At 39.8% G+C, this 144,179-nt stretch overlaps 1 protein-coding gene across 2 annotated transcripts; it reads left to right on the top strand.

Moving 5' to 3' along the window:
* Positions 1 to 92,984: 92,984 nt before the first annotated feature.
* Positions 92,985 to 140,460, top strand: LOC114645764 (uncharacterized). Of its 2 annotated transcripts, none has more exons than XM_051922326.1 (10): positions 92,985 to 93,275; positions 99,311 to 99,610; positions 110,005 to 110,178; positions 124,035 to 124,192; positions 126,705 to 126,903; positions 126,996 to 127,092; positions 130,117 to 130,288; positions 132,745 to 132,918; positions 139,662 to 139,789; positions 140,298 to 140,460. In XM_051922326.1, exons 2-10 carry the CDS (start codon positions 99,360 to 99,362, stop codon positions 140,364 to 140,366), a joined length of 1,422 nt encoding a protein of 473 aa, XP_051778286.1. In that variant the 5' UTR covers positions 92,985 to 93,275; positions 99,311 to 99,359; the 3' UTR covers positions 140,367 to 140,460. The 2 variants fall into 2 exon arrangements, with proteins under 2 accessions (XP_051778286.1, XP_028649431.1); XM_028793598.2 differs by lacking the exon at positions 92,985 to 93,275 and adding an exon at positions 93,335 to 93,447.
* Positions 140,461 to 144,179: the final 3,719 nt, after the last annotated feature.

The raw sequence follows: 144,179 nt of genomic DNA, 5'->3' as shown, positions 1-144,179 counted from the left end.
AGCTTTCCATTTATATTAAAGTTATTTTTGAAAATACTTTTTTGCCTTTTTCTTTGAAATAAATATATATGGGTCAAATTTGACCCGTAACACTATAGATGTTACTATAGTAATTAATATTATAATAAAAAATATATATAACAAATTTATTTAAGAGATGTGTTCTAATACCCCTCAGTAATAGCCAGGTAACATAACAACCTTTTATTTATTTAAATAATTCTCTTGAGGTTCATTTAATCATTTTTTAAAATTGAAAACGAGAGGTATGCTGTTAAAGTAAAAGCTCATGAGGTCACAGCAAAAATATTAAAAACATTCTTTTAATGGACAAGGAAGCGTAACAAAGTAACCAAGAGGTAAGGAAAAAAATTGGATGATAAATAATTGTTTTGAGGGTAATATGGCTGATTAAAGACACGGGTCAAAACCGACCCGTTAACATAAGAGATAGTAACAGAAAGCTAACATAAGAGGAAGGTTAAGCAGATGTCGAGAGATTCATGAATGAACTGGCTCTTTTAATATAAAAATATATAAAAGGGGGAACAACTTGGCTGAATGGACTTTCAGATTAGCAGTAGTTTGTTACTTTAATGTTCAATACACATGATGGTAACTTTGAACTCTAATTTTAGTTGTGGATGGGTGGGAGGAACAAAGGGTGAGTCCAAAGAAGTACCGGGGCGCTAGCCGGGTCACTCCTTTTAATTGTAACAGTGGCTGTCAAACAAAACCAACACACAAGGGTGTAACAAACATTGAACATAAATAGCCTTCCTGGCTTCTCAAAGTAAGTAGCTCCTTAGAGAGAGTCTGGCTTGTGTAGCTCTGTCCTTGACTAAGTCTCAGTAGGTATAAATTGCTTTCCAAATAACAAGCCCTGGATTACTAAGGAGATAAAACGTTTCTTGAATTAGAAAAAGAGAAGAGCATTCAAATATGGTGACAAAGAGGTTCTGAATGACGTACAGTGTGTGCTAAAGAAGAAGATGAGTGAAGGAAAGGGAGCTTACAAAGCTAAAATAGAAAACAAACACATTCAGAATAACAAGAAGGATGTCTGGAATGGACTGGGCATAAATGGACTCAAGCAATCCAGGGCTCTGATGCTTGAAGGGGATGTGGATAAAGCTAATGCCCTGAATCAATTTTTTAAAAGACTTTCCCTCCCACTGCAACCTTCTTCTCATGACCACATCATCCCTTCTACATCAACAACTCCTACCATGTCAACTGGATTGGCCAGTGACAAGTCCATCTCTGACCATCAGTGTGAGCTGTCCATAACTGACAACCAAATACAACTCAGGAACTATATGGTGTCGTCTGTCACCTATTCAATCTATCCAGAAAGTGCCACTGCTTTGGAAAATATCTTGCATTGTTCCTGCTCTAAAGAAGGCAGATGCATCTTCACCTAATGACTACAAACCAGTAACACTTACATCTCACATCATGAAGACGTTTGATAGGCTGGTCCTGGTCTATATGTGTCCTCTTGTGGTAGACCACCTGGATCCACTGCAGTTTACCTATTAGACAAAAATTGGAGTGGACTGCTCCACAAGCCTGGACAAAGCTAGAAGCTATGTGAGGATTATATTTTTTGATTTCTCTAGTGTCTTCAACACCATCCAACCATCACTGTTAAGGGGTAAACTCGGAGATATGTAGGTGGATGAGACTATGGTGTCCTGGATAATCGACTATCTGTCAGGCAGACCACAATTAGTGAGACTCAAGGATTGTGTTTCTGATACAGATGTGAGCAGCACTAGAGCACCAAGAACAGTCCTGTCTGCTTTATTCTTCACTCTGTATACCTCACAATATAAATGTAACTCCAAGTCATGTCACTTATAGAAATTCTCAGATGATTCTGCATTTATGGGGTGTATAGACAAGGGGGTGAGACAGAGTAGAGGAGTCAGGTGTAGAACTTTATTTTTTGGTGCAAAGAGAATATTTTAAATCTTAAGATCAGTATAACCAAGGAACAGGTTTTGGACTTTCGCTGCACCAAAGTGCTTCTACGTCTGGTCACTCCTACAAGTCCTTGAGGGTCCACATCAGTGACAGGTTGACAACTGCAGAACAAGGCTCTTTTGAAACATAAACATCCAAAGACAGATTAGGAAACACAATTACAGCTGCAGGCCTAACAATTGTTGAGATTTCTGGTAAAAGTGGGAAAGAGGGGCATATACAGAGGAAGAAAAGAGACGATACCATTAGTGACAGCGCCCCCTCTGGCCAGGTCGGGTATCGACTACTTTAGATGAGCCTGGAAGGTGTTCCTCATGACATAGTGTTTGCCTTTTGAAATTACTGAGGATAGCATCAGTAATAAGAGTTGCATTACTGGCCAATAAAATAGCAAAAAGTATTTAAAAAATCCCACTTTCTTTAAATAGCTGTAAAGGTGTATAATTAAAGCAAAAACTGTTTTTAAAAATCAGAATTTCTTTTCTCTTTTGTTTAACGTGGACAATTTATCTTTCTAGGAAGCTAAAATGAAATGAAACCTAAAAAAATAAATCCCACTGTGGAGAAAAAAAATCTGATAATGACACCCCGTCTGTTGTTATTTGCAGAAAAAAAAAATCAATGGCATTGTCAAAATTGAGTTCTTTTGTTCCTGATTTGGAAAGAAGAGCGAGCTTGCTAGCTTGAGGGCTTTCTCATTTACAGTATTCTGGTAGCCATCAAGAGCGATGGAGAGATTTGTTTGCTGTTTGTTGAAACGTATCTTTCTGCTTTTTACCAAGGAGCACGTGCTTGCCAGTTTGGCCAGTCGATAGGCAGACTGTGAGCTGTCAATGATTTAGGTCACTTGTAGGTTACTGTCAGTAATCCCACAAGGAATCAAAGCTCTGAGATTCCAAGAGTGCTCAGACAAAAGTACAAGTACGTATGGATGAGCAGAAAAACATTTATTTACACTTGAAAGCAGGAATCGGGGAAGGGTCTACAGTAAGTCTGGTGACAAATTTAACTTTGACATGGTCCTTGGAGGAACACCATATTCTGAGTTTTATATTTGTAAATTAAAAGGAATTGATTTTTGTATTTATATTCCTATTGGTCTCTTACACTGTGATGGACCGATGTCTTCTCCAGAACTGTTTCCAGCATTCTGCCCACTGCTACCAGAACAGACCCAGCCTGCTATAACCCTAGAACCGTTTTAAGAAGGTTTGAGAATGATAGGGTACAGTTTGTCTCTGAAAAAGACCAATTCATAAAGTACTACAGGCAAGTTAATCATACACATAGTTTGATTGGAGGAGTGGACTTTTTGGATCCATGTCCATCACATTTGCTCAAGATCCCTCTCGTCCATGAAACTTCACTTTACTTTCAATCTTCTTTTTCTGGTGATGGTGGTGAGGGCAATGTGTTGAATTAGACAGACCAGGCCTCTCTACTTCTTCCATCATTTTTAATTCCTCTTATAGAATTCCCAGGTGTTTCCAGGTAGGCCCATGAAGGAATATTAACCTTTCAGTGTGTCCTGGGTCTACTCCCAGTGGGCCATGCTTATTACTTTCTGGTTGGGGGTGTCCAGTGGGTACACTAACTCTGTGCCAAAATGACCTCAGTTGGCTCGTGTCAATTCAGATAAGCTGTCATGTGAAAAAGAAATTACACTCTTTTTTATTTTTATGCCTTTTGCATCATAATCTAATAATCATCTAATTTTTCACAGGTCCTAAAATTAGAACTAACTAACAACAATTTCTTGAAAAAAACATTTACAAACTTTAATAAATTATCTCAATAATAAGAAAAACTATATCTCTCTATTATAATAAAAAATCCTGGGATGAGACATGACTTTTTCAGAGAAATACAGATGCATCCAGAAAGTATTCACAGCGCATCACTTTTTCCACATTTTGTTATGTTACAGCCTTATTCCAAAATGGATTAAATTCATTTTTTTTCCTCAGAATTCTACACACAACACCCCATAATGACAACATGAAAAAAGTTTACTTGAGGTTTTTGCAAATTTATTAAAAATAAAAAAACTGAGAAATCCCATGTACATAAGTATTTACAGCCTTTGCTCAATACTTTGTTGATGCACCTTTGGCAGCAATTACAGCCTCAAGTCTTTTTGAATATGATGCCACAAGCTTGGCACACCTATCCTTGGCCAGTTTCGCCCATTCCTCTTTGCAACACCTCTCAAGCTCCATCAGGTTGGATGGGAAGCGTCGGTGCACAGCCATTTTAAGATCTCTCCAGAGATGTTCAATCGGATTCAAGTCTGGGCTCTGGCTGGGCCACTCAAGGACATTCACAGAGTTGTCCTGAAGCCACTCCTTTGATATCTTGGCTGTGTGCTTAGGGTCATTGACCGGCTGAAAGATGAACTGTCGCCCCAGTCTGAGGTCAAGAGCGCTCTGGAGCAGGTTTTCATCCAGGATGTCTCTGTACATTGCTGCAGTCATCTTTCCCTTTATCCTGACTAGTCTCCCAGTCCCTGCCGCTGAAAAACATCCCCACAGCATGATGCTGCCACCACCATGCTTCACTGTAGGGATGGTATTGGCCTGGTGATGAGCGGTGCCTGGTTTCCTCCAAATGTGACGCCTGGCATTCACACCAAAGAGTTCAATCTTTGTCTCATCAGACCAGAGAATTTTCTTTCTCATGGTCTGAGAGTCCTTCAGGTGCCTTTAGGCAAACTCCAGGCGGGCTGCCATGTGCCTTTTACTAAGGAGTGGCTTCCATCTGGCCACTCTACCATACAGGTCTAATAGGTGGATTGCTGCAGAGATGGTTGTCCTTCTGGAAGGTTCTCCTCTCTCCACAGAGGACCTCTGGAGCTCTGACAGAGTGACCATCGGGTTCTTGGTCACCTCCCTGACTAAGGCCCTTCTCCCCTGATCGCTCAGTTTAGATGGCCAGCCAGCTCTAGCAAGAGTCCTGGTGGTTTCAAACTTCTTCCACTTACGGATGATGGAGGCCACTGTGCTCATTGGGACCTTCAAAGCAGCAGACATTTTTCTGTAACCTTACCCAGATTTGTGCCTCGAGACAATCCTGTCTCGGAGGTCTACAGACAATTCCTTTGACTTCATGCTTGGTTTGTGCTCTGACATGAACTGTCAACTGTGGGACCTTATATAGACAGGTGTGTGCCTTTCCAAATCATGTCCAATCAACTGAATTCACCACAGGTGGACTCCAATGAAGCTGCAGAAACATCTCGAGGATGATCAAGGGAAACAGGATGCACCTGAGCTCAATTTTGAGCTTCATGGCAAAGGCTGTGAATACTTATGTACATGCGCTTTCTCAGTTTATTTATTTTTAATAAATTTGCAAAAACCTCAATTAAACTTTTTTCATGTTGTCATTATGGGGTGTTGTGTGCAGAATTCTGAGGAAAAAAATGAATTTAATCCATTTTGGAATAAGGCTGTAACATAACAAAATGTGGAAAAAGTGATGCGCTGTGAATACTTTCCGGATGCACTGTGAATGGCAGATTGTCTGTTTCAACATAAAATAGAGTACTCAGGGCCTGTTGTTATTGGAATCCCCTTTCCCAGCCTCCACATGTATTTAAAGTAGTACCCACCAGAAGTGATGTGGCAAAAAGTATGGGGGATTGGCAAGGGTTTTGGTGCAGTGGCCTCCTCAGCCATATGCTGAACTAAATGTAGAGTCATATTATTAAAATAAAGTTTAAAGGTTTTTTGCAACATTAATCAGAATGTAATGGATGGATGGATAGATAGAATTTAGTAGGTTTAATCAATGGATGGATGAATTAATTATTAATGAATCGATGGCTACACATGTAGACAGATCAACAGAATTCATCCAGTTTGGTAATGGTTGTGAGCAAGTGGATAGATGAATCGAAGTGAGGTGGATACATTTAATTTAAAAGAACTCATAATAAATTAATTGGACAACGGACATGGATGGACAGTTACATGGAAGGGTAGGAATTAGGAGAGGGCAGGACACATCCTGTGGTGCAGTGGTCAGTGCATAAATCTCACAGCTCTTAAGGTCCCGAGTCTAACCACCGGCCTGGTGACTACTAGTGTTCAGTAAAATGGGCAACTTTTAATTTACATTCAGTTTCGTGAGCTCAACAGATTAATGGATGGATTTTTGCATTGATGGGAATTAAGAGGTTTAAGAGAAACTTTAAGAGATCTGAAACAATGGAAGGAATGGGATTAAAGAGGACTGATAATGAATCAATGAATTGAAAGTAGGATGATTTAAAGTGGTCTAACGGGTTTTATGAATGAATTGATCCAACACCTTTTCTGAGAGGATCAATTGGCCAACCCAGAAAATGGCCATAACACCCAAAGAAAGAGGTAATGAATAGAGAGATGGATGGGTAGATGAGGTTTGGCAAGTTTTAAAAAAAAACGAGGGATGGCTGGATGGATGGACAGATGGAATGGATAGATAGATGCATTCAAGAGAATTTGTAAGATACTGATGAATGAATAATGGATGAATGGATGAAAAATTCACCATGAACTGACGCATGAACAAAAGAATGGAAGACAGGTTGGATGGATGGATGCATGGATGGATGGAATTTTATTTGATAAATGATTCATTATCAAAAACAGTTTGATAGTTAATAAATGAAATGATGGATGGACAAAAATAAAAGGAATGTGAAAGGAGTGAACAGGATTACTAGCAGATTAAAGGGTATATGGATTGAAGAGACTGGTGTTTTATGAAGTGGGAACATCTTCCAGATGATTGTATACTATCTTTGTGAGAAGGTTTTCTCACATTGTCTCCATGTTTCAATACAAGTACATAGCACCCCCACCAACGGCTGCCCATATTGCCATCAGTCAGAACACTGACTAGAGCACATGATGCCAGGTGTAAGCAACTGAGAAAATCAATTACGCTGCTGACTAATCTGGATTTGTTAAACAAAAGTCCCTGCTGAAGGCACACGTTCCTCAGTAGATCTAATCAGGTTTCAGAGCTTACAATTTCTCATTCTCTGTTTGGGAAAAATAAAAATCCGCTTCTCTTTTCTGTTGCTTAAGAGCAAGGGATGAAATATTTATTGGCTTCTGACGTGCGGGCTGTGGATAAAATACAATACTTTGAAAGACAGTGCTTTTTGAGGTTTGTTCCACTGAGTTTTTTTCCCTTTAAATCACAGTGATCTTTACAACTAGCTGATTGGTTGGCAAAAGCTCCTAGTGTGGAAAAACTAAAAGAAAAATCCTGCTTTTTAACCCATCTGGGCATAAGCTGCTTCTATAAACATATTAGAAAGTATATGCAAAAGAAGCCAAGTGGACCACACTTGTTCTTTGTGTTATGCGTAACATTTTGGTTTTATTTCAACACCTAATGCTGTTTTATTTTTTTTAATAAATCTGTGTTGTTCAAAATGGACAGATATAATGTTCACTATGCCACTATTTTTGTAAAACAATAAGAGTAAGCTTCTCACAGAAGCATCAGGAGTAAGGCATGTAACCATCACTCACAGTGATGGCTCCAATTAACCTAAGCTAAACTACGAATACAGGGAGAGCATGTCAGCTCTACACACACAGTGCCTGGGCCAGGACTGCAACCCAGGACGTCAAGGCAGCAGCACCATGTCCGAACTCATGATTCCACATTTCCCTAAATGTAAGTTGTAAACAGCACAGCCATCCCAGGAGATCCACAAGTGTTTCTTGCCAGTATCATCTGACATAGTGTTGAATTCATTGTCCATTGTTGGTATAAAACTGGAGTCACTCGAGTATGAGACACCTGAAAGTGATCTGCACATCTGATGATTAACTTGAACCTGAACTTGAACATTTGCCATTCTTGTGATTATCACTATCAAGATGACTACAGTAGAGGAAGCATATGGTGGACTTGTAAACAACTTTTCATGTTTGTTCACACACAGAATTATTACGTTCCCTATGGTCTCAAAGTAGTTTTTTCTCTTAATTTCATAAAATGTGTGGATGGCTAATTTAAATATCAGAGATTTCAATATTTCATCATTTAGACCTAAGCAATTCAATTTAGTCTTTCCTGGTCCCACTAGGTATGGGGTGTGAAAGAACTCTGGACTGGGTGAAATCCCATCACTGTTTGCACTCACTGACATTAGTCCAAAACCAAATATCCTATGTGACAGACGGTCGGGGCTCCTACCTGGCCAGGACGCATGGATAATGGATGGACAGGGGAAGAGAACACATACTGAGCATTATCTTCCCCAGAGTGCTAAATGGCAGCCCACCTGGGTTGCAGTGGTGCCTTGGACTCCCACAGGGCTCCCTGGGATTTGGAGTTCAGCACAGCCCTGTTGGGATCCATGGGTGCTGCCAGGGGGTGTTGCAAGAACTGCAAAGCCCTACTTTGTTGGGTTTACACCTCACCTAGAAGTGCTTTTGGACCAGGCTAATGGACCACCGGAAGTACACTTGGGTGCAGGATAAAAGGAGCCCACTGCCACTACTCGAGGATCCAGAGTTGGGAGGATGTAGTCAACACCTACTGGAGGAGGAGTGGAGGTGGAAGAAGAGAGAGAGAAAAACAAAAGAAAAGGATTGTGCTATTGTGTCTTCTACCATGCTGCACTGGTGGGAAACAATTTGGGAAGCGTTTCCCACAGAAAAAAAAAGAAAAACGTGTTACTGAACTTATGTCCTGTCCTGTGTCTGTCTGTGACAGGTTTGGGGAGATGGGGCGCAGGACACACCTAACATGCACTGCTTTAAGATTTGGAAAGGAAACTGGAGTACCCCGAGGATAACTCATGCAGTCATGGGGCGAACATGCAGACGAACAGCAACCAGGCCCAGCAACCAGAACTAAGACATGGGGTTGATGCACATATAGTGTGCAAATCTGCCACTAACATTTGAATTTATTGTGTGTTATAATGTTTAGCTGGGGGCTCCCCAAAGCCTCATTCATCAGCTCCACCATACATGTACTCATCTGCACCCCAGTAAAGTCAATTTTATTATTTCTTTCATCCACACCACCACGGAAGAGTGCAATGCATTCCTTAAAAATTCTGCATAATTTCCACATGAAGAAACACACTAGAGGTTAAGAGTCCTCTGAGTTGTTTTTTTTTTATAGAGATGCTTATTTATCGACTAAATAAAGAACAGACACATGCAGAATTAGTGCATTTAAACTCTTCCAGAGAGGACTAAACACCTTTCTTCTTGTGCCAAATACACAAATTTCACAATTTGTTTTTCAAATTTTTTTTGTGAAGTGAAACATTGAGCTTTGCTGCATCCTCAGTTTTATACAAATCATTTCGTGCATCACTTTGCATTAGTGACCAATTACCAATGTTAATTGCACCAATTTCCTTCTTCTTAATTTAAATTGACTTGTTTTGTCGATTCAGAACCTTTAACTGTTTCTTTTTTCCTTAACCACCAGAGACACACAAATGAGATATGAAGCAAGCCAATGGACGGCCAGCTAAGTCCAGGACCTTAAACTCTAATTACTGTTGCTCAAACCAGTTTCTTCATTAGAAGCTGATTCTCGCTGTTAATAACACACATTGAGTTGCCTTCCTGTGTTATGTTTACCCACAGAAAAATGAACCAAAAACATTGAATTTGTTTCAACAAGAAACAATGTTATTACATGTAACAAAAACATGGAAATTACTAAAACAACACATTAATACAGTTGAAAAAGTTATGTCTAGTGCCCACTGCTTTACTGATACAGATTTAATGCATGTCCTTCTTGTGACATGTTTTGAAAAAGTTGCAATCCGGCCAGTAGAAAGATTTTTTTGTTCTCTTTTCTTATAATATTTTTTAATTGCTTGAACATGAGAGGGTAGAATGTTAGCATCTGATCTGTACGATCGATGTACACCTCGTGTTATTGTAGGCTAAAACAGCGCAAGGCTTATTGACCATATTTCTCCTGACACGAACATTGACAGTTGCTGCATTAAGAACAGTGCTTAGGGGGCTAACATCTATCTTTCCACTTGATTACAATCATTTTGTCTTTTAGCCATGCACTTACTTCCACCACAATGAACATTTAGGAAATCAAATTCACCAGGCATATCTCAACGGTTCTGTCGTAAAGTACCATATGAATCAGTTTGACTATCCATGTTGTAGGACAAAGTGGGTATTACCCATTCTGATATTCTTTAGTGGCCTCCAAGGCCTGTTAAGAAAGCAGATTTAACAAGGATGCAGGTGTTGCATTCCTGACTAAGTGACTGAACTCCATCCTGTACCAGGATTTGCCTGCACTTCATCTGAAAACAAAGTTGTAAATCAAATGTTGAGCTGACATCTTCATCATTGCAGAGGCCCCTCTGCAGACTTCTTGAGCCAGAAGGCACAAAATGGACTCAAGCCAAAACAAAGAGCTGCAAATCAATAAATGACTACCCTGATGGACAGAAGAACGCGCCTATTATCAGACACTGATTGTTTTTAACTGGAAATGACTTTAACCCAATCAGGAGAAGTGATACATTCCCATAAAACTATTTATACCCATCCTATCTGAGAATACTCTTTGGTTGAATGCTGGGTACTCTCTGGTTCTCTCGTGTAATTCTCTCAAGGGAGCTCTGCTCTCACTCTTCAAAATGATGGGAAACCTTTGAAACTTAAAAGCCATGAACCATTCTTCCTTAAGAGACGCAAGCCAACACTCTTCTCTTTATGGATCTGAAAGGTGAAATCCAGTTTGCCAAGCCAAAGCTGCGGGCCAGTGGGCTGAAAAGGCAGAGAAGCAGCTGTCACTTCAAGAAGGGAACTTTGGCACCTAAACTCCTGGGAAGTTGCTGACAATAAAGCAAAGGCCTTACAGCACAAAGCAAGCTGAGAAAGCAGCGTCACAGAACTCCACAAATATCATGCAGCAAGGAGAAAGAGTTCACTCCAACGTCAGAAGAGCCCTCTACTTAGCCTGGAGCAGCAACAAAGCAACAACTCCATGCAACATTGGACATCATCTTTAAAGACTTGGTATCGTAAAACTATTCATCTGCGCCAAGATAAATTACAGTAGAACTCTAGATCACAAGTAAATAGATAGCTTCTCTATGTTATATGTTTGTCTGTCTAGTATGCCTCTCTTATATGTCAACATATGTAAGCAGTTATCATATTACTATAATCCTTGTATTTATCAGTAAAATGTAGTGTTATGTTTCTTAAAATGAGTGTGCTTCAGTTACCTTAATATATGTCAAAAGGCTGAAGACCCCCTACAACAGAGAAAGGTAAAGTAAATAAAGTTGGAGCCTTACCAAAGCATTTATATTAATTACCAGTATTCTTGAACACAAGACTAATTAATTACCAAGTTAAAATTCATTTTTCTATTTCCAACATTTATTGGCATCCATCTGGGTGGAGTGGTGGCTCTGAGGTATGCATGGTAAAGCTAAGCCCTTAATCTGCAATTGCTTTGTCCTGGGTATGAAGTTAATCTGCATCCAGCCCTGCATGTAGGCCCTCCAACCTGCAGGGAGAAACCTGGGGGTCAGTGGCAGAATTGGCATTCCAGCCACTGTAAAAGACCTCACACTGTTCCGTTTCATCTGAACTAGTGTGGTGCTGAGGTGTCACCTGTTGCATGACTGCACTTGGGTCTTAATCTGGGATCCTGAGTTGATTTGTCATGTGGTGGGTGCAGCAATGCGCTGTATCAGCATGTGCTCCTAACCTCTCTCATCTGGGTGGTCATGAAAAATCACACTTTTTCCAACTTTTATCGGTGTACCCCTGGGTCGGTGTCTTTATTTATTTATTTTTTATTTTATTGATTTTATTAAAATCACACATCATTCCATGCAAATAAATCAATTTTTACAAACATAAGACGTTATTGATCAGATCCTGCCAGGTTCTCAAAAAGTTCTGCACAGATCCTCTAAGTGAGAATTTGATTTTTTCCAGTTTCAAATAGTATATAACATCGGTTACCCACTGACTAGGAGAGTTAGGATTCTTCCAGTTGAGCAAAATAAGTCTGCATGCCAATAGTGAAGTAAAGGCAATTACAGTTTCCTTGTCCACTTTAAGCCCATCTGGGATTCCATCAACCACAGCTGTTAATGGGTTAGGAGGGATTGTGACACCAAGGCTGTCTGAAAGGCATTTAAAGATTTTGGTCCAGAATGATGTTAATTTGGTGCAGGTCCAGAACATGTGGCCCAGTGAGGCTGGAACTTGATTGCAACGTTCGCAGGTTTGATCTTGCCCTGGAAACATTTTGGACAATTTTAAGCGAGTCAGATGTGCTTGATATATCATTTTGAGTTGAATAATTTTATGCTTTGCACATATGCAGCCTGACTGGATTCTCTGCATTGCTACCTTCCACTCCTTTTCTGAAATATTGAGTGAGAGATCATTTTCCCATTGTCCTCTTGGATCTTTGAAAGTGAGGGTCTGTAAAATGATTTTATATATTACAGAAATGCTCCTCAAGACTGAGCAATATTTTTCCAGCATAGAGGTTAGTGGGAGGTGAGGAAAATTGGGCAGGTTCTGTTAAACAAAGTTTCTGATTTGAAGGTACTGAAAGAAATGTATTGTTGGCAAGTTAAATTTGGAGTGTAATTGCTCGTAGGATGCAAAGACGTTGTCTATGTACAGATCTCAAAGTGATTTAATCCCAAATGTTTTCCAGACATTAAAAACTGCATATGTTTTGCGAGAGTGGAAAAAGGTGGTTCTCATTCAGAGGTGCCACAGATAAAAGCTTCTTTATCTTAAAATGCTTCCTACATTGGTTCCATATTCTGAGTGAGTGAAGCACAATTGGTTTGTTAGTATATTGGCGATAACTTGTATTTATTGGGGTACAAAGCAAAGAATATAAAGATGTACTGCAGGATTTTATTTCTATTGCGCACCAAGCCTGTATATGTTCATCTATTTGTGTCCATGTCCAGGTTTTTATAGCTTGTACATTTGCTGCCCAATAATAAAATTGAAAGTTGGGTAGAGCCATAACACCTTCTGCCTTAGGTCTTTGTAGGGTTACTCTTTGGATACGTGGATGTTTTGGTTTTTTTTATTATTATTTTTTTTTATATATTTTTATTTTATTAATTTTCATTGTAATCATTCCATACAAACAGATCAATTTATAACCCAACAAATTTGAAGACTAATCAAACCCCACCCCTGAGAAGGAGAGCTTAGCTAAAGGAAAATTGCTTAAGGCTTTTTAATAAGGCAACATTAAACAAAATAAAGGGAGAAATAAATATCTATGTAAATAAGAGATGGAGAAGGGAGTTAAATGCAGTAATAGTTATTTCTCTTATTCTAAAATAATATTGATTAAATCCTGCCATGTTTTGAAAAAATTTTGTACAGATCCTCAAACTGAGAATTTGATTTTTTCCAATTTCAAATAATATAAAACATCGGTTTCCCACTGACTTATAAGAGGAGAATTAGGATTCTTCCAATTTAACAAAATAAGTCTGCGTGCCAAAAGTGTAGTGAATGCAATCACCGTTTGCTTGTCCTTCACCAATTCAAGTCCATCTGGAAGGACACCGAACACAGCTGTTAATGGGTTAGGAGGGATTGTGATACCAAGGCTGTCTGAGAGGCACTTAAAAATTTTTGTCCAAAATGATGTTAGTTTGGTGCAGGCCCAGAACATGTGACCCAGTGAGGCAGGAGCTTGGCTGCAGCGCTCGCAGGTTGGATCCTGCCCTGGAAACATTTTGGACAGTTTTAAGCGAGACAGATGGGCTCGATATATAATTTTTAGTTGAATAATTCTATGCTTTGCGCATATAGAACTCGAGTGAATTCTCTGCTTTGCTACCTTCTACTCCTTTTCTGATATATTGATTAAGAGATCTTCCTCCCAATGTCCTCTTGGATCTTTGAAAGGTAGGGACTCTAATAAGATTTTATATATTGCGGAAATAGTGTTTATTTCCTCGAAATTGAGCAGTATTTTTTCCAGCATTGTGGAGGGTGCAAGGTGGGGGAAATCGGGCAATTTCTGTTTAACAAAATTTCTAATTTGAAGATAGTAAAAGAAATGTGTAGCTGGGAGGTTGAATTTTGAACGTAATTGTTCAAAAGATGTAAATATGTTGTCTATATAAAGATCTCTGAGCATTTTAATCCCAAAACTTTTCCAGGTATTAAAAACTGGATATACTTGCGAAGGTTGAAAGAGGTGGTTCTCTTGCAGAGGTGCCACTGATAAAAGATTTTCCATCTTAAAATGCTTTCTAATTTGGTTCCATATTCTGAGTGAGTAAAGCACAATTGGGTTATTAGTATATTTGCGATAACTTGCATTTATTGGAGAGCAGAGCAGGGAATATAAAGAAGTACTACAGGATTTTACTTCTATTGCGGACCAAGCCTGTGTATGTTCATTTATTTGTGTCCAGGTTTTTATGGCTTGTATGTTTGCTGCCCAGTAATAAAACTGAAAATTAGGTAAAGCCATGCCACCTTCTGCCTGAGGTCTTTGTAGGGTCGCTCTTCGGATACGTGGGTGTTTTGAGTTCCAAATGAATGAGGTTATTGTTGAATCTAACTGTTTAAAAAACGATTTATTGATATATATTGGAATGTTTTGAAATAAAAAGAGAAGTTTAGGAAGGATATTCATCTTAACAATGTTAATTCTTCCGGCTGAGTGAGATGAAGGGTTGACCATCTATGCAAGTCTTGCTTAATTTTTTCCATACAGACGCCAAAATTTTGTTGATAAAGAGCTTTATGTTTACTTGTGATATTTACCCCTAGGTATTTAAACTGATCTGCTATGGTAAAAGGTAGGGTGTCTAATCTAATATTATATGCTTGTGAATTCACTGGAAAGAGTATACTTTTATTCAGATTAATTCTAAGACCAGATATCTTTTGAAATTCTGTTAGTGCTGTTAAAACAACGGGGACAGTGTTTTCTGGGTCTGATATATATAAAACCATATCATCTGCATAGAGAGAAATTTTCTGTTCCAGTCCTTCTCTGACAATCCCCTTTATCTGATAAGAATTTTGGCAGTGAACCGCCAGTGGTTCAATAGCGATTGCAAACAACAGTGGCGACAAGGGACATCCTTGTCTGGTACCACATTCTAGTTTAAAGTAGTCTGAACAAATGTTATTAATACAAACTGAAGCTTCTGGATTGGTATATAGTAGTTTGATCCATGCACAAATATTCGGGCCAAACCCAAATTTCTCCAATGCAGTGAAAAGGTAATTCCATTCAATCATATCAAATGCTTTTTCTGTGTCTAATGATAGTAATATCTCTGGGATGTTTGATTTTGCTGGTGAATATATAACATTAAACAAGCGTCAGAGGTTTGAAGATAGGTGTCGGCCTTTAATAAATCCAGTTTGATCTTGTGATATTACCGAGGGCAGCACTTTCTCCATCCTTCTAGCTAGGATTTTTGAGAATATCTTAACATCATTATTCAGGAGTGAAATTGGTCTGTATGATGCACATTGTAACAAGTCCTTATTTTGTTTAGGAAAGACGGTGATTAATGCTTGTTGAAATGTTTGAGGTAGTATCTGGTTGTCTCTAGCTTCTGTAAATGTTGCCAATAAGAGGGGAGCTAGCTGAGTGGAGAATTTCTTATAAAATTCTACGGGGTAACCATCAGGGCCTGATGATTTCCCGCTTTGTAGTGACTTTATAGCGTCTAGTAATTCTGTTAGCGTTAGAGGTTGATCCAGTTCCTCAGCACTTAAAGCATCTATTTGTGGTATCTGTGATGTATCCAGAAATGCATTAGATTGTGTGTTGTCTTCTTTGGGCTCAGTGGAATATAAAGACTTATAGTAATCTCTAAATGTGTGCATTATTTTATTATGGTCGATGATTTCTTCTCCATTCTTGTTGGTGATTACTGGCATTGCATTGTGAACTTCTTGTTTATGAATTTGTTGAGCTAAAAGCTTATTAGCTTTTTATCCATGTTCATAGTAATGCTGTCTAGACTTATAAATAAGTTGTTCAGTTTCTTTAGTTGTTAAGATGTTAAGTTCTGTATGTAGGGCCTGCCTTTTCCTGTGGAGAACTTCATTTGGACGCCTGGCTTGTTCTTCATCTATTCTAGTAATTTCATTTCTTAGCTCTGACACTTTCTTGGTTTCTAATTTATTTCTGTGGGAAAGATATGAAATAATCTGTCCACTTAAGAAGGCCTTTAGAGTTTCCCAGAGTGTTCCTGCAGAAACCTCTGTGGACGTGTTTGTCTCTAGGAAGAAGCTGATTTGTTTGGATATAAATTCTGTGCAGTTCTCGTCTGCCAATAAAAGAGGGTTAAGACGCCATCTGCGAGGTGAGTGTGAGGGGCTTATTGATTTTAGCTCCAAGACTAGAGGGGCATGGTCAGAGATAACAATTGTGTCATATTTGCATGATTTAATTGTAGGCAGGAAATTATTATCTATAAAAAAATAATCAGTTCTTGAGTAGCTATAATGCACTGGTGAGTAGAACGAATATGTTCTTGAGTTTGGGTTAAGAAACCTCCAGGGGTCTGATAAGTTGTGATCATTTAAAAACTGTGTAATTATCTTTGCAGTATTAGATGTCGTCCCCCCTGTCACAGGAGTCCTATCTAAAAGTGGATTTAAAACACAATTAAAGTCCCCAGCCATTATAATTTTATGAGTGTTCACGTTGGGAATGGATGCAAATAGATTTTGCTTGAATTCCTTATCATCGACATTGGGTGCATAAACATTTATCAAAATCATTTTACTGTTATACAGTATAAGTTGCCCATGACCATCACATATCTCTCTTCAGGGTCCGACACTACATCTGATGCTACAAATGGAACTGTTTTATGTATGAGAATTCCCACCCCTCTAGTTTTCTTTATAAAGCTAGAATGGAACATTTGCCCAGTCCAGTCTTTTTGTAATCTGAACTGATCCTTGGTTAGTAAGTGGGTCTCCTGTAAAAATACTATTTTAGTGTTTAAGCCTGTTAGGTGAGAGCATACTTTCTTTCTCTTTAATTCGTGATTCAGGCCTTTAACATTCCAGCTCACAAAGTTAACTGTCCCATCATGGAGACATTGATTCTGAGTTTTTAACGTCATTTTATAGTTTTAATTGGTAATATGGCAGTTTTAATCTTAGTTTCAAGATTCCCCATGAGTTATTGCATTTTATCCTATTGTTGCATTGATATTTATAATTATAAGGATTACAAGAATAGATTAGATATAACCTGCTCTCCTTCTCTCCCCCCTTTATCCCCCCAACCCCCTCATTTTGCCTCCCCACATGAGGCTAGATCCCACTTCGCGATGTTCCAGTCCTCTGACATACGAAGAGACAGAGCACGTCCAAAACAAAACAAACCCCACCCTGCAGCGGCGTTAGAGAATTAAAACAGAGATATCTTTTGCAGCTAAATTCTTAATACTATCTGCCGAAAATATTCTCATTAACAGTATTTAATCTTGAAATAATCTTCAGCGCTTTTAAGTTAAGATATTAAGATTAAAAAAAAAAAAAAAAAAAAAGAATTAACCTGGGAATGATTTTAAAAACTAGTCTAGGATAAACCTGGTAATTCCTACTGTAATAGTATAATGGTAATAGTATAAATAGTAGAAAAAGCAATAAACCAAGGGTATGATGTTAAACAGTCTACTTTAAGGTATAGTAGAATAAAAAGAAAGAAAAAAAAAGAAAAAAACTAATCCTACTTTAATTACTTCCACATTTTCACACTCACATCTATAACTCTATAACTCTGATTAAAATATAAACATATAAAGTCCAGATAAAGAAAAGGATGTATAATTATAATACCAGTTTCTTTAAACATGGATCCAGAGAGCAGATCATAGGTCCTTCCCGTGCCTTGATAGAATACGGCTCCTTATTAACTTTCAAAAAAGTGTCGGAAACAGCTTCTTTAGTTCCTTTTCAGCTTCTTCTTTGCTTAGGAAAATATAATATTGATCTTGAACTTTCACTTTCAGTTTGGCGGGATACAAGAGGCTGTATTTGATATCGGCTTTCCGTAGCAACTTTTTAATGTCAATGTAGGATCTGCGTTTTGCAGCTGTTGATGGTGAGAAGTCGGGAAAAATACGAATAAGATTATTTTTGAATATAATCTCTTGCTTGTGTCTGAGAAGTGCCATCACATCAAGCTTACATCGTAGTCACTCGAAGCGGACAATAAAAGACCTAGGTTTAAAGGTGCTTGGTCTGTTTGTGTCATAAGCCGTGGCTATCTCAATGTCGAGTTTAAAGTCATCTCCAATTATTTTAGACAGTAATTCTACTGCAAATTTCACTGGGCTTGAGCTTGAGCTTTCTCGTTTCTCAGGTATACCCTCAATTCTTATATTATTTCTTCTGCACCCATCCTCCAGGGCTGCAAGTCTGTCTCCAAGTTTTTTGCATTCAGAGTTCGCAGCTGTGGCTATTTCATCGGCGTTAGACGCCAGTTGTTCCGCTGTTTCAACTCGAGCTGTGAGTCCCTGCTTAATGTCTTCCAGCTGATCTGAAATGTCATTAATATGGTCATCAAGCATGTTCAGTTTGGAATTAGTTTCTTCGATGTGTTCCACTAGTTTCTCCAACATGCCTTTAAAGTTCATGTCAAAACGTTTAAATAGACGCGTTTCCTTATCTTTGTTATCCTTCTTGAGCTCAATGGTCACCTTCTTAAGATCATTCATGTTATCTTTCTTAAGCTCATTCTTAAGCTCGTTCATGGCCGTAACCATGGCAGTGGCCAGTGTAGCGATCATCTCTTTCAGTTCGGACAGTTCGCTTCGGCTTTCATGCTCCGCGAGTGGAAATGCAGCTCCTGTTACAGCAGGCGCTGCAGGCTCGCGATGAGTAGATGAGAGCACGTCCTGCAGAGCCCTTTCTAGTCTCGAATGATCCTCAGAAATCGGCGATCCATCGCGACCTGTATCACTTGCACCTTCGCTCCCATTTTCACTCTCGACTGGAGACGATACAATGGAGCGGGGTCCCAGGAATTCTGCGCATTCGTCTGCCTGTTCCAGGTCAGTCTCCGTGAGGCCAAACCTTGCACTTGCACTCAGGCCGGAAGTCTGTCCAGACTTTGATACAGCTTTAAGTTTCTTTTCCGGTTCTTTCTGACTTTTCTTCTTGTTACTCATGCTTGTATATTGTAGTGGAAGTTCCTTGGTCGGGTTAAATACAGGATACCTCTAAATAATATGAAATACGTGGGAAAATAAAGCCGCTGCTAGCGGAGCTCTGCTTCAGACGTCCATCTCCTATAACCCAGGTAACTCAAAGGAATGCCTCCTAAGTACTTCCAGTAAAACCTGTGAGGCTATAGCTGTATTTTTCAATCAAAAAATTAATGATATTAGAAATAACATAGTATATCTCCCCAACACTAAGGATCCTCCTAAACCCCAGTACCCCATAATAAACAAATTAAAGTCTTTCACTAGGATAGATTTACCTGATTTACATAAAATAATTTCTCAAATGAAACCCTCCACCTGTGCCCTTGACCCAATACCAACAAATTTTTTCAGAGAAGTATCGGGCGTGCTTAGTGATAATGTTCTTGACATAGTAAACTCGTCAATAGATACGGGGGTCTTCCCAGACTGTCTTAAGACTGCGGTAGTTAAACCCCTACTTAAGAAAAATAATCTCGATCCCTCTGCTCATGAAAATTATAGACCCATCTCTAACCTGCCTTTCTTAAGTAAAATTCTAGAGAAGGCAGTCATTATACAGTTAAATGAGCACCTCAATAAACATGCTATTCTTGATAAATTTCAGTCAGGTTTTAGAACAAATCACAGCACAGAAACTGCACTCGTTAAAGTAGTAAATGACTTGCGGGTAAATGCAGACAGAGGCCATTTATCTGTTCTCATCCTCTTAGATCTGAGTGCCGCATTTGACACCATTGATCATAATATTCTTAAGAATCGCCTTAGTCAATGGGTGGGCCTCTCTGGCAGTGTCTTAAATTGGTTTGAATCCTACCTGGCAGGGAGAAAATTCTTTGTTAGTTGTGGTAATTATAACTCAAAGACACATGATATTCTATATGGTGTTCCACAAGGCTCTATCCTGGGTCCACTGCTCTTCTCAATCTACATGCTTCCATTAGGTCAGATTATCTCAGGGCACAACGTGAGCTACCACAGCTATGCTGATGACACACAGCTGTATTTATCAATAGCACCTGATGACCCCAAATCTCTTGATTCGCTAACACAATGTCTAACTTGTATCTCAGAATGGATGAATAGTAACTTTCTCAAATTAAATAAAGAAAAAACCGAAATCTTAGTGATTGGCAATAATGGATACAATGAGGCTATTAGAAATAAACTGGATGCATTAGGATTAAAAGTCAAATCGGAGGTAAAAAGCTTAGGGGTAACCGTTGATTGTAATCTGAATTTTAAATCGCATATTAATCAGATCACTAGGACTGCATTTTTTCACCTAAGAAACATAGCAAAAGTTAGACCTCTTATATCATCGAAAGATGCAGAGAAATTAGTTCATGCGTTTGTTTTCAGTCGGCTAGATTACTGTAACGCACTCCTCTCAGGACTACCCAAAAAAGACATCAATCGTTTGCAACTAGTGCAGAATGCAGCTACTAGAATCCTTACCAGGAAAAGAAAATCCGAACACATTTCTCCAGTTTTGATGTCACTACACTGGTTACCTGTGTCATTCAGAATTGACTTTAAAATTCTGCTTATGGTTTATAAAGCTTTAAATAATCTCGCCCCGGCTTATATATCGGAATGTCTGACATCTTATATTCCAAATCGTAACCTCAGATCCTCAACTGAGTGTCTCCTTAGAATTCCAAGAGCAAAGCTTAAAAGAAGTGGTGAGGCGGCCTTCTGCTGTTATGCACCTAAAATCTGGAATAGCCTGCCAGTAGGAATTCGCCAGGCTAATACAGTGGAGCACTTTAAAAAACTACTGAAAACACATTATTTTAACATGGCCTTCTCATAACTTCACTGTAATTTAATCCTGATACTCTGTATATCTAATTCATTATAATAACTATTCATTCAAAATCTGTACTAACCCCCACTCTCTCTTCTGTTTCCTTTTCCGGTGTCCTGTTGGTGGTGGCGTGCGCCACCACCATCTACCCAAAGCACCATGATGTTCCAACAATGATGGATGGATTAAAAGCCAGAAGTCTGTATGACCATCAGCATCAAGTGACTCCGTGAAAAACCCAAACTACAAAGAGGACTATTTCATTTATGTTAGGTAGAATGCCCAAAGGGGACTGGGCGGTCTCGTGGCCTGGAACCCCTACAGATTTTATTTTTTTCTCCAGCCTTCTGGAGTTTTTTTTTGTTTTTTCTGTCCACCCTGGCCATCGGACCTTACTCCTTTCTATGTTAATTAATGTTGTCTTATTTTAATTTCTTATTTTGTCTTTTATTTTTCTTCTCTCCATTATGTAAAGCACTTTGAGCTACTTTTTGTATGAAAATGTGCTATATAAATAAATGTTGTTGTTGTTGTTGTATAAACGGACGAAACCAAACCCCCTATACGTGGATGTTTTAAATTCCAAATAAATTAGGTTATGATTGAATCTAATTTCTTAAAAAATGATTTATTGATGTATATTGGAATGTTTCGAAATAAAAAGAGAAGCTTAGGAAGAATATTCATCTTAACAATGTTAATTCTTCCAGCTAAAGTAAGATGAAGGGCAGACCATCTATACAAGTCTTGCTTAATTTTTTCCATACAGCCAGTGAAATTTTGTTGATAGAGAGCTTTATGTTTACTTGTGATGTTTACCCCTAGGTATTTAAACTGATCTGCGATGATAAAAGGGAAGGTGTCCAATCTTACATTGTGCACTTGAGAATTCACTGGAAAGAGCACACTTTTAGTCAAATTAATTTTGAGTCCAGATATCTTTTGAAATTCTGCTAGTGCTGTTAGGATACAATACAATACAATACAGTTTATTTTTGTATAGCCCAAAATCACACAGGAAGTGCCGCAATGGGCTTTAACAGGCCCTGCCTCTTGACAGCCCCCCAGCCTTGACTCTCTAAGAAAACAAGGAAAAACTCCCAAAAAAAAAACTTGTAGGAAAAAATAGAAGAAACCTTGGGTGAGGCAGTTCAAAGAGAGACCCCTTTCCAGGTAGGTTGGGCGTGCAGTGGGTGTCAAAAGAAGGGGGTCAATACAATACAATACACAGAACAGAACAAATCCTCAATACAGTATAAAATTTTTTTTTTAGAAGTAAAAAAAATAAAATGTTTAGAAGTACAGAGCAGAATTTAATAGTAGATGATATCATATAATAACATTTGGATATTTTTAGAGTCCTGGAGACCTCCTCCATCAAGCTGCCTCCCCCATTTGGCCATTCCATGGCTGAAACAGTGCTGGGCCAGCCAATCCGATGAAAGGACCCCTGTTTCCCATGATTCCTGCGATCCTCCATCAGGGATGTCTTTACCTTAGGCAGGCAAAACAACTTGGCAGGTGGGCCGTGGTACCAAGTGCCACATTTGAGTACTGAGAAGAGAAACAGAATAGGTGAGGGTTAGTATCCAATTATAACTATCATGTTACTTATGTTTTAGTGCTAATGACTGACAACAGAGATGCAGTCTGTACAGTTAATCAGCAGCTCTAGTCAGGATATGCCAAACTGAAGTAGTGAGTCTTCAGCCGGGATTTAAAAGCTGAGACCAAAGGGGCATCTCTTATAGTAGCAGGCAGACCATTCCACAGTTTAGGGGCTCTGTAACTAAAAGCTTGACCTCCCACTGTTATTTTATTAATCCTTGGAACCATAAGCAGACCGGCAACTTGAGATCTTAATATGCGCTCTGGTTTGTAAGTCATGATAAGTTCAGACAAGTAAGCCGGACCTCGACCATTTAATGCTTTATATGTTAAAAGAAGGATTTTGAAATCTGCCCTAAACTTAACCGGGAGCCAGTGTAAGGATTTAAGAACTGGAGTTATGTGTTCGTATTTTCTTGTTCTTGTAATAATTCTTGCAGCCACATTTTGGATTAACTGGAGGCTGTATAGAGAACAGTTTGAACATCCAATGAAAACCGCATTGCAGTAGTCAACCCTACTAGAGATAAATGCATGAATTAATTTCTCAGAATCCTGTTTATTTAGAAAGCACCTTAATTTCCTAACATTTTTTAGATGGAAGAAACATGTTTTGGACAATTTTGCAATATGCGCTTTAAATGACATGCTAGAGTCAAAGATAACCCTAGATTGTGGGCTGATTCAGAAAAATTAATTGGGATTCCAACTGAGTTAAATGATGACAAAATATTGTTATGATCAGCGTCATTCCCTCCAACAATTAACATCTCTGTTTTATCTGTATTTAACGACAAGTAGTTCTCATTCATCCACTCCTTTAATTCGCTAACACAACTAATTAAAGACAATATCAGAGAAACTTCATTTGATTTAAATAAAAGGTATAACTGGGTGTCATCTGCATACGAGGTGAAAATTAACATTATGTTTTCTAATGATAGATCCCAGTGGAAGCCTGTAAAGTGAAAATAGTAAAGGTCCCAGTACTGAGCCATGCGGGACACCATATTGAACTTCTGTGTATAATGATGGAGTACTGTCAGCACATTTCTGTACATATTGGAATCGATTTGATAAATAAGAACTAAACCAAGCGAGCATGGTGCCTGTAAGCCCAACATCATTTTCTAGCCAGTGCAGTAAAATCGAATGGTCGATGGTGTCAAATGCTGCACTTAAGTCCAACAACATAATTACAGTGGAGTTTCCTTCATCAGAGGATATCAGAATGTCATTTACAACCCACCTTAGTGCTGTTTCTGTACTATGACCAGTGCGAAAACCAGACTGGAATTTCTCAAATAAATCGTAATGCGTAAGGTGTGTCTGAAGCTGACTGGCGACTACTTTTTCTAGTATTTTAGAGAGAAACGGTAGATTTGAAATAGGCCTATAATTATTTATTATGTGTGGGTCAAGGTCTGACTTTTTAAGTAATGGTTTAATGACTGACACTTTTAGTGCATCAGGTACTGTGCCTTGCAATAATGAACTATTGATAATATTTAGAATAGGTGCTGCAAGAACATCCATTGCACTTTTTACTAGTTTTGTTGGCACTGGATCTAGGGAACAAGTAGTGGGTTTCATTTTAGAAATTAAAGTTAAGACTTCCTGCTCAGTTACAGGATTAAAATTACTAAAGTGCTGAGTGCAATGTGAGACAGGGTCTGCTAAGCTAGTATTTGGTTTGTACTGTGATGCAGAGATCTGGGATCTTATATTTTTAATTTTCTACTTGAAGAAGTTCATAAAGTCTGTACTGCTAATATCTGTTGGTATTTTGCACTGTTGATCTGAATTTCCATTTGTTAATTTAGCCACTGTTCTAAACAGTACCCAAGGATTTTTATTATTGCTATCTATTAATGTAGAATAGTATTCTGAGCGAGCTTTAAAGAGAGCTTTTTTATATTTATTAACACTCTCTGTCCATGCAATTTGAAAGACATGTAGCTTTGTTGTTCTCCATCTGCGCTCCAGTTTTCGACACTCTAATTTAAGACCTCGAGTGTTTTCATTAAACCAGGGAGAGTTTCAATGTGCTTTGATCACTTTTGTTTTAAGGGGAGCCACTGCGTCCAGAGCATCTCTCAGGGTCACATAATAATGTGATGTTAGCTGATCTAAATTGTTTTCCACATTTACATTTGATGTTAACTGATCTAAATGGTTTTACACTCGACTTACTCAAAGTATCTATAGATTTTGAAGCAGAATTACAATCTAGATGTTGCACTGTCTTTGTTTTAATCTGGGAGTGTGTTGGCAAGGGCAGGACTAAATCAAATGTAATTAAGTAGTGATCGGAAATAACTTCATTTAATGAAGTAATATTTCAGTTTTGAATTTCAACTTTGTAAGTTATAATTAAATCTAATGTGTGGTTATGATTATGAGTTGGACCTTTGACAATTCTACTGAATTTAACAAATAAGTAAAACATTTGCTAAAAGTGTCAGTTTCCACATCAATGTGTACATTAAAATCCCCCATCAGTACTACGTGATCATAATTTATAGCCAAATCTGATAGAAGGTTGCTAAATTCAGTCATGAACAATGAATATGGCCTTGGTGGTCTGTAGACTAGCACTATAATTGTGTTGGAATCTGTTTTAATATTTAAAATGAATGCCTCAAAGGTTGTAAAGTTGCCTAAATTTTTAGAAGTGATTTGCATTTTGTTACAATGAATTATTCCAAGGCCTCCTCCTCGATCAGAATCTCTAGACTTATGAAGGAACGAGTATCCATCTGGTGACGCATCAGCTAGGGGAACAGTGTCACATTTACTAATCCAGGCTTCAGTGAGAAGACACAGATTAGATTTTGTACTTAATATAATATCATTTACCAAAACAGCCTTAGTGCCAAGAGAGCGAATGTTCAATAAGCAGCATTTAAAACTGCATACTTCTTTCTGAACTGTTGATATAATTTTTGTTTTAATTTGAAGTAAATTTCTATTACAGATGTCCCTGGTGGAGGGTCTGGTTTTATCCCTTAGTCTAATTATACACCTTATTTTTTGGTTATCAATTAATTTAAGGTTTGTATCAAGACTAAATTTACTGGATGCCCCACGACAAGGATTATGGGTAACAGCTTCAGGAAAGTAACAGGTGCGATAAACAACAGCCTGTGATTAAAGATCACATGACTGCGGCCTGGATGGTGCTCTAATCAGTCAATCAAGTAGTTTTGCTGCCATATTTTGGGATAATACATAAGATCCCCTTCAGTTAGGATGAAGACCATCTCTTCTGAAAAATCCAGGCCTTTCCCAAAAATCCTCCCAATTGTTCACAAACTCTATGCTTTTATTTGCACACCAGGTTTCTAGCCAGCAGTGAAGGGAATGCAATCTGCTATAAATCACATCCCCTCTCTATAATCTTGGTAAGGGGCCAAATACAGCTAAATTCCGACATTTTTTTTTAGCTTTGATGCATAGAGAGATGAAGTTCCTCTTTAATACCTCAGATTGCTGTGAATAAATATCATTAGTGCCGACATGCAGCAATAAGGTAGATACTTCATCATCGGCGACACGGTTCAATGCGGCCTCTATGCCAGAAATCTTGGCCCCTGCGAGGCACTTAACATTAACTGCTGGTTTAACATAGTTTGGAATTCTAACATTCCGCACTATGGAATCGCCAATTATGAGCACTTTCTTATTCTCAGTTTCCTCAGGCGCGCTGCAGAGTGCTGAGAATCTGTTCTGGGTCCGAATTGGTGACCTTGGTGCCAGGGGACTACATTTTGGATTCTTAGACCCCCATCTTACTGTTACCCACTCGCCCTGTGGCTGAATTGGTGCTGCTGACTTCGGCCGCACACTGACTACAGTGGGGCCTGGCGACACTGAAGCCGAATCAGAAGTAGCCGAATTGTCTAAACAAACCGAGTCAGTCCAATTTTCGGTTTGCCTAATTGCTATCAGATTCCTAACGCGGTCCTCCAATTCACGTATTTTTCCGACCAACTCTAAATTAACTAAACACTTTTGGCAGGTGAAGCTGTCTACACTGTCGGCCGGAAAACCTGAACTGTACATGTTTCAGGACACACAACATATAAACGTGCCCTCAATGGTCATCTTCTCCATTTTTTGTAGTTACTTAAGTGCTTTCCGCTTCAGCTGAATCATTAAGAGACCGTCGGCTTTAAGTTTCCACCACCCGCTGAGTGATCGACTTTAATTTCTCGCTGCCGGCTTTACTTCAGATGAACTTGCTCGGGTGTTTGCGAAGGGCTACATGCCTGTGGGAGACGCCGCTGCTCTGTGCTTCCTCTCACTCGCTCCGCTCTGCTGGAGAAATTATTACCAAAATTACCAGGATTGCAGGCAGAGTATTTTGTGGGTCTGATATATACAGTACCATATCATCTGTGAATAGAGAAATTTTCTGTTCAAGTCCTTCTCTGATAATCCCCTTTATCTCATAAGCATTTCTACAGTGAACTGTCAGTGTCTCAATAGCGATTGCAAAAAGCAGTAGTGACAAGGGGCATCCTTGTCTGATATCACGTTCTAGTTTAAAGTAGTATGAATTAATGTTGTTAATACAAACTGAAGCTTCTGTATTAGTATACAGTAGTTTGATCCATGCACAAATGTTTGGGCCAAACCCAAATTTCTCCAATGTAGTGAAAAGGTAGTTCCATTCAATCATATCAAATGCTTTTTCTCCATCCAATGATAATAATATCTCTGGGTTGTTGACTTTGTGGGTGAATATATTATATTAAACAGGCATCGAAGATTGGAAGCTAAGTGTCGGCCTTTAATAAATCCTGTTTGATATTGTGATATTACACTTTCTCCATCCTTCTAGCTAGGAGTTTGGAGAGTATCTTAACATCATTATTCAGAAGTGAAATTGGTCTGTATGATGCACATTTTAATAAGTCCTTATTTTGTTTAGGAAAAATGGTGATTAATGCTTGGCGAAAAGTTTGAGGTAGAATTTTATTGTCTCTATCACCATTGTTTGAATCAACTAATGGTTCAGTTACAGTCTGTTCTAAAACCGGCTGAACAGTTTTTCATTTACATGTCATTGTGTGTTTTGGTTGAAGGCTCTGCCCTTCTAATGTATGTTGATGAGGTACCATAGAGTGGCAGAACAAATAGAAATAGTCATGATTTTTTTTTGCAGCATTATATTATTTATTCCACTATTTGGGCTTAATGCTATACATTGAATTCTAATCATTTTACCTGAGAGTCACTCAGGTTTAACCTATTTTACATGGAATTCCAAGCCCAAGAGACTCTTGGGATTAACACCAAGGAGGTTAAGTCCACTGCCTTTTCTGCTCTTATTCTGCCACTCCCAGGATTTGTTCCTGCCTTGCACCCTTTGCTGACTGAGATTGGCTCCAGCAGACCCCCGTGACCCTGAGTTAGGATATACAGTACCAGGTTGGATAATGGATGGATTGATTATACAATAGCTGCCAAACACTTCAATCTTCTTAAGGAAATAAAATTGAAAGTGGACCTACTTACAATGTGGTGCGCACAGTTCCTGAAGCATCCATTTTCACTTCTGTGTTTCGCAGACTGTATGCTAGTCTCTCCAGTCTTCTCTAATAGTAGGACTTCCAGTTTCAATGGCTGCAAACGTACCTGTGCTTTACAAAAACGGCTGCATATATATGTACAAGTAATAGGATGTCAGGGCCAAAAGGGTTAAGCTCAAACAAACCCTTGATGTCTTTTGAGACCGTGCAGCCAGTCACTGTGAGTAGTTTATGGGATTTTAATATTTGGAACCCCAACTCCCCCAATATGTTGTTTATGCACTTTCAGTGAACTGTAAGAGAAATGAAGATGGTATTTCTTTGCACTCTGCCTATTAGTTCTTTATATTCTCTATATTTCACACATATTTGCAAATGTGTGAATTGGCAAATACTATGGTATTGACTGATGACCCTGAGATCCAGTATTACTAGTATACTAGCTGTGTTTCCTGGCATTGCCTGGGTTTTCATTTCTTATTTTTCAAAAGGTCACTCTGAATTTGACTTTACATTCACCTAGGCAAGCAACATACAATTGCCTGTGAGAGAAGCAGTTTGAGTGGAGATATACAACTACAAAACACAGACTCATGGGGATCAGCAGCCATTTTGAAATGGAACTGGTAATTTGAATGCTGATAATTGGCTGGAACTGATAATTTGATTTGATGAGAGGAATCCTCAATATAAATAAAAATTCCTCTTTATCATATCTCAATAAAATATTGGCCACTTGATCTCTCCCACCAAGACTCTCTGGTTAAATATTCATGAAACTATACTGAACAATTTTTGAGTGAAACCAGATTAAACATTCAGACACACACAGATTAGCCAGAACAATAATACCATTGATGGGTGAAGTGAATAATACAGATTGTCTTGGAACAATGGCTCCTGTCAAGGGTTGGGATATGTTAGACATGAAATGAACAAATTGTTCTTGAAGGTGATGTGTTGAAAGCAGGAAAAATGGTTGAACAAAAGGATCTGACCGACATCTCCAGCAGGTGTTTTTGGTTGTTCCCAGTATGCAGTGGTTAGTACCTACCAAGAGTGGTCCAAGGAAGGACAATCTGTGAACCGACTACATGGTCATTGGTGCTCAAGTCTCATTGATGAGTATGGGGAGCGAAGGCCAGCTTGTCTGGTCCAATCCCCCAGAAAAGCTATGATAGCACAAATTGCTGAAAAACCTAATGCTGGCCATGAGAGAAAGGTGTATTGTAACCTGCTGTGTGTGGGGCTACATAGAGCAGGGGTCCCCAACTCCGGCCCTGGAGGACCACTGTGGCTTCAGGTTTTCATTCTAACCCTTTTCTGAATGAGTGACTTGTTTTAGTTGCTAATTAACTTCTTTTGAATTAATTGTAATTGATTTGCTCTTGAAAACTCTGACCCCTTAATTGTTTATTTTTCCTTAATTAGCAGCCAGACAATAATGAGATACAAAACATAACCAGCAAACTGTGTCCATCATACAATATCTGAAAATAAAGAAAGATGAAGGTCTCAGGAATGTTGATCTGCTCAGGTCCATAAAACTTTTTATCAGAGCTCTTAGAAAAGAGAAAATCAACAATTTCACAAATATCTGCTAATGCATAACGAGAGCAGCAACAAGCCAGCGAATTAAAGAACGGCATTAATTAACGACAAGAATCAGAGCCTAATTAATCAACTGGTTGGAGTTTGAGGTCCTGACTTAGTTGGTCTTCTGTTGGCTCACTTAATTCACATTTCATTTCTGTTTGGGTGCCATTTAAGGAAAGAAATGAAGCGATTCAGAGGAACAATGAAGAAATTCAGGGGAACAAATCTTAAAAAAGCAATTCATTTAAAATTAATTCACAAGACGTTACTTAGCAGCACAAACATGGTACTCAATAAAAAAAGGGTTAGAATGAAAACCTGCAGCCACAGTGGTCTTCCAGGACTGGGCTTGGAGACCCCTGGACTAGTGCCCATGTTTACCACTATCTGTCAACATCAAAGCACCCACAATGATAAATCAAGTTTTCTTTTAGATCACGTGGACGGCTGGATGAATGCGTGTTGTTTACCTGGAGATGAGATGGCAGCAAGATGCACTATGGGAAGATGGCAAGCTGGCAGAGGCAGTGTGATGCTCTGGGCCCTGGCATTCATGTAGGTGTTATTTTGACATATACCACCTATCTATCTATCTATCTATCTATCTATCTATCTATCTATCTATCTATCTATCTATCTATCTATCTATCTATCTATCTATCTATCTACTTGAATTTATTGCAGACCATGTACACCCCTACATGCCAATGTTATTCCCTTTCAGCAGGATAATGTGTAATGCCACACTGCAAACATTGTTCAGGAATGGTTTGAGGAAGATAACAAAAAGTTCAGAGGGTTGACTTTGCCTCCAAATTTCCCCATTCTGAATCTGATCGAGCATTTGTGGGATGTGCTGGAAAAACAAGTCCAATCTATGGAGGCCCTACCTTACAACTTACAGGACTTAAATGATCTGCCGCTAATGTCTTGGTGCCACATACCACAGAACACCTGAAGAGGTCTTGTGAAGTCAATGACTTGATGAGTCAGTGCTGTGTTGGCGGCACGATGGGGATCTACACAAAATTAGACAGGTGGATTTAATGTTGGGGCTGTTCAGTGTACACATATATATTGTAGTGACCCTGGGCCCAGACCTGAGAGGAACATATTATCCCAGAAGCTGTGGACTACAAAGGGGGCAAAGATATCTGGAGAAGCCGTATGTGATCAACACATGAGTGGGGGTTGCAGATCCATTACTAGGAGAAGCACTTTATTACACATCTCCCTGCTGCATAGGACTACTGGCTTGTGAGTGTAGCCTCCATTAAGCCTTGGACATGGACCAAGGCCTTGAGTCAGCTCATGAAACTAGAAGGTAGTGTGACAATCAAGTTGCCTCTGACCCATGATGAGTAGAGTGAGGCAGAGTCAGGTGGCCCGCGAGTGCAGAATGAAAGAAAGAAGCATCTAGAAGTGAGTGGCTCTGATGAAGACCTGGTGGCATGCTGGAGGCACACTGAAGAAACCAGAGGGCCTCCTGCTCTTGTACCCCATGGGTCGTTACAATACAGACAGACGTCAAGTCAGCCTTATTTTTCTAGATCCAGCTCTGTTTAATTTCAGAAATTAAAGCAGGAAAAGTTATTGTGTTTATACTTGTAGATGCCAAAAGGGCTGGACAGGCATTCCAGCCATAAAAGGAGATGATTCTTTACCCGGATGGGAGGCTCCTAACAGGCAGATAGGCGGGGAGGAGAAAGGAATCAGACCCAGAAGGAAGGACTGGAAGAGATGGACGGACAGCCCACTGAAAAGGAAAGATGCCGCTGGGGGCTTTCTTCTCCCCCAGCACACTAGATAGCAACAGCCCTGGACATCCATGGCCAGTGGGAAGTTAACAAATGTAATCCAGCAGGGCAGCCCTGCTGGGGTCACAGGGTGCCACGAGAGGGTGCTGCACTCCCTGTTATAATGGACTTCTGTGTGACCCGGAAGTGCTTCCATTGGGAATTGCCCTAGCACCAGAAGTACTTCTGGGTCTGTAATAAAAAGAAACACACTCCCCTATCCAGGCGAGTCGGAGCTTTGAGATTTGGCTGTGGGGTTACAACTACTTAGCAGACTACAGCTTCAAATGTCATGGAGAGATAGTGCCGGAGTGCTTTGAAGGTTGTGTAATGATGACCCCAAAATTACATTACATAACTCCAGAGACAATATGGCCCCTCCCAGGAGGGCTTGCAACTGTGACAAAAATACTTGAGAGGCAAACATGTTACCCGTCCCACCAGCCTGCCACTGCTTCTCTGTCGATAGATCACACTGCAGTATTTCTTGCCACTCATTCCAACCCCAAGCTCTCTTTTCTGCCTCCTAAGAGACAAGGCTGACGCTGTACATTAAAAACCTGACTTATGGTGGGGAGCATCTGGTGCATCAAATTTAAAGTCTGTGACTTGAAAAACAAAGCTGTGCATAAAGAACAAACAGAGACGGAGCTTTATAGAGAGAGAGAGATTGTCCGGTATTGTTTAATTGGGATATCTCGAGGCAGAGAGTCTTTGGATATATTATCAGATTCATAATACCTTACAATCATGGGAAAATAAACGGGCATTAGTATGCAAAGAAGAAATAAAACCGAAAAGCAGATGATGACATTGAGAAGATGCAGTCACAGCCACTGCAGTGGAGTCCTCATTGCTGTGTTTGCCCCCTGCTTATACTGTTCTGATTGATAGTCGTCAAGCTGATGCCAGTCATCAGTTTCACTCTGTGATAGTGGCACAGTCTCCCTCCCACGTGACCCCTCGGCAGACTAGCAGAGACAGGATTGCATTGTTAAATTAATCTGCTTCTCTCACTGAGTAAATATTGCTTCTGGGTGCAACAGCAGGGGAAACGTGATCTTAATATGTTATGGTAGCCAGGAGGATTTTCAAACTGTCTGGCTCTTTTGTGCATCTTCAGGGCCTTACTCTTACATTCAGAGTAACAGATTCAAATAATTGAAGGTAGAAGTGAAACTGTTCCTGAATGATCCAGTCAGACCTCTTATCCTCTTTGAAATTTAAGTCCAATAAGTCTGTCTACGTCAGAGATTCAAGGGCAGCAATGAAGAAGTTTACAAAAAACGGTCTTGGGTTAATCAGGACAATTTCATCAATATTAAACCAAAGAATATTCCCCTGACCACTAGAGGGCATATAACTTAAGCTCACAAGCTGGACAAACAGTGGTACTAACCAGCACACTTCAGTGGTTTGAGGAACCTGCAAGACATGTGGTGATGACAGAGACAGCTCCTTCAAGGCAATATCAGGGCCTACAGTGGCCAACCCAAGTTTTGAAGGGTTAAGCTAGACTCATGTTGGCTTACAAACCCCTTTCAGTTTGGGGTTGGGAGGGCCAAAGGTTCAACTGATGAGAAGCAAAGAAACAGTAAATTAATAAGTGAGGGATTTAGTGAGAGAATTTGGACTAAGATCTCCTTGAGAAAGTGGACCGGCCACCTAATGGGCCTATGGACTAGCCAGGATTTTACCCCTGGTGCTAGTTTTTTTCCTCTTAATTTATTTCTATTATGAATAGGTTCATTATTACATTTTTTGTATGTTTTCTTTAATTTTTTGGGAGTCTGAGCACTTGTTTTGGACATTTTTTAGCTCCCGGTTCAGAATCTGGCATTACGTTTGTGATTAGACTCTAACTTTACGTTTTCTTTATTTATTTAGCTTATTTTTGCTGCCATTTTGTCTTCGCCATCATCAGGACTTCATTGTATGTGTTTCAGAGGTAATTAAACTTTGGTTAAGGATGCAATGGATTTAAATGGTCATCAAAGGAAGCACCTCCTATCCGAGTCTGTGGATTCAAAAACCCTTTTAGCCAATCACTCTTGTGCTCCTTAAAACATTTTTTTCTGGATTTCATCTTGTGCTTAATTTTCGACTTACGATTTGCTGATGGTGCAGTAGATTTCCCTATTTGACAATTTCTTCCCTCTGTTCATTGTCTTTTTTCTCACTTACTCTTAAAATATTCTTTCTAGTTTCACTAGCAAAACAGTAACTCAGATCCTTAAATGAATGAGCCTGGGATGAGGTGTATTTACAGTGATATGAGGGATGAGTAAGTGAGAGACTGAAGAGCTTAAAAAGCAAATGACGAATGTTCAAACATCTCTATAGGAGATAGCGGTGGTAGTCGATTCGACTATTGTTTCAGTTCTCCCAGTTACTCTAAAAATATTCTTGCTTTTGTCTTTTCCTTTTCTGTATTTTCCTGTTCTCTAATGTGTATTTTGTATGTCAGTTTTTATTTATTACTTAAAAGTTACAAGGTACTTTTATGTTTAGCCTAAGGGTATGGGCCCCCTGACAGTATAGCTGAGAAAATGCCCCCAGGCCTTATAAGCCCACAACTGACCCCAAACTGCACTTCAGCATTGTTGTTAAAAACTTCTATTTGGTTTCATTCTTAGATTTTTGATTTTCTTAACAGCTTGTTATTTCAATTTTCCTTTGGTACTGTGTGTCTCTTGGGTACCGTTGGTTTGACTTTGTGTTGCTCATGGAGTCCCGAATGAGGCACATTACCTGCATTGTGAGGGAGCGTCAGTTACAGCACTACGGCCATGTGATGCGATTCCCCAGGAGTGATCCGGCTCACAGGATCCTCATTGTTGGGGGCCCGAGTGGCTGAATCAGGCCAAGCTGATGCCCACGTAACACCTGGCTGCGGCAGATAGAGGGCCATTTCCGGAGGGTGGGATTGGACCGTGTGTCTGCCTGGGGGGTTGCCAACAGGGATCCCGAGCTGTTTCATCATGTGGTGGGTGCAACTTGACTTGACTTAACTTGAACTCTTGGCTTGTGTATTTTTTGAATGCATATTTTAGCTTGTTTTAGGTCTTTTAGAATTTTTATCAATACAGTGTCTACCGTATATAAAATATTCAACCTTTTGGAATTTTTCACATTTTATTGGTGTACAACGTTGAATTAATGTGGATTTAATTTGGCTTTGTTGGCACTGATTAATACAGAAAGATTTTTTAATTTCAAAATAAAAAAGATCTCTGCAAAGTAGTCTAAAATAATTACAAATATAAAACACCAAAGGGTTTGTCACTTAAGTATCCACCCTCTTCAAGTGAGTGTTTAGTAAATGCACCTTTGGCAGCAATGCCAGCTCTTTTTTAATGACAATCAGAACTTTGTGTCGTGGCTTTTTGAGGGGAAGCTGATTGTTGAGTCTTATTACTTGATGCTTGGCCTCATTTGGAGTTCTGAAGCCAGAGTTGTGAGGTGAACTCATAAGAGAATCGTAACAGCAGGGCAGTCAGTTGTGTAGTAGGGCTTTGACAGCATAGGTTGTTGTTTTATGTTCCTGCACTTTGCTGTTTCTATTTCTTTCTGTTCTAATTAAATCACTTTTGCTTATCATTCAGGCATTCTGTGTCATTTTTTTTCTTTTTTGGGGGAATGTGGTCTTTTCTTGAGCATCTTGTAAAATCCACACTTGGTCCAATCTAGGCTGGATCACGTATGAAACTAAGAAACTTAGAGCTCTGGTCTTATAGATTTTTCTTATCTTGTTTAATCTCTTTCTTGTCTCCAAGTTCTATACACTAGGAAAGTAAGCAGCCATTGACACTGTGAGAGTTCACACTCAGAGCATCCTTGGAATCACAACAAGGCCTCACAAACTCCATGGGCTATTAAGGCTGAGCCACACTAATTCTTGATTACCAATAAAATGCCAGGCACCAAGGACTGACTGTTGGCTGCACATCATCTCTTTATAAATCAAAACTGTAATGTACTGCTTCTGAGCATCTGTGTTCAGTAGACTGAGACTACCCAGCCTCCCAGCTACCACTCATACTGTTTAGCACCCTTTAGACAGAAGGACAGATCAGTAGACAGACAGACAGACAGACAGAGCGAGATACAGGTGAACCGGCAGACAGATTGTTGCTGTAAACCCCTGGCTGTGTTAGATAGATAGATAGATAGATAGATAGATAGATAGATAGATAGATAGATAGATAGATAGATAGATAGATAGATAGATAGATAGATAGATAGATAGATAGATAGATAGATAGATAGATAGATAGATAGATAGATTAAGAAAGTATTCTGACTCCTTCATTTTCTCTGCTGTAGATTTAATTTTAAATGTATACATTTGCCATTTTTGCCTATTAATCTAAACGTAATAACCTGTGCTTAAAACTTCAGCTCCCAGCAGTCCCTGCAGTGGCTCTGATTGGTCATCTGCTGAGGGTGCAGGGGCTGTTGGGTACAAGGAGGCCGGCACAACATTTCACAGGTGGCTAGTGTTACAAAAAAGGAAGAAATATTTTGTGTTTCGTGTCTAAAGTTCCTGTCTGTCTATCTTCCGTTGGGATACCTGTGCTTTCTCATTTTTGTCCTGGATCATTTCTGGGTTGGGGTCTGGGTTGTCTACTGTCTGCCTGTTAAGTGAGGACTGTGTGTTGATTTATGGCCATCCTGTGAAGAAAGGAGCACACCTGAACCGTCCACCCGTTTTCACCATTTCAGAACTACCGGTAGGACTGTCTTTAGATTCCCCTTCAACATGCGGATCTCTGGACTATTTACCTTCATCTTTACATTACATCAGTTGCCATTTTTTCATGGACTTTACTGTGTGTGGTTTTTGTTTATGGTTTGTTGTACTTAATGTATAATCACCGTAAGGAGAACTGGGGTGGGATCATTGTTTTCATTCATAATTAATACATTATTTATTTATTTGCTGTTTTATTACTGTTGGCTTTTTGTCTGTTTTTGTGGGTGCATGAGGGCCAGGCCAAGGCTGGGTGCATCTCTGGAATCTCCACTAAAAAAATAAATAAATCACAGTCTCTTCAACGGTGTGAATCATAGCGGCACCGGACCACTACAAATCCATTATAACAAAATTAAAACATCTTTTCAAAAAGGTTTGCAAATTGATTAATAATCAAAAAGCCAGTCATTTATATAAGCCATGAGACCATTAATTCATTACATTATTGAAGCTTCTTTGGTGGCAATTCAAGCCTCAAGTCTTCATGGGTAAGTCCCTACAAGCTTTGCACACCTGCGTTTGGGCAGATCCTCTCAAGCTCAAAATAGATTGGATGGGAGCCATCCTTTGTTTCAGTAAACAGCAACATTTATTTCTTTATCACATTTTCTTACACAGGATGTAGCGCAAAGTGCTTTACAAAATGTCAGAGGAATAGTTACAAGAAAAGAAAACCAAATTAAATAAAGGTGAGAATAATAATGAATAAGTAACAAAAATAAATCAATATGAGCTTACAGAACATAGATATTTCATTAGTAGAAAGGTAGAGTCGTTATATATAATATTGTACTGTAAGTCTCTACAGATGAGTACAATAATGAGATCAGGTGGCTGGTAGGAGAAAAAACAAACAAACTGCCATCTTCAGGCCTCGCCACAGATGTTCTATGGGGTTTAAGTCCAGGCTTTAGCTGGGTAACTCAAGAACAGTCAGAGATTTGACCCAAAGATACTGCAGTGTTGTCTTGGCTATATGATTCAGGTCATTGTCATAGTAAAAGGTGAGCCGTCACCCCAATGTGAGGTCACATGCATGCACACTAGAGCAGGTTTCCTTCCAGGGCCTCTGTGTATTTGGCTGTATTCATAATTCCCTCAATTCTGACCAGTCTGTGTGTCCCTGCCACTGAGAAGCACCTCCATAGTATGATTCATCCACCATCCTGTGTCACCGTAGTGATGGTATTAGGCAGGTGATGCGGAGTGCCTGGAATTCCCCAGATTCCATTCTTGGAGTTCTATCCAATCAGTTAAATTGTGTCACTTCACACCAGAGAATCTTTTTCTTCATGCTCTCAGAGTCTTAGCAGGCTGACATGTGCCTTTCACTTAAGATTGGCTTTTGTCTAGCCACTCTACCATAAAAACAGGAGCAGACCTACCATCTGGTATTCTGGATGTAGACCTTGGGGCTGCTGATGGCCAGGGGTCTTTTCACCAATTCAAAACCTTGATACCCCCGTTCGATGAAACGATTGAATCTCTGTTTGCCAAAATCACAAGGGTGAAATACCATACTGTATTAAGCAACTGGGTGTCAGCGCACATTGTGCTGCTAGAAGTATGATCAGCTCTCTCTTAAGTAGTTAAGTCACCCAGGGGCCTGTGGAGGGTCTTAATCCAGGCCTGCATAAGTTCCTGATTGATGGAGTGCTGCTGAGATGCTCATTATTCTGACAGGTTCTCCCATCTCAGCAAAAGACTTCTGAAGCTCTGTAAGAGTGACAATGGCTTCTCAGTCACCTCCTTGATGAAGGCCTTTCTTGCCTGGTTACTCAGTTTGTCCCAATGGCCAACTCTAAGAACATCTTGGTGGTCCAGAACTTCTTCCATTTCACAATTATTGAGACCACTGCACTCCTGGGAACACGCAAAGGTTTAGAAATGATTTTATTCCAATGCTCTGACCTGTGCCTCACCACAATTTGATTGTAGTCCTTGGACTTCATGGCTTGGTTTGTGTCCCAATGTGCATTGTGAATTGTGGGACACTTATACATACGTGTGTGGCCTTCTAAATGATGTCTGCCTCAAGTACATGAAAAACAAAAGGCATATGGTTTTTGTGGCCTCTGTTGGTTTTGACAATTTCTAGAATATTAGTGCTCTACTGGTTTCCTGTGACCTTTGGCTGTTTGAATGGCTTCAGTTCAATCAGCTGTAAATCAGTGCATGACTCTAAATGATTTATTTCACAAATTACATCAACAACATTTATTTATATAGCATGTCTTCATACAAATGATGTAGCTCAAAGAGTTTTTCAAGATGAAGAAAGAATAAAGAAAAATATAAAACTAAAATTAGACAATGCTAAGTAACAAGAATAAAGTAAGGACCGATGGCCAGGAGGACAAAAGAACAAAACAAAAAAAAACTACAGATGGCTAGAGAAAAAAAACAAAATCTGCAAGGGTTCCGAGGCCATGAGACCATCCAGCCCCCACTGTGCATTCTACCTAACATAGATGATCTAAATCAGTCCTCATGGTATTCAGGCTTCACATGGAACAAAACTGTATTTATTTCCCATTGTATCATTATTTAAGAGGGGGTTTCGGAGGAGCGACCATGTCAAATTGGGGTGTGTTCAGCCCCCCTCTTCACAACGCGAGCGGCAGAGACGCGAAGTGGCTGACGCGTAACACAGGTCAGGGGGGATGGCGAGCGAAGCGAGTAGGGGGTAAACCCCTTAGTTTTTGCTATATTTCTTAAGTGAAAAATGCTATCCTAGTTATCTGATTAATATGTGATTTAAAATTCAGGTCAGAGTCAATAATTATCCCTAAGTTCTTTTCCTCTGTCTTGACTTTTAAGTCTAATCGATCAAGTTTATTTCTAATATCCTCATTATATCCATTTTTGCCAATCACTAAGATTACTGTTTTCTCCTTATTTAGTTTGAGAAAATTACTGCTCATCCATTCAGAAACACAAGTAAAACATAAGGTCAGTGAAACAAGAGAGTCGGGGTCATCAGGCGCAATTGATAAATACAGTTGTGTGTCGTCGGCATAGCTAGCTGTGGTCGCTCACATTATGCCTTGAGATAATCTGACCTAATGGAAGCATGTAGATTGACAGATATAGCAAAATACAGGAAAAAAGCTCAGCAGAGCAGAAGGAGGCACAAAGGAGACTCCTAAGCAAAGTCCCAAAACACAGTCCAGTAATCAGAATCCTTAAAATAAAAGATTAAATTACAGATTAAAAAGAAAACTCAGAAACTCCAATAATAAACAACAATACTTACAAACTCTATCAGTAAACAATAATGATTCCTACTCCTGTGTGGTCTGCTTCAGTATAAATAGCCTGAGGGAGAGCTGGTCACGTCTCCTGGGGGCTCCACCCACAAAGGACATAGAACAGAACTATAGTTAAAGAGACAGCACACTATTATAAAAATCAAATATGAAATCAACAGAAATAACATAAAGACATGAGAAATGATCATTCAAAATGAACAAAAACAACAATAAAACATAAAACACACATAAGTTCAGCCAAAGTTCTGGTCTGGTAATTTGGGCTCTCTTGCCTGAAACATTTCCTTGCACAAGTAGAATATTACCTCTGTGTTGTTTGAAAGCCAAAAAAAAAAAAAACTCTCCACCCCTTGATTTAAAAAAATTAAACTGAAAATTTTAATTTTCCTGATGGAAATTTTGATCTCAAGACAAATCACATATGTATGATGGAGAGCCTCTTTGGAATTACAGGAGTTGAGAACAGGAGTCAAGTTGTAAGATACCCCCTGCGATAAGTTTGCTTGCAGTCACAGCATTGCCAGTGACACTGTCATGATTCCTTCCCTGACTCGTGTTTTTCCTTCTTTTGTTAATTTTTTATGTGTTTTAATCATTGTTTACTTCCAGTCATTGCCACATTGTAGCACAGCAGCCATTTTGTGTCAATGGTGGTCATGGCGGTTGCAGAAATTACATCATTAGTGCAATGGTACAAAGATCAGCACAATGTGAACTGAAATTGTTCAAGCTTGACTGATTCCAAATAAAAACCTGGCATGTTTGCTTTCTTTCTTCTTTTTTTAACTTCATGCCTCTTGACTTATTGCTTCTCTTTTCAATTACGGTCCTTTGGTATGATTTGGTTTCTCAGTTTTCTGGTTACAATCTCTTACCTGTTTTAATAACTCCTCTCCTGGTCATTCCATTCTGCTTGGTTGCATTCAAGACACAAGACCACCAAAAGGGGATGCTATTCCTAAGTATGATGGTACCCAGGAGTAAATTACTGATGGGACATAAATAGAGATGGAGGACAGTGAGGGATGACTGAACCCAGTTGTTTGGAGACCTTTTAACAGATAGCGGGCTCCACTTTATGATGGCACAGGTAGTCAAATGATTAAGATAATGCTGTAGTCCAGGACTGCAGACTCACGTCTTGTCTCTCTAAGGGGGTTCTAGCAGGAGTGCCCAAAGCCATTCCTGACCTCAAAAGGAGTCGACAGGCCTGCAGTTCCTGTCTGTGGCCTTAAACCCCCTATGGTCCCAAGACCAGGCAGCTTGGAGTTAGGACGACTGGCATGCAAACATCTAGCAGATGGAAGAGTGGCCAGAAGGAAATGGAAGGGCAAACAGGAGGAGAAATACAAAGATGTGTTTGAAAGGGCTGCAGGACCCGCATGGACTAGAGAAGATCTCAGCTCTTGTATAGGTAGGCACAGAATGGTGCTAAGTTGTTGATCGTATTTATTATTTATGCTCTGCAGCTCCAATGCACTGCACCTTTTCATTCTTATTAATTTTTGTACTAAGCTTCTTTTCCATTTATACATGATTATGGAAAAAAGAAATGCAAGATTCATTTCAGTCTGAAATCGAATGAAAATAAGAGGAAAGCAAATACAAGAGTAAAAATAAAAAGAAATCAGTAATGACTGTGAACATGAACCACGGTCGTCTTGTAGATCCTTCTGTATCTTGCAGCAACAGTTCAGACGCACAGAGCCTTTGGATCTGCAGTTGTGAATTTGAACATCGAGGATCACACCTCTAGATGTTCAATTTCATTCACTTCGCTTTATCTTTGCAAAGAATTCACTGATCTAAGCCTCAGAGTGCTTTAACAAGTTCACAGACAAAATAAAGTTTGCAGCTTTTATGATTCATGATGGCCCAAAGGTACTGTATGGGCTAAAATCCGAAGAGAAGGCAAGCCAGGGCTGGTGATAAGTGGAACATTCATATAGTTTTGCAAAACTGACGCTAATATTTTACTTTAGCAATTATGAAATTTAAACTTCATTGGGTGGAAAACAAGGAATATTGCTCTCTACAGTTTTGTTTACTTGTGAACCTGCATAATGAATGTAACCCATCACATGTCTGTCAAATCAGTTCTATTTATGCCTCTCATTCAGATCACCGCTGAGGACTGCAGTGGGGTTTTTTAAACAGTGTTACACTGCATATTTTCAACACTAAAATGTGCCATTACTGTGTTTTCTCCACAGGAAATCTCAATACATGGAAAGTGGGCGCCGCTAAGCACTCACTGTTACTGGGCAACTGCCTTATCCTGGTTAAGGATATGCACTGTCTGTTATGTCTGTTCAGGACCCCAAGCAATTGCTGTCCTGTCACTACACCTCTGGTTGTAGGACAAAGTGAGCATTGACCATTTTGTTAGGCTTTTAGTGGCACACAAGGCCTGTTAAGACAGCAGACTTAATAAGGATGCAGAAAGCCAGCAGCACCCCACTTGCATTCCCATTGCATTCATCTGATGAAAAAAAAAGTGTCAACATTGATCTGAGACCCCTTCGGACAAAAGCAAACTGAATTCTGGACACCTATGAAGAGGCAGTGGAAGTGTATTTGCAAAGGACCATGATGCAAGGTGACACTTTCCATCAAAATTATCAGCATTCATCTCTTCTCTCTCGTTGGACCTGAAAGCTGACAATTAGCCCTGTTTGAAATGAGAAACCACCCTCGCTCTACAGAGCAACAAGTCTACAAACTTTGTTTGGCATGGAAGCCTCTCACCATAGAGCAGGGGTCCCCAACTCCAGTCCTGGAGGGCCACAGTGGCTGCAGGTTTTCATTCTAACCCTTTTCTTAATTAGTGACCAGTTTATGCTGCTAATTATCTCCTTTTCTTTTCATTTTAATTGACTTGTTTTTTAAGATTTGTTCCCCTGAATTTCTTTCTTTCCTTAAATGGCAGCCAAACAGAAATGAAATGTGAAGTGAGTGGGCCAACAGAACAGTGTTGTGCATGAACTCGTTCAAAAGAGTGCGTTCATTGAACAAGCTAATTTTTCTAAGAACGGTGAACTTAACATAACGTATTTGCAAGGGAAGAACTTGAATGTGAGCGAGTTCAGTTTTAGGTGACATTCTGGATCTGGTTTAGGTCCTAAACGTTTTGCCATGTTCTGTAATGTAGGGGTGAAGCCGAATCCGAATACGGTATTCTGATAAGCACAAATGGTGGATTTTTACGAATATTTATTTCATACTAATTTTTTGCCATTTATTTGTATTCGGAAAAAATAACATAAAATCAAATTGGCACTGTCTGTGTCTGCCTGCTTGTGCTTAAGCTGCACCCCTAAGATGACATGAGCATGCGGTGAAGCTCCACTTTCATTTTTAGGAAAATGTATTTCGCGAGGCCACTTTATATTTTTCCCCATTTGACGTGCAATATGTGACGCGAATTGTGACCGACGGTGTAATAGGTTAGTTCACCCACACGCTGGCTCCACAGTCACCATTTGTGTCACACGGTTGGAAATAGAGTGGTAATTTATATGTGCATTTGCATCTACTTAATTTATTTTTTGACCGGGAGGATATTAGCATTTATGATTATACATGTTTGTTGCTGGGTATAACTCAATAAAGTGTATTTAAATAAAAAAGTCTTCATAATTATTGTGTTTTATTCAAGAACACTGTAATAGCTTAATATAAGGCATGCAAAATTGAAAAAGTAACTCATGGGTAATTTTATTCTCACTCCTTAAAAAATACAAAATGAACTGATCATGAACTAGTTCAGAATTGAAATGGTGAACGATGAACATGAATGTATTCATTTTAATCTGTGTGAACTGAACTTTGAGTGAGTGCTTGTGAGGTGTGAACTTGCACAACACTGCATACAGAAGACCAACTAAGTCAGAGTCTCAAACTTCAATTTCACTCTAAGCAGTTGCTTAATTAGGCTCTGATTCTTGTTGTTAATTAAACCCGTTCTTTAATTCCATGGCTTGTTGCTGCTCTCAGTGTGTAATAACAGACATTTCCAAAATTGTTGATTTTCTTTTTTCTAAGAGTGCCGTTCAAATGTTTTTTGGACCTGAGCAGATCAATATTCCTGAGCCCTTCACCTTTCTTTATTTTCAGATATTATATGATGGTCACCAGTTGTTTTGGCTCATTTTATATCTCATTATTGTTTGGCTGCTAATTAAGGGAAAAGAAACAATTAAGGGGTCCGAGTCTTCAAGAGCAAATCAATTACAATTAATTCAAATGAAGTTTATTAGCAGCAGAAACAAGTCATTAATTAAGAAAAGGGTTAAAATGAAAACCTGCAGGCCTCCACGACCAGAGTTGGGGACACCTGCTGTAGAGCCATGGAAATGGACGCCATGAATGAGCTCTGCGATCCACTCTTCAAGGCAAAGCTCAGGGCCAGTGACTGAACCCAGCCTGAGAAAACTGAAAAGATGTCATTACTTCAAGAAGGGAACGTCAGCATCTAGAAGCCATATTCAGAAGGAATGAAGTTAAACTTTATCAATCCAATGGGGAAATTCTTTTGCTATAGAAACATAAAAAAAACAAGAATACAGACTTACAGGACAAATAATATAGCCAATCAATCAAAATAAATAAATAACTAATTTAATGTGTTCATCAGGTGGAAGCATTGAATTGCTTGATAGCATTGAGCAGAAAAGACCCCCAGAGGTGCACTTCAGCACTCCATGATGGAATGAGCCTGTGTCTATAAGTGTTCCAAGAGAGCGCCTCCTGCAAGGGATGGAGGGGATTTTTCATGATGGCATCCAATTTTGCTATTATCCTCTTTTCGGCAATAGCTTCCTGTGTGTGCAGAATTCGTCCTGTGATGGAGTTGGCTTTCTTGATAAGTTCATTCACGCATTGTGCGTCTTTTGAGTTCAGGTTGCTTTCCCAGGATCCTGCAGTGTAGAACAACACCCCTTACCCAGCCGGCAGCTACACCTCCAAGACCTGTGGCCTGGATAAATTACTGAGGATGAATCTAAATATCAAGCCATACCTCTAACACATACAATTTTTTTCCCCCAGTCGACGGATTAAACATAGGCACACAAAAGCAGATATGTAAAATTAAAATGATTAATTATATTAAATGAAATAACAAAAATACAAATTCCATACGAACAGTACATATATATAACTATGGATGTCCACCACCAAACTAATAAAGTGCCAACACCATATATATATATATATATATATATATATATATAATAACAAAACCCTCCCTTGTCCCAGTAACATATAACAACACAAAACACGAATACAAATAAATGGATACAGAAATGCTAATAATTGTGAATTAGAGTCCGGGTATAAAAACTGTCCTGAATATGGATGACTGTACGATGGATAAGTGATTTGTTTGAATTTCCCGGCAAATGGAGCAACCTCATCGTGAATCCTCGGCGCGTGGTGGATGATGTAATCCGACCCCGGGGTCTCTTGTGATGAGGGATGGAAGACAGTCCGGTGGAATGAAAACAAACTAGTGCAAAAGTGCGATGTGGAAAACAGCAAGTAAGTTGGTTCGTGGTGGTGAAAAATTGTCTCCTTTCTCATCTCTCTTCCTCGTTTCCTCCAGATTGCTTAAATAGTCCTGGGCCAGATGTAAGTGATTGATAGTTAACAGGTGTTTTCCAATTTGGTGCTGCGGTTTCTTTCCATCATCCTTCCCCCTTTACGGGGACGACATTCACTGACACACACATAAACAGCAAACGGGACGAGGGAAACAAGACGCACTCAGAACTAACACTGACAACACTATTACTACTGTGTAGCCCCGGTACAAGTTGAAGTTGCAGAAAACACAAAAATGAGTCTAAAAACAATCTGAAGAAGACAACATCATATCACAACTCAGACAAAAGACCATGTAGTAAAAACCAAAGGTGCACTCCAGTGCAAGCAGAGTCCTTCACTTGAACGCAGACCAATGGGCTGCATCAGGAGTGGGCAGGAGGAGGAGTATAGAAACCTCATCAAGGACTTTGTTAAATGGTGCGACTTAAACCACCTACACCTGAACACCAGCAAAACCAAGGAACTGGTGGTGGATTTTAGGAGACCCAGGCCCCTCATGGACCCCGTGATCATCAGAGGTGACTGTGTGCAGAGGGTGCAGACCTATAAATACCTAGGAGTGCAGCTGGACGATAAATTAGACTGGACTGCCAATACTGATTCTCTGTGCAAGAAAGGACAGAACCGCCTGTACTTCCTTAGAAGACTGGCATCCTTCAACATCTGCAGATGTTCTATCAGATGGTTGTGGCAAGTGCCCTCTTCTACGCAGTGGTGTGCTGGGGAGGCAGCATTAAGAAGAAGGATGCCTCACGCCTGGACAAACTGGTGAGGAAGGCAGGCTCTATTGTTGGCATAGAGCTGGACAGTTTAACATCTGTGGCAGAGCGAAGGGCGCTCAGCAGGCTCCTATCAATTATGGAGAATCCACTACATCCATTAAACAGTGTCATCTCCAGACAGAGGAGCAGTTTCAGCGACAGACTGCTGTCACTGTCCTGCTACACTGACAGACTGAGAAGATCATTCCTCTCCCAAACTATGCGACTCTTCAATTCCACCAGAGGGGGTAAACGTTGAACATTATTCACGTTATTGTCTGTTTTTTTTTAACCTGCATTTTTTTTTTTTTTATTACTCTTTAATTTAATATTTTTGCTGCTGGAATATGTGAATTTCCCCCTGGGATTAATAAAGTATCTATCTATCTATCTATCTATCTATCTATCTATCTATCTATCTATCTATCTATCTATCTATCTATCTATCTATCTATCTATCACACAGCATCAGACATCACACTTTGTTATTGTAAAGCTGTTTATCTCTGGTAAGATAAATTAGTACTCTAAAAATCATGTATACAGTTTGTGTTTTATGTTTGTTAGAAATCCTGTCCTCTGTGTTGATATATATGCAGTTATTACATTTCTAAAATCCTTATATTTATAAATAAATTGCATTATTCTGTTTCTGTCTGGGATTGGCTCCAGCAGACCCTTGTGACCCTGTGTTAGGATATTGTGGGTTGGATAATGGATGGATGGATGGATGGATGGATGGATGGATGGATGGATGGATGGATGGATATTCTGGTTCTTAAAACAACCATGCTTCAGATACCGCGATAAAAGTCTAATGCTGGATTCCTACCTAGAGAAAAAGATAAGGAAAGTAAAATGAGTACCTTGCCAAACGATCAAATTAATTATTGGTATTGCCAAAGACAAAATTGATAACTCATTCACTGATCGATTAACATCAATCAATTGATTCTTCAACAGTCCCCACAACATCAGGGTAGACCTGCCAAGGATTGTAGTTTACATGCAGCAATACACATTAGAGGAGAATAAAATAATGTTTACTTTAAACAATATTTACTGCATGAACAATAATACTTCAAAAACACAAAAAGATATAAAAAACAGAAAATAAATATAAGCTGAGGAACAATCTCTGGCTGACATATAACAACATCAAAATTTACTCATGTTGCATTAAGTATGCACAGTCTTCTATAATAAGATATAGGAGGAAACAATGTCTGCTGCACTACTAAGAAAACTAGCAGTAGTTGCACATTGAAGCACATTGATTGGCTAAAGTTGAAGAAGAAGGGCCAATGAAATGGTTTCTTGTTCATCGTGTGCCCTCCTACTTCTTAAAGTTACGGAGCTCTGATGTAGACACTCGATTAGGCTTTTCAACATTCTCTTACAGTCAGAGCTGCTCAGTCCGTTAGGTGGCATAGAAAGCCATCCTCTGAGGGGCACCATATATGCATACTGTAGGGGCACTGAAAGGGACCTGGGTGTCAAACTCTAATGATATTGAGTGAGTGCTGTCACCTGCTTTATGAAACTAAAAGTGCTCACGCTCCATGCACCAAGAGGTGTGCACTCCTTCTAGTGACTGTATACACGAAGAGGTGCCGTTTGTGCTACTCACGGGGCACTTGGATTCCAAAGGGACAAACACCAAAAACACAGGTCATTGCATATGGACAACCAGAGGCTAGGGCTCCAACTGTTATACTGCTGTCTCAACTTACTTAGCCCCTTATGTGTTTTATTATTTATTTTATAATAAACCTCTTTGTTTATGTACTTCTGCCTCAATGGCTTCACTTATCTTTGGGGTCTGGTCACGAGTTCCTCTTAAGTTCACTACATGAAATAAGGCATGGATAAGCTATGTCTTGCTTTACCATTCATGTCAACAAAACTACATTTCAATAAAGGTCTTTTGATACCCCCTATGTATAGATTAAAGACTGCCCTTTGAACCTCAGCTGTCTTGCGTCTAAAACTGATTTCAATTAAAGGTCATTAAAAAGTCATAAAAACAGAAGATTGATGGGTTCATCGTTTCTGTCACCTTCTATAAGTCAGCGTCTTTATAGACCCTCCATCCCCCTGCCCTTTTTCACACAGCCTTTGAACCAATGCCTAGTATTAGTTTGGAAAACAAAACAAAAAAAAAAAAACAAAAATGCACTGACCGTATTTTTTTCTCTTTATTTTGCAGCTTGCAGTGCTGTTGCTGTAAACCCCTGGCTGTGTTGTCATATCTGGTAGGAAAACCACTGCAAAGATTATTAAAAATGAAGATGACTCCCCATAGCGTCACATTCCCAAACAAGTCAAGATCAATTCAGGGTGAAGACAGCCGGTCAGTCCAGATGGGGAAAATTTAGACCTGCCAGTTTAACTAACCAGAATATCTGTTGGTAAATGGAAGAAAATCCCACACAGGCCCGGGAACAAAAATTACTACTGGAATGCAGGACCCTGAATGCTGTGTCAGCCATGAAGAGTAGAGTGTTCAAATGAGTGGTACCAACTCTTCCACCATTCTGGAAGACCTCACTACTGCATTGCTAATCTGTGCTACTCCATCCTACTACCATTTATAAGATGCCTTTCTGCATTACATTGTTCTCCAAAATTTTGAAATAGTTGTTCTTCCATCATCTCAAAAAATTGGATTTGTGACACTGCATGTGAGTGTCCACTGGCCACTGGCATTCTGTTCAAGGTTAGCCTACACTGTTGGTTATTTAATTAGATGCATGGTTTGTGTGCAGTGTTGCCACAATTAGATTAGAATGGAATAGATAAATGTTATTAATCCCAAGGGGAATTCAGATGCATACAATAGCAGACTTCTAGGACAAATTATTCAATCAATCAATTGATAGATAAATAACAACTAATAACTGCGGTGGGCTGGTGCCCTGCCTGGGATTTGTTCCTGCCTTGTGGCCTGTGATGGCTGGGATTGGCTCCAGCAGACCCCAGTGACCCTGTGTTAGGATATAGCCAGTTGGAAAATGACTGACTGACTGACTAACAAATAATAAATGAAAAATGTATATTGTGCATAAACAGCATATTAAAGAGTATTTTATCTGGGACATCGATGGGAAGCATTGAATTGCCTGCTAGCAGCGAGCAGAAAAGATCCCCAGAGGTGTTTCTTAATACACCGTGGTGAATGAGCCGGTAACTAAAAGTGCTCCAAAAGAGCGCCTCCCGGAGGGGATGGAGGGGACTTTTCATGATGGCATCCAATTTTGTCAACATCCTCTTTTCCACAGCAGTGGAATAACAGTGTCCAGCATTAGCCCAATGAGGGAACAGGCTTTCATGGTATGTTTGTTCAAGCATAGTGCATCTTTTGAGCTCAAGTTGCTTCCCAGGAGACCACAGCCTAGAACAATACTCTGGGTACTGCGGGCTGATATTTCCAGCAGTTTGCTGCACACATCAAAACACCTGAGTCTCCTCAGAAGTACAGTCTGCTGTGGCCATTCTTGCACAGTTTTGTCAGACCAGTCCAGTTTACTGTTCATATGGACCCCTAAGTACTTACACTTTCTCCTCCTTTATGGTGATTAGTCTCATGAGCTCCTTGACATGCCAGAAGTCCACCACAAGCCACTGGTACTCTGACTTGTCTCCATTGTTAACGCAGCCTATGATGAAGGAGTCATCTGAGAGTTTCTGTAGATAGCAAGCGCTGGTATTACAATGTAAGTCCGTTGTGTAGAAGGTGAACAGGTCGGGAGACAGGACAGTTCCTTGAGGTGCCCCAGTGTTACACACTGATTGCTCTTCATTAGATAGATAGATAGATAGATAGATAGATAGATAGATAGATAGATAGATAGATAGATAGATAGATAGATAGATAGATAGATAGATAGATAGATAGATACTTTATTAATCCCAAGGGGAAATTCACAATCATTATTAATTAATAATTAATTATATATTAATAAATATTATAGAGTTTCATTATCAAAACTCTGTAATAATCAGTGATCATGTGTTGGATGAACTTTGAAGTCTTCCTCTGGTGCTGTGGAATACACAATGAATTAGCTATGGTTATCACTTAGGATATTCCTATGTTAAGCAGATGAATCTTAGCTCTGCACTTTGAAAACAAATGTCATGTCACTTTGAACTTCTAACTAGCATCACACAGAAGGGACACTTTTCATGAGCCAGAAGAATTTAGTTTAACCATGACTAGTCCCAGTGATCTTGGACTAAGCAATGAAATGTAGTCAAATAAAAAATTCAAAGTCAAAACCACGATGTCAAATAAGCAAAATATTGAAGCCAAAACATTAAGCCTAAAATGTAGTAGAGAGGGGGCGGCACGGTGGCACAGTGGGTAGCGCTGCTGCCTCGCAGTTGGGAGATCTGGGGACCTGGGTTCACTTCCCGGGTCCTCCCTGCGTGGAGTTTGCATGTTCTCCCCGTGTCTGCGTGGGTTTCCTCCGGAGCTCCGGTTTCCTCCCACAGTCCAAAGACATGCAGGTTAGGTGGATTGGTGATTCTAAATTGGCCCTAGTGTGTGCTTGGTGTGTGGGTGTGTTTGTGTGTGTCCTGCGGTGGGTTGGCACCCTGCCCGGGATTGGTTCCCTGCCTTGTGCCCTGTGTTGGCTGGGATTGGCTCCAGCAGACCCCCGTGACCCTGTGTTCGGATTCAGCGGGTTGGAAAATGGATGGATGGATGTAGTAGAGAAAACAAAGCAAAGGGATCAAAACCAGGAATTCTTAAGCAATGAAATGCACATACTAAAGAAAGGACTGGAACTAGAAGTGGTGTCATCAGGGCCAGGACCGGAAGTGATGTCATCAATGGGACCGGAACAGGAAGTGGTGTCATTAGGACCAGAACCAGAATTGACGTCATCGGGGCCGGGCGGAATTTCCCGTAACTGGTCTGCAGAGAAGTGAGAAAAAGAGTCAGTGCACTCCGCCACCCCCTGGTCTGGTGTGGAATTACTCTCATTCAGGCCCTTTAGCTCCCTCCCATGCGCATGTGTGTGACCTTGTATTGTGAGGGAGTGTCAATTATAGCACTACAGCCATGTGGTGCGATTCCCCGAAGGTGATCTGGTTCATAGGATCCTCATTGCTGAGGACCCGAATGGCTGGACAAGGCCAATGGAATGCCCACGTAACATCTGGATGCGGCAGATAGATAGCTGTTTCTTGAAGATGGGACTGGACTGCATGTCCGCCTGGGAGGTTGCCAACCAGGATCCTGAGCTGTTTTGTCATGTGGTGGGTGAGGCAACGTGCTGTACCAGTGCATGCTCCCCAACATGACCTGACCTGACCTGAAATACACATGAAAAAGTCTTCAGTGAAATCCACACTGAACCAGCAAGTGTGTGGTCTTGACCTTTATACTGTTCACCTGATGACATCATATGTCACACCCTCTAATTGTCCTTCAGCAGAAAACAAAATGGCCACTACAAATTGTTCCCATGGTGGGTATCAGCAATGCCTGTCACTTTCTGCTATCCACCGTCAGACTCTGCAGTATCACTGAAACCAAGGTAAGTCTATCGTTTTTCTGACAGCCTCTAACCTTTTTCTCAAATCGTCTGGAGACTTATAAATGGATGCGGTTCAGCCCTGTTATGATGGAACCTTTAAACATTTTTTTGTGCATCTCCTGCCTGAGATAAAAATCATTTTGACCAATTTAAGGGTGTCTTCAGACACAAAGAAGACAATAGTGTAACTAATTTTGCTATCATAGACTTTACTGAAACATTTATAATTTTTTTGTGCTGTTTCTGCCACCACTGAAGCATAGCTGCATTGCCGTTTCTGTGACAATCTTCCTTGTAATGCACTGGGAGAGTGCGGCTAATGACGTCATCGGTATGACAGTATAAAGCATACATGTCTGGATTACCTGAGACTGATTTAAATAATGATTTTACAATTCTTATTTTGTGTGACTCATGTTTAATAGAAACTAGTTCTGAGGTTTTGACTTTGGCTTTAATTTTTGGTTAGCAATTTAGCTTTGTAGCCTTTCTTATTTCTGGTATCAACCTGTTCCTGTTTTTTAACCATGACTTTTCTCCTGGTCATTGCTCATAAAATTTTTTGCCAACTACCTTTCAGTCAGTACAAGCCCAGCTTGCATAGAGCGGTCACTTGGCTGCTGCAATATTTTCTTGCAAACCCAGTAATGTATTTTGTGAGGGACCCCATGCAAAGACTGGCATCCTGGCTGGAGCTCTGCTGGGATCCTCACCTGGCCAGCACGCCAATGGCATGGAAAGACAGGGGGCGGCAGCTTGCTCAGGGCATTGCCTCCCCTGAACCGCTAGATGGCAGCTCCAAAGCCAAGTTACGCTACCACCATGGATTCCCATAGGGCATACTGAAAATTGTAGTTTGGTGCCTCAGTGCTTTTGTGTTCCTTGGGAGCCACCAGGGGGTGAGAAGGGACTAGTGAGCCCTACTTCGTCTGGTTACAGCTATGGTGGTCGGCTGGGGGTTGTGCCCAGTCGCCATGCTTGGATGGACCAGGAGAGGGACTGTGCCTTCCCACAACCACAAGAGGGCAGCTACCCCATCTGGTATGGGGACCACAGGGTTTGAGCATAGAAGCTCAACCCTATCAGGGCCCGTGGCCACCGCCAAGGGATACCCAGACGATTGTGCAGCCTTGGATGTCAGCACTTCCGCCACACTCGGAGGTGCTGGCAGAAGGAATACCAGGGACACCTGGAGGGCTTCTGGGTGTTCAGGCAGCACTTCCGCCAATCAGGGAGCACCTGGAGCATGTCTGGGTAGACATAAAAAGGGCCACCTCCCTCCAATCATCAGCTGAAGTTGGGAGGAAGCAGACAGAGCTCAGTGGAGAGGAGTGGAGGCAGTGCAGGACCGTTGGAGCTCCCTTGAAGAGGGTGTGTGGTGCAGGGGCACCGTGTGCTGTGTGGACATTGTAAATAGTTGCGTGAATAAACATGTGCTTTTTGTAGACATTCAGGTATCTGTCTGTCTGTGTCCGTGGCTGGCTTCAATACAGCCTTACCCAGAAGTGCTCCCAGGCCACAGCTTTGGGACAGCGCAAGTAATCCTGAGTTTTATATAAAAGGAGGAGGAGAAGGACAAAGCTTGCAAGAGGAGAGGAGCAGAAAGAGACAAAGTGTTGTGGTGAGAGAGAATTACAGAGCAGAGTTGTGGTTTGGTGTGAGAAACGCTTGTTAAAAGAGTTTCACACAATAAAAACCTTTTGTAAATAGAGAGCTTGGTCCCTATATGGATGTTTCAGGGTGGGGCTCGAAGCACGTTCACGTATGTGTATTGCAAGGTGATTGTGATTTATAATGGGTAAATTGCGCAGAAATGTGCATACTCTAGGTTTTATAAATCTGATTTTATTTTTGGCTTACGCATTTTTCTGTTTTTGACTTGTGCATGTTATCATGCTTGAATCCAGGCAAAGTTTTATAACAAGGCACCAGAGTTGTATATATCTGAAAACACCAGCTCGGCATTATAATGTGGATGGGAGAAAACAGAGACTTCTAAAAACGCAGATTCTAATTGTGATCTCATTCGTGTTTACTGTATTACATAGCCCTATCCCTGCCTGCTCATTACAATGTCTCATTTCCTGAATGTTCCAACACAGCAGACATAAAGGAGCTGCTTTCAGTGGCGCTTGTCGCGTTGCTTACCTGTATGTATCTAAATTGCATTTTCTACAGTTTGAATGGTGAGAGACAAATAACAGACCAGTCAGTGCAGTATTCAGGTTACAGAAAATCCTGTGACCAGCAGCGTTACCATCACTTCAAGGATTTTTCCGCAGATGTTCACCTGCACAGTGTAGACGAACAGTTACATCATATGCAGTTTTGGTCACTTTAATGTGGACAGAGATACTTTCGTAAGCAATGTGAACCACTAGAGTGGATGGAAATTGTTTTGGTTTAAAAATGCCATTTTTAAATTAATATGTAGTAGTGTGGATATAGCCTTAGTCAGTTACTGCTATGTAATAGGACAGGCCATATCAGGACATATAAAGAATCAATGACTCCTTAGAATATGCACAACCTTTAGTGCTTCTATTGGTGAGCTACTGCTTTGTGACACGAGCTCTATTTGGATTTAAAATTACACTCTAGAATATGGACTGGTTATAGCACATTGTCACACACGTATGCTTAGGAGGCAGTCAACAAGCCCTGAGGTGAGTGAAACATCACAAGATGAAGGGTTGATTTATGGTACTAGCGCCTCTCTCTCTTTTTCATCAGACCAAAAGAAGAGAAATAATCCAATATACTCACCACATAAACTTCCGGCTTCCCAAGATGGCCGCCCAACGTCACTTCCACATCCGACTCCAGATGAAAACGTCACTTTCCGGTCTCCTGATGATGGCGTCACTTCCGGTCGTCTGAAGATGATGTCAATTCATTCCACCCGTTACGACGTCATCTCCTGCTACATCAGCAACCATTTCACTGTTTCACTTTGTCAATTGCTTTTTTGAATCTTTTGATTATTTTTTCAAATATTTTCTTTGCTTTGTCTGCTGGACAATATACGGGGACATTCCCCAACTCTTTGTTCGTTGTGGAAATCCTTTCATTTCACGACAACATGAATTAATCACTTATAGCTGAGTAATGAGACCTTAAATGCTTTGTTTGCTCTTATTTGGACTTGGTGCATTACTAGTCACATACTACAATGTGATAAAACCTTCAGAAAGGGTTTCACACCAATAAGTGACTAACAGATGCACTACATCAATCCTTTACAGCTCCATTATTTTAAAGTGTTTTAAAAAGATGAAAGGCTTCAAAAAAGCAGTTTTGTTAAAAGTAAAGTTAAAAAGTAAACGTCCGAGTCTTTGAATGCTAACACTAATTAAAAGCAACTTGTCTCTTATTGCTTTGTTTCTGTGCGATTCACCAAATGTAATTTCAAATGAGTTGTAATGGAAGGACAAGTACAATTACCACAGCAGAAAAACAAATTAGATGCTCTCGTAATGGAAATGCAGTCAACAATGGCTCTGAAATGAGGAAAATCTGATTGCAATAATGTATTACAAAACAGGACAACACTGATTCAAATTAAAATGTTTTTATCTTTTGTGTCTGCTATTTTTAATTGAGCATTCAGCAGAAAGAAGACAATTATTTCCTTGCTCATAACTGTAAGCACATGTTTTAATTTTCACAAATCATCTGTAGGCCTCAGTGGGTAGATGCACATATTATGAGAGCAATGGCTTGATCAGGGTATTGACACCGTCCTAACATCTTATGGGTGGCTGTGTATGAGTGTGCCCTAGGACTACTCACTGACTTATTCATTTTCTCTGATTTCTTACTTTCTATCCACACCTTAGATTCAGATTTCAATGGAGTGAGCCTGCGATGGAGATGAGGTACCCTCACAGTCAGAAGTCTGATTAGTTGCCTTCTCCTTTGGCTTGCCGGACTAAGTTGGATATGTTCTGCAGCTTAAATTAGGTGAGGACCTGGTTGAAAGTGCAACCTCTTCACAAGAACCTATGTTGGCCTAGTAGATGACCCTTCAGTCAGGTTAAGTTCAGCTTTACATAACAAATAATTCACAGATCAGAGTGCTCAGAGTGCTGCATGCATTTTGACCTATAAATCAAACAAATACAGTATTTGATTAAAGTACACAGACGTGACACTAAATGGACACTGAAATATAACTGCAGAACACGGTGACAGAGTACTCAGATGTTGACCTAAGGACTGTCCGAGGTTTGTCACGTGAAATGTGACACAGGGACACAGTCGGAAACTTGTTAAGGGTAAATTTCGCACAAACATTAGGAAGTTTTTCTTTACACAAAGAACGATAGACACTTGGAATAAGCTACCAAGTAGTGTGGTACACAGTAAGACTTTAGGGACTTTCAAAACTCGACTTCATATTTTTTTGGAAGAAATAAGTGGATAGGACTGGTGAGCTTTGTTGGGCTGAATGGCCTGTTCTCGTCTAGAGTGTTCTAATGTTCTAATGTGTTTGTTCTCCCCATATCCAGTGTTTTGATTGTGCATGTTGGTCATTTTTTTTTTGCTCATTTGGTAAGTCGTTTTCCTTACTAGTTATTTCCCATGATGGGTTTTCTGAAAATTAATTTTGCTTTTATTTTCATAACTAGGGAGTTCCCCCCTGCTTGCTTCACTCACCAACCCCTCCAGCCTGCACTACGTGCCAACCACTTCGTGTCTCTGCTGCTCGTGTTGTGAAGAGGGGGGGCTGGACACACCTCAGGGAGACGCGGTCGCTCCTGTGAAACCCTCTCTTAAACAATGGGAAACAAATAGTTTTTTTTTACCTCCTCTTTGCTCAATCAGCTGCTGGTTTGCTGCTGCTGCCGTGCTGCGTGATCTGCATCTCACACAGTGCTTCGAACATTAAAAAGCCTGTACAGCAGCTATCCTATTCTTTGTCTTTTATTTTCGGCCCCAGGTGTGGTTAAATCTATGGGCACAAAGTCTTGTCTCGTGGGACGTGAGTTCTTGATATTTTTCAGTTCATAATTTAAATGGAATAAGAATATGATAATCTAACAACATCACATTAAAGTTCGATAAATTCTGAAAAGAATGATACCAAACATATATATGTAGGTTTTAAAATAACCCAGATTTAAAGCATGACAAAAAGTGACATAAAATCATTGCAGAAAATCATTGCACTTTTAGGCTGAGGATTTTATACGTACAGTATATATAGAGTAGATTTAAACGCTTTATAGTTTTTAGAAATAATTTGCTTAGTTTTCGTAACCATTTTGTTTTTCCCAAAGGCACGGCCTTTTTTGTCACCATTGTCATTGCTATGTGTGATGCTAGTGAAGACTATAGCAAAATATTTTTGAGTTGGACCAAGAGTTGAAGGGGTTGAAACTGAAAGATTGAAAAATTAAGCAGCAGAATAGAAATGAGAGGCCAAAATTAAAGTCAAGAAATGAGACTATTGAGAAGTTAGTTTTGACAATAAGCTATCCTCACCCAGTTCATGACACTGTGGAATGCAGTCCTAGAAGTTACGTGATTGATTTGATCAACACACCGCATTAAGAATTGGAGCGTCACGTGCATCATTATTCCAAGTCTGCGGATCCTTGTGATCGGTGTTCTTTATTCATTTTGTTTACACTTTTCTGAGGAATATTTTGGAATTCTTGGCGCCTGTTCTGGGGTTTCTGAGTCGAGGAATTTGATTAAAGTATTCATTTCATAATATTTTGGTTTGGACTAAATTGTAATTTTTTAGCATCTTATTGCAGCACCATTTTGAATATTAATGACCGTTTTATGGTAAGGCAACCTCCCAGAAGTCCCTGGAAGCATGCTTGAGTGACATCATCAGCACAACCCTTTAACAGGTGTCACACACGTGTGTTTAGGAGACAGCTAAAGGGCTTAAATACAGGTAGTCCCATGCCAGACCAGGGGGTGGCAGAGTGCACTAATTTTCCCTTTCGATCTTTTGCAGACCATTCTAGGGAAATCCCACCCAGCTCTGGGGCAGCAACTGACGTCACTTCTGGTTCCGGTTTTGATGACATCACTTCCGCTACTGGCCTTTAAAGCTGCCATCTTGCTTCCTAGAGATCAGTTCTGTTTTGGACTCGGTTGAATGAGCATGTCTCTGTTTTTTGATCGATTTAGCAGCCGTAAACGATTAAATGGGCGGCTGCCCCAAACCTTCTCGATGTCTTTTGGTCGTTTATCTGACACAGGGTAATTTATGCGCCATTCAGGCATCCGTTTTTGGGACAAAACTAAGAGACATAACGTACACTTCTTGGTAGTTTCATTCTCGGCTTACTGACTTACTTTCTGGTTTATGATTCTGATTCTTGTTTCACCTTTATGGTTTGGCGATTGATCAGTTTGTCTCTTTAGTTTTGACTTCAGCACATACTCCATTTTTTTTCTCATTTCTTCTTCTGGTCCCGAAAAAAAAACATTATGCTTTCAGCAGAACATGGATATTTAAAGAAAAACAACCTTTCTGTGTCTGTTGGTTTTGCTATTTAGATTTCCTGTTTCTTGACTTCTGCTTTTGACTTTCAAAATGAGGTTCTTAGTTTTAGATTTGTCTATAAACAAAAGGCGGACTGATGTTTGGTTTTGACTGTGCTAATTTGACATTTCATCTCCTGGTCAACCTTTTTTAAGCTTTTCTTGGTGTGAAGATAACATTCACGTGGCATTTCAGTGGTACCACAGTTTGTTACACATCCCCATGCAAAGAGAAGGAACAGCACTAGAGGTAGGTTTAGGATATTAGTGTGGGGCACAATGAGATTGCCAGAATCAGAGGATCTTAGTAGGCAAACAGGGGCGTAGTGATGGAGAAGGTCACTGATGTAGACTGGTGTAAGCTTTGCCGGTTGTTAATAGAGTTTTATTTTCAATTCTGTAAGAAACAAGGAGCCAGTGGAGGCGAAGCAGGATGGGCATTATGTGCTCACTGTTGCTGGTCCGTGTAAGGAGTCTTGCAGCGGAGGTTTGAATCAACTGGAAAAAAGTGCAAAAATCGAAGTCTGTATTAACGAAAATTAAAGTTGTTTGACATAAAAGTCTTACAGGAAAAATATTCACTGGTATCCACAAATTTTGGCAATTAGGTGTATGTACCATTAGCTTATAAAACCGCATGTCTAAGACACACTAAACAACTCTCATCTTTGTCTTAAGAACAGAACCTCAAAATGGTGACATCAGAGCCGCCACCAAGGTGAGGCAACCATGACACCTGTTATGGGCCTCGAGTGGTGGCAGGCTCTCTTGCGTGAGGCTAAAGCTGTGGCAAATGAAATGGAAATCTCAGCAGTGTTCAGATCAGGTCTGCGTCGCAAAAGACCAAGGTGTCTTATTGAGTCTGATGGATCTGACACAGAAGCAGATGATCAGGAATCCCAAGATCCAGAAGTAAAATTCAGTAGAGGTACATTTCACGTTATGATGGATTCTTTAATTTCATAATTGTCCAGGCATTTTGAAAGCCTAAAAAACATATGTCACCTTTTTTGTCCAATGTTAAACTTTAGGAGCATGAGCACAGAGAAGATCTCAGCCTCTTGTGCAAATTCAGATGCAAAATATTCAAAGGATCTGTGATTTGAAAGATGAGGTGATTCACGTCATGAACGTGTATGATGCAAATGTTATGGTCTGAAGGTGGGCACTGTGATTGTTGATATCATATCATGAGATACACATACAGAAAAAAAAATGTTGCAAAAGATACGTTAACTCTGTTAGTAATTTTAATTCAGAGCTACCATACCCTCCACGCATCATGAGACACGATATGCGATACGATATTATATAAATTTAATTACGGTTGCACGAAATTTCATTGTGATTGAGGTTAAACTTGAGTGTAGCATAGGCACGTCACTTGATCAGCTTGGGGAGGCAAAATTATCATAGTACGGAGCCGGGGGGCCCACAGGGGCTCAGCCATAATAGTCAGGGGCCAAATATTTTCTGGTGACATACATAAAAAATAAAATGATGTTGCAGTAAAAAAATAACAAAACAAGAATGGTACAAAACTTCAACTAAGAGAAAATGACCTTAGATAAAAAAAAATGTTAAATCTAGAAACTCTGATGATTAAAACATAATCTGTCACAGAAGGAAAAGACCAAAAATAATTACAAAGCTTAATAATAAAAAAATAGAACCAAATCACAACAGGGAGCCAGAAAAAAGAATGAGCTCTTATCCTAAGGGCACCAGAAGAGACGACTCCAGCAGAAAGGCTGCTCCAAATGAATTGTTCTTTCACAACAGAACTCTTGTTCTGCTAGGGGGTGAAGGACATTATATAGTTAATCATCTGCAAGGCTTCTGTTTCATTAGGAGAGCCAGATTTGTTCACAGAAAAGGCATCATAGTGGCTAAAACATTGGAGTCCCACATCCAGCTCACTGAAGTGACCATAAGCAAGGCACTTCACGCTCCTGTGAATCTACATACATGACTTTTTCAGTCTTAGCTTAATTGAAGCAAATTGTGGACCGCCGGTTGTGTAGTGTGAGATCCCCAGGGACTCTGAGACTCACCTTGTCTTAAGTTGTGAGGATGTTGTCCAACTGCAAGAGCTGACAACCAATGAGCGCTCAACTAGAAATACAATGCTCACAAATAAAGAAGAGACCGATCAAAACCTCAAACAAATGTGAGCAGAGAAGAGCAAATGGCTGCTCAAGAAATGAAAGTAAATCAGAATTCTGGATTGCTTGAACAGAACTTTGGAGCCAGCAAATATATTTATTTGTCTTTGTCAAACCCTCGTTTACCATATTTGTTTTGTGATTATGTGTTTAAATTCTTTCAGTCAGCACTGAATTGGTACTGAATATCTGAGTATCTCCCCATTATGATTAATTCTGTCAACTTATCTAACGTCACACATTTTAAAACATTACATCAAAGGCCTCCATCCATCACATCAAAGAGACAGAACATGCATCTCTCAATAAACACTTCTGAAGAGAACTCGTCTTACTAAATGTGTTTGACTGGTGAGTCACGAGGAATTCTCAGGTGAACACGTAGTGAAGCTCAGTGGTTAAAACATTGGACTACAAGTCTGAAGGTTGCCAGTTCAATCCACGCCATGGACTCACTTAGTACATTTTTGTTATACTGCTTACTAGGACAGCGCACATATATAAATGGGTCCAAGGCTTATTCGCAGTTCCATGACCACTTTGATAGTGACATTAGTAAGTTTATGGGTTGGCATATATGGAGGAATTCTACCAAATAGTGTTTTGGAGTGTAGATCTTCAGAGACCTTCAAATCTTAACTTGATGTTACTTTGGACAATTAAGGTGAATAGGATAAGGATAGAGCTGCCAGGGAAGAGGACAAGAGGAAGGCCTAAGCAAAGGTTTATGGATGTTGGTGAGAGAGGACATGCAGTTGATGGGTGTAACAGAATATGATGCAGAGGACAGAAAGATATGGAAGAAGATGATCCACTGTGACAACCCCTAACGGGAGCAGCCGAAAGAAGAAGAAGAAGAGGATGAACAAGCTCGTTGGGCTGAATTCCTTTTCTTGTCACAACTGTTTGAGAACCACCAGGGGGCTCCAGGGAACCCCAAACACAACTTTACAGACACAAGTCCTGTTCAAATAAAACTCATTTATTTTCAGTTACATTTCCACCAAGATTCTCTTTCTCCTCCTCGACACGTCCCAGGCAGGCTTGGATTAGGTCATATGGCCTCATTTAGCTTAGATCTGGAAGTACTTCCGGTGCTAGGGCATAGTATTATGGAAATACTTATGGGTCGATTGAAAGTCCAAAAGTATAGGGATTATTAACCCCATCAACTCCCCATGGCAGCCCCTACAGAACACCACAGGTCTGCATTAAGGAATTACCAGTTGCAGCAGTCCGTGTGGGGACTTTAAACCAGGGATGTTTCCACCTAATGTCCTGGGGAAGGAAATTACTGAATCAATTGTCCTCCCGAGTCCTTCCATTACTCTGGCCTCCTGGCCGGGTATTGTTCCTGGATCTAACCCCGGCAGGATGCCAGTGTTTTCATTCTGGGATCAGAATCCCCTGCCTGTCTTATGGGCGAGACAGGATTTTCTTCACCCTGATTCTTGGAGTGGCATAGGGCTGGCCTCCTGCCTGGTTAAGGAACCACCCTCCTTCCCAGCCAGGATGCCCACCCATGCATATTGTTCATTACATGCTCTAATGTTCTAAAGATATTAGATGTGCTAGCTTCATCCCAAGTGTCGCCATATAATACAAAGAATGCAAATGATCACTATATAAAATAAAGTGTGTGCGTTTGTCCATGTGTAGAAAATAGCACAGGAGTCATTCTGATGAAGCAGGCAGTTCAACAACCTTCAGAGACTTGTGTTAATGAGAGCTTGCATCCAAGACCAAGCCGAGTAGCCCATTGTGACTTCCAAGTCGCCTTGGCGTTCTCCTCTTACAGAATGTTTTCAGCATTGCTTAAGTGGAAAGTCTAATTTGGAATATTAAAGGGTGAATAAGAGACTTCTTTCTTCTTGCTATTGATATTTTTCTTTGGCATGTGTGTACCAATCATTCAATAATCTCATTAATGACACTTTGATGAATGGCGCGAGAGTGGAAAAAATGATGCGGTGGGAAGAACATGTTCTCGACCTCAGTATTCAAAACTCTGTGATTGATAGTAAATCAGAAACTGCCTATGATGCAGTGACTCTGCCCAGCAGGATCGAGGGTTAAAACTGGACTGTCTGGTGCGAATGTAATTTATATTGGAGGAGCTGGAGGAATAAATCAATGAAAGCAGGCACCAGTGGTCTCCAGGGTTCTTTTATAGCTCACTTTGGTGTGTGAACCATATAGTTATCATTTATAAGAAGAGTTACATGATTCAATTCAAACTGAGTTACATTTCCAAAAAAGAAATACTTTTGAATAATATTTTTAGCTGTAGTTAGAGGCAGAGCCGTCTGTGTGTTGAATTGAAACTAATGATATGATAAGTAATACCTGCACTGTGGGAAAAGGCAGTTTCATTGCAACATTATGCGCGTGTAGTCGAGCACCACTGGATTATCTGGGTAGGGCTGAGTAACCAAGTATCCTTCCATCCATCCATCCATTCATTTTCTAAATTAACTTTTCCCTTGTCAGGATCATTGGGTATCCAAATATCTATTTCCTGTTAATTAACTCTAGTTAGATGCCTACAAAGCAGTGGGCAAATAATGAATTAGCATTTAAGGGGGTTCATAACAGGCAATTTTGAGGATGGGCAGGGCCATTTCTTGCCTTTTTGGTGGTTCTAATCATTATGTCTACTACAGTGGTGTGAAAAACTATTTGCCCCCTTCCTGATTTCTTACTCTTTTGCATGTTTGTCACACAAAATGTTTCTGATCATCAAACACATTTAACCATTAGTCAAATATAACACAAGTAAACACAAAATGCAGTTTTTAAATGATGGTTTTTATTATTTAGGGAGAAAAAAAATCCAAACCTACATGGCCCTGTGTGAAAAAGTAATTGCCCCCTTGTTAAAAAATAACCTAACTGTGGTGTATCACACCTGAGTTCAATTTCCGTAGCCACCCCCAGGCCTGATTACTGCCACACCTGTTTCAATCAAGAAATCACTTAAATAGGAGCTGCCTGACACAGAGAAGTAGACCAAAAGCACCTCAAAAGCTAGACATCATGCCAAGATCCAAAGAAATTCAGGAACAAATGAGAACAGAAGTAATTGAGATCTATCAGTCTGGTAAAGGTTATAAAGCCATTTCTAAAGCTTTGGGACTCCAGCGAACCACAGTGAGAGCCATTATCCACAAATGGCAAAAACATGGAACAGTGGTGAACCTTCCCAGGAGTGGCCGGCCGACCAAAATTACCCCAAGAGCGCAGAGACGACTCATCCAAGAGGTCACAAAAGACCCCAGGACAACGTCTAAAGAACTGCAGGCCTCACTTGCCTCAATTAAGGTCAGTGTTCACGACTCCACCATAAGAAAGAGACTGGGCAAAAACGGCCTGCATGGCAGATTTCCAAGACGCAAACCATTGTTAAGCAAAAAGAACATTAGGGCTCGTCTCAATTTTGCTAAGAAACATCTCAATGATTGCCAAGACTTTTGGGAAAATACCTTGTGGACTGATGAGTCAAAAGTTGAACTTTTTGGAAGGCAAATGTCCCGTTACATCTGGCGTAAAAGGAACACAGCATTTCAGAAAAAGAACATCATACCAACAGTAAAATATGGTGGCGGTAGTGTGATGGTCTGGGGTTGTTTTGCTGCTTCAGGACCTGGAAGGCTTGCTGTGATAGATGGAACCATGAATTCTACTGTCTACCAAAAAATCCTGAAGGAGAATGTCCGGCCATCTGTTCGTCAACTCAAGCTGAAGCGATCTTGGGTGCTGCAACAGGACAATGACCCAAAACACACCAGCAAATCCACCTCTGAATGGCTGAAGAAAAACAAAATGAAGACTTTGGAGTGGCCTAGTCAAAGTCCTGACCTGAATCCAATTGAGATGCTATGGCATGACCTTAAATAGGCGGTTCATGCTAGAAAACCCTCAAATAAAGCTGGATTACAACAATTTTGCAAAGATGAGTGGGCCAAAATTCCTCCAGAGTGCTGTAAAAGACTCATTGCAAGTTATCGCAAACGCTTGATTGCAGTTATTGCTGCTAAGGGTGGCCCAACCAGTTATTAGGTTCAGGGGGCAATTACTTTTTCACACAGGGCCATGTAGGTTTGGATTTTTTTTTCTCCCTAAATAATAAAAACCACCATTTACAAACTGCATTTTGTGTTTACTTGTGTTATATCTGACTAATGGTTAAATGTGTTTGATGATCAGAAACATTTTGTGTGACAAACATGCAAAAGAATAAGAAATCAGGAAGGGGGCAAATAGTTTTTCACACCACTGTATATATCATCCCACAAATAGAAGAACTGCAAAACGGGGTGGGTTGGGTCTTCATTGAAGACTCCTAATTGAAGTAAAAGTACCCAAGTTATTATAATTCCAGAAGCACTTGGGTGTAAGGCAAGAAGCAGACATACCAGGTCGGTCCTTGGCAGGGCTCAATCACACAGCTAAACAGAAAAAAGCTTGCTCTGTGCAACCCAGTAACAGAAACCTATACTGTACATAAAGTGGCATTTTCACTAAAGATATTTTTAAAACACTTCAAAATTATTACAGTTACATTGTTTATTTTCGCCAATGATAACGTTTGTGACCCCAAAGGGGCACGACTAACCCTAAGACACAGTAATAGAACACACTTTTTTAGCATAAAATAAAAGATATTTCTTACAAAGCACCTCTTCAGAATTCTTTCCAGCAATCGGTCACAATATCAAAACAAGTTAAACAATTTTTCCTACTTTTCTACCTCCATTGAGTGTAGGTTATTCATCTTAATCCAATTATGTATGTTCATGTAAACACACTGATTTAAAAAAAAAACACTGCGCTAGTCCGCGATAATGTGAATGAGATTCATAAAATAAAATGGAATTGACAGCTTTGTGACAGATTACATGAATTACAAGACTGTGGAAAAGAACACAGGTAAACAAGACTCTAGGGGGAAATATTTCTTAATTTCCATTCCAAAAAAGCTTTAAACCCCCACTCCCAGAATATTTTTAGTATGTTTTGTTTTTCACAATTGCAAAATCAGCCATGAAACAAATTTTAGTGTCACTTTTCCAAAACTGTACACAAATGACTTACAGTAATGGTGACTTGTGTTTTCATCCCCTTTACGATGAGGATGAGGACAGGGTTTAAGGGGGAAGAGGGTCTTGTGTCTTTTTTCATAAGAGCTAATTATTCTTACAACAGGTTATTTAGATTTGTGGCTGATTTCATACACAGTAGGCATGCTTGTGCATTTTAAATTATATACATAATAGCTTATGTTGGTGTTAATTTTTAAGCTACTTTCTATTATCTTTTACTACAATGTCAAAATATTCCCACTGGATTGCATTGTCTCTCTATTATAAAAAAAATCTTGGGAGGGAGACGAGACGTGATCTTCTCGGAAGACACTTTGACGTCACGTGAAACAAGGCAGTGACACAAGAGGCCAGTTACTGTACAGAATTTTAAATAATCGACGTGCAGCACGGCAAGCAGAACATGCAGCTCGCCAGCAGCAGCAAGTCAGCAGATGATAGAACCGCATCTCCTTACCGTGCGTTCAGTATCCCCCTTCTCAACGCGAGCGGTAGAGACGTGAAGTGGCAAAAGGACAGCTGCTGTGCTGGCTTTTAACCCCTTAACCGCCCTCTGCCGGATATATCCGGCACCGTTGTTTAATTGCTAACGCCATACTGCCGGAATTATCCGGCACATTTGCCTGTGGTTATATGAATGCCTGGCAAGTAGTATAACTGACGGTTTGGCGTGGGTATTATTACTACGTTGTATTTCGACAAGTCTGTGGTTGTTTTGGCCGGTCATGTGACGTGATTCGCATGTAACAGCTGTGAATATGGCGAAACGTAAACTGACTTCAAGTGAGGCTTTGCAGGCGATTTTGGACAGTTCTGATCATGATTGTAGCAGTTCTGAAGAAGATTTTAGCGACAATGATGAGCAGCAACGTGCGCTGCATGATACTGTGAATGAAGACACATCGGATGATGGCGATGAGTGGGTGGGGTGTATCCCCAGCATCTCAACTGGACTGCTGCCCGAGGTGAACTACCTTTTCTGCATCCGTTTGAGGCAACGTGTGGCTTTATTGTTGATGTAAACAATTACACTGCTGAGCAGTTTTATGAGCTGTTTGTGTCACCTGATTTGATCAGACATTTTGTTCATCAGACAAATCTGTATGCAGCACAGTTTATTGAGAAAAATCCCAATTTACCTCCACATTCCCGTGTTCGTGCTTGGGTAGACACTGATGAAAACGAAATGAAAAAATTCATTGGGATTTTGATGTTGATGGGAATAATCAGAAAACCAGATATTGAGATGTACTGGTCTACAGATCCTATGTATGCAACACCTATTTTTGCAGCTGTCATGACACGTAACCGATTCTCTTTGCTGCTGAAATTCTTTCATTTGAATGACAACAGAAATGAGCCAGATAAGAAAGATCCAAACCGCGACCGCTTGTTCAAGCTACGTCCTTTGATTGATCATTTATTTGAAGCATTTCAGTAGCCCTACATGCCAGGACCGTCAGTTGCAGTTGATGAAAGTTTATTGTTGTGGAAGGGCCGCTTACAGTTTCGACAGTATCTACCATTGAAAAGGGCACGGTTTGGTATCAAGATGTTTTGCTTAGCTGAGAATTCAGGTTACATTTATAGATTTCGTGTATACACTGGCAAAGAGGATCCTATGAGTGGTATTTCAGCAGTGTTGCCAGATGAATGTAAGGACTTTGGACTTTCAGAAAAACGCTGTCGTGTCTGTTCAAAGAAGGGTCAGCGTAGAGACGTCAAGACCTTCTGCTCAAAGTGTCCCAGCAATCCAGGACTTTGTGCAGTTCCCTGCTTTGGCCTGTGGCACAGCAAACTCAAATACTGGGAATGAAACTATGATTGACTGAACTACTTTTGACTTTTGAATTACTTTTGACTGTTCCGTTTTGTAGTAGACAATAAATCCAGAAGCCTGAGAAAAGGTACATTTTGTGTTTAATTATGTGTTTGCCCATTTCTAGAACTTGCACAACATTTAGTGGTCAATACTGCTTGAATAAATGTAAAAAATGTAAAAAAAATGTAAAAAAGTAAAAAAACGAAAATTGTTCAGATTTCGCCTGGCGTGGGGAATATTTAGGGAGTTGGCGGTTAAAGGGTTAAATGATCGACGTGCAACGCAACAAACAGAACACGCAGCTCGCTACCAGCAGCAGAAAGACAGCAGCTGATCCGACCGCAACTCCTTAGCGTGCATGCAGCCCCCGCCCCCCATCCCACACCACTCGAGTAGCATTATATGTCCCGCAAGGAAGAGACTTAACAACACCCAGGGCCGGAAATAAAGGACAAAGAGTAGATGACAAAGTAGAACGTCATAAAGAATTCAAAACTGTTGGTGCAGTACACATGCACAGCAGGTTAGAGATAATGAAAGTACAAAAATTCAAAAGTCTCAAAAAAAGGATAGGAAAGATCGCATTAGCGCAAACAAACAGAAATTATTACTCGGTGAAATAACGGAAGAGCAAAAAGAGATCGAATAAATTGTTCGGATTTAAACTTTAAGTCAGAGACTTGTAGATCGTCTAATTCGTGTTGCCAGCGAGAATTAAAAGATTCCAAAAACATTGTTGCGGTATGAAGTCCCGTGAGACTGAGACTTTTCACATGAGATTCTTTCAAGTCATGCCCTGCTTACAACTATTTTCAAATAAGACCATGGTCATCTAACCTCAGCCGTGTGAATGCTTTTGTCACACACACTTCCTGTGCTCTCAGCTCTTATAAATTCAATCAGGACAATAATTTGATACGTTCTAGATGACACGTCAATGACAAAGCAAAGAAGAAAGAGCATTGACAAACATTCGAGAAAGTTGTTTAATTTATTAGAGAGAAAGAAACGATATTCACTAACAGGCAGTTATACGTTGCATTGTCACAATGCAAGTCCAAACACGGAATCAAAATTCAATGCGATCATGAAGAAAAGTTAATTCCAAATATTGTTTTAACAAAAGTTTTAAAGTAAAAGTGAAAATAATGCATATGTAACAATTCCCATGAAAATAACAATCTCTTTAAATTTTATAACCGGTAAACTAAACCCGGGGGTGGGCAAGCAAAGCGAGCAGGGGGTGGAGCCCCCTAGTTTTTAAAGAAAATAAGTCAATAAATCAATTGATTGTTTGTTGTTTAATAAAGCACCATTAAAAGCAGGCTGAGAATGTGTCCTACAAAGAAGAGACATCCCTTGAAGTGTGGAATGCTGCACCATTTACTACCAGAATGGACTCCCAGTCTCCCTCTGCCAGAGACAGTGGATTAGAAAATGAAGGCAATGGACAAGCTTTTGCTTTTTATTGTCCATTGTATCTGAAGATGATGTCCATTTCTCTTCTTCAGTAGTGTGTTCTCTGATGTCTGAACAGTCCAATCCTGTAACCGCAGATTTTATTGCAGATGTGGCATGTATGTGTTGTAATGTTGATGGAAGCCTCCATATGTGTGTGTCTCCTGAACCTCTGTTTCTGGCTGTCCTGTTCTCCGTCAGCGTACCTATTCCAATCACAACGAGCCGATGCCTGGCACTATGGTCAGGAACAGTGTCTTTCAGGTTATCATGTCATATTCTGCACTTTTTACATATGAACATAAGAAATTTGACAAATGAGAGGAGTCCATTCTGCCCATCAGCTTTGTTTGTTTAACTAATAGGTAAACTGTTCCAATACCTCATCCTGATTCTTCTTAAAGGTTGTCAAGGTTTCTGCTTTGACTACCTGTGTTGGTAATTTGTTGCAGATTCCCACAACTCTTTGCATAAAGAAGTACTGTCTAGCTTCAGTCCTTTCCCTTAATTTCCACTGGTGATCCTGAAGTACATGATTCACTCTTAAGTTAAAAGAATTCTGCTGGATCTGCTGTATCAATGCCTTTGAGAATTTTGAACACCGGGATTAGGTCCCCACACAGTCACCTCTGCTCAAGATTCAACGGGATTAATTCTTGGAGTCTGTCAGAGCACAACATGTCCTTAAGTTCTGGGGTATTCCAGGTTGCTTTCCTTTGCCCAACTTTAAGTGCTGCCTGTGAGGGTATTGGCATGCACCCACTCTTCTTTGGAAGCCTCTTGAACCTGCTACTGTCAATACCGTTACTGAGATGAGCCAGGCAAATGAGGACACATATTACAGACTAGGGGTAGGTGTAAAAGTGAATAGCGCATTTATTACAAACAATCAAAACAAACAGCGTCCAAATTAAAGTGCAGTGCTACAAATTCAATAAATAAATAATCCAATAAAACAGTGATGGTGGAGGTTAAAACCAGTCAAATAAATAATCCATTAAAAATGAGGTTAAAACCCTAAAGCTAGGAACTCTTCTTTAAAATAAGCCCCCGGTGCTTGTTTTAAAATGGACGTCTCAATGGGTCCTGGAGCACAGAGAGACGTCAAATCCACAGGTGCAGTAAACCTTCTTCCACGGGTCTGGGTCCCTGCTGTCCCATGGCTTCCAGCAGGGCCACCAATCCAAACCCAGGCCTGGGTCCCTACTGTCCATGGCTTTCAATAGGGTGCACAATAGGGTGTTTCATTTTTCCAAAGATGTGATTTTCATATGACTTTGCTTACGCCCCGAGTCTCAGTGATGTAAAAGATATATATGGCAAATTTCAAGAAGATTGGATAATATTTAGGGGTTGCACAAATTGATCACTTTAGTGCATACATGCACACATTTCACTATTAGTGAAATTTCTAATATTGAAGTGCTTTGTACTAATGGGCTTCTCATGTATTTCTTTCATCTGTTGCAGGTAATTGAACTTTAAAATGGGAACCAAAAGAGGAATCTGGCTGCTAGAAAAGGTGCCTAGTGGTGAGTTTTTAGGAGCTCGGCTCCCTTCAAAGGAACAAGTACTTTTAGTTTTTATTTACCATCACAAGGAAATGAAAGAAACACTTTCGGATGCTGCTAAATATACCAGTACTAAACTACAGGAAGTGTGGAGGAAAGCAAATATCCCTGTTAAGACGGAGGAGAATATCCGTGCTGGTATACAGAATCTGTACAAAGAATACCAAAATCTGGGTAAAGAGAAATCGAGGAACACAGAAAAAGCAAATGTGAAACGGCAGATTTGGAAAGGTGATCTCGTCAAGTTATTTCACATTTCCCGGCAAAATGTGATGGACATGACTAGCGTATTACAAGAAGATAAAGAATTTCTTAGGTCACAAAGAGAAGATCGTATGAGTTCGTCAGTGAGTGGAGTAGACAAGGTTTTCGCCTTGAAAATAAGAACTAACTGTACAAAAGATGTTTTGCATACTACCTATTAATCTTAGTGTCTAGTTTTAATATTATTTTAAGTTTGTGATTTCTAGTTTTCCCAATAAAAGTAATTAACATTGAAAAATCGTAATTTTTGCCTACTTTTACAAAACTGATCAAAGTGTGCAACCTCTAAATATTATCCAGTCTTCTTGAAATTTGGCATATATATCTTTTATATCACTGAGACTCGGGGCATAAGCAAAGCCTGCAAAAATTTAACATTTTATTTTTTGCCTTAGAAAATGAAACACCCTAGTGCACAATCTGTGCCAATCCTTGCTCCGTCCAAATCTGCATTCACTGCATTCACCAAACTTACACGGGAGAAAAAGCACCGAATCACTCCAGCTCTCAGAGTCGCTCAGCTGGAATGGCCCCCTTCAGGCCCTGAGTGGCTCTCCTCACGGCTGCAAGCCTTCTCTATCGCTTGTTCACTATCTTGCACCAGCTCTCTCTACCTCCTGCCTTCTTGTCTCCCGTATTTTAACCTCTGTTCTTCTCTTTGTCTGTCTGTCTTTCTTTCCATCTTTCCCCACCCCTTTCTGTCCCATGAAGGCTCCTTGTATACTCTGTGGCCAAATTGGGCATGGATGCGATGAGCCACTCCCTCTTCAGCATCATTGATGCACGTGACTGATCCACTGAGCCGCCAGCACTTCAGTTAACTGCAGAGCGAAATGCACTCATATACACATGCTCTGAACTGGCGCTTGCACTTTCATAAGGCACGATTATTTATTTAAAAACGGAACACTGATTTCTGTAGAAACAGTTGGTTTTGGGACATGAGCTAGCCAAGGTAACTGGTGTTGGATGACTGTGGCCTTAACACTTGTGCCGTTGGCTTTTGCAAGTATGTCAGTATCAGGTACCCAGTCACACCAGGTGAGACCCAGGATATACTGTAGCCACCTTACATGGAACTTCTCATGTAAGTCTTAGGTGACCCTGGCTACACAGCTGTAGAGGAGGGTGGGTATGCAGACTGCTTGGTATTCAGCAGCCTTGGTGTGTAGGTAGAGGTTCTTATTTTGAAAAACCTGCCAGCAAACAACAACAACAACATTTATTTATATAGCACATTTTCATACAAAAAGTAGCTCAAAGTGCTTTACATAATGAAGAGAAGAAAAATAAAAGACAAAATAAGAAATTAAAATAACACAACATTAATTAACATAGAAAGGAGTAAGGTCCGATGGCCAGGGTGGACAGAAAAAACAAAAAAAAACTCCAGAAGGCTGGAGAAAAAAATAAAATCTGTAGGGGTTCCAGGCCACGAGACCGCCCAGTCCCCTTTGGGCATTCTACCTAACATAAATGAAATAGTCCTCTTTGTAGTTCGGGCTTTTCACGGAGTCACTTGATGCTGATGGTCATACAGACTTCTGGCTTTTAATCCATCCATCATTGTTGGAACATCATGGTGCTTTGGGTAGATGGTGGTGGCGCACGCCAAAGTCTCCCAAAGGAAGCTTAATCCGATTTTGCAGTTTGTGGTCAATGTTGCAGTCCTCAGAATGGAAGCTGCCCAGGTGTTTAAATGACAGAACAATTATAAATGGATTGAGGTTGGCTGTAAAGAGTTGTAGTGTCTGTGGTGCTCTAAAGCTCCACTGGAAGACTACTTCTGTTTTGGTGATGTTGACAAACAGTATTGACACAGACTGTAGATTAAAAAATGGAGGCATGAAAATACCATCATGATTGTGAGTGTGTTTGACTAAAAGCATGACCTAAAGGAATAAACCTAAAGGAACATTCCTAACAGCTAGGGTGGCTTGACCACTTGTTCCATAAACTACCAAACACATTTCACACCAGTGGCACAGGATAAGGGGAATGAATATCCATGGATAATTGGACATCCTCCCTACTTGTAGTAGATACACTTCATTTTATTGAAAAGAAAACACAAATCCCCTTACCTGATGTTCAATTTGGCTCCCAGTTACACACACCGTCTTACATGTTTCTGATGCCTTCTGGTTAAGCACAGAGCCTGTCCTGCACAACATGTGTCACCTCATCATCACTAATGTCCAAGTGTCTGTTAATGGCATTTTCATTTGCTAGCCATGATTCAGCCAGCTCTCTTCTTAATTTTTGCCCAGAATCTTACAGCTGGCTGAATTACAGCTGGCTGAATCGTGGCTATCAAATGAAAATGCCATTAACAGACACTTGGACATGAGCTCAGCATATGCAGGCTTAAAAAGAAGAACATCCAAGTAATAAAAAAGACGTCAAAATGAACACCCTCCAAACTCCACCTTACTAATCCACCCCTCTTACACCCACCTACCCTCTTCCCTTGCTATATATTGCATGTTTGTCTAAACATTTTCCTCTGATGACGACACCTGATAGGTTGTTGAAAGCTCAGGAATAAAAAAAACTACTTTAAGATATGTGAATAATTTTCTCCCAATGTGAATTTCTAGCTATAAATATGCAAACCAATCACAGACCTTTGCTTCTATTTATCTCTATGTATATAAAATCCAACATCTGTCTGTCTGTCTGCTTTTCACGAGAGAACTGTTTAACGGATTTAGTTCCGGTGATTTTGCAACTTCTCTCATTGAGCTATGTATCATAGTTTGTTTGCTGCACTGATATACTCACGCTAATTTGAGAGAGAGGCTGCGAGCCGAGGGGATGTGGAAGCGTGACGTCAGGAGTGGGTAGCTGGTCTACTGTTGCGTTTGGAGTGTACCTTGCATCTGCTTAGCTAGGTATACCTTTTTGTTTATTGATTTTTAAAGTTTGTCCTGTTTCACTACTACCCAGGCGGAGCTGCAGGGGACAGCTAGTATTTTATATTTGTGACACACGTGCGATTAAGAGACAGTTTACGGGCTTGAAAAAGTGTGATTATCTCCCAGGTCGAGGGTTGGCACTGTCATGTAGCACTTTCTCTCTTTTCTCCTTTGCAGACCATCAGAAGAAAATCACACCTGACAACCTCACTTCCGCCACTGGATCTCTTCACCTCACTTCAGGTTCTGACTCTGCTGACATCACTTTCTCATTCAACCCTTTATAAACGCCATTTTGTATCACATTATTGAGTTCTGCATTGAACTTGGTCTGAAAACACATTATTTTCTTCAAATTCCTCACTGATCATCAAATATACAGGGTGACTACCCCAAACCTTTTCTCTTGTTCTTGTGGTTTATTCACTATATATATTATACAGGATGGTCCAGATCTAACTGTGCAACTTTTAATACAATTCAATACAACAATTGCATAGTTAGATCTGGACCACCCTATACTAGCCATCCCACGTGGCTTTGCCCATGTATTAGTGAAACAGGACAGTGAGGAAGGCCCAGCCCAGCTCTCTAATCCTGATGTCACTCTTCACCCTCCCCTCGGCCCACATTCTCTGTCTCGATTAGCGTGAATATATCGCTCCTGCAAGTGAACTATGATTCTTAGCACAATGAGAGAAGTCGCAAAATCAACCGGAATCTTCAAGCAAATTATAGAAAAAAAAAAAGATCTAAATTCATTAAGTAGTTCTCTCGTTCCCTAACTAAGCGGAGTTAAGGTTACACCCCGAGTCAGACACGTGAGTGCGAAGGGCCCTGCAGCCCGATTAGTCTCTCTGATTTGCGCCAATAAATTGGTACTGCAAGTGAACTACAATTCTTAGTGCGATGAGAAAGTCACAAAATCAACAGAATGTTCAAGCAAATTATAGAAAAAAAACCCGATCTAAATCCGTTAAGTAGTTCTCTCGTGAAAAGCGGACAGACATACAAACGGGTCTAAAAAACTATAAGAAATTTTGCACTTGGACCATGAAACTTTTAAAACCGTTTCTTAGCAAGCACCTATGGGCCAAGTATAACCTACATTCCAAATTTCAAGTCCCAAGTCCTCATGGTTTGGGAGATTTCGTGATAAGTTAGTCAGTGGTATTTGGCTTTTATATACAGTATATAGATTTACACTTAGCTAGATATAGAAGCTTACCGAAGACTGGCAGCATTGTCAAAAGAGGAATGAGTTGTGTTCTCTTCTTCTTGATCAGTTCTTTTACTGATATTTTAAAGCCCTTTATCATCATCCAAGGTACATAAAACTAAAATCACGTTTCCAAAATCAGCTGCTTTAGCTCACACTTCTGACATTGTAGATGGGAGCCAACAGCACAGCATTCTTGTGTAACTGAGACACACCTTATGAAAGCATACATGCATTTTAGTATCAGCTCTGCATTCTAGAAAACATTAAAAGCATGCTTAGCTAAATATTACCTTAGATTTACAATACTTCCAAGCTTTTACCCTTTAAACTAATTAGCCAATATTTCATGTAATTCTTAAGCAAACACAAAAGCATTAACAGACAAGGTTCAATTTTCAGTAACCAAGTAATAAGACAGCTGTTTAGCATAACATCCTGTTTCACTACAGAAGGAATAAAGTGTATTTATGAAAAGTATGCATTTTAAATGTTACAAGAAAAGTTCTGCTTCTTCCTCCAACACTAATTCCAAATAATTCATTTATCCATTAATATTATTGTATTACATGATCAGCTGACATCTATAGATTCAGATTTTAAAAAATAAGTAAATAGAATTAAGTTTAGTTAATCACAGGTTGTTTGAGCAAAATTAAAAACGTAAAAATAGAGACAGACTGAAGTCTATTGTTGTTTTTTAGTAAAGTATCTGAAGTTCCTAAATGACGATTGTATCCTCCAGGACACTGGTGATCGTAATTGAACAGCCTTTATCAAGACCAGCCACAAGACTTTCATTTGGATTAAGATGTGGACTCTGACTCGGCCTCTCCAGGACATTAATATTGGTGCTTTTAAGTCTTTCCTGTGTAGCTTCGCCTTTATGCTTGTGATTTTTTCCCCAAGGTGCAGGTTTCTTGCAGACCTCATCAGGTTTTCTACCAGTATTTTCCCATTTTGCTGCATTCATTTTACTGTCACAAGCCTTTCACGGCCTGCTGCAGACAAGAATCCCCACAGCCCAATGGTGCCACCACCCTCCTTCATAGTAGTGATTGTGTGGTTTTCAAAAGGTGTAGTGTTTGTTTGTTTCCTAACATAGCATTTATTGTGATGACCAAAAAGCTCAATTTTTTATCTTATCAGACCAGAATGTTCTTTCACATGCCTTCTGGCACACAGTAGCTGAGATATCATGTGCATTTTTTATTAACTCGTTGTCACTTTTTTAAAAAGCTGAAACTAGTAAAGCACCTGGGTAACAGTTGTTGTCTGCACAGACTCTCCAGTCTCAACCACTTGAAAACAAATGAAAAGAGACAAAAAGAAGGATTGGGGCTCCAGAGGACAGCCCATTGAATATCCGAGCTGCAGTACAGACCAAAACACTGAAAATGAAGGATATATATCATGTGTAGCATTTTATTGGCTGTTAAAGGTGATAACTTCCTGAGGAAGTCCAATCCAAAGTGAACGTGTACTTCCTGTGCAGACGCTGTTAAATAGCTGCAGAAATGGAAGAGGTGGGACTGGCAATGTTCAGACCAGTGGTGACGTCAGTAGTCTTCCAGAGAGTTTTCCTCAACTCTAGAATAAACAGAAACTGTTGTAGTGGCAATTTTATACCAAAACCTTCCCTGTATTTTTAGTGATACCCACACCTGTCAGACACTCCCAATGCTTTGTGTGTGAATCTAAGCAGCTTATAACTCCTCTAGAGTCCTCACACGTCACTTGGTGGTCTCTATCATTGCATGGTCACTCATATTTGAATATGGCCTGTTCTACATGGATCTTAGAGCTGTGCAATACATTTCTAAATAATTGATTTAACTGGTTAACAAGGGGCATTCATTGCCTTGGAATCTTCTTATACATATTTTCTGACTGGCACTTTCAGTAACATTGTCATGGTGTTGTCTGGCGTGTCTTTTTGTCTTCACGCTTTAAGAAACTGACAAGTTGGGCCATCCACATGCAGGTGTGTCCCAAAGCACTAAGGCAGGAGTCGACAACCTTTCTGCGCTGTCATGCCGAACCTATGCTATAATGTTTTTCCACGTGCCAACATAATTCTACAAATTTTATTAAATATATTATCAAAATTGGTCCGGTTAAAATGGGCTTGTACTTTTGAAGCCCATTATAACAGGATCTTATATTATTGCTCATTCAATATTTGAAAATACATAGGATCATATGTGAAAAGAATGTTTTGTCAATTTTTTTTTATAACTACATTTGGTGGCTTTATTTTTGGTTCCAATTATTTGACTAAAATAAGTAATTTGTTTCTTAAAGCCAGAAACAGCACTTTTTGTAGTTTCACTTTTCTCATCAGAGTTTTTAAACGTGGACTGATGTTTAGTTTGATAATGTCTTTGTACATCTGACGTACGACACACAACATTTTCACAGCATAACGCACACACAGCACGATCCTTTTGTTGTACAAATCCATATTCATTTGTCTAAGAGTCTTGTAAAGAGTGAACATCAAGTATTTGTCTTATATGAGTCATTTTAGGGCAGTATATTACTTAATAATAATGAGGTTTGTTTTAACGTACCACAGGCAGTGCTGAACACATGGTTTCCCTTTACTGGGAGTCGCATGCGCAAAATGTAGGTGAGGGCGCAATTGTGTGCACTGTAATTAATTTTTTTTTTTTTTTTATACTATATTTCAATTCAATCAGAGTGCCATTGAAAATCGTTCAGTGTGCCACACTGCCATAGGTTGCCGACCTTTTCCCCTGTACTAAGGAGTTCCACGAACATTTCTAAAATTGCCCACTAGAAGGGGAAATGCATTCAAAAACCCTGGCTAGCTATAAAAAGGGCCATGTAGAATCTTTACAAAATAAAAGGTTTATTATTACAAAAAAACGCTCTGTAAGTACATGAAGCTCAGTAGAGCACACACAAGGTAAGAAGGAGTTGCCAGTGAAGGCAAATAAAAAAGAAAAAAAAAACAGCAAAATGGTGAAAAATGCAATGAAACAGAACAGCAAAAAACACAAGCAAGTGTAATTGAAATGAACTACCAGGAACTATGCAAGACCCTCTGGATTTATAGGGTGGAGGGCAGTTCCTGGTGGCAATTGGCCTCTTGGGGGACTACCTTCAAAACACATGGAACAGAGGCATAGAAAACAACACAAACGATAAACAAAAGTAAAATTAACACTTTAAAAAGTAAAGTAAAGTAAAATTAATACACCTCAATGACTCAAAATTGAACAAAAAAGATATAAAACCCTAAAACATGACTTTGAACCCAGCTCTGGCTGGGTGTATTTATACGACAGTCACTTGAAACACATTGGCTGTGCACAGGTGGTCTCCATTTAACTATTTATGCGACTCCTTAAACTAATTGGCAGCCCCAGGAATGATTTAGGTGTGTGTCACATATAAGGGGGCGAATTCTTATACAAACGACTGTTTTGTGCTTAACAACTGCAATATATTAACGTCAATTTGTAGAAATTATTCAGTCTCAAAAAAGCTTAATTAAATACACTGATTCGATTCTGAAAATAATAAAATATGAAAAAGTCTAATGAGGGGTCACAGCGAGTTAATGAAAGTAATGTCCACCAAATGGCCCCCTGGTCTGGTGTTCATTTCCCATTGATGCGTTTGGCCCAAAAGTAAATGGCCACCCCTGCCAGGACATCAATGAGCTTGCAGCTCAACAAAGGAACACTCACAGTGATGAGGAGACAATGTACTTAGAGAAGGGCCAGGGGGGGAACGAGGAGATGGAAAGAGAAAAATGGACAAGCCAAGCCCTCTTCAAGGCAAGACAAAATTTGTCAGCTGCAGTTTGCATGTTCATTTGGTCTCATTTGTTACTTTGTGATCTCTCGCTGAACATCCCTTGCTCTTATGATTTATAAGACTTCTGGGTGTGGAGAGAAACCAGACGGACAGAATGCCCTCCTGCTTACATTGCTGGGTTGATTGCAATTGCTATAATATTATACAGTTGTCACCCTGGAACAAACACAAATAAATAACAAGTACAAATATTTAATTAAATTATAAGGAAAAGATTCAGTGACTGCATTTTGATATTTGTTGTGAAATTTTTTGCTCTCACTTGAATTCTAAATGGCTTCACATATTGAAGCTTGTTTCCTGAATTCCCTCACAATATAAATAATTTAGGAAATTCGTCATTTTTTTCATGCTCTAAACCTAGTGGCACCTTGTGTGGACTCCTAAACTGAGCCCTAGGCATCTTGGGATGGGCTCTGACTCCCCCAGAATTATACAACCAGATGAAGGAGTATCAATAATGTTAGTTTTGGGCCATGAGGAGCATGAATGATTTTTATGTAGAATTTTCCATTTGTAAACCATATTTTGTATTGTTATCATCTTATAACATGAAATCATGATGTCATTTTGGCACCATTTTGGGTTTTGTTTTGTGACTACAGCTTCAAATGTGGCACCGATACAGTGTGTTGGCCTTCTGCCTTAATTAAAATGATGACATAGTAATGTTAGCATCCCAGTTTTGGATAAAATCTCTTAAAAACAAACAGTACAAGTACATGAGACGTTTGACAAACGTCAAGAGAGAAGGCCATTCAGTCCATCAAGCTGGCTTAGCCGTCCTAGTATCTCATCTCATTCAGATACTTCTTAAACGATGTTAAGGTTTCTGCTTCAACTACATGACTTGGTAGTTCATTGCAGATTCCCACAACTCTTTGAGTTAAGACGTTCTTCCTGGCTTCAGTCTTTAATGCACTCCCCCTTATTTTCTACTGGTGTCTTCCATTACGTGAATTGCTATTTATCTGAAAGAATTTTGCAGGGTCACCTTTATTGACGCCTTTAAGCATTTTGAACACCTGTGGCCGTATTTATGAAGCACCATAGAGTAGGAAAACAATTCTGTCTCAAAAATCTCAGAGTGATGTAAATTGTGTCCTACTCTTAAGAGTAGAATTATCAGAGTTTTATCGATTTTCCTAATTTAGGAAACTCCTAACTTCACTGGGATTTAGGAGAGCCCAGGAGCTGTCCTAACTCAAAAGGAGCTGCCAAATGGTGGAATTCAGGCAGAGATCAATGCACACATTATGGAAAAGGCAGAGTGTTTAGGAAAAATGGTCAATGATGAACTTATAAAAACATATCAATTTGACAAAGATCTTGTAGCCAATCTTGTACATCACGTGATTGCTCCATCTACACGAAGAAACCATAAGTTGTAAGCCAAAATGAAAATGTTGGGAATGGGGAGAATGCACCTTTACTAAAGCTATGATTTAAGCATGTCTCGACCAACCATTTCTCGAATTTTGTACCAAACATTGAAGGCCCTTACAATGTGTGAGGCAATAAATAGATTTGTAACAGTTACCCACCACTCCTTGAGAGGTAATGTTAAAGCAGGCTGCGTTCATGTAAATCGCTGGTTCTCCTGGAGTTGTTGATGTGACTGGTGGCACATAAGTAAAGATCACTGCCCCGAGTGAGGATGAACACGTACATGGGAATCACAGTAGTCATCACTGTGTTAACACACAGGTGGTCATGGATGCAGACTGTATTCTTCTTCTTCATGTTGTTGTGACGTGCTAACAATTACGTGCAGCTTGACACAATTTCCTACCTTACTATGGTTTCCTTCTTCTCCTATAACTTTAAATATTATTATCACCATCTTTTTGGTGAAACCTTAGTCTTAGCATCAGAAAACGTCATTATGATTTAAAGGGAAATGACAAAATGTCTTCATGAGTTTCAATTTTGTGTCTTGGGGTGCCATACAATTGTGATGTCATTCATTCTCAGATGTGAACTCCTATTCCTCACTGGGAGTGGGTGTAGGACGTGTCACAACTACAGTACTTCTCATGTCCTACACCTGCACTTCAGAACAGGGCATCCACCTGAAGCTAAGCGTGTTCGGGCCCAGCCGGTATGCGGTTGGGAGACCATCTAGGAAGAAACTTGGGATGCTGCTGGAAGAGGTGTTGCTGTGACCAGCAGGGGGCATTTACCCTCTGGTCTGTATGTGGATCCCAATGCCACAAAGCAGTGACAGGGACACTGTGATGTAAATATGGGACCATCCTTCAGATGAAATGTAAAACTGAGATCCTGACTCTCTGTGGTCATTAAAGACCCCTGAGGATCTTTCAAAAAGAGCGGGGTTTATCCCAATGTCCTACTAAATTGTCATTCTGGGAACTAATTATCCCCTGTCTCTAACTGGCTAAACATCTCTCACCACTTCACCGTTAATGTGTGCCGAGTGTATTGGCACAATAATAGCTGTCGTCACATCATCCAGGTGGTGCTACAAATTGGTGGTGGTTGAAGTGGTTCCCCTCAATCTAAATGCTTTGAGTAGCGATAAAAGCACTATATACAGTAAATGTAATTAATCATTATTATTATTACTCAGGGGTAGGACACATTCTTATCCTAATCAGTCTTTTAGTGCAGTTATTAGAAGTAGTTCTGAAATGCCTGAATTAGGTTCCCATGTTGCCTACTCTGCTCGAAACAAAAGAGATTTGACTCCATGAGCCTTTCACAGTAGACATGTCCTTCATTTTTGAATTAGGCATTCAGTGAAAGCACTTTAGGTAGCCATGACACTTGCTTCATCTTTTTAACCTCAGATTCTTGCTTAACATTTTGCACTCGACTCTCATTATTTTTCCTGTGCGATTTCCTCGTTTCAATTCTTTGCTTGCCCCATGGCTTTCATTTGGTTATCACTGGTCTCAATTTCCTGGTCTGTCTTCTTTGCTTTTCTGACCTTTAGGATGAACTACTGTACTTTTCAAGAGGCTCACAGCAGCAGGTTTAGTAGCTGTCTTTTGGATTTGGCAGAAAACTGGAGTACTAGGATGAGACTCCCAGAGAGAATGAAAACTTCACACAGGTAGTGCCCAGACTGCAATTCAAACCAGGACTCTGGCAGCTGCAGAGTTCAGTTCAGCTGTAGGAGTTATTTGACATCAGTCACCCCACTGACATTTCACAATAAGATGCCACCTTAGCCTTACTAATGCCAAGATCTTCTGAAGCACCCTGACACAAAGGTGTGACTTTTAGAAAATGAATGGACAGATGGATCATTAGGCCAACTTGATTTTGCCAGTTTCCAATTATGTCTGATAAAGGACAGCCCTGGAAATGTAAGGAATGAGTTTAGCATTGAGAACCCAAAAAGCAGAAGTACCATATCTGGGTACTGAGAGATATCAAATGACACAGAAATCATTTTCACACCCTACTGCTGCTTGATGCATGAGGACATTGTGGCTATCAGTCTTCATTTGCAGCCATGACACTGGAGGAAAGCGCTTCTAGAAGAGACGATTCAACATGCCGACATCAATAGAGACAGCAAGGTCACAATGTCAGATGGAACCTGAGATGTGTTTTATATTGTCATGACTTCCACCAAGGGCAGCATTGGAGGTCGCCACAAATGTCACTGCTGCCTCTCGAATCTGGCATCCTGGGTTCAAATCTTACACTATAGTGGAGCTTTCATGTTCTCTCCATACCTGTCCGTGTTTCTTTCTCTGAGCACAGGAAAGTAACTACATAAATTAAATGTGTTATTAATAAGGTAATGGCAGCTCTAAATGTAGCCATCATGTGGGTCTTGTGTGACTGGCACCACATCAGAGTTTCACTTCTGCTGGTTTCTAACCACAGGTCAGGTCAGGTCGGGGAGCATGCACTCAGGATCCTGGATGGCAACCCCCCAGGCAGGCACATGGTACAGTCCCATCCTCCAGAAATGACCCTCTATCTGCTGCAGCCAGGTGTTATGTGGGCACTCATGTGGGTGTTAAGTGGTCCAATCACTCGAATCCTCAACAATGAGGATCCTGTGAGCCAGATCACCCTCAAGGAATCGCACCACATGGCCATAATTAACGCTCCCTTACAATGCAGGTAATGTGCCTCATTCAGGACTAAGTGAGTAACTGTTTGTTCATTCCAGACACACACAACCCAAAATTGAGTTAATTGGGTTTGAGAATCTAATGGCTTTAAGGCCTAGGATTAGGCAGATTCCTTGACAATAGAAACCATTAAAGCATCTATGGCCTATGTGAATACGACCAACCTTTTCTATCCTTCATCATCCAGCTGTCCATCCATTATTAAACTTAATGTCAACACCAGACATCTGGAGCTATTGCCTATCCTAGCAGCACTGGGGGCAGATGATGAACCAATCCTGGATAGGAGACACCTCACAGAGCACAGTCACAAGCAAGTCTATGTTCAATGACGGTGGAAAACCTAGAAATATCAAATAAAAAAAATATAAAGGAAAAACAAACAGCTCAAGCCCCAGCGGGTCCCTCCATAAACATGTTATTGCCCCTATCAAGACCATTGGAGGCCTAGCATACTAACCCACTAAATATAACATCAAACACTTCTCAAAACACCTCTTGAGCTTTCTCAACACCTCTGAAAGTTCTTTCTCTTGTCAGTTGAACTCTTATTATCTTGTCCCCCAACTCCAAGCGCACCTGAACTAAAATTGAAAGGAGCTTTGAAGCTTCCTCCAGGAATCACTCTCAGGTTAAATCTGAAACCCGTGGGGCAGCCTTACTATTACTCCCCTTGGCAGACCAAGCTGTCCTGACAGTCCTGAGGCCCAATCTATACATAAAGGTCCAGCCCACCTACACAGACCTGTCCCCCCATAGTATACTGCGGGAGCCATGCAGTAAAAAGAGGCTCCCTCCTGCCATCTACAGTGCTGGGCTTTACAACAAACACAAACACGTTTGGATAAATCAGCTACTGTACTGCCACAGCAACATCAATCAGGACTTTTTAGAGCACCTTAAACAAGCACCACTATAACACACTTTACAAAGTAATCACAAGTGCAATGAAGAGCAACACAAGAAAACAAATCAAAACAGTAACCACAGATAAATAATAAAACTCAAGTCGAATAGTTACAAAATTGTATCACTTATATATTACAATATATTAGATATATAATGTATTTTGTGACCATTATGGATGCCCTTAAACAGACCCCAAACCCAGAAAGACACTTCAGCCCCAATGATCAAAACCAAAATAGGCAAAAAGAAGGTTATTTGTATGAGAATATGGCTATTATAGGGGTACAACAGGCACAGGATTACACTACACTATACAAGAGTTTGTTACCTACCTGACTGTATTCACCTCCACTTCCTTATCAGGCAAGCTTTTGTCTCCAATGTTCTCCTGACTAAAAGCTCATCCACCTAAGAGATCAGAGATCCTTTTTAACGGCAGACCCTGGAAGACTTCCTCAGCTCTGACCATCCAGCTGGGAGGTATTTCTAGGTGTGCAGAGCCTCATTGGAGGCACAGAGTCATCCCCTTAAAGGGTCATGTACTCCTAACTGTTGCTCGGACATACTGTAGCTTCTGCCTCCTACTGCTTCTGAAAGTTCTAGATGAGCGACTGCTGACCCCCTCTGGTAACTTACAGCACTCTGTCCAGGGTGTGATCTCCTCCAACCTCTGGAAGGATCCTTGATAATGGTCCAGACTAAGGTCTGGTTGGCTCATTCACATCTTACCCTGATAGTGAGAGGTTCCAGGGAACACTTTAAGGGAACACTTACATCAGATCTTGATGAACAAAATACCCAAGTGGAAAACTTTTACCGAGTAATACTGTGTAATTCATTGAAAACTAAACAATGTAACTGTGGTCAATGGAAACCAAAATCACCAACCAATTGAGAACTAGATTCAACATCACAAAGTCAAATCACAGGCTGATCCAACTTGTGTGAATTTCATCACAGCAACTCATAATGTGACTCAGTAGTGTGTATGGCCCCCACGTGCCTGTATGCACTCCCAACAACATTTGGGCATGCTGCTGATGAGATGGTGGATGGTGTCCTGGGGGATCTCCCAGACCTGAATTAGAGCATCAGTGGGCTCCTAGACAGTCTGTGGCACTACCTGGTGTTGTTAGATGTACCGATACATAATGTCCTAGAGGTCCTCAATTGGATTCACATCTGGGGAACATGTGGGCCAGTCAATGACATAAATGCCTTCTTCATCCAGGAACTGCCTACACACTCTGGCCACATGAGGCCGGTTATTGTCCTGAACCAGTAGGAACCCAGGGCCCACTGCACCAGCATAAGGTCTGACAATGGCTCAGAGGATTTCACCCCCGTACTTAACTGCCTTGCACGTGGAGGTCTGTGTGACCCTCCAAGTATATGTCTTCCCAGACTATCACTAACCCACTAGACTATCACTGACCCACCAGTCATGCTGGATGACGTTGCAGGCTGCATAACGCTCACTACTGCGTCTCCAAACTCTTTCACGTCTGTCACATGTGCTCAGGGTGAACCTGTTCTCATCTGTGAGGAGAACGGGAGGACAATGGCGGAGCTGCCAATTGTGTATTCTCTGAAGAATGCCAAACAAGCTGCACAGTGATGTGCTGTGAGCACAGGTCCCAGCAGATGACGTCGGGCGCTCATGAAACCCTCATGGAGTCTGTTTGTGACAATTTGGTCAGAAGCATGCACACCAGTAGTCAGCTGCAGATCATTTTGTAGGGCTCTGGCTCCTGTTCCTCCTCACAAAAAGGATGAGATACCAGTCCTGCTGCTGGGTTGATGCCCTTCTATGGCCCTGTCCAGCTCTCCTCATTTAACAGCCTGTCTCCTGGTATCTCCTCCATGCTCTTGAGACAATGCAAAGCTTCTTGCGATGACACATATGGATGTGCCATCCTGGAGGAGCTGAACTACCTGTGAATCCTATATATGCATACAGTATACAGTAATCCCTCGCTGTATCGCGCTTCGCCTTTTGCGGCTTCACTCTATCACGGATTTTATATGTAAGCATATTTAAATATATATCGCAGATTTTTTGCTGGTTCGCGGATTTCTGCGGACAATGGGTCTTTTAATTTCTTGTTCATGCTTCCTCAGTTGGTTTGCCCAGTTGATTTCATACAAGGGACGCTATTGGCAGATGGCTGAGAAGCTACCCAACTTACTTTCTCTCTCTCTGTCTTGCGCTGACTTTCTCTGATCCTGACTAGGGGGATTGAGCAGGGGGGCTGTTCGCACACCTGGACGATACGGACGCTCGTCTAAAAATGCTGAAAGTTTATCTTCATATTGCTCCCTTCTGTGCAGCTACTTCGTGAAGCGACATGCTGCACAGTGCTTCGCATACTTAAAAGCACGAAGGGCACGTATTGATTTTCGATTGTTTGTTTTTCTCTCTCTCTCTTTCTCTCTCTCTCTCTCTTTCTCTGCTCCTGACGGAGGGGGTGTGAGCTGCCGCCTTCAACAGCTTTGTGCTGCGGTGCTTCGCATACTTAAAAGCCAAACAGCCCTATTGATTTGTTTGCTATCTCTCTGACAGTCACTGCTCCTGACGCGCACTCCTTTGAAGAGGAAGATATGTTTGCATTCTTTTAATTGTGAGACGGAACTGTCATCTCTGTCTTGTCATGGAGCACAGTTTAAACTTTTGAAAAAGAGACAAATGTTTGTTTGCAGTGTTTGAATAACGTTCCTGTCTCTCTACAACCTCCTGTGTTTCTGTGCAAATCTGTGACCCAAGCATGACAATATAAAAATAACCATATAAACATATGGTTTCTACTTCGCGGATTTTCTTATTTCGCGGGTGGCTCTGGAACGCAACCCCCGCGATGGAGGAGGGATTACTGTATATACAAATAGTACATATATACTGTACATACACACACACACACTGTATATATATTGTGAAGAACAAACCAGCATCCTAGCCAGGATGGACCCTGCTCACTTGCCTGGACAGGAGGCCATCCTTGTAGAAGGTCAGTGAGGGAGCTTTGATATTCCCCATACATGCCAGGATGTGGACCTTGAAGGATATTGCTGTAGATATTACACTGGCCCTAGAGTCCCAGCAGCCACAAAGCACCACAATGGGTGGGCTTGGGAGGCTGGAAGGAAAAGACACTGGATGCCTCCCTTCCATGAGAAGAACACCTCCCCACCCCCACCCCCATACACTAGGTGGCAAATTCCTGTCAGGTGAGCTTTAGTGTGGGCAAAATGAGAGTTGTGACCCCGTGGAGCTGCTGTGTTGGGTTCTGTGGGGGCCAACCAAGGGAACCATCAGATATTGACTGTATGATGACCACTGTGGTCCCACCTGACCCAGAAGTGCCTCCTGGAGGAAACTAATTGAGCACCGGAAGTACTCCTGGGTTGAGAGTTAAAAGATATCCCTCAACTTGACCCAGGGAGTCAGAGGGACAGGAGTGGAAATGGACTACACTTGCCTGGTTGGAGTGGAGGAGCTCAGAGAAAATAAAAGAAGGACAGGTCAGGTGTTGGAACCTTTTACAACAGACTAGGGAAGAAGCCTGTAAAAGGTACACTTTGGTTGCTAAATAAAAGAACTGGATTTGAACCCAGGACTTTGTCTGTGGTAGTTGTGACAGGGGTCCTGATAAGCCCACTAGCCCTCTACAGGCCACTATATTATATATATATATATATATATATCCATCCATTTTCCAACCCGTTGAATCCAAACACAGGGTCACGGGGGTCTGCTGGAGCCAATCCCAGCCAACACAGGGCACAAGGCAGGAACCAATCCTGGGCAGGGTGCCAACCCACCGCAGATATATATATATATATATATATATATATATCCTGTTTAATAAAACCCCTGTGTGCATCCAGTGTCTGTGTATGTGTGTCTTCTGGTGAAGTGTGCATGTGCAGGGCACGGTGTGATGCTTCAAAGGCTGCCTGACGCATCACACAAGACAGAGAGGGCGGGACCTATAAAATATCGCGCGGCCGATCCAATCGGATTTCGGTAGATGAGGTAAGACCTAAAACATAAGGCACAAAAAATCTAATCGGGTACTGAGACGCAGAGACCAGCTTCCCCAAAGAGGTGGGATTACTGTTTGTTATTGTGCAAGTGTTCACTCTTAGGAAATGTCAGCTTGGCCCGGTAAAGAGTAAAGTGTCAGTCGTTGAAGGGGTTTTCCTAAATATACAAATTTGCATGATATTACAATAGAATGACTTTTAAAAGTAGATTTTTTTTCGCGCACATAAAATCCGTTGCTGGGGAGACGCCACAAATACAATAATCAGCTGCACGCCAGCACAGATTAAAATACTTGCTGGGGAACTGCACAGTACTTGCTGGAGAGACGCCACAGGCACGATTATCAGCTGCACGCCACACATTACATCAGTTGCTGAGAAGAATCTGCTGATTGCCCACTGTTGTGACAGAAAATTAAACGCATATTACGGACATCAAAGCCAGTATTACTGTCAGAGAAAATGACAGGCATTTTACAGAAATACAAACCAGTATTACTGCGAGAGAAAATTAAAGGTACACAATACAGTGACGCATATTACAGCCGCATGCAAGCCAGTAAATATACAGCCATTTAATATAGACTGTTCCTACTAATGCTTATGCACTACTGTTATTGTAACGGGCTTAATGTCTAGTATATATATATATATATATATATATATATATATATATATATATATATATATATATATATATATACACACACACACACACACACACACATATATACATATATACATATACACACACACAGTATATACTGTATATTATATATAAAAATTGTACATTGTCCCAGTTGAATGTATGTCCAGATGATTTTGTATGCGTATAGATCAGTGATCGTGAGTCCTTCCTTCTGACGGCATTGCGATGTTCCTGTATACATGTTGAGATCCTTTTTGATGTTTGTCCTATGTACTGTATACCTGGATTTCCCCTGTACTGTCTACTCAGATATCATGAGGAACAAACTGTGACCACATTCATAGACATGTTTTATTTGTAAATAACGTCTCCCACTGTTGCAGTCCTAGAATGAAGAAGACCTGACGTCAGTTCCAGAGTGACCACAAAATTCAGCTACTTCTAGCCCCATGGACATTCAACCGACTCTCCTACCAGAAAAAGGCAGTCAGCCAGACCCCAGGGCCTAAAGGAGCCTAACTAGCCCTCTGTAGCATTATTGTGACAGAGTCCTAGAAATAGTGGGCATTGCTCTTTTTTTTTTGTGCAATTTTGTGTTGCATGGTGCTACAATTATAGGTGGCATTTCAGACCCCAATCCTTTACCGTCATTTTGTGGATTTTTTTCTTTTTACGGAGTCACAACATATGCACACAGTTTGCACATACACACAATTATACATATACAGTAACTGAATAAATTAAATCATATTATAAAATGATTACAATGATAACAATACTGAATGCAGGTAGGAGGAATACAAAGTCAACTGACTGATACTCAGTAATTAGTAAAAGTAACAAAATGCCACTCTCACAGCTATTTTAATCCAGTGCAATCTCCAGGTCAGGACCACCTACTCCAACAGTGCTGCCTGCAAGGTGGGATCAAAACCCCAAACAGGTCGTCAGCCCAACACTGCGCCCCTTCAGACTCACATAGGGCCAAAGTTAAAATCGTCAATTAACCTGACACAGACGTCTGTGGGGTTGTGAGAAGAAAACTGGGGAACCTGGAAATAACCCCCATGTGACAAACAGCATGCAGGATTCAAATCTGCACAGCAGCACTAACTGCTGTGTCACCATGTCATTGCATTAAACACAGAAGTAGTAGTTCTCAACTACAAAGGACAAAATAAAAGGTTTCAGTCAAATTTGGCTGTAAAGACTGATGGAGCCTCATGTCGATAGATAGCCAGGGAAGTGTTTGTTTGACTTCAGATCTAGTGAGTCTGGATTTGACTCCCAGGATGAGTACTGTGAAATTTAAAATGCTTAGTGGGCTTTCCAGGCGCTTTGTTTTCCTCCCACGTGTCAGATATGTGCTAATTCGATTGGTAGACAACTCTCTTAGCCTTCCTTAACTGAGAGCGAGTGCCCTCCAATGGTCTTTTATCCCAGCCACAGTTGTTCCCTGCTTTATGCCCAGTGCTTCAAACACTGGCAGCAGCCTCTGAGAATCGTTATTGAAATGTCTACATTTTAAAATATGGATAGAAACCAGTTAATGAATAAATAATCTGGCTCTCCATCCAGGGTTGCCCTCTCTGTTTGCCTGATGCGGCCAGGACAGACTGAAGCCTTACAACAGCCTGTGCCCAAGTCTGAAGTATAAGGGACAAAAATCAAAGGTTTTGAGCAGATCTGATCATTAGGACTGATGGACCCTCGTGGAGACCCCCAGGGAGGGAAGTTCAGATGGCAAAAAGTAAATAAAGTAATAATGAAAACAAGACAACAATCCATGATATTCTCAAAGTATAGATGATATTTAATTTCACAATTGTATTGCCTGGCTTGATTGTGAAATATAACCATAAATCATTATAATTAATGCACTTGACAGATTTATTTCCTTTTGAAATCGGAGAAGTGTGTCAGACCTCCAGCTCAAAGCAAAACTGCCACCTAGTGTTCATAAGTAAGCATCACAGAGTAAAGGCGAACTGAATGTGAATAAAGATTACTGTATAGGCTTCTTAAAGTTAACTAGTGCTCGGGGCTACAGAGGGTTTAATCAGCCCCAGCGCTCAGCGTCAGACAGAAGGTGGGAGCCATTCATGGACGAGACACCAGACCATCACTGGGCCAGTTTGGAATTCCCAACAAACCGAACATTCAAGGTTTCTGGGGATGCGGATGGAAAACTGAAGGGCCTGAAAGAAAACCAACACAGATACGGGCCAACGTGAAGTTGTAAATGGTATTGACCCCAGGACAATGGATACGGTTGGCAGCGGGGCTGACCTCAACGAAACTTGCCATCCCTAAACAGCATATAGTTACGAAAAACGGCCTTTGGAGATCTACATTTATTTGGAATAAATCGATTAATCTTAAAGTATGGACAGTATGGTGGCGCAGTGGTAATACTGCTGCCTCACAAAAAGGAGTTTACATCTTCGCCCTGTGTTAGCGGGGTCTCCCAAGGCTGCTCTGGTTTATACCCACAGTCTAAAGACGGGCAGGTCTGGTGAACTGGCGATGCTTAATTGGTCTCTGATGTGTGTGTGTGTGTGTGTATATGTGTGGTCATCCAAACTTGACTGGATTGACACACCCAGTCCAACAGACTGTTCCTGCCTTGTACCTGATAATTGCTGGGATTGGGTCCAGCTTCCCGTGACTCGGCCCTGGATAAGAGGATTTGAAAGACGGATGTGTAAAGTATAGTTCATAATCATCACAAACTCTTCAATAACAAATAAAAAGTTACAGTTATAAAGTTGTAGCACATTAGAATGAGCGTGTGTTAACGGAGAAGTTCGATATTTTTTCAAGCCAAAAAGTTATTTCTTCACAAATATACTACGGTATGTACCTACCATGTGAAATTCTGCTCTAAAGTTAAGCGTTTTATGCAAGTTTTAAAAAATGCATAGCTTATCCTGGCATTTTATAACCTTAATTGCTTATTTCAATCTTAAACTGCTGCATTCAGTGTTTTAATTGCTCCTTATTAGCAATAAGATGTAAAACAGGGGTAGGCAATGTCGGTCCTGGTGAGCCGCAGTGGCTACAGGTTTTCATTCAACCCAATTGCTTAATTAGAAACCAATCATTGCCAATCTCAGACCTTATTTAATTTTATGGCTTGTTAGTCTGTGCAATGTAAGGCTTTTATATCGTAGATATTTTTCCTTTCCAAGGATATCATCCAAATGATTTGAAGCCTAAAACAGATCATTTTCAGTCTGTCACATTTTTCTATTAAGTGTTTTATTAAATCAAACCGTGCATGATGAACACACACAGATGTAATTGGAAAAAAGCTAGCTGGAGAACTGCTGGCTGCTTTGTCTTTTACATCTTATTGCTAATAAGGAGCAATTGAAACACTGAATGCAGCAGTTTAAGATTGAAATAAGCAATTAAGGTTGGAGAACCTTAACAAGCGAGACCACTAAAATGAAGCATTAAAATGTCACTTAAGCAATATGTGCTTCATCAGCAATAATTGAGTTCTCGTTAAGGAACTGGGTTGGAACAAAAACCTGCACATACTGCGGCACTCCAGGACCGACGTTGCCTACCCCTGGTATAGTGTATGACCGACTTTAGCAGGTGCCCTAAAAGAAACGCGAAAAATCTAGAAATGCAGTGCATTATGCAATTGTCTGAAGTTGCTAGATTTTCTGTTTGAATTATAAAGTAACTATACATTTGATTTATTACTCTGTAAGTGAGCACTGTAGTTAGGCTGAGATGATCATGCCTATAGGGCAACGTAAGGGGTCTTAAACCCACCCTGAATTAATTACTAGTTTATAAAATAAACCTGTGTAAACAGAATATGTATATATATTGCAAAACCGCGACGTAAAGGTGTGACAGCTGCAACGATTGTTAATAGATGACTGATCTGCATGCTTTTCTGCACGAAAATAAATAAATACTCCTACACTAATTCCTGCTTTTCTTGAAATACTTTCCCAGACAAATGTAGCACAGTTTTCTAAGTCCGTTCTTGACGAGCATCTCTTAAGTTGCAGTGCTGTCCGCTGTGGCTGCAGGCTTTCATCCCAACCAACCTCCACTTTTATTTGAACTCCATCTTTAATTAAACACATGCTGTTTGCCGGTCTGTGTGTTTTGGTGTCAATCCACAAATTACAAAAGTGAGTTTGCTAAATTTTTTTATTGAAATGAAGCCAGCATTTATGTATGTTACTTGGGGATTGTGTGTGTGTGGTCTTTTATGGTTTTTCTTGCGTTTTTCTTTTGTCATCCTCATCACTGACATTTTTATTGCGGCTGCCCTTTTTATTTATGCCGTTACACGGAGACTCATCCACCCTTCAGCACAAAGGGCTGTTTGCCCCCGTTTCTGCTCATCTTATCGCTAATTGTTATTATTAAGATATTTGTAGGAGAAAACTGTATTGAAATTAGAAAAACGGCAAAAATGCAAATATTTCTAAATTTCTTACAGTTTCTAATTTATTTTTAAGAGAATAAAAGACTGGCTACTTAAGCAAATATTTAAAAGTAAAATGAGTCATCGATTGTGCAGTTGGTTGAGATAAAAAAAAAAAAAAACCCTCAGCCTTCATGGTCTTTCTGGGCTAAACTTGTGGGTCGCCACTCTAACGGAACACCGTGGGTTTTAACGCCCCAATCTCGCATTATGTCTTATTCCACTCTAATTCATTAATTGCTAGCTTTGAATAACAGCAAATTGTTGACAGTGATAATCGAGTAAGATTCTAATAAAATAAATTGATGAATAAATGAATGTTTAATCTCTTGCTTGCTTTGTTAATTTGGAACCCGTCTCCGCTGCCATGGTAGCTCCCTTGCCAAATTTAGGAACGACGCAGAAGACAGCGAAAATGAAAAGCTGTTTTCAATTAACCGAGTTGTCTTACCTCAGTGAGTTTATCACGCGTTTCCTTTTGCAAATCTGCGCAGATGTATGCGTGACGTCACTGCCTTGCCGTTTCCTTTCTGTTACCCGCCCATTTTACTCCGGGCTGCAGTAATACCTGCTTGGTCAACTGCGTAGACAGTGACAATCACTCCAAGGGGTCGCAGAGACTTTAATTGACGGCCCAAAATCTGAAAATCTGGCTCTGCAAATCCTTACGACTAAATTTGTAAAAGTCACCACCAAAACAGCAGGGTGAGACGCGGTTTTAACAGGTGAGGAAAATCAAATCAAAGTAAAGTTTAAACGGGTAAGAAGGTTTATTTTGAGTGGAATTCACAAAAGTATCGCTCACCTTCATTATTTGAGAAGCTCAATGGAGAGAATTCTCCGTGGCTGCGTTTGGTGTAGCTTCCGTTCAACAACTGAGCGATGATTAAGTTGCAGGTATTTACTGGATATGTCTGGGTGCAAATGGTTTATATATTTAAAGGGTTAAAAAAAGACTGAAAGCGCGGTAGGCAGGAGTTTTAATTCAACTCTCTGCTATACTTCGCGTTGTCGCATCTTGTTCGACGTGCTGAAAGCAGGTGGAGTTGAAGTCGCTTTTCCAGCTGCCGTTTTCAGCTTCACTTCATTCATTTTCTTTTAACATTGAACTCGTATCTAGAGAGCCTAGGGTGGTATGTTGGCACCGGACAAGCGGAGCTGACTCCCGGCACGAGCGCTGTGAAATCTGAAAGGCTTCGTTGACTTTTTCCAGGTAAGTCACTTTTCACAATTAAGATACGTTCGCTTGATTGTTAGGCGACTATCTTGGCCCTCTTTAACCGCGTGTGTGCCTTCCGAGGACTGGCATCCTCACTAGGTTTGATTCCTGCTTTGTGCCAAATGCTTCCACAAAAGGCGGCGGTCTTTGATAATCGGTCTTGGAATATATATATGTGTGTGTGTGTGTGTGTGTGTGTGTGTGTGTGTTAATGGGTAGAAACCAATTAGTGAGTGAGTAAACTGGCACTCCATCCAGGGTTGGACTCTGTTTGCTTGATGGTGCCAGGATATGCTCTAGTCCTTCATGCTTCTTTGTCCACGTTTAGTTTTAGAAATATTATGGATGTAAGTGGGATTGACCTTGGCAGCATTGGGGAATATTTTATGTTTTAGTGGAGGTATCCTGAACAGAAGGTAAAAAAGGAAAGTTTTCAAACAGTTAAACTGAAGGCTTGGAAACCTGGCACTTCAGGCACTGAGGTTAGATTTGCTGCTGAAATCTTCGATTTATATTTTTGTTAGTAGTATATCATAACTATGGTGCAATGTGTTGAACAATACATGTCTATAGAAGGGTGATAAAAATATTTTTCGGTGTTATTCATAAGGAGAAACACCAGTAAAAGCAAACAAGTTTTATTTTTCAGTGTAATTCCTGTGAATACTTATACACTTGTTTTGTTTATGAAGCTTTTTCTATGCCACTCGGATAAAATATTTTCCATTCTTGCGCTGCCTCTCTTCTGGAGCTGACTTAACATCTCCACATTAGGCCTTGTGTCTTCAGAATGAGAAGCACTGTGTCTTTGAATTTAACGGAGCAGGCTTTGCAACCTTTGTGGTGTCACGTGCTAAATGGCATGCCACACGTCATGGCTATCTTTTTGCCTTTTTTTTTTTTTGGAAAAGTCAGAAGAAATGGTGTTCAACTGTTATGGAACCATTCACGCATCATCACTGGGACATTTTGGAGTTGTTTGATTAGGGTTATTGTAAGAGATGCCACTAGAGTTGCAGGTATCGGGGTCTTGCTTCCTCTTTGATATTTGCATGCTTTGTTAGGCATAAATAAAATTGAACTGATGCATGTTAATACAATGAGAGAAACTTTAACATAATACATAATACACAATGGACAAAACAATCGAGGGCTGGTTGCAATAGATCATTTATTTGATGAGCAAAAAGATCAGGGGCTAAACACAATGGATCAGGGGCTTCAGCACTCCCAATATCACTAGTTGTTGTTGTTCTTCTCATTCTTCTTTGGGTCTTCTAGTTTCTGTTCTGTATTACAATGCTCAAAACAGAAACAGTGCCCCTTAATTTAATAATGAGGTGAATTCTGATTTGGGAAAAGAAGTTGGATGCCATCTCTTAAATCAGAGGTGTCAAACCTGGACCCTGTAGGACTTACAGTGAGTTCAGGGTTTTGTTTTAATCATTTCCTCAATTAGAAATTGGTTACTACTGCTAATGGAACCCACTTCTTTTGCCTTAAATTTAGTTCACCTTTTGTTTTTTTTTTCCCTTAAACAGTAGCCAAACAATACAGAGATTGAAAGCAAGCCAACTGATAAGCTGGTAATTTTTCTCCCATTTGCATCTTTTTTTCCCCATCACAACTGACTTAATAAAATTATATGAAAAGAAAATGGAGAAGGTTTCAGAAATATTGATCGGTTCTTGGTCTATGACAATTTTGTATGCTCCTCTCTCAGAAAAAAGAAAATAAACAATTTCAAAAATGTCCTTTGCGGGAGAATGAGAAATAACAGGCCATTAAATTAAATGGAGTGTTTTAGTAACAGCAGGGATTTGCTTCCAATTACATAATTCCCTGGAATATAGGTGATGGCCCCCAAAAACCCATATTTGAGACCTCAGAACTGGCTGGCTGAGGAAACAAAAAAAAAAAATGGAAAGTTCAAAATTGTAAAACAAGTCAGTTAAATTTGGAGAAAAGAAATATTTCAACTTCTTCAGTAATCTGCTCTTTTTTTTTAATGAAAATCTCTAACCACTACTGATATGTCCTTTGGGACCTGAGTTTGGTAGTCCTGTCTTAGCTGACAGTTTGAGTTGCTGACGTTTGGTGCTTTGGTGGATCTGGTCTTCTGTCACATACCTTAGAGTGTTTAATGCAAATCTTGTCGTCTTTTCAAGTCAATTTGTCCTTTAGTAGAATAACCTCCTAATGGGCAGTATACAGAAACTGAAATCACTGTACTTCTGTAGGTTGCCATTTTTGTTACAAGGGTATCTTTGGCCAATTTTTATTTTTTGGTTGCCCTTCCATAGGTTATTTTTGATGTGGGTCTTTTAGATAAACAATTTTTCAGAGGGGTTAGTGTCTTGTGTTCAGCAGGATTACTGTGCTCTTTGCAAAATCACATTCCAATATGCTAGATATCCAGCTTTTCAGGGCATTTTGTCACCCTGGAAACACTGTGACAAGGGTCTTGCTAGTGATTTTCGAGGGGTTCGTCTAAGATCATACAGTAGAGTGTATCAAGGCTGAGAGAGCGTTAGAGGGTCTGCCACAGTGCGATATGACATCCTCACAGTGGTAGTTTAGAAATCAGAAGTCCGTATGCTTATTCATACCTTATATCACGTTTGACTGAAAAGCTTCTTCTGAAACCAAAAAGCACCAAAGTTGAGTGCTGGTGATGCTGAGGATGAGCAGCTAAGAGACTGGTGTAATCCTGAGCGATTTATTCCGTAGAAATGCACTGCTTTAAATATGTTGGCAGACCTTCAGCCGTATGCTTTCTCATTTTTGTTACACGTATCCTAATAAACAAATGGTGGTTGCTGCTGGACGTTATTGGGAACAGTTAGCAGTAGCTTTAGTTTCGTTTATGTAAAATGACCTACTGAAAAGAGTTGTGACAACAAAATTTGTTTTTATAAGTATTTAATGTTTGTTTCTGCCATTGCTCAGCCTTCTGTGTTGTGATCATGCAAGCAACATATGTGACAAAACTAAACATCTTTTATAGTCCTTGCATTTAGCACAACTGCTGTCTCCAGTGTCAGAACCATTATTGTATCATAGTACACTTTCAACTAATAAGATTTTAGCTGAACATCTTTTATTTTATATAATAGGATCAGTACAAAAAAATCACCATTTAATAGGAATCATAGTTATAATATGCTAATTGTCAAGCTTAACATAAAAGGATTTACCTAAAAATAGCCTATAGTAAAGCAAGTGGTCCAACATCATCTGGATGAACGAGCTAATATTAATCATTAAGTAAACTTTATTTTATTCATGATGAAGACCTTATTTGACGCAGACAACACTTTTGAGCCAAGGTCTCCATCTAGTGGGAAGATGAGGAGAGAAAGTACTGGAGAAAAGATAAGCAGTCTTCACAAGAGTATCATCCGCAGTACATCCAAGAAGTGGAGCTCATGAATATCTGAAACAGGAGTGATCGTTTATCTTTCAATATATTTTTATGAGCAGAATTCAATTGTTGGATAATCTGTAAATGATCTGATTTTTTTTTTTTTTTTTTTTTTTTCTTTTTCACATATTTTCCCAACCTCAAGTTGAAGTTTTATTATCAGCTTGTCAATAGTATAATAAACACAATTATGGCATTTTTTTTCTTTAAATTGTTTTATTATAAACTTTTCCTTACACTTTCTTTTTTTTTGATACTATTCTTTTTTTTTTTCTAGCTTATTTATGTGCTTTTTGTAGTTTTTTTTTTTTTTTTACAGTATATCTACTGTATATAAAAGTATTCAGCACTATTTATTTTCTGCACAGTTCATTGTGTTGTAGATTTAAAATTGATTTAATTTGCCATTTTTTCCCATCACTCTACACTCAATAATCCCATAATGACAAAGTGAAAACCTATATTCAGAAAGGATTGCAAATTTATTAAAAGTGAAAAACTGAAATCTGACATTTTATAGAAATATTCAGACCTTTTTCTGTGACACTCCAAGTTGTGCTGAGGTACATCCTGTTTGCTTTAATTCTACTGGAGATGTGTCTAGAACTTGACTGGAGTCCACCCAAACTAAATTGATTGGACGTCATTTAGAAAGTCACACACATGTATTTGTTGTTCATCAATCCACACTGCATGACAGAAGAAATGCCAAACCAAAGTACTCTGTGTAGACATCTTCCATCAAATTGTGGTGTGGCACAGATCATGGGAAATGGCATTAAATAATTTCCAAAGCATTGAGTGTTCTCAGCAGCACAGTGGCTTCAGTTTTGAAATGGAAGAAATTTAGAACCACTGGAACCGTTCCTAGAGTAGGCCGCTTTGCATTCTTGATTAAATGAGCTAACCAATCACGTGCATAATGTTGCATGTCTTGGAACTCCATATGAGATTTCAACATAAATCTGGCTCATCCAAGGGACCAAAAAGAGGGGAAAAACAGAGGCAGAAAACGACAATTTCATCTGGGTGTTCAAGATCAGGGAGGTATTTTTCGTACGTCGCTTAAATCAGGTGCCTCATCTTGGATAAGTTAATTCCGGTGACACTCCTCCGGGATAGGTCGTTTTTTCAAACGCTGCCATGTAGTAGATTAGTCTAGCTGGATCTAATCATATGAGATGAATGCGTGCGCCCGCACTGATTGAAAAGCCCATATATATTGAGTCTAGAAAACATGATCAGCAAGTCTTTGATAGGCTATAACAAAATGACGAAAGAACGGGCGCATTTTTTTTTTTCACACACGCAGCGCAAGACCTTTTATTCGAAGGACATGAAGAGTTTCATGATTTAATATGCACAAGGGGTAACACTGCAAAAGCAGCCCAGACCAGAAAAGACGGCTGGCAAAAAGTGAACGACAAATTAAACGCTAAGTAGTGTGCATTGTACTTACTGAAAGCAGCGTTTCATTTCCTATGTGTCAGATTAATTATTATTTAATATGTCATAATTCCAGATCAAACGTGAGCACAAGGAGAACATGGGAAAAGGTTAAAGTGAAGTACAAGAATATACTTCAAACTAGTAAATATTGGTATATAACTATTTAAAGAATTGTTGACATAATCCATCACGTGTCTTGGGGACACCCGTACGTTTGTTAGTGCCAGAGACCACGTAGGAGTGACTGGCATCACTCATTTGTACTTTTATGGATGGGGTCCTATACTACAGAGTGACTGGTAGTCCGGCATCACTCGTAAGTAGTAGTAGTAGTAGTAGTAATAGTCCATGTGTGTGTTAATATTGAGGTGAGAGGTGCCTATTTTGACAACGTCCGGTCCATGGCAGTACATGTCGATGTCAATTCAGGCTGTCAGTGAACAAAAGATGCAAACTCTGCCATCCAGAGATGGCTTCTGTCTTGCACTAATGCTGGTAGGCTATGCCTGCCTGTGATGCATGGGTGGACTTGTGAGGTCTGAGAAATTGATGCTTGGATCTTGGTACCTGCAGTTTTAGATATGGTTATTATCTTAGGAAAATATTTTTTTCTAATATTTAGTGAGTTGTCATGGAAATGAATATGACCTCCAACTTTTCTTTCACAGACCCTGTCCCATCTGCACTCCATTCCTCATCTATTGTCTTGGATTTATCATGTGGCTGTTTCTGCTGCCCACCTTCCTGCTTTCCTGCCCTTTTGTTTGCACCTCAAGGCCACACTCTGACCAGGTGGCTGTGGCTGAAGGTCAAGCCCAGCTGCAGCGGCTGAATGAGTTTGCCAGACAGCCTCGCTATGGTGCCTGCTGGATCACTGCTTTGGAGAGGGTCCATGTTGGATGTAAGGAATTTACAGAGGAAGCACAAAGTCGCATTGCTCTGGGATTCACTCACTGTCATCTGCAGAGGTGAGTGACTGCCGGATGGCACGCTATAAACATAAAACTGGATAATTTAGTGGAGTTGGCTTCTAAGCTATAATGTGTAAGCTCAAAATCACTTTACTCTTTAACGGGGAGCCTTTTGATGTGGACACAATGCCTACTTTTCATTTTGTCTTAAGCCTTCAGTTAGTTTGATCTAAGCTGAGCTAAAGATGACTGAAGGAAATACAAATAAATTATCCATGTTGATCTGTTTTTTGGAATGCATCACATACATTACATTTCTCTTCCTGTTGAAGCGGTTTTAAATTGGTTCTTTAACATTAGACACTTCTACAAAGCCAATGTCATGTTTATATTTTTATAGTGGATATGTTACCGACCTCGGGCCTAGGGGAACCTGGGCCAGGTACAAGCCACTGTTCCTACAGGGTGTAGCCACAGTGATATGGTGTAAAGCATAAAAGAAACCGGCAGCAGTCCCGAGTTTCAGAACATACTTCTCTGTTCTCCTTCTTTTATTCGCCTTTTCCCAGAAATATATACAGTATATGCTTCAATTTCTACATAGATGAACATGGTAATCAGTGAAAACAATGGTGCAAGCCAATTTACTCTGTATAACAAATAGTGTAAACACATTTACTTTGAGTACTTGATTAGAAACCAATGTCCCCAGAACTCATTAATTTTCCAAGGAAGCAGACAGTTCTGTATCCCCACATTGATTTAGTATCTTATCTTCACACAAAGCAGTCTGACTATTCAAAGCAGGTGACTCTTTAGCAAGACAGGTAAATATGTCCTGTAGATAGCCATCAGCACTAACCTGTAGCAGAATTTTCCAGAAATTCTGCCTTTTCTTTAAAACACTGGTTTATAGCCCATTACACTAAACAACACACTGAAATGTCATTTTCTTTAGAATACTGAATTCTAGCCCATTACAGATACAGTGTTGCTTTTTATCTGCTTTGGAAGACAGCCTTATGGTGGTATTTATGTATGGATGACATGTTTGATTTTAATTTGTAAGGCTCACTGGTAGTACATTGGGCACAGTCGATCAGTGTGAGTGCCTCACAGATACAGGATCTTCGATTTGAATTCTCCATCTCGTTGTTGATATGGATTTTGCACATTCTTTCGATATCCGCATGATGGTTTCATACAGGCACTCCAATTGGCATCCCTCATTCTCAAAGACATGCAGTTAATTGGCGATTCCAAATTGGGAAATTGTGAGTGGACCCCTGTTTCCTGGTTTGAAAATGTTATGTACATCTCCTTTAATAAAAACTTAACATTCTTAAACTCACTTGGTCTATTTCAGATTCATGAGGGGCTTGAAGGAGTTGGTGTCTGTCCTGGCAGCTCTGTGCGCTAGGCAGGAGACAACCTTGGAAAGATCACCAGTCCATCATTTGGCCCCATCAGGCACATATATTGGATCATTTGAAATTTCCAGTTAACCTAACAAGGATGCTTTTGAGAACGGTTGAAGAAAACCAGAGTGCTCAGAGGGGAGCCCATGTAGACTTGGGGTAAAGCACATAAACACCACATAAACTACAGTATTGAGCGGGATTAAAGACCAGGATGGTGGATCTGTGAGACTGAAGCACTACCTACTGCGCCAAACTTATTTTATAGTAATAACATTTTGTACAATTACTGTCTGTTAGAATCATTAAATATTTAATGTGGCCACAGTTCTTTCCAGTGGGACAGCTTTAATTAGGAACATCTAAAGTTTGACAAACAATAGATGACAATTCAGTCCATCAAACTAATATGGTTAGCTATGGGTCAACTTGTCTCCAAATCATACTGCGATACTTTACTTTATAAGACCTTGACAACTTTTAAAATATTCACAAAGAGGCTCAGCCTACCTACTGCAGTGAATGATGAATACAGATTTTCATTGATGCACACACTTGATTCCTTTTGAGAACTTGTTCTTTTCTGTGGCACACTAAAGGGCTTCATTATTCTAAATATATTTAATGTTTATCTGTTAAAATGAAAATAAATAAAGCATTATTGTTAAAACTGGGAGTTTTATAATTTTATAAGATAACTTATGAAAGGCATCAACTAACCTCTTGGGTGTTTTTTTTTTTTTTTTTTAAATGAGGGATAGAAAAAAAAAGTCAAAACTAGCTGTAGAAGTGATGCCTGTAACCTCTTGCCTGTCTCGCCATCTGTGCTGCAACCCGCGTATTCCACCTGAGTAGGCTGTTCGTTGACTGGGCCATCTTTTACTTTCACTGTTTTACTTCAACGCAGTTTACCATCCATAGAGGACTTCACAAGATTGTCTTCTGTGCCCTTAAAGTGTGACAGCTAGACAATGAATTACACTAATTGCAATCTGACAAACATATTGAGTTAAGCTTTCACTTAAAATTATATTTACTTGCATCAAACACAAGTTTTACAAAGAACTCTACAACCTGGGTGGGCAAGCCTTCATGGTGTCGCAATATCAACAGTAAGACACTGAGGGACATTCCTAGATGGTTTAGCTTCTTAGCTATGGATTATACTGTGGATTAAAATGCAGAATTCACTCCCATATACAAATGGCTGAAGGAAGCCCATAGTACAGTTCTCTTACAGTCCTTCAGTGGGATCTTCAAAGATTTTATGTCCTTGTTAAGGGGAGTCACTTACATTTGTAACTTCCATAGTGTTGTGCCAATTGCATCCAGGGTAATCTGGTCAACCACAGCACAGGCAACACCCAAATGATTTATCTCCCCAGCTGACCACTTCCTTATATTGGCTGCTTGCAAGAGGGAAAAGAAGCAGTGGGATAGCCGGGAGTCTCATTTATAAAACTTTGTATGGGTTTAAGTGTGAAATATGCTTACACCAAAAAACAAAAAAATGAGTACACCAAAAAAAAATGATATATAAAACATGGGATATGCACATTTCTGCACAGTTCATCTTTATAAATCACAATTATCTTATAAATTTGTGTGTGTGCCTTGAGCCATGCCACCCTGAAACAACCATACACGGACTATGCTGATGAACCTCCTACATATGTGGTCGCGATGCAGTCGACCTTCATTGGCTGGTAGAGCAGGCTCCCTACTCACCCATCATGTTGCATCATGCAGCTGAGTGCACCAAGAGCATATGTGCAGCATTGTAGTGCTGTGACAGCGCAGGTCGGCTCCATGTTACCAGCTGCATCTCGGGAGCCTCTTGAACAGGCTACCATCAATAACGTACCCAGGGGATGAGACAGCAGATGAGGACAAAATACACAAAGCAAGGGGTTGATGCAAAAGTGTTCCAGTGCTTTTCTTAACAACAATCAAAATTCAAAGCATTGTTCAAAAGTACAGTGCTCCATCATTCAGTAAATAATCTTATTAAAATGAGTATCTCAGAGGTTAAAATCCAAATAAATATCCTTAAAACCAGAGATTAGAAATGCAGGAAGGAAACTGTCCTTTACTATTCTGAGCCTTGGTCTCTTCCTTTTAACACTGATGTCTCTTACACTGATCAGGCCCCGCAGCATGGAGAAACCTCGACCAACAGGTGTAGACAACCCTTTTGGTCCCACTGCATTCCACAGGGAGCCACCAAGCCCTACTCTGCTCACACCGCAGCCAATCGCTGGCCCCACCCACAATGGTTGCTTCTGCTCCATAATCCTTCAACAGGAGCGATCCCCTTAGCCCCCGCCTGAGCACCGACCACACGCCCCGTCCTGGGGCTCCATTCCTGTCTGCCTGCTTCTTCCAGTCTTGTAACACCTCTTGATCACTCCTGTCTTTCTCTCTCCTTACTTTTACTTCATTTTCTTTCATCTTCCCTTCATTTTTCTTTGTTTCTCCTCCTTTTGTTGTGCCGGCTCCCCCTTTTATACCTCCATGGGTGCAGCGCCTCAGTTGCGCACCACAGAAGGCTGATGAAGCAATTGAGATGAACCATACCCTCATTTTCAGGTGCATCTCTCAATTTCCTCACCAACCTCCAGCAGCTGTGGGAGCACACACACCCACGGAGATCGAGCCAGCCATTCAGTTTATTTATTTAAAAACGGGCCAATAAAATGTTAAGCCTTGGACCCACTATACCACAAACTCCTCTCCTCTGCACTCAGTATGGAAGGAAAGGCACTGGCATCTGAGTAGGTAGCCACTGTTACCTGGCATACACAATGACATGATTGCTGTTAGAGTGAAGAGTGCAGGCCATATGAAAAACTGAGGGTTTGGCCAGTTGCCTTACCAACAAACCAGCTACTACATGCAGTACCATAACGTCAGCCAAAGCAAATTTGCCTAAAAATAAATGAATCACAGGTTGACCCACTCCACCTAGTTGTGACGCTTGTCAGTCTCATTTTGGCATCACAGATGACTTGTATGTTAATGGAATGTCGCTACTTACAGTTAACAAAAGAAACTTTGTTCTCGTCAAGTGGCCTAATTGCAGTAAGTGCACAGTTAAGTGCTTTGATTATGTTAGGAAAACCGGACACTGCTGTAAATTGCCTTTTTATGTTGGCAAAAATCTGTTGTGTTTTATGTGCTCCCACACCGTGCAGGAACTGAATGTAGTGCCTTGTCAGTCAGTTAAATAACTTCCAGCACAGCAGGCACGATGGAGGGAACCTTGGCTGAAATATTCCTGGGAAACGTGGTCTGCACATCCTAATTATCATTTTAAGACTTATGTTTATCATGTTAAAGCACATTATGATAAACGGGTAAGTGATGTGAATTATGTGCATGAGTCGTCATTTAGTTGGTTTGGCTGCATTTCCCTCTATGATAAAAGGTGTTGACATTTCCCAGTTTCTCTGAAATGCTGCATACCGATAGGTGAGAATTGGTGTAAATATATGTGTACGTTCTCATGTTAAGTTTTCTTTTATAATTCCTGATGTTCGTGTCGAAAGCTGCACATGCATATGTACAAAGAGAGCCCCAAAAAGTGCAAGTTTTATAAAGCTGACCTGAGGTGAATGTTTATTTAGCAAACTGTAATGAGGGTTGATATCAAAGTCAGAGAAACTATTACCAAAACCAAAGCACACAAACATTGATGTAGCCAACAGTTAAACAGTCAGATGTCCTGAAACTGACAATGAACAGAAAAAATAAACCTGACGCATGTCAAAAATCAAGACTTTATGTTGCCAAAGTTAGATGTAACACTGTTAATGAAGTGGAATTGCTATGAGTCAAAAAATGACTTTTCATACTATGTGTACGCACGCTGAAGTTATTTGAGAGTTGAATTTTTTTAATTTGACAAGTCCCAGCCAAAACTGAAGTGTTAAACTGTGATTAATACCAAAGTGAGAATTAGCACAAGGTGCAGTGGCAATAAAATTCCAGACTCAAAACCCTACAAGAGTTGGAAGGTGAGCTGCCACCAACATCTACACTTGAGAACTATAGAAGAATTGGAAGGGGTAAAGCCACTAAAATCTAGACATACTCATTTTGGCTTTTGTAGCAGTCGTATCACTATGAATCAAAAATCAAAGGTGTGTTCCCTGTGGGCTCATGCTGAAGTTATTAGATTGTGGGATCCAGCATCTAGGAAACTGCACTTAATGCTAAAAGGGTTTACAAAGCAGAGAATCCATAATCTGTGCACTCAGAGCCCTTTTGGGAAGCAGCCTCTAGCAACAGAGCAGTGCATCCTAGCAACACAGTCACAAAATGTTGACGTGACGTACCTGTAATTCAAATGAAAAGCCCATGTATAAACCTTCCTTGACACACGGAGTCTCCAAGAACCCACAACAAAATAGCAGAAAAACCAATATTTCCAGGATTGGATCATGACAATGATCCAAATTGTAATGCGCCACAACTAAATGAATCCTGGAGTTTATGTACTTTAAAAGATGCATTTTAAATGCAACCAAAGCAAAAGATAAAGGGGATGTCTAGTCAGTGCTCAACGGGAGCATTGTATGGAAATGTTTACAATGCAATCTATGGCACACACTTTACAAGAGGTAACATCACTGAGAGTGTGTGATGTGACAAACTGGTGTCTTCATGAATGACAAGACAATCGGGGTGCACAGTCCAACCAATAGCTTGTGGAGCAGAAAGATGTTTTCTTAAGGTTAATGGTAGTAATTTGTAGTAATGGTTGGCAAAATAAGTGTTCTTTTGTTTCTAAAGCAACCAATCAAATAAGAACTGCAATATGAGCTAAAAATATAGCTGCTCTGTTAATACTATTTACATGCCTGACAAACTTTTTTTAAATAAGCCTTTATCTGACCAAATTTGTCCACACTGTGAATCACACACAAATCGTTTCACAGTTCGATGATCTGTCTTCAGTTTTGATGACCTCTCAATTGTTTTCATGCCTTTTGCAAGTCATTGCACTATTTTACGTTTCTTCTTCTTCAGATTTTCTTTTCCTCCCCATATTGCATGAGAACTGTGACTTGCTTAATAATGTGCAATAACTTAAGTAGGTTCCTATTTAATTAAGATCACCCGGCAAACTAAATAACAAACCTGTCTGAGATTGATTCCAGTTATCTAAAAAATTAGGAGGGACCAAACAAGCAAGACCTTTCATTGGAAAAACAAATGTTTATTTAACTGAAATCCTACTGATATATGTCACTTGCATACTAATTTTAAACTCTGTGTATGTTCTGCCCCACTTGCTGTTAGCTGCTGTTATTTGTCGAACTGTGCTCCCCGTCTTGTCATTTATTAACACACCTGTCAGTCACGTCCGACACTCACAGTGGTGTCATGAATGTTTATGAAACTCACATAAAACATGTAGGTCCCATAATAAACATTTAAATACAATACACCCCATGTGTCTCACATAGGCAACCTTTTATCTCTTGCTTCGTCACATCTGAAGCGTATGTTTAAGGTACAGTATATAAACTCCTGGGTCTGGTTAGTTGTAGTATGCAGCAATTTAAACCTCTGTCTACATGCTTCTTTGTCTTGATCCAACCGTGGAAATCTCTTGCGTTGTAAGTGTCTTTTAAAGCTTTATTGTTTAATGTATACTGTCTGCTATGTATTGCTTTGTAAATCATTTATTGTCTTTGGTTGTACACCTGTATGTACCTGTATGTTTCTTTTTGTATATATTTCAGTTTACTATGAAGTACGTCCAGTAAAAGCCTTCAAGAAAGCTCACCCTTGTCATTTTTATGTGGATGTACCGTGTTGTTTAAGCTCTCTGCAGCCGCGTTGCAGGGACAGCACAGAGTGAGGCAGAAAAGTGTATATTGCTAAAAAGTAATCGTATGTACAGAAAATAAACCAAATACACGTGTCTTAAAAGAACTCTACCTCCCTGATCACCATGCTGCATTTTTTTTCCTCAAATCTCTGACCACATATAAATTATGGACTGTAATGAATAAATGTTTTCAATGGGAGAGTGCACAGACAGTAGCCTACTGGTGCACCTGCATGAAGAAGTCTTTCCCCTGTCACAAGAATGAGTCTTAGACATCATCAAGGTTTGGGGAAGCCACCCGTATATTGTTCAAGGGCTGCAAAAACGAGATTTAAATTGAACAGAGATTTTCACAGATACAAGTCTAAAACAGAAGTTACTGAGACAAGATGGCAGCTTTAAAGGCCAGTCAAGGAAATGACGTCATCTGGGTGGAACTGGAAGTGACGTCGCCAGGACAAGAAGTGACTTAATCATTGGGCCCTGGGACCGGAAGTGACGTCAGCATTAGCGCCAGGACCAAAAGTGGCGTCATCATTGGTACCAGTACCCTACAGGATTTCCCATGGACAGTCTGCAGGAGATTGAGAGAGACCGTCGGCACACTCCACTGCCCCCTGGTCTGGTGTGGAATTGCTATCATTTAGGCTCTTCAATTTGCTTATGTGTATAATGTGTTCACATTTCAAGTTTTTTTAAACGGCAGTTTGTACATCGGTTTTCTTGTAAGATTGATTCCAAGGAATTTAAGATCAAATCTGTTTGCATGATCATTTTAGTCCTAGGGTGTTGTACCTTGTTAGCCATTATGGATGTAGTGAGAGGTTAAGCAAAATGACACCTTTTATTGGCTAACTAGAAAGATTACAATATGATCATTTTATAAATGAATCGCCAGGTCCAGGGGCCTCATGCATAATGCCGCGCATAGAATTCGCACTATAACATGACGTAAGCACAAAAGCGGAAATATGCTTACGCACAAAAAAAATCCAGATGCATAAATCTGTGCGAACGCCAACTTCCACGTTCTTCCGCTCCATAAATCCCGGTCAGCATGAAAAGTAACGCACGTGCCTTCTGTCCCGACCTAACTCCCAGAATTATGCCTCTTTGAATATGCAAATCAATATAAATAGCCCTTAAGCTCAGCGTTCTGTGAAAAGGCAATGGCAAAAGCAAGAGGGATAGTAGAAGAATTTCAGTGAATACCAAGTGGAGGCAAGGAAAAACTTACTATTTATTGGTTTAAACAGTGGTATAAACCACAAAAGGAAGTTGATCGAGTGACACATTGTGAACTTGAGCTTTCGAGTTTCTCCGACACAAAGTCGCACAGTGCCCGAAAATAAAAAAGAAGTTTTCGCATATCAAAGTCGCCATGAAAAGGCAAGTCGTAGCCACCGTCTGAGTGTCATATGAAAGCTTATTACGGTACAGAGAAAAATGGGCACACAGTGGGAGAAAAGCACGAAATGTCAACTTTAATCTCTAAATTTCCACTTTAATCACGTAGTTTATTTTGTCATTAAAGCAGAACATCATAAATGTCATCTTAAAATCGTTTAATGTTTAGTTACGATGGGATTTGAGAAACTAAAGTAGCACGTTAAATGCTTTGTTTTGTATTTGATCTTCTATGTGCTTTATGTGTGTGAATCACTATGTGCTTCTGGGCTTTCTCTTCCTCCGACAGGACACAGAATCCATTACATTCATGATATTACAGCTCTCTGAATAATTAAAATACAGAGATGTAAAAGTGATATCATTTTCATGATGATAGGAGTTAAAGCATGTTATTAAACATGGGAACACGGTGGCGCAGTGATTGTTCATGTCTCACGCAAGATGCTTGCTGCACCGTGCGCGACCTTCGATGAAATAATTTATTGTATCAGTACTGTCTTTTTCAAACGTACTAACCTCCAATTCCTGTCCTTACTTTTCTTACTCCAAATACCCAATCGCCACACAATCAGCTCTGTAATAGACGTTAAGCCATCTGTAACCTTAGAACGCTGATTCTTCAAAACTTTTAAGGAACATCGAAATATCTTTGTAGTATGTGTTTAATTATTCTATCCATCTATCATTCCAGTGTCGCGTCCGCACCAACAAGAATACACCGCGAGGCTGGAACAATCCATGAACGGAACACCAGCAGCTCGCTAGTGCAGCAGCACCATGTAGTTAAAGTTTTATCTGTATAATATAATCAACATATTTTGCTGCATTTCATCTTAAAAATGATATTGTCATCATATGTAAATACACGCTTTAAAAAGTGGCTCAGGTTCTGCAATATTATAACTGTAGTGCAAGTTTACAGTGAGGTAATTGTACTTATAAGTACAAACAATTCTACAAGGAGCACTTGATGAACTGATTGAGTGTGTTTAGAGTTCTTGGGGTGAAACCGTTTCTGAACCGCGAGGTTCATACAGGAAAGGCTCAATAGACCGCATGGCTGAGGCAGCATGTGCTTGATGCTGTATACCGATAATTCTCTTTCCGATCAGCTGTTGTACAGCTGTGATTCACACTCCAATACAGTGATATAAATACTCCGAGTGGTGCAGTGAAAGTACTATGGAAAAAGATGATCCGATGTGGCAACCCCTAACGAGAGCAGCTGAAAGAAGAACAAGAAGGTGCAGTGAGAGTAATAACGCTAAAGTAGTTATGGTATTTGGAATAGTTTGACCATTCTGTGGACCATTATATTGTTACAGGTTAATTACAATCAGATGCATTAAACTAATAAACAATATGCGGTTAATTTCAGTGTATTTATAAAGCTGCATCAGGGATGTGGATCTAAAAAAGGATGGGTAACCAGACAGGAACAGTAGCACTGCTTTGACGCTGGGTGCCGCCAGTCTGCAAAACCGAGCAGAAAACTTGTGTACGACAGGGTATGAGCTACCGTGGAAATGTGCGTGGCTTTATGCCAAGTTTAGGTTTTATACATTGCGATTTGAACGTGGAAACGTTCTTACGCAACATTTTTGTGCGTATGCACAGTTTATACATGAGGCCCCAGGTCTCCAGACCACTTTTGTGCTCCAGACAAAAAAGGTGAATGTGACTGCAAAGAGAATTTGTAGATACCATGAACTTAACATTAAAATGTAACTTTTAAATAAATAAAAAGGTTGTCTCCTAACAATTCTCTGCTGTCTTGTGTTTAGGTCTGGCCGCACATTTCCTGCTTGCTCTGAGGAGGACTCTATTCAAGCGTGCACTCAGCATATGGACAGCGTGGCCTTTGGAGTTTACACCGAATTCTTCACTCACACTCATAGCATTTGTTATTTCTTGCAAAATGAGATTTGGCAGGAGCAGGCAGAAAACACCATCGGCAGGTAATGTGCATCTTGGGGGAGACAGAAAGTAGAAACAGTATTTTAAAACTACTTCTTTGGAAATTTCCTTTGGTTTATAAATTACACAGGTGGTTTCATTCTTAAGTCGGGAATGGTGATGTGAAAAGACACTTTGCCAAAAAAAAATTAAGAAAAATGAGTTCTGTGTTTTTTTGTTTTGTTTTTTTTTTTGTCCTTTTTTTAAAAAAAAAACAAAAACATTTTTTCTGGATTAAACTTCCATCAGTCTGATGGCATATCCAAGTTATGTTGAATGAAAGAAAAAACATGTCCAATGTGTTTTAATTGCATTTAAATAAAGTGCTTGTCTTGTAACCATTTCTATACACTCCTCACTGAACCTCGCCAAGCAAAATCCAGCATAAGTATTAAAGGATAAGTTTGATATTTTTCTCCACAATCATGGTATATATTAATTTGCTTCATGGAATTGCACCTTAAAGTGAAGCATATTTTGTAAATTTTAAAAAATAATTAGCTCACTCTTGAGTTTTATAATGGGGCTAATGGGTACAGGGGCTCCTTTTATAAAGAGAATCCTTGAAACTTTCCAAATAGATCCGCTTTGAAGTAGCAAAGATTTTGTGTTATGAAATGTACCTCAGAGGTATGACAACAAAGGTAAACTGAAAATAGTACCAAGAATCTGTGATAAAATGACTTATTTCCTCTAGGTAAGGATATGTTTCTTGCTTGCTGGTCTGCTGTAAAACAAAGTGGACATTACCCATTCTGCTAGGCTTTAGTGGCACACCAGGGATGTTAAGGCGGCAGATTTAACAGATATCCAGCTGCACCAAACCTCCACTTGCATTCCAAACTAAGTTACTGAACTCCAACTTGTACCAGATCTGTCTGGACTTCATCTGATAACAAAGGTGTAAATCAAAGGTCAAACTGTCATCTCTCCAGAGGCCCCACTGCAGACTTTTTTAGCCAGAAGGCATGAAATGGACTCTAGCAAGATCAAAGAGCTGTAAATCAATGAATGACAACTCTGATGGACAGAAGAACAAGTCTATGAGGAAACACTGATTTTGTAGCTGGAAGTAACGTTAATCCAATCAGGAGAAGTCATATGTTTCTTTAAAACTCGCTGAACCATCCTGAAGATTCTCTCAGGTGGCCCTCACAAAGGAACTCTAAGGGAACTCTCTGGGGATTCCTTAGGCCACTCAGCCCAGGGTCACTCCCGAGCGCACACTCTAAAAATTGCTGAAAATCTCTGAAAGAACCCCTGTCTCCAAAACTAAAAGTTGATCTTCCTCTTGGTAGAGCTAAGCACAATTACTCTTTCTCTTTGTGAACCAGAAAGCTAAGATCCAGTCTGCCAAGCCAAAGCCATATGGCAGTAGGCTGAGAAAAAGCCATTACTTCAAGAAGGGAACTTCAGCATCTTAGCTCTTGTGCCAGACAGATTAATGTTTTTCCGTATGAAGTTGCAGATGACACAAATGTGCCTAATTGAGGAAAGCACTGCACATCACAAAGAATCACGCAGCAAAGAGAAAGGGTGCACTCCAGCGCAAGACAAATCCTCCAGTTGAACCCAGAGCAGCAAACACTCCGCACAACGCCAGACATTAGCTTTTGAAGTCTTGGTATCACAAAACTATTTATTTGTGCCAAGATAAATTAGAACTCTAGATAGCCTGGATATGTACTTGCTCTCTCTGTTATATATTTGTCTAGTCTGTCTGCATCCAGTCTTACCCTGTATACAGTATGTCAACATGTATACAGTCAAGTCCATAAGTATTTGAACAGTGATATTTTCATAATTTTGGCTCTGCACACAACCACAGTGGATTTGAAATAAAGAAGTCAGAGACAGAAATGTAGATTTTCAGCTTTAATTTAACGGTTTTATCAAAAATATTGTATGAGTTGTTTAGTAATGACAGCCTTTTTTTGCATCAGCATTTCTAGGGGCTCAAAAGTTTTTGAACATTTGACTGGCAAGCTGTTCCATTGCCAGGAAGGGGTAGTTCCCTTATTATTTTATTAACTATTAAGCAGATGAAAGATTTGGAATCTGCATTTGAAAGCTGTTGCTGTGAACTTTCAATATGAGGTCCAAAGAGCTGTCCAAGTAAAAACAGTCCATCATTAGGCTGAGAAAGCAAAACAAACCCTTTAGAGACCTAGCAGAAATGCCAGGAATGATCAAATCAACCATTTGGTACATCTTAAAAAGAAGGAACATACTGGTGAGCTCAGCAACACCAGAAGGTGTAGAAACTGTTCTGGATGATTGCAGAATTCTATCCTTGGTGAAGAAGAACCCCTTCACAACATTTAGCCAAACCAAGAACATTCTCCAGACATAGGCCTATCATTGCCAAAGTCTACAATCAAGAGAAGACTTCATGAAAGTAAAGACGGAGGGTTTACCACAAGGTGTAAACCATTGGTAAACCTCAAGCAGATTGAACTTTGCCAGGAAACATTTTTAAAAACCTATACAGCTTGGGAGCAATTTTCTTTGGACAAAGGAAACTAAGATCAATATATACCAGAATGCTGGAAAGGTAAGAGACAGCTCATGATCCAATGAATACCACATCATCTGTGAAACATGGTGGAAGCAGTTTTCTGGCAAGACCGTTATGAATGGAAGTCTGTCACTGGTGTTTCTTGATAATATGACTGCTGACAGGAGTATTGGGATGAATTCTAAAGTGTACATGGCTATACAGTCGGCTCAGATTCAGCCAAATGCTGCAAAACTGATAGGACGCTTCACAGTACAGATGGACAATGAGCCAAAACATACTGTGAAAACAAACCAAGAGTTTTTCAATGCAAAGAAGTGGAATATTCTTCAATAGCCAAGTTAATCGACTGACCTAAACCCACCTGGACATGCATGCCAAAGACAAAACTGATGGTAGAAAGTCCAACGAACAAGCAGCACCTGAAGACCGCAGCAGTAAAGGCCTGGCAAAGTATTACTAAGGTAGAGGCCCAGCACTTGGAGATGGCCTGGATTCCAGACTTCAGGCAGTCATTGCAGTAAAGGATTTTTAACTGAATATTGAAAATGATCATTATACTTATGATTGTTTGTTTGTCTAAATACTTTTGAGTCCTTGAAAACAGCCGGACCATGTATAAAAATGTCTGTCTTTTCTAAACGGCTCATACAATATTTTGGTTAAAATGCTTGAATTAAAGCTGAAAATCTACACTTCAATCACATCATGATTACTTTGTTTCAAATCCATTGTGGTGGTCTACAGCAGGGGTCCCCAACCCCCCCCCCCCCCGGTCCACGGCCCACTACCGGTCCGCAGCCGTTTGACAGCCGGGCCGCGAGAGAACTGCCGGCAACGGCGACTCACTCAGACTTTTCAGAACGCTTGGCGGGCGGGGCTTTGCAGCGGTGCAGAGAGAGGAGAGAGACCGAGGTAAGAGAATATTACAATAAAGTATTTTTATGGTCCCGACAGTTTCCCCTTATGACACGAGTCTGTAGAAATGACGTTACTACGAAGTACATTCAACAGATGCTTTCATTACAACGAAGTGACCTTGAAATGCCTGAATGAATCATCCACAGAGCAGTTAGATCTGTGGTCGCAGTTCAGTTGTGCACGTTTGCACAACGATCCCCAAACAGAAACATTGTAAAAAAATCTTTCTTCAAACTTTCCTCGTACTGTTGTTTTACTGTTTTTGTTTTCTGTGGTTTTCAGTGATACCTTTTGCTTATTGCTTGTCAACATTTGAAAAACATCCATTGGAATTTAACTCATTGTCACCCTCCTATAGAAACGGCAGACACTGTGAATTTCCCATTGGGATTAATAAAGTATCTATCTATCTATCTATCTAAAAAAAAAGACTGCAGTGTTAATGTTTGTGATGTGCAATCTGTTGGATTGGCAAATGTAAAGCATATGTCTTTGTTATATGCAAAAAAAGAAGAAAAATCTCAGATTGCAAACGTATGTGAACTGCTTAATAACTTTAATAATAGAAATGTTATGTAAATTGTGTATAAAACTGCCCCCCCTCCAACCAACCCCCCATACTGGTCCGTGGAAAAATTTGCATCTAATAAAGTGGTCCTTGCTGTCAAAAAGGTTGGGGACCACTGGTCTACAGAGCTAAAATTGTGTCACTGTCCAAATACTTGTGGACCTGACTGTATGCAGTTATATTTCTATAATTCTTGTGTTTATCAATAAATTGTAGTAGTCGGTTTCTTAAAGTGAGTGTGCTTCAGTTACATTGAGAATTTAAATGTCGACAACTCCCTCCTACAAAAGAAAAAAGATAAGGTAAATACAGTAGGAGCCTTGCTTAATTATTTAATCCATTGCCGGAGGCAAGACCGATAGTTGATTAACAGAGTTAATATTCGTCTTTCCATTCTTACACAGCTTTGAGCCGCCATTGTGAGTGGAATCATGACACCTCGTCTTCAACAAGCTCTATTCAGCTTCTAGTCCTGCTTTTGTTTCTTTTGTGCATCCAGTGGTTATGTTCTACCATGGCTTGTAACAATAGATAGGTACAGGCCCGCATCATATGATTATTTATTTGTTTTCCTAAGTGGCAACGACTTTTCACCCATTGAATTTTATGTTATTTTACAAAGACCACAGAATGAGACAAGCCAAGGGGGAGTGTAGTAAAAAGAACACATACAGATACTTCCTTAGTCGTGTGGCTTCTCCTCAGTGAAACTCTCTTTGGGGGTCTGTCCATAATTGTCTGATTTACTTTTTAAGAGACAGGACTCAAAGAGTAAACGTTAATGGTGGCCTATCTGACATGATGCCCTCATTCGCCAGATCCCCAAAGAGTTCTTTCGCCTATAATTTTTTTTTTTTTTTATATATATATACTTCCTCTTCACTAAAGGTTGTTGCAGTAAATTTGCAAACGGGTTCATTTAAAATGTGTTGATGACTTTGTGGGTACTTTGGTTTCCTCCCACAGTCCAAAGACATGCAGGTTAGGTACATTGGTGATTCTAAATTGTCCCTAGTGTGTGCTTGGGGTGGGTGGGTGTGTGTGTGTGTGTGTGTGTGTGTGTGTGTGTGTGTGTGTGCACCCTGCGGTGGGCTGGCGCCCTGCCTGGGGTTTGTTTCCTGCCTTGCGCCCTGTGTTGGCTGGGATTGGCTCCAGCAGACCCCCGTGACCCTGTAGTTAGGATATAGCGGGTTGGATAATGACTTTGTGATTGTAAGCCCACTGAATGGGAATGAAACCAATCACAGTCCAGTTGTAGTGGAATTTATTAACTGGTGTGATGAGTCCCACCACTACTGTTTCAGGAGGCAGAGGTTGTTTTTCTGTTTTGTTATTTATTTATTATTTAGTGTGAGTCTTATCATCCATCTATCCATTTTCCAACCCGCTGAATCCGAACACAGGGTCACGGGGGGTCTGCTGGAGCCAATCCCAGCCAACACAGGGCACAAGGCAGGAACCAATCCCGGGCAGGGTGCCAACCCACCGCAGGACACACACAAACACACTAAGGCCAATTTAGAATCGCCAATCCACCTAACCTGCATGTCTTTGGACTGTGGGAGGAAACCAGAGCGCCCGGAGGAAACCCACGCAGACACGGGGAGAACATGCAAACTCCACGCAGGGAGGACCCGGGAAGCGAACCCAGGTCCCCAGATCTCCCAACTGCAGCAGCGCTACCCACTGCGCCACCGTGCCGTCCCGAGTCTCATCATTATTTTATAAATCTTGTTTTGAGTTCACTTTATTTACAGTGCCCTCCATCATTTTTTGTGACACACATTTTTCCTTCATTTACCTATTCTACAGTTTAATTTTGCAAATTAAACAATTGAAATGTGACTAAAGTGCGCATTGCAAACTTTCTTTTAAGGCTATTTGCAAACATTTTGGTCATACCATGCAGAAATGACACCACTTTTTTTGTTTGGGACTTTTTCTTTACCATAGTGAGAATTTGTCTGTCGTCGGCAGTGGAGGTCTTCCATGGCCTCTCAGTCTCTTTGCGATCACTGAGCTCAGCAGTGCGTTCTTTCTTAATGATATTTCAGACAGTTGATTTAGGTTATCCTAAGGTTTTATTCTTGTTTTTCAGCCTAATGGCTTTTGTGACTTTCATTGGTACAGCTCTTGTCTTCAAGTTGAACAATGGCAACTACAGACTCCAATAGATAGAAACAAGCCGAGGTATTTTATGAAGCAATGAAACACAACCGAGTGATTACAAACGCCTGTGGTACAAATTGTCCCGAACATTATGGTGTCTGAAATGTGGGGACCAAGTAGAAAAGTGTCAATTCTACATGGTGTGACTGAAATGAAAGTCTGCAATGTGCACTTTAATCACATCTGAATTGTGGACTCTACCTCAAGGAAAAAAAATGTCTTAGTCCCAAATATATTAGAGAGCACTGTATGCTAAGGTTTCCAAATGAGGCTAGCAGAACATAAGCAACAAAAGCAGAAAATCAAGTTGTAAAATGGAGCAAAAAAAAAAAAAAAGCAAGGTCAACAGTTCGATCTCAAAGACCTCTTTAACAAACAAGAATTATGGAAAGCAGATTGTATTCTGTCAGGCAGGACTTATCCACCACACTCTCAATTTCAGTCATTGCCATAAAGTCACATGTTCAGGGATAAAAATCAACCGGTTTACATAGTGTTGCATTCCAGCTACTATTATTCTCCTAAATAAGTTCAACTTTAATAAACTTCCTCAGGCTTAAATTGCGAGATGAACAGTTAGCATTTGCATCATTCACTGGTCAAGTATAAACTTTGTTTTAATTTTTATTTGTAATACTAACTGTGCTACCCATCTAAGACAGTCTGAAAGCTAACTAGATCTATGTAATAATAATAATAATAATAAATTTTATTTATATTGCACTTTATATTTTAGCAATCCCAAAGTGCTACAGAGTAAAAATAGAATAATAAAATAAAAAAGAACAGAAGAGTCTATAAAATACTTTAACAAAATGACTTTCTAAAAAGATGAGTTTTTAGATTTCGCTTAAAGGCCTCAGTCGACTGTGGGGCTCTCAGGTAATCAGGGAGGGCATTCCACAGCCTCGGCGCCACCGATGAAAACGCCCTGTCACCCATGCTGCTGAGCTTAGTTCTGGGGACTTGAAGAGTGTTAGTGAGTACAGAGCGGAGGGAACGTAAGGAGTTATGGGGGGTAAGGAGTTCCTGTAGATAAAGAGGGGCATGTCCATAAATGCACTGATGGGTAAGAAGGGAGACCTTGTACTCTATTCTGAATGAAACAGGGAGCCAGTGAAGGGTTTTCAGGATTGGGGTGATGTGATCATACTTTCACACCCTCATCAGGATCCTGGCAGCGCTGTTCTGAATATACTGGAGTCTCTGGATACTCTTGCCAGGAATCCCAATGAGGAGTGCATTACAGTAATCCAGCCTGGAAGAGACAAAGGCATGGACGAGCTTCTCTGCATCTGCCAGGGTGAGTAATGGGCGGAGTTTGGCGATGTTCTTGAGATGGTAAAAAGATGACTTACAGAGATATTTGATGTGGGTGTCAAAAGTAAGTTGGGAGTCCATTCTAACACCCAAATTAGTAACAGATGTGGAAAGAGGAATATTTTGGCCAGAGAAAGTAATACTGGTGATGGTAGAAAAGCGAAGATGATGTGATGTACCAACTAAGATGGCTTCTGTTTTGGATCTGTTCAACTGAAGAAAATTGAGCCTCATCCATGCCTCTATCTCCTCCAGGCAGGTAGACAATGTAGATGTTGGCAGAGGAGCAGTAGAGGAGGTGGGAGTAGTCCTGAGGTAAAGCTGAGTGTCATCGGCATAGCTTTGGAACGATAAACCATGTCTGCCAATGACAGTTCCAAGGGGGAGCATGTAGATAGTAAAAAGGATAGGGCCCAGCACAGAGCCCTGTGGAACACCACAGGCGACGTTGTGGGTGTGGGACTTTGCGCTGCCAAGGGCGACATGCTCAGTTCTGCCAGTCAGGTATGATGTAAACCAATTTAGAACAATTCCTGAGAGTCCAATAGTGTATTGCAGGCGGTGAAGAAGGATGTTATGGTCTATTGTGTCAAAAGCAGCTGTCAGGTCAAGGAGGATAAGTAGTGAAGGTGAACCAGTATCTGCCGTCATCAGAAGATCATTGGTGACCCTGACCAGGGCTGTTTCGGTGCTATGGCCAGGGCGAAAACCAGACTGAAACTTTTCAAACAGATTGTTCAGTTTGAGATGATCGTGAAGTTGTGCTGCAACTATTTTTTCCAGAACTTTGGAGAGAAATGGAAGATTGGAGATGGGCCTATAATTGGAGAGAACTTCAGGATCCAAGGTGGATTTTTTCAGTAGAGGTCTGATGACAGCAGTTTTTAGTGCAGAAGGAATATGGCCAGCCAGGAGGGACTGATTTATTATCCTGGTGATAAGTGGAGAGATGGCAGAAATGTTGGCCCTCAGCAAGGGTGAGGGGAAAGGGTCCAGGGAACTAGTAGACGGTTTCATTTTCCTGATGACATCCTCCACCTCTTCCCGTGTGGCAACAGAGAAAGAGCAAAGAGGATGGACGGTCTCAGACAATGAGTCAACAGTTGGGAAGGGCAAGATATCCTTGGTAGAGAGGTGTAAACGGATATTATCAACTTTTTGTTTAAAAAAGTTGATATACATGTTGCATCTGTCATCAGTGGTCTCAGAATGGGCAGGTAAAGGAGGTTTGACAAGATGATTTATGGTTGAAAAAAGTTTTTTAGGGTTGCTGGAGCCATTTCTGATGATGGTGGAATAAAACTTGGACCGTGCAACCTTCAGAGCTTCTGCATACGCTCTCATGTGTTCTCTGTAAGCCTGTTTATGGACAGTCAGCCCAGAGGCCTTGAGCCGCCGCTCAAGGACACGCCCAGCCGCCTTCATTTTTCGCAGCTCGCAGGTATACCAAGGTGCTGAGCACGAGAATGAGACGGACCTAGATGTTAAAGGGGCGTGGAAGTCCAGGAGACTGCTCAGGGACTGGTTGTAAAAATCCACAAGGTCAGCAACAGAGAGGGAGCTGATAAAGTCAGAGGAGAGAAATGTAAGGTCCAGGTCCAAGGCATTTACATTGATATTTTGTTATTATTGTGTTTACATTTGCAGTGCACCAAGCTATGCATATGCGTTTGTGATGCCATTTGGCATGGGATTTGTAAAAGGAGTTTTAATGTTTGTGATGTGTTATCTGTTGTAATGACAAGTGCAATGCATTTTATGTATTAAAATGTTTGTGCCTCTTTTCAAGTGACCGACACAGCAACCGAATGGACACACAGACATCCATCCATCCATCCATTTTCCAACCCGCTGAATCCGAACATAGGGTCACTGGGGTCTGCTGGAGCCAATCCCAGCCAACACAGGGCACAAGGCAGGGAACCAATCCCAGGCAGGGTGCCAACCCACCGCAGACACACAGACATAGTTTTTTCTTTTTATTAAGGTGGACATTTGATGTAATGTTTAACAAGTGTTCACAGCTATATTTATTTGTTCCATGTTTGTTTGAAGTTTGTGTTCTTTGTGATATGTGTTTAATGCTACATCATGCTGTAAAACCTGCTGACAAACCAAATTTTCCTTCTTAGGACAATAAAATTTAATTGAATTCCATTCTTTGTTGTATAACACCCTTCACCAAGTATAGGCTCCTACTGTTAAATAACATTTACATACATAAATGCACATCACGAATTACAATGGATCATTTTCAAAGATAAACAAATAATTCACAACAATACAGGTTGCATCATAAATTAGAAATAACCTGTTGAGAATGGAAAAGGAGAAACCAAAAACTCCAGTTAATTGCATTCCTAAAGAACACAGAGACTACGCCTCACCTTCCTGAATATTCTACAATATTATATGTACTAGCCAACGGCCACCATACCATACGGCGGTGTAAGAATAAGAACAGAAAATGGTGAGAAAGGAATTCAGAAATCAAGAAGAAATAAATATTTCTTGAAAGACGCAGTTGTGAATAGGTGTTTTGGTAGAGACGACAGATAATGAGTCGAAAGATCTAACCCTAGAAAAAGCCACGTACAACTGATGCTTCTGAAATTCGATTACGTAAATATAATCAATAACAACCCCAAAAAGATGTTGTTGTAGAATGTCTCTAAGTAATTCCTGCAGCTTAATCCAAAAGACTCGTACTACAATATCAGGTCTGTGCTCTGGTCTTTGGGTATCTGACAGTGCATGTAGAATTTCCGGCCAAGCAGGATTACATGTGAAAGTGATATATAAATCAGGCTTTCCGAATGTACGTACTATGGCCATGGCATCCTGATAGTTTTGTTGCATGATTATTTTGCATACCCGTACGTTATTTTCAGCGTTTGCTTGCAGTGCGTCTAATAGTTCTTTGTATTGTTCCACACACAGATCTTGTTGATGTAATCTGAGATAGTTGAGACACGCACCCTCTGTTTTAACATACGCATCTACGACATACTGTTGGAATAGTTCACCGCTGGAGTGCAAAATACTAAATGTATTCCTCATTGCTAATCTGTATGTGTAAAACTGGCATTGAGTAAGCCTTATTCGCTTGGCGGTTCTTTTATCGGGAACATGTTGTAAATCTTTGTGCCAGCCAATGTCTCCGTAAGGGAATAAAAGTGGATAAACCAAAGGATCGCAATTCATATTGAGCGTGGAAATCTGTTTTACAGGAGTTCCATATGGGATAGATGTAAATGTCCCTTTCGGCAGGCGGCTCGCCATCTTCTCCGACGAAAAAAGCTGCAACATCGGTGTGACATGTCGGGGCATTGTATCGTCGTAAATCCTGCCTAGGGGTTTCCTTGAAAACCATTCGTACAGATGCTGTTGGATTGGACTGAGCGATTTCATGCATGTATGGCAAGCCAAATTAACATTTAGAGATATCTCAAAATGAATTTCGGATATCTTAAAATGTAATTTACTTTTTAAGATATCTGAAACTCGCTTTGAGATATCTTAAAATACTTTCCTTTACATTTTAAGATATCTGCAATACATTTCGGGATATCTCAAATGCATTTCAAGATATCTCAAATACAGTTTCAGATATCTCAAAATAATTGTGTCTGTATTTCAAGATATCTCAAATGAATTTTCAGATATCTTAAATTGACCTTTCATGCATTTTAAGATATCTTAAATGCATTTCAAGATATCTCAAATTCATTTCCTGTAAAACTGCCTATTATTTCAATGGGACTTCTTGTTTATTATAAGATATCTTAAAATGTATTTGAGATATCTTCAAATGAGCAGGAAGTGATGTTGAGATATCTGAAAATGTATTTGAGATATCTGAAAATGGACAGGAAGCTGTTTTGAGATATCTGGAAATGTATTTGAGATATCTTAAATTGTATTGTAGATATCTGAAAGTGCTATTGAGATATCTTGAAATAATTGAGTGTCCTTTTAAAGATATCTTAAAATGCATTTTAGATATCTTGAAATACAATTTTAGATATCTTGAAATACATTGTTAGATATCTGAAATAGAGCAGAGACCCATTTTAAGATATCATGAAATTAATTTTAGATATCTAAAAATGTATTTCAGATATCTGAAACAATAATGAATTTCAAGATCTTAAATGCTTTTTAAGATATCTAAATTATATTTCGAGATATCTTAAAATAACTTCCTTCTCATTTTAAGATATCCCAAATTAATTTTGAGATATCTGAAATGCATTTTCAGATATCTTAAAATGACTTCCTGCACATTTCAAGATATCTCAAATACATTTCAAGATATCTTAAAATGACTTCCTGCACATTTCAAGATATCTCAAATACATTTCATGATATCTCAAAATCACTTCCTGTGCATTTCTAGATATCTTAAATGCATTTCAAGATATCTTAAAATAGGCAGGAAGTTCCATTGAAAGTATAAGAAATTTTACAGGAAGTGATTTTAAGATATCTGAAAATGTATTTGAGATATCTTGAAATGCGCAGGAAGTTATTTTAAGATATCTGAAAATGTAATTGAGATATCTTTAAATATGCAGGAAGTTACTTTAAGATATCTGAAAATGTATTTGAGATATCTTTAAATACGCAGGAAGTTACTTTAAGATATCTGAAAATGTATTTGAGATATCTTGAAATGTGCAGAAAGCTATTTTAAGATATCTGAAAATGTATTTCAGATATCTCAAAATGCCTGCAGATGTATTTTAAGATACCTTGAAATGTATTTGAGATATCTCAAAATGCACATGAACATATTTCAAGATATCTCAAATTGCATTTAAGATATCTTGAAATGCATTTCAGATATCTGAAAATGTACAGCATATCACTTCAAGATATCTTGAAATCTGTTTGAGATATCATACAATTCTTTTTAGATATCTTAAAATAGATGAATTTTTAGATATCTATAATTCAATTTGAGATATCTAAAATGCATTTCCAGATATCATAAAATTCATTTTGAGATATCTCTAAATGTTAATTTGGCTTGCCATATGCATGTGTTTGTATGATTTAGCAAAGGGGTTGATGGTTCTGAGCATGGAATTTTCACTTCATGCAGAGTTTGCTTTATTTTGTAAGCGTAGCTTGCACTTTGTCAAAAATATACAACTGTCCATATCCTGGAGAGGTAGAAGTGTTAGCGTATAGTGGAGAGATTTGGTGATAAATTTGCCGGTGTATTTTAAAACAGTATGGTCTGTGGCCAGGAGGTTGAGTTATGTGTGCACCCATGGAAGCAAACGCTAGAGAAGAGTTGTATTCTCGATTGTGTTCACAATAATTTTTAGCTTCTGATGTTTGCTGTGTAAGAAGCTGTTGTAAAGACACAGGTGGCTCCCGCAAAGGTGGTAAAGTTACTTTACCGTTGTGGCAGCACCCTGAATACTTGTTGGATGTATTACACTCAGCAGGCCGGTATAGTGCATGACATGGAAGAGGACGAATAGGAATCGAGAAATGCCGTGTGGGCAGGACCGGTTTTGAAGTGGAAGCAGGACGAACTAGAAGAGAAATATATATGAGAGATAATGTGAGACCCGTAATTGGATAAACTGAAGTAGAACTAGGAGTTGTAATTTTAAAGATGTTACCTTGCACTGAGTGTGACAAGGATGGACAGGATTAGAAATGAGTACATTAGAGGGTCAGCTCAAGTTGGACAGTTGGAAGACAATGTCAGAGAGGCGAGATTGCGTTGGTTTGGACATGTGCAGAGGAGAGATTCTGGATATATTGGGAGAAGGATGCTAAGGATAGAGCTGCCAGGCAAGAGAAAAAGAGGAAGGCCTAAGAGAAGGTTTATGGATGTGGTGAGAGAGGACATGCAGGTGATTGGTGTAACAGAACAAGATGCAGAGGACAGAAAGATATGGAAGAAGATGATCTGTTGTGGCGACCCCTAACTGGAGCAGCTGAAAGAAGAAGACGACGACCACCTTAAGATGCTATCATTATGCATATTGAAATCCTACTTGGAAGCCTTCTCTTTCTGTTTTACATTTTATTCATACTCTGTTATACTGATGCCAGCTTTGAACTCATAATCAGGATGCATGTGCAGGCTTTGCAAAGTGTGCTTCCCTGTAGTTTATCATGTATTGAGTGTTTGATTTTCTGTTGAACTTTATCTTATTACTCTCAGCTACTTTCTCATTTGCTTTGTGATGCCGTGCTCTTTGAAAAGTGGGCTATAATACGAAGACTGACCTTTCTGTTTAACTCTGTAACAAATATCAATACACTTGCCGTAAATTTGCTAAAGGGTTGACTATTCAGTTCTTATTGACTTATTTTACTTTCCCTCCACCTTTCAGGCTGATGCAGAATTCAGCTAATGTTGCAAAGAATTTAGAAGCAACAAACAGTATGGCAGAGCGCATAGTAGAAGCCCAAAATACTGCCCTCAAATCACAGGAGGAGATTCTGAAGAACGGAAACCTTCTGAAGCAGACTTTGCAGGACTCGACACAGGGTACTACAATTTATTTATTTATTTAGCTATATAATGGTAGTTTTTTTTCACCACAGCCATGTTTTTTTTTTAAAAAAAAACAAAAAACTATTGGATGAAGGTAAACCGGTGCTGCAAATGATCAAGATGCCTGAAATGTATTTATAGAGGCTGTTTCTGTGTAATGTATGTAAGCGATTAGATTTAATGAAAAATAACATTTTTAACAATTTAAACATGACGTCATCTTCCTCTCTTAAGTGCTTTAGCCAGTTTCTGTACTTGATTTCTTTGGGGAAGAGACAAAGAGAAAAAGAGAGAGCATATGTATATATTTTAGAACATTAGAAAAATTGTGACAAGAAGAGGCCATTCAGTCCAACAAGCTTCTCCATCCTGTTCACGTGATTGTCCAAAATAACAACATCAAGTCAAAATTTGAAGATCACTAAAGTCCTGCTCTAAGCCATACTGTTTGATAATTGTTTCATGTGCCTATGGCTCTTTGTGTGAAGAAAAACTTTCAAACTTTTGTGCAAATTCTGCACTTAAAATGTTTGTAGTCCTGTCCCGGTTACAGAAGTTATTTTAAAGTAACAACTTTGATTCACTATATATAATAATCTGGATAGCAATGTAAGCAAAAAGCTGCTTAAGTTTACAGATGATACCAACCTGGTTGGAATGGCAGATGATCCAGAATCCATTATATCACTACAGAAAGGAATTGGACAGCATACAGGCTTGGGCAGATTTTTGGCAGATGAAATTTAATGTAAGTATTACACATACAACGTGAAAATGTGTCGTTTGAATACACAATGGGAGTTCTGAAAATCGAGAGTACACCTTATGAGAAGGATTTAGGAGTCATAGTGAACTCTAAGCTACTGACTTCCCGACAGTGTTTAGAAGCCATTAAGAAGGCTAACAGAATATCAGGTTATGTAGCGCCCTGATGTGTGAAGTATAAGTCACAGGAGGTTCTGCTCAAGTTTTATAACACACTGGTGAGGCCTTATCTGGTGTACTGTGTGCAGTTTTGGTCTCCAGGCTATAAAAAGGACATAGCAGCACTAGAAAAGGTCCAGAGAAGAGCGACTAGGCTCATTCCAGGGCTACAGGGGTTGAATTATGAGGAAAGATTAAAAGAGCTGAGCCTTTACAGTTTAGACAAAAGAAGATTAAGAGGTGACATGATTGAATTGTTTAAAATTATGAATGGAATCAGTACAGTGGATCGAGACTGTTATTTTAAAATGAGTTCATTAAGAACACAGGATCATGGTTGGAAACTTAAGGGTAAATTTTACACAAACATTAGAAAGTTTTTCCTTACACAGAGAACCATAGACACTTGGAATAAGCTACTAAGTAGTGTGGTTGACAGTAAGACTTTAGGGACTTTCAAAACTCGACTTGATGTTATTTTAGAAGAATTAAGTGGATAGGACTGGCGAGCTTTGATGGGCTGAATGGCCTGTTCAAGTCTAGATTATTCTAATATCCAAGATGTTTCAACAAACATCTTCACCCATGGGTCAGTACACCCATACAATATTACGTACTGCTGCTAAATAATACCGATGTACTCCAGCTGTGAATATGAATATAAATGTAGTGACAGGAGTAGGATATTCAGTTTAAATGCACATTCCATTTTCATTCTTGAGAGTGTTTTCTGGAGATGGTTTACTTTCATGCATTTTTACTAAAATACTCTTATTTGACATGAAGTAAGCAAACACCGGGATTTTTACTTGAACCTTTTTAATATCATTGTTCACCATAGACACCTATTATATCAGAAATTTTATTTCCATTCTGCATGAAAATATATAATTACATTTTTATTCCCAGCCATCACTACCTGCTACTTTGGGTAAGTAACATATATAAATAAAACGTTATTTTTGGGAGGAGTACTTTTTTAAAATTCAGTAAGCCAAGTACGTTTTACCCCATCCCAATGCTTTTCAAGTACAGTACTACAGTAATGATTCTTTACAGTGCATATAATTTTACCATCTGAAGCACTAACACATCACTTAATATGGCTGGGGGTGTGCGTTCGGATTTACAGGACAATGCTTTCCCTGCTAGGTGAGGACACGGCGCTTTCATTCACTGCTTTCATCATTTTTGGATGTGCTGCACAGGTTCACTGTACATTTATTATGTTCTCTTAATGTGAGAAAACTATGCTAATGACTTCAGACTATTCCTGTTTTCCAAGGAGCTTTTCCAATACAGTTTTTTTGGTAAATGCTGAAAGGCAGAATTGAAATTTACAGTATACCAGGTAGGTATATGGTTTTAAGTATTGATTTACATTCTGTTGGTACTGTAGGCTGAAGTATTTTTGGAAGCATTTGATTTACAACTTTAGGACATTTCAGCTGATCTTTGCAACTTAATTAGAACATTAAAATTGGATCTGCTCCATTTCTGTTTTTAACTGGCCTGCTTTGTTTAAGACTGCTGTTCTGTTGATTCCTTGCCCTTTGATAATCTTTTATTTTTATTAAATCAGGTGTAAAACGAGTATTTGAAGAGATGAAGCATTCTGCCAATGAACAGCAGCTGATTTTCTCCGAGATAGTCAGCCGTCTTTCGTATCTGCAGAGCTTTGTGGTGACAGAGTCTAACACGCTGTACTCCCTGCTGGTCAATCTAATTGCTTTGGGGGCTGTGTTTCTGGTGACGTCCACCACACGCACCTCTGGGGCAAGGTGACCACTGCTGTTTACTTAAAATATTCTCCTTGTAACCATATAAAACCCTTAAAGCTGATCTGAGATGGTGTTATTTGGTTTTTCATCAGGCTGTTCCTCTTCTGTCTGGTGGCACTCAATGTGTACCTGGAGAGACTAATTTGCAGCGTGGTGATGGAATCAAATGAATCAGGTTTTGATCAAGCAGTGAGTACTTTTTATTTAAAACTAGTTGATTACTCAGTTGCTTCACTCACTGAGTGCAAGGGAAAAAATAAAATGTAGTCTATAAGTTATTAAACAGTAAAACATTAACATTTAAGAAGTAAAGATACATTGAGCACTACTGGAGTGGTTTCGGGTAAACTACATTTTATAGGCACTATAACACAACAGGTAAGTAGTACTAACAGCAGCTAAAATGTATTTGGATCATCTCTCGGTAGTAGATCCCTTATGAAAGGCGCTACACGACTCCTGTGGTATAGAAATTTACATTTTCTATGTGATCGTCGAAATTTCTGCCTGACAACCTTGCACTATGTGCTTGTGATTTACTTCTTAAAATATTTCATCACAAAAGGAACCTTGAATGTTGCGGGGTTTTAGTGACCCAAACTCGCCTTAAGGGACAGTAAGAAGTAGTGCAGGGTAATTTACAAACCGAGTCCTGCTTCAATGGCGCCGATTACACTCATTCGGAAAGATTTCCACTCTCCCAGGAGCCGACGGGGCACTTGAAGTGTCACAAACAGTGCGAGAAGAGAGGACGCTGCCTGAAACTGCGAAGCTCTCGACCCCGCGGAGCAGCCTGACATTCCACTCCTCCCAGCGTCCACTTTGTTCTCACGCACATTGTTTACAGCTCGCCAAAGTTAAAAAGACGCAAAGCTGTTTTCCTCATCTCTTCTACTATCAAGTACTGCCAACTAAAAAAAAAGTTACAATGTGGCAGTTTCCGTGACAGTCACATGGACGAATAAATAAAACTTGTCTGTCAGAACGCGCCTGGCGGCTGACGGCTCAGCGCTGTAGTCCAGAGAGGAGGGCTGGGAGAGGACGACGCGGGGTGCACTTATATGGGATAGATCAGTGTGTTTGTGTTTACTTCTTTTCAATATCCGTAAAATAACTCTCACACAAATAGCAATTCATAAAGACGATATAAAAATGGCATCCACAAACGAAGTGATTAGTTCCTGTATTGTAATATGTTCTGTGGTCATACGTAATTTCCATATTGCGTGGTCATACGTAATTTCCGTTTCATACGTAATTTCCATATCGCGTGGTCATACGTAATTTCCGTTTCATGCGCGAAAAGAATTTTATATATACTGTATAGATGTCTGTCATCAGAGCCACATATGAATGTGGGCTGACTTTAAAAAAACAGGTAATTTTATAAATGTTTAGGGGTATATTGAGGATATTTTAACATGTGTTTACTTGTCTGGTGTGTCTCATTTGTTAGATTTCTTAAAGTAGCTTAAGCTTAAGAAGTTGTTGTAAATACCAATTAACAAAATAGAAAATGAAAAGTGTTATTTAATGTTATGATATATAAAATGGCAAAACATTTTGGTGTCCATACCTGGGCGTAATGTTGTCTGATATCCACAAGAGGGCTGCATTGTGATGTAAGGACTAGCATATCCAATGAGAAGAGGTTCCTATCATGATTGAAACAGACAGACTTACCATTGTGTCCATTTTAATAAATGGGAATTCTCTGTGCTAGTTTTACATAACTAGCAACATGTATATAAAGAAGCACATGAAAATATCAATGCCTAAAAATACTTTTGTGATTAAAGATCAGAAAAAAAAAAATGTTTTCTTGTGTGCAACCTGATGTTTGCTTGGGCAACATTTCAGTACACATATTTGGAGTTCTTTCATGGTTCTATATTCACTTGGCATTGTAGCTGACACAGTTTGCCTTACTGGGTGACTGTCGGACAAAGCATCACATTACACTGAATTGCATAACACCGCAAGCAGAAAAAGAGAATAAAGTAAAACAACTAAAAAATGCTGGTCAGCTAAAATGGCTTCCCCATTCATGAATGTTTGAGAAAAAATGGAATGAGGAATTTGCGTTTTGGGTACTATCCACTATTATGAATCTACAGTAAACATGCTATCTCAAGCCCAGTTATCACAATGGAGTCGGTGAAAGGCTGCGTCAGTGTGTATCTGCAAAAGAAAGAAAGTTAGTCATCCCCATGCTGAAGAAAAGAAGAAAGTGTTCACTTCAAGTCTCTATATTTTTTATTTCTATGTTAATAGAAGTTTTGTGATGGGGTCAAAATCTCTGTCGAGTTAAGGTTCTGATCCTATGATATTCAAAACATCAAAAAAAGTTGATTTTAGAGGGTGTCTGTATATTTGGAAAATCTAAATTTATTTTCACAACTTAAAATCACAAGTTTTGCATGAACATTATGCTTTTTTTGCATTGTGTAGAGCACCTGGATGGACTACATCCTGGCAAATATGTAAAAATTTAGAACAAGCAGTTTCCAAAATATTAGCCTTGTGACTGAATACAACTATAACTACTAAAAAACCAAACTTTTTCCAACTAATTCCACGGTGATGTCTTGTTACAGGCTCCAGGCCTGTTTTTGGTTCAGTACTTATCCCCATGTTCTTCAAAAATGCTTTGACCTATCTCTGACGATAACTACTGTAGGAATGGTTTAATTCAACTGGGATTTTTGGCAGTCTGCTCCATTGTACCATGGGATCAGGCCTATTGAGCTTACAAAATTTTTGCATGAGTAGTTTTAGAGATCCATTATTTAAATATACATTTACACAGACAAGTGCATACACACACTCAAGGCTATTTATAATTGAAAATACGTGACAAGCTGGTTTACTTTAGTAGAGCACATGCTGGGTGATTTAAAGAGAAAGAAATGAACCCACAAGCACATCCCAAGAGCTCTGTAAAGTTTGACGAGAAAAGAGATATTAAGCCACCCCTGTATCAATCTGGCTGTTTATGGAGCTTGTTTGTGAAATTTGATCCAGTGTATTTAGTTTAAAATTAAATTTGAAGTTAATTCTCTACCTTTAAGCTTTGTATTTTGTATGTTTGTGTGTGTTTTAAATCACCTTATTTGCTGAATTGAATTTTCAAGAGAAGATTGTTATGTTCATCTTCCTTGTGGATGGTCATCTTTACTTATTTATTCCTCTCCCCATCCCTCCTCCCTGCAGAATCATATTTCTTTTCTGGTGGGTGTCCTGCGCCGATGTATGATTGGACTAGGGATCCTTGTTTTGGTGTATTTCATCATCCGCTTCAGAGACCTAGGTCAAGAGAGCTTGGAGATCTTGAAGGAACTGAAGGAAACTCAATCGAATCTGCAGCAAGCACTCAGAGAAGCTGGTAAGAGTTGTTAATGCAATCAAAAGACTGGCCAGACTCACTCACACTAACTCAAAACACAGAAATACTTGAACTGCAGCTCATTACAACAGTGTTATGCAGAAAGACCTCTTTGAATTCACAATGCAGTAGAAATTGAAGAGAATGGGCAACAGCAGAAGAGCATGCATGGTTCTACTCCTCAAAGCTATGAGCAGGAATGCAGTGGGCATGTGATCACCAAAACTAAATGATTTCAAGATTGGCAAACTCTGCTCCAATGGTAGGGCTAGAATGTGGGTATAAACCACGTTTCTATAGATCAGTCTTGCCTTATGTCAACAATACAGACTTGTAGGGGTTATGGAATAGTTTGGGGAACATCTCCATGGTGCTTTTTAGGCCTCTTCATCAGTTGAATGTCATTTGAGCACCACAGGAACCATTGTTTATGGTTCTGTGTACAGTATATCTTAATGGTTCCAGATTTTATCGAATAAGTACTTCCAGCTGATAATCAGTCATGGCAAAAAGTACACATCTCAAGCTGGTTTAACGATTATTAGATTGAAGTCTGTTTACTACAATGGCCTGCACATTCCTCAGATCAGAGTCTAATGGCGCACCCTTGGGATTATGTGAAATGCAATATTAGTACAGTGGAACCTCTAGATACGAGTTTAATTCGTTCCAGCACTGAGCTTGTATAGCGAATTTCTCGTATCTAGAACAAACTTCCCCATTGAAAATAATGGAAATCCAGTTAATCCGTTCCGCACCCCAAATATATTAACATAAAAATCAATTTTCCTAACAAATAACACTGATAAATTATATATACTGTAGTCTACCTTTAATAGATAACACTGGTAAATATAACTGATTATTAAAAGAATCAAAACAGGTGTCCAAAGTGCAGTAGAGCATTCAATAAATCTTTAAATAAATAATCCATAAAACAGTTGTGAAGTGGAGGTTTAAAATACACAAGAATAACAATCCTTTAACACAAGGTTAAAACGTCAAAAGGATGCAGTCTTTAAAAAACAGATGACAATCCCCGGTGCTTCTTCTCTGCTAGCGTCTCACCTGCGGGCTCTGCAACAGGCGAGACACTCTTAATGCAGCTGACCTTCTCTACACCGTCCTGCTTCAGCTGTTTGGCTCGCCTGTTCAGCTCACTGTTCAGCTACACGCGAGCCTGCACACGCTTGCTCTCCCGCACCGACTTCGCCCGCCCGCCTGCCTGCCTGCCTGCCTCTCCGTTCTCTCTCCTCTCTTTTCTTTTACTTCTTCTCCCCCTTAACCGGCTCGCGCTTCTCTATATATGCGGGGAGGACATGGCAGCTGCAGCCCATCAGCCACAGGAACAATCATGGATGTGGGCAGTTTCCCACCTGTGCACTTAAGTGAGAAACGCAGACACCGCAGATCGCGGCTCGCAACTGCTACCACGCCCTGTCGCTAAGCCGCGAGCTATACCCACAGCCTGGCTCGTGGCTCGTTACGCGAGCCAATGCTCGCATTTAGATCTGAATTTTTCGCTCATACTTTCCTCGTATTTTGAATTTCTCGTATACAGAGGTGATCGTATCTCGAGGTTCCACTGTACATGAATTTCTAGCAAAAAACAAAAAGTGCAGGAAGTTCATATGTAGATAGCAGTTTCTGTTATTGAGTCAATAGAGCAATGCCTGTACAGAATTTTTCCGGTACCTTCAGGAATCCATGCCTTGAAGACATTTGATTCTCCTTGTGGCTAGACTTACAGAACCAGACAAGTAAAACATTGAAAGAAAACTGTGAGTGATTAATTATAGTTGGGAGTGAAAAATTAGATGCTTCACGGAGTGTAACATTTTTAAACAAGTCTGATGCTTTGTGAAGGCGGAGCTCAAAGTAGGGGTGGGGCTTTAAACAGCAAAGAGTAACAGTGCACTTGTTAACTTGGTCTGACAGAGGCTGTCTTCAGCTGAAAAGTCTCCTAAAAAGACTCCTAATAAACCTACAAATGTGTGTCCTTTATGTGGAGAACGTATTACATTAAAAGTTAACATAACCAGTTGAAGAGAAAAAAAAACTTTCCACAAAACTAGATTGTACTTTGGCATAAAAAGGGGGCAGACTGTATTTGATTAGCTGTGATTCTTTTAATCCTTAATGCCTGTAGCTTATATTTGTCATGCAGTAGAGTCACAGTGACAATTGTGAGGGCTTAAGGGAATGCACCATTTTGTGAATTTATTTGTTTCACATACAGAAATATTTTCTCCTTTTATTTAAAATCACAGCTTTCATTATCCTTATGAACAAGCTCCAGTTTGAGTGTCAGATCCTGATGCAAGACGCCTGCGTGTGGTGACTGAAATGCTGAGCTATATGATAGTATGTCCTGTTGGGATTAAACCTTCAGAATAATCTGCTTTGCCTTTTTATGTAAAGTTAATACTGAAGATACTGTAACTGTACTCCATTAGAGAAAATAATTCGACCACTTGAGGCTGAATTACAAATTTGGGAGAAACAGCCACTTTTGGAGAGCACACGACTTGACTCTGGCATCCTGGAAGTTTCAACCTCCTCTCCACGTATTTGCATGCTGGAAGAGACTGTAGTCCAGAAAGACCCCCATTCATCTGATTTCCAAAGCAGTAAGTCCATTGTTGTAATGGTATGATTTTTAATTAACAGTGAATTTTTATTTCAGATAGAAAATTCTAAAAAGCAAGTCTCTGAAAACAAGACTTAAGATTTTCCAGCTGCTTCACTAATACACTGTCTTGTGTTTAAATCCCATGTCCCATTGCTGTCTGTGCGGCATCTGCATGTTCTTTCCTTGCCTGTAGGGGTCCTCCTGTGGGTTCCACCATGCTACATTACAAAGAAATGAAGATTAAGTTAATTACAAACATTAAAGTGGCTCAAAAGGCACAAGTGTGCCCTGTAGTCCAGAATAAGTTTATGGATTGTGCCCACTGTTTCAGAGAGATACTGGCCATCCTGCGATCCTCAGCTGTATAAGCAGGTTAAAAAAATGAATGGCTAACCATCTTCATGATCATGCACTGTTGAATCAGGGTTGCACATGGGCCCACATCTGGGCTACTTTTGGTCTTTTGTTCTCTGTGTTTTATCCATCCATCCATCCATTTTCCAACCCGCTGAATCCGAACAGGGTCACGGGGGTCTGCTGGAGCCAATCCCAGCCAACACAGGGCACAAGGCAGGAAACAATCCTGGGCAGGGCGCCAACCCACCGCAGGACACACACAAACACACCCACACACCAAGCACACACTAGGGCCAATTTAGAATCGCCAATCCACCTAACCTGCATGTCTTTGGACTGTGGGAGGAAACCGGAGACCCTGGAGGAAACCCACGCAGACACGGGGAGAACATGCAAACTCCACGCAGGGAGGACCCGGGAATCGAACCCAGGTCCCCAGATCTCCCAACTGCGAGGCAGCAGCGCTACCCACTGCGCCACCGTGCCGCCCTCTCTGTGTTTTATTTTACATAATTTTATAAAGTGACGTTTGGGTGCCAGAAATTGATGCACGTTGGTCAAACATGTAAGTAAGAATTTCTTTGGGCTATGAAAACGTGAGAACAAATCTAAATTGTACTGATAATACTGCATTATGTGTTTGTCATATAAAACTTTGCATTAGAAAACCTTGGAGCCAATACCATTGGACACCTGCATAAGTTTGCAATCTCAATCTTTTGCTTTATTTGTTCTCTGTGGTATGGTGTGTTGTTTATGATAAGAAACAACTAAAAAATATGCAGGTTATGTGATATATCTAATCTGTGTGGAAACAAATTGGCATAAACCAATAACCTTTTGTTGTAGTGAATGTTGATTTGCTCCTGTTGAAAACGTGATAGAGAGAGAACAGCAAGAAAGGCATGTTTGGAGTGCGCAAAATCTGTAACTTTTTTTATTTTTCCTTGTTATACATTTATTCAAGTCCCTAATACGGTGAACCAGTTGTGCTTTAGGCTTTGATACCAACATATAGCTGTGATTTGAGACAATTATAAAAAGGCTTTAAATGATTTTGAATTATCTTTAACATTACCCAATACAATTTACCAGTGATGTCTCCTATCATATGGAGTTCTGCAGCAATGTCTGTTTAGTGCTGTGTGGTCCTTCCTTTTGCAGATGCTTTATGCAGTCCATGTTTCCATCCTGAAGAAATTTAAGTGTAGTGAAAGGATATGTAGAACATCACCTAGGCTATTTTTGACAGGCGGAAGAAATTAGAGCCAGCATCTAGAAATAGAGGAATACTTAAGCTCCTTAAAGGAGGAAATTCCAAAAGCTTTGGTTAGAGCTGGACTTTTCTATGTGCATGGTCACTATGGTCATTATAGGCTATATTTAAGCAGAAATAGCAAATGCATTAGATATTTTATGGAGGTTTTATCTAGCAAACCTTTAGGACTGGCATACTGGGCTGGTGGTTCCCTTTTTTATTGAAAACAATGGAAAAGTGGTTGTTTTCAAACAAGCAAATGATCACACTCCTCTACCTTCATGGAAAAAGACAGTACCTTAATAATGGAAAAAAGACCTCATCTAATGGTTAAACCTCAGACACAAGAGAAACAATATGGATTCCATCCTGGTTGTGGAACAATGAACAAGCCTTATGTCCTTATACAGGTGCTTGAGACATGACAGGACTTTGTCAATCACATCTGCGTGTATTTATTTATTAAACTTGAAAAAGCTTCAAACTGTGTACCCTCTAGTACATTGTGGCAATGGAGTAGCAAGGTCAGTACAAGAGAGACTTGGGCTTTGCCGATGGCGTGTCTTGTCCTGTTCATCATTTTCATGAACAGGATATCAAGGCACATCTGAGGTTTATAGAATATCCAGTTTGGAGAACTAATGATTGTGCGTCTGCCTTTTGCAGATGAAGATGTCCACTTGGCTCCATCATTATGATCTCTGGTGTATAATGGAATGGTTTGCTGCTATGTTTGATGCAGTTTTCATGAAAATTAGCACTTTCAAATGTGAGGCTGTGGTCCTCTCCTGGATAAGAGTGTTTTGTTCTTTTAAGTTAAAAGATGACCATCTACCCCAAGCTGGAGGAGTTCAAGTACTTAGGAGTCTTGTTCAGGGGTAATGGAAGAGTGTGTTATGAGATTGAATTGCTGAGATAGGGGCAGTGTTAGGGAAATTAAGCCAGGGCAGAGTGGTGAAGTGGGAGTTAAGTCCTCAAACCTAGTTTTAGATTTATTGTTCAATCAACATCCCACGTTCAACTCTGAACACTAGCAATGGGCAACATCCAAAAAAAAAAGAGAGAGAGATGGCAAGTACAAATCACTGAAATGAGGTTACTGTGTTGGGTTTCTGGACTCACTCTCCCTGATATGGAGAGTAGCTCAGGAATATAGGAAGAACTGAGAAGAACCATTGCTTCTTCAGATCCAGGTTATAGAGCATATTAGATTGTATTCCATATCAAAATAAAAAGATCGAGACAGACTGGCTTATTGTACACATGAACAGTGTTATGTTTTTTTTCCAAATGGGCCTTAAAGTTGAACTATATTTGCACTTACTTCCAGTGTTTTACCGTATAAAGTACTTGTACTTTTACTTGAGTGTGGATTTCAGGTATCTTACCAGAAAATTATTTTGGTAAAAGTTATACTTATGGGAGACTATTACTTGACTAAAAGTCTTAAAGTATCTCATTTTTTCTGTACTTAAGTATTAAAAGTATTTTTCTTCTATTAAATGTACTTAAGTATTGAAAGTAAAAGTAAATGTTACTAAAAAGGCAAGTGAATTTTGAAGAATTAAGCTTATTCTTTCAAGCATGTACACCACCTTAAAATGGTGCCTATTTTACACTTGCAAGAAGACTAGGTCTTCACATCTTCCTTCCTTCCATTCATTAAACCATCCCTCCTTTCTTCTCTCCCACCCATAATCTATCCCTCCTTCCTTTCTTCTCTACATCCCTGAAAAATTTGCCCTTCATTTTCAAAAATAGAGCCTCCCACCCCTCCCTACAGTAATAACAATGATCGTTACTTTAAAATTTGCTGTTCATTTTTAAAAAGAAGTTGGCTCTCAAAACTCTGGGAACTCAGTCTCACTTTTCTAGGGGTGAAGGCAAGTCCTGCAGTGCTAAATAACCTTTCACAGGCTGCTGGGGCAGATACAGGTGCAGCAGTTGTGGCAATATGGTCAACTCCCCTCATGGCCTCAGTCACTGCTGCCCTCATTTCTTCTGAGGCATCACCAGTGTCAGTTATAACATCATTGTTGCATTAAGTTTCAATTCCTTCACAAAGTTTCTAAACAATTTTTGCTCAACAGAACGGCTGGAGCTCTTGAACCACATACTTTGCAACAGCTTTGTCAATGGACCCCTGAGACATAGTCCAGGTTTTTAGTAATGTGCCCTGCTTGCAGGTGGAGGGGGTCTCAGGAGTCCTTTTTCTCTTTGTTGAGGTCAGCTTTCCATATTTTTTAAGGTGGTGTACGTGCTTTCTTCTGAAACAGTGAGACAAATACATTTTATAAGCATAAAAAGTTCAGTTACAGGATTTAAGAGATTACCAAATCTGCAGCTGTAATAAATTGTGGCCTAATTTGTGTCACTGACTGTAATATCGTTTTAATTTTTATAAATTTATCAACTGAATTTTGAAGGCTCTTCTGTAACCTGTCACAACCATGAGTATACTGTAATTGTTACCTGAGGAAATATCTGAACTGCAGGTAATAAGAGTGTTTCACGATAATGGACAGTTTTGTCCAGAGTTTTGTGTTGAATTAACTCTGGCAGAATTCAGCGGTAAATGTTATATTTGTGATTCCGATGTTATCATCGACATTAGCTAGATACCAGGACAGGAATAATGCTAGTTAAATTAGCTTACGTCAGTGTATTTCTTGGGTTTGGATGGGGAGTTTCTAAATGCCAATATTTCCATATTTTTGGGTAAGCACTTCATCTGGTATGAGGACTATTTCACGCCAGCATAAGAAAACATTTCTCACAAATATAGCCACAGGTTTATATCCTTGTCATCACTGTTGTTTGCCGCCGAGTTGCAGGTGCTATTGCAATTTCTGCTTCCATCATGAAGTCGGTGTCATCGGGCAGAAATCTACTGCTGTGTTTGCTCGCATCGGAATGTCTGGGCTTGAATGGAAATCAAAAATTTACTGCGACATTGAGGACGCACGTTTGCACCCACACATTAACGGATTAACCAAAGTGCTTGCAAACTAGGAGCTCTCATTCACTGCTTGGTTGCAGTCTGTGCTCAACCGTAATTTTTTTTTTTTGGTAGGAAGATGCTTAAGGGTAATGTATGCTTTTACTCCAATACATTTTATTTAGGGAATGTAGTGGAGCAAAAGTGAAAGTTTACAAATATAAAAACTTACGTACAGGTAATCACAAAAAATATTGTGATGAAGTATCACTTGTTACACTACAGCACTGCTAACATCCCATGTTAAGGGCAATGCCAGTGCTTCTTGGTAGAAGAAATGAATGGCCGAATTGCATATTGGACGAGAAAATCCTGTTTATCTTGAACATTACCTTTAGAAATACTACAACAGGTACAAATTAAAAAAATATATATATAACCAAGGTAGGCATACAAAATGTCTTAATACTTAAAAATGTGTTTTATTATTGTGAATGAGAGAGTCCGCTTTTGACTAAGGACAGAACATCATGTTAAATCACCTGACAGCTCAATTTAATTTGTGATTTAATTAACACTAATAGTTCATCTTTTACAGAAGTATATCTATAACTTGCTTTTTATTTTGTGGCCATGTAATTTTTGTAATTTTTTAATTAGTGGCAGGACTGGTGATTTGGGAGTTGCTCTGAACCTGAAGACTGTCAGCAGAGCTGGAATGCTTTCTGGGAAAAGCATTAGGATTTCTACTTACTTTTTACAAAATGTGTTACATACAAGTGTGATATCGCATATATTTTTTCCAGTGGAGCTGTGTAATTGCATGTTATTAAAAATGTGAGATTTGTTTTCGTCATTTAAAGTGCAAAAAGATAAACAGCTGTATCACTGTCATCAATAAATTACACGTTTTAAGGTATTTTTTTTCTTTAGTTGCACCAGTGATGCTTCTGTCAAGTTTCAGTAAGAACATCTCTCACTGGAAACGTGTAATTGGTCTGCAGAAGTAAATTAATATTTCAGCATACTGAGAAACAAAAGGGGGGGGGGGGGGGGGGGGGGGGGGGGGGGGGGGGACATGGAATAACTTCTAACCTAATGCTGTTGTTTTGATTGAATGGCTTCTGTTATTGTTAAAGATGGCAAACATTCAAAGTAGTACAGATAGCAATTAGATAGCCTAAGAAAAGTTTTGATTTACTTGGCAGGATTGTTGGTTTTTAAAAGGTTCCTTTCTAGTTATTCTGTATTACTAGTTGTGTCTTTGGTCTGAGGGGTTGAGGTGGTCATTAACCTTTGAGGGAGGACCACCAAATGATATGGTACGCTCTCTGCTGTGTTATTATTACTACTGTTGTGATTGTGGTTGCTACTGTAGAACACTACCAATCAAAGGATTTACTTCAATTTCATGTCATTTCTAATAACGCATTTCCCATCAATCAAATGGGCCGGTGATTGCCTACAATGCCTTTCGTCAAGTACAGTGAATTCAGAAATTTTAAATTTGACTAAATTTGCAAATGTTTCTGAAAACTTTTGTCATTATGGGTTATTGAGTGTAGATTGATGGGCAAAAATAACAAATTTATCAATTTAAAATCTACAACACAATAATGTGCAGAAAGTGAAGAGATCTGAAAACATTCTGAATTCACTGTGAGTGTGTATGTGTGGGTGTGTGTGTGTACACGTTTACCATACCAAGTGTTAAAATATATATGATTTTTTTATGACAAATAAAAGAATTGTTTTTATATATTATGTATTTTTATATGCAGAACTTTGTAAACTCGTCTATATTGCAATTATAGAACAAAGGACCACTGCCTGCCACACCTAAAACTTGGCAACGGTTTGGTCCTGTCATAAACTGTTTATCCTAAGTTTCTAATATTTTCACAGTCCAAAGGATGACTAACTTTTCTTTAGCTGCCTTTCTTACTTTAAGATAAACAAAGTTGATTTGCTGCTCTCCAATAAATCTATTGAATTCTAAATTATAAATACAGAGTGACATCAGAACGTATATTAAAAAGAAACCTATGACCTAACCAGATTGACTCTGTTGAGTGCGTGTAGCCTGTGATGGGCTTGTGTCCAGTCTGCTTTTAGTTGCTGCTTTGCTCCAAATGTTGCCAGGCTGGATAACAACCTCTCCTCTTGGTGTATAATGTCTACATAACAGGCATAAAACTACCGTCTGATGTCAAAGATACTCCAAAGCGAGTGAGGCAGAAGCAGACCAGCCGAAGGTACAGCTGTCAGTCGCCCAGTGCAGTGGTTTACAGTGTTCTTGTGGACGACGACACAGCAGTGAGTATTCCGCCCTTCTTTGACCATACATTCTTTCCAGTGTTGTTGAGTTTTTCTGTAAATGTTATAGGTTTTTTCTGCAGCCTAATCATTCCTTGTCTCTAACTGGCTATCTCTCTAACCCCAAATTCACCTAATAGCTAATGTGTGGTGAGCATACTGGCACAAAATGTCTGCCATCCCATCATCCAGGTGGATGCTGCAGATTGGTGGTGGTTGAAGTGGCTCCCCACTTTTTACGTAAAGTGCTTTGAGTAGTGAGAAAAGTGCCATATAAATTGAATGAGTTATTATTATTAGATACATAGCAGTGGCATCCTCATTCATTTTCAGTATTTGGTTAATTATCTAAAGTGGAGATTTCAGCAATAATTTTTTTTTTTTTTCAAAAGGTAGTAGATATATCCTTCATTAGCAAACAGTGTGCTAAAATTAGACATACATACAGTACGTGATGTTGAGAATAAAATATTTTGTTTTTCCTTCTTTTTTTCCTTCATAATTCTAGAAGACAAGGTACAATCTTAGGAATCGGAGATCAGTACCTGGCCACTTCCCGGCTGAAGGATCAAAGTAGTGGAGGATGGCTGAAAGACTCTTAAGAATCACTTTTTCCACAGAGAAATATTTTTTAATTTTATTTTTTTAATAATAAACTTTTATAGAATTGAGATCTGCAGGTTTTTCTATATTTATTGTTATCATCCACCTCTTCCTAAATAGCTTTTTTTCCCAAACACATTTATAAACTATATTAAGCCCATTTTGGGGTCACATTGGCCAGAAGCTATCTTGGCAATACTGGACATAAAGATGGGGTAATAACCCCAGCCATCTGTTTCTAAATTCAAAAAGGCACCTCGATCCTTACCTTAAGGTTCATTTTGAGAATGAAAAACAAAGCTTCCTTTGTTCTGTCAGGTGTTCTTGTTCCTTAGCCCATTGCAATTCAACCTTGGTTTTTTTACAGAAAAGATTGAACTGGAATGGCAACCAGTCTGAAAAGCCTACTTGATGGCACCATTTTTATGCTTGGTCACATGACAGACTTCATCTCATTGGTTATCTGCACAAGTCCTATCCTGTTCCTTTGGTCCAAAATGATCAGAAGCGTATATTGAGTAGAGGATCTCAACTGGTGACTCTCTCATACTCCATAAACCAGTGCTGTTGTCATGATGACTGAAAAACACAGAAGGACTGATCTCTCTGTCTCAAAACACAAATGATCTTTTTCCATGAATTTACTGAATCCAATGTCGGAGTCAAATTCACAAAGCCAGCTCAGGATACTTTACTGACACGCGTATACTCTATTACACCCATTGATTATACTTTTTAAATATAGTTAATTGCGGTAGTGTGTGATTAGTGGGCATTTCTCGTGCCCTTGCAAGTTACTGATAAAAGAACGCCCAGAGTCCGAACATCTGCTTTTACTGGTTTCTTATTGATACTTTGTACATGGAGTAACAGTGGGACTGGGTCACAAATCAAGAGGCTTTAATTTTGTATCAGTTCTTTTACTAGTGTTCTGTTTCACTTGTTTAAAATCAGAAAAGGAGTAGAAACTTACTTACAGTGCCCTCCATGATACTTGGGGGAGAGACACATTTTTCCCTAGATTTTTGTCCTCTGCTTCACTGTTTCAAATTTAAAATTACAAATTAAACAAATTTAGGATGTGGTTATAGTGCACACTGAAGACTTTTATTTAAGTGTATCTGCATACATTTTGGTCACACCAAGTAGAAATGACAACACTTTTTCTACATTTTAGGGTACCATACTGTTTGGGGCAGTTGGTGTCACAGATGTTTGTGATCACTCAGGTGTGTTTCATTGCTTCATAAGATACCTCGGCTTCCTTCTACCCTTTGGAGTTTGCAGTTGTCATTATTCAACATGAGGACAAGAACTGTGCCAATGAAAGTCACAGAAGCCATTATGAGGATGAAAAACAAGAATAACAAAGGTCAAAGAAGTGACATCAGTAAACCCTTAGGATGACCAAAATAAACTCTGGACTATCATGAAGAAGAAAGAACGCACAGTTTTCCTCAGTAATCACAAAGGGACTGGTAGGTTAAGGTAGACCTCAACTGCTGATGACAGAAAAATCTTCACTATGGTAAATAAAAAGCCACACACGTCCATCCGACACACCAGAAACAGTCTTCAGAAGGCAGATATGGATGTGTCAGAGAGGACTACCTGCAGAAGACTTCAGAAACAGAAATACAGAGGCCACACCGCAAGATACAAAGCACTAGTTAGCCACAAAAATGGGATGGCTAGATTGCAGTTTGTGCAAAAGAATTTAAAAAAACCCTGCAGAATTCTGGGAAACGGTCTCATGGACAAACAAGACAAAGATACTCCTGCCATCACTCTGATGCAAGTTCTAAGTGTGGAGACTGAAAGGATCCTACCTTATCTATTAAATGTGGCGGGGCTGTTATGGCTTGGGCGTGTATGGCTGCCACAGATACTAACACACTTCTTTTCATTGATGATGGCAGTAACACAATGAATTTTGATGGGGTATAGAAACATCTGATCTGCTCAAGTTCTAGTAAATGCCTCTAAACTCATTGGAGGGTGCTTCATCCTAAAACCAGACAATGATCCAAACATTCAGCTAAGGCAACACAGGAGTTTTTTCAAGCTAAAAAATGCGAAATGCTTGAATGGCCAAGCCAGTCACCTGATTTAAATCCAACTGAGTCCATGCTGCAGAGCCACAAGTACATAGAGGTCCATCCACATGAACATCAAACTGGACTGATCTGTTAATATAAGAAGAGCCAGAGCAGACTGCACTTCCTGAGGAGACTCAAGCCTTCTGAGGTGTACAGCAAGTTCCTGGAAACATTTCACTAATCCATTGTAGCCTGTGTGTTGCTCTACTTGGTGGTTTCACCAAATCAGCTTAAGTTTATTCAGGTGTTTGAACTTCTCAGAAAAGCCACTTCCATCACAGGACTGGCCTCTGGAGGCTGTTGTGGCAAAGAACATGGTAGCCCTTGTGGATGCCATTATGAACCAATGTACCCAAGGGGCTCCTTCTTGAAGCACTTTTAGCCACAGGCTCATTTCTCTCCCCGTTGTACTATGAAGTGCTTCTTGAGGATCTTTTCTGCCTGCCGCCATTAGGCAGTTCAACGCTTCCTCCCAACGTCTCTTCCTTCACTCCAGCCAGAAGCAATAGAAAGATGGTACAGACTCAATATACTACAGTTATTTTTAGCATAGTATTATTGTGTTATATTGTACTTTGAGTCAATATCTGTGTATTTTACATTTATTTGCTTGGCAGACACTTTTATCCAAAGCGACTTACAAAAGAGGTAAACAAAATCGAGCAACGTCAAGCTGGAGTAGGACAGGTAACAAAAGTTGATTGCCACATTAGAAAAGATGTAATAACTAATAATTTGTTTTTACTGTGGTATGCATCAGAATTTCCCCTTGGGGATTCATAAAGTATATCTAATCTAATTCTTTTTGTTTTCAATGGCCAGTATAGCTTTTAATGCTAACCTTTGTAACAATCAAGCCATTATTAGGCATGCTTAAAAATACTCCTTTACTTAACCTGATGGAAATGAATTGCATATTTAAAATTGTGTATATTATTAATTCTCTGCATTTTCAATTGATAGTTTGTAACTGCTGACCCACCTACACAGAATGGCTGCTACACCACCAAGACCTGTGGCCTGGCAACATGAGGAATTGCTAGATAAAACAAGCCATACATCTTATAAATAACTTTCTCCTTTTTTCTTCCCCAGGCGATGGTTAAACAGACAATAAGCAAAAAGTAGGTAAAATATTGGTGTGGATCTATAACAGTGCAACAGAACAATATATAATATAACCCCCCAAAAAACTTAATACAACACACAACCAAACCACGAAAGGTGCTCTACAATATTTACAAGTGAACCAATGAACATACAACTCAAACCCTCCCTTGTCCCCACACTAAACAAGTATAACATATACAGAAAACACGAAACAAAGTCCAGAAAATTAAACCGGAAATGATTAATGAATATGAACTTTAGGCAGTTAGACACTGTCCTGCAGGAATTGTAACACGTGTGAAACTGATCGATTGTTCCTTTTCCGAATGAACAATAACACTCTCACCGTTTTGTCCTCGGCGTATTAGTATGTTCCAGAACACCGGGGTTTTGTAGAAATGGTGGAATCATTGAATGTCTGGCATTGAAAGCAGCAAGCGGTAGAAATGCGTGTGATGATTCGTACCAGCGTTTTTTATGTGGAGTGTGTCAGTGTTGTAATGGCTCCCTTTTTTCCTCTCTCCTCCTCTTTTCTCCCCCCTCTTTTGTTTAAATAAAAATATCCCGGATGAAGTTGA

This window comes from Erpetoichthys calabaricus, chromosome 2 (genome assembly GCF_900747795.2).
Source record: "Erpetoichthys calabaricus chromosome 2, fErpCal1.3, whole genome shotgun sequence".
Lineage (NCBI taxonomy): Eukaryota > Metazoa > Chordata > Cladistia > Polypteriformes > Polypteridae > Erpetoichthys > Erpetoichthys calabaricus.
This window is presented reverse-complemented; position numbering and strand designations above follow the sequence as displayed.

Coding starts and splice junctions, on each gene's coding strand:
- LOC114645764 (XM_051922326.1), top strand. CDS start 99,360: ATGTGGCTGTTTCTGCTGCCCACCTTCCTGCTTTCCTGCCCTTTTGTT. Junction 132,919..139,661: donor TTCATCTGATTTCCAAAGCA/GTAAGTCCATTG, acceptor TCTACATAACAG/GCATAAAACTACCGTCTGAT. Junction 139,790..140,297: donor TTGTGGACGACGACACAGCA/GTGAGTATTCCG, acceptor TCATAATTCTAG/AAGACAAGGTACAATCTTAG.